The sequence below is a fragment of the Dendrobates tinctorius genome, unplaced genomic scaffold (genome assembly GCF_039654945.1).
Source record: "Dendrobates tinctorius isolate UK_male_01 unplaced genomic scaffold, ASM3965494v1 ptg000058l, whole genome shotgun sequence".
Classification (NCBI taxonomy): Eukaryota; Metazoa; Chordata; class Amphibia; order Anura; family Dendrobatidae; genus Dendrobates; species Dendrobates tinctorius.
Window position 1 is genome coordinate 4811378 of NW_027361726.1, and position 144179 is coordinate 4955556.

The 144179-nt window shown below is 44.5% G+C and overlaps 3 protein-coding genes across 4 annotated transcripts; all 3 read right to left on the reverse strand.

Annotated features, from left to right (window-relative positions):
- Positions 1–13847: 13847 nt before the first annotated feature.
- On the reverse strand, positions 13848–42215 carry STYX (serine/threonine/tyrosine interacting protein). Of its 2 annotated transcripts, none has more exons than XM_073577954.1 (10): positions 42167–42215; positions 38362–38394; positions 37972–38025; positions 37668–37765; positions 34057–34117; positions 31919–31955; positions 30792–30882; positions 16862–16934; positions 15846–15936; positions 13848–14553 (listed from the first exon to the last, which is right to left on the reverse strand). In XM_073577954.1, the coding sequence occupies exons 2-10, from the start codon at positions 38377–38379 to the stop codon at positions 14480–14482; spliced, it is 597 nt and encodes a 198-aa protein (XP_073434055.1). In that variant the 5' UTR covers positions 38380–38394; positions 42167–42215; the 3' UTR covers positions 13848–14479. The 2 variants fall into 2 exon arrangements, with proteins under 2 accessions (XP_073434055.1, XP_073434054.1); XM_073577953.1 differs by lacking the exon at positions 42167–42215 and adding an exon at positions 41862–42073.
- A 5315-nt stretch (positions 42216–47530) lies between these two features.
- Positions 47531–97836, reverse strand: PSMC6 (proteasome 26S subunit, ATPase 6). The gene is made up of 14 exons (XM_073577955.1): positions 97680–97836; positions 58616–58695; positions 58150–58189; positions 57287–57339; positions 56729–56796; positions 56436–56550; positions 56260–56347; positions 49757–49818; positions 49137–49260; positions 48943–49004; positions 48724–48844; positions 48558–48638; positions 48092–48163; positions 47531–47999 (listed from the first exon to the last, which is right to left on the reverse strand). The coding sequence occupies exons 1-14, from the start codon at positions 97804–97806 to the stop codon at positions 47881–47883; spliced, it is 1212 nt and encodes a 403-aa protein (XP_073434056.1). The 5' UTR covers positions 97807–97836; the 3' UTR covers positions 47531–47880.
- A 5405-nt stretch (positions 97837–103241) lies between these two features.
- Positions 103242–129051, reverse strand: SLC25A47 (solute carrier family 25 member 47). Its single transcript, XM_073577956.1, has 6 exons — positions 128661–129051; positions 128086–128129; positions 119816–119887; positions 118875–119057; positions 117754–118024; positions 103242–105931 (listed from the first exon to the last, which is right to left on the reverse strand). The coding sequence occupies exons 1-6, from the start codon at positions 128689–128691 to the stop codon at positions 105651–105653; spliced, it is 882 nt and encodes a 293-aa protein (XP_073434057.1). The 5' UTR covers positions 128692–129051; the 3' UTR covers positions 103242–105650.
- Positions 129052–144179: the final 15128 nt, after the last annotated feature.

The window sequence follows — 144179 nt, forward strand, 5'->3', positions numbered from 1 at the left end:
GCCGATTTTCACAGATTTGAATAAGTAACTGATGTTTTTAAGGGGTTTAAATGACTTTGGGCCACTGATCTCACACTAAGAATACACAGATAGTGATGCCCTACATCACATCCAGGTCCCTCCAGTCTGGCCCAAATGGGTTTTGGGAATCAGAACTGACATCAAAGTGGGCAGTCGATTCTGGCCATTTGAATAAGTAACTGGTGTTTTTAAGGGGTTAAATGATATTGGGCCACTGACCTCACACTAAGAATACACAGATATTGATCCCCCACATCAAAACCAGGACCCTCCATTCTGGCCCAAATGATTTCTGGGCATCAGAATTGGCGTCAAAGTGGGAAAACAGTCGATTTTCACAGGTTTGAATAAGTAACTGATGTTTTTAAGGGTTAAATGACTTTGGGACACTGATCTCACACTAAGAATACACAGATAGTGATGCCAAACCCAAGTCCCTCCAGCCTGGCCCAAATGGGTTCTGGGCATCAGAATTGGCATCAAAGTGAGCAAACAGCCGATTTTCACAGATTTGAATAAGTAGCTGATGTTTTTAAGGGGTTATATGACCTTAGGCCACTGATCTCACACTAAGAATACACAAATAGTGATTCCCTACATCACAAACAGGTCCCTCCAGCCTGGCCCAAATGGGTTCTGGGCATCAGAATTGGCATCAAAGTGCGCAAACAGCCGATTTTCACAGATTTGAATAAGTAACTGATGTTTTTAAGGGGTTAAACGACTTTGGGCCACTGATCTCACACTAAGAATACACAGATAGTTATGCCCTACAACAAACCCAGGTCCCTCCAGCCTGGCCCAAATGGGTTCTGGGCATCAGAATTGGCATCAAAGTGAGGAAACAGCCGATTTTCACAGATTTGAATAAGTAACTGATGTTTTTAAGGGGTTAAATGACTTTAGGCCACTGATCTCACACTAAGAATACACAGATAGTGTTGCCCTACATCACAACCAGGACCCTCCAGTCTGGCCCAAATGGGTTCTGGGCATCAGAATTGGCATCAAATTGGGCAGTCGATTTTCACAGATTTGAATAAGTAACTGTAACAGTATTGTGCATAAATATGTGACTTCAGATTTTGTATTAGTCTAGCCTGATGAAGAGACCTGAGTAGTCTCGAAAGCTTGCAATGTATTACCATCTTTTCAGTTAGCCATTAAAAGGTATCAACTACTGAGGACTCTCAATCCTGAATATTTTTCTAATAAGTAACTGATGTTTTTAAGGGGTTAAATGACTTTGGGCCACTGATCTCACATTAAGAATACACATATAGTGATGCCCTGCATCAAATCCAGGTTCCTCCATCCTGGCCCAAAAGGGTTCTGGGCATCATAATTGGCATCAAATTGGGCAGTCGATTTTCACAGATTTGAATAAGCAACTGATGTTTTTAAGGGGTTAATTGACCTTGGGCCACTGATCTCACACTAAGAATAGTGATGCCAAACCCAAGTCCCTCCAGCCTGGCCCAAATGGGTTCTGGGCATCAGAACTGGCATCAAATTGAGCAGACATTCGATTTTGGCCATTTGAATAAGTAACAGTTTTTTAGGGGTTACCCAGCTCGACTTTGAATTGTTTATGAAGGCTCCACCATATTTTGTACAACCCCAGTGGAGGCCGTGGAGTGGCTGCGGTCCCACACAGGAGCGAATGGAAAGTTACTTTGATTTTCTACTGTCGTCCCTACAAATTGAAGCCCTGAGGAGCCCAGGCCACCGCATCAGATCCTGAGGGTTCCCACCCACCAAATTGGACCCAGAGGGGCCGTGCCCACCAAATTTGACCCAGAGGGGCTCTGCCCACAAAATCAGACCCAAAGGGGCCCCACCCACAAAATCAGACCCTGAGGGGCCCCGGCCACAAAATCGGACCCTGAGGGATCCCGTCCACCAATACAAGCCCTGAGGAGCCCAGGCCACCGAATCAGCTCCTGAGGGTCCCCACCCACCAAATCAGACCCTGAGGGGCCCACAGGCAGCATAATGGGCCCCATATATTACTTCATACAGTATAATGGGCCCATATAATTCTTCTCCCCCAAACCCGCTACTCAGTCTCCTCAGTGTATTTTGATCCTCCGCACTGCTTGGCACAGGGACATCATTAACTTTACATATATAATTGTCCACTTGGACTGATAGTAACAGTGATTTGTTTGTACCCTGTTGTCTGGGGCTGGCCCTCTTTATGGGGGGTGCTCAGGGCATATGATTATACACCAGTAAAAAGTATGAGAGGCTCAAAGTGACCAGTGCCACCTAGTTTCCTACCCCCCTTATTCTATTGGTACTGTGGGCACGCTGACTGGTACTGAGGAAAAGAAAGAAAGAACAGAGAAAAAAGAAAACAGAGAGAGAGAAAGAAAGACGGGAAAGAAAGAACAGAGGAAGAAAGAAGAGAGAGAGAAAGAAAAAAAGAAAGATTAGAGCGATAAAGAAACAGAGATAGAAAGAAAGATTCTATAAAGATACTATAGCAGCCCGGCTCCCACTGTAGTGCCCACCTGAGCCTCCCGATGCAGGACATATCATGATCCGCTCACATGGCCGGCATCCCCGAGTTCAAGGTGATCCTGCTGTCCATGCTGTTGGAGGAGGACACGGTGATGGATCTGAAGCATTCCCTAAAGTGCCTCCATGGTTCCATCACAATCTCCTCCCGAAATTACCTCATTTCTTGTCAGCTTCTAGCCCGTCACTTCCGGTGGAACGTCACATGCGAATTTTAAAGAGCTCCTCGGGGCTCTGCCGTGTACTCCTGTGTCCGCGCGAAAAGTGAGCTCCCAGCCGGGGCAGGATTTCTCTCAAAATCGGGACTGTCCCGCTGGGAGGTATGAATGCTCCCCACCATACACTATACAGGCCTTCTTTAGCATTCTGTTACACCCAGACTGCCAGTTTCTATTTGCATTTACTTATCAGGGACGACAGTTAATATGGACAGTTATGTCACAAGGGGCACAAAACAGTCCCGACCAGTTTGCAAAAAAAATATGAGCAGGTGTCTTTTGCCATTGTTGCCATTGTTAGCCTCCTTAAAGCATCTGGCAGCACTGAACTGTCGGGTTTCGGCCTCGGGACTTCAGTTCTGCCTTGGTCAAGTGATGTTCTTGGGTCACTGTCTCCTTCAGGGTGCCAGACACCTCGCAGAAGAAAGAAAAATAGCTGCCAGCTCCCTTCCTTTCCCAAAAGATGAAACTGAACTCCAGTGTTTTCCTATGCACTTATTTTTGTCAGTGGATACCGGATGCATCCCGCATAATGCAACCCCTTTACAACGCCTTGAAAGACGACATAATGAACTATAAGGAAAGATGGCAGTGATGAGGATTACCTCCAATATGATTGTTCCCAACTTCTGACTGAAGAAACAGCTACTCCACCAAATGTCAGTGAGAATCCACTCCCAAATCCCGATCTGGTGTTATACACGGATGGTTCAAGATATGCCGATGAGTTTGGTAGATTGCACACGGGATACGCTGTTACCACAGAGGACACTGTAGTGCACGCAGCTGCGCTCCCGCCCTCACAGTCAGCACAAGAAGCAGAACTCCAGGCTCTGTCTACTGCATGTACTTTGGCCAAGAACAGACTGGCTAATATATACACGGACTCACGGTATGCATTTGGTATTGCTCACGATTTTGGGGCTCTATGGGCCAATCGAGGGTTTATTACTACTGCTGGAACTCCAGTGAAAAATGCTGAAGCTGTTAAAACCCTCATGGACTCGATCAAATTACCTACTTAGGTGGCCATTATCAAAGTTAAGGCGCACGGTCCTAGGACCAGTCCACAGACTGTTGGCAACGCATTTGCGGATATGCAAGCAAAAGCCTCCGCTCTCTTACCCGTTGAACCAACCATACCAACTATGGTGACCACACGCTCTCAGCGTAAACAGTTACAAGAAGCACTGACCCTACAAGAACCTGAGGATCTACAACAGACTGAAGTTTTCTGTTGGACCCCGCGAGACCGCTTAATGACGATGCAGAGAATGTCTCCAAAGAGGTGAAGCAATGGAAGACTGATGGGGCACGTATGGATAATGGTCTCTGGAAAAAGGACCAACTTGTGTGTCTCCCTAAGAGGATGTACCCTGCTATTGCCATATGGGCACATGGGCCTACACATAGAGGAAAGAATCAGGCCCTTGCACTGGTGCAAAAATTCTACTGGGCCCCGGTTCTCCAGTTGGAAGTATTCCCTGTTACCAACATGACTGCAAAACCCACAGCGAAGAAACTGGTGATGGAAGTTATATGCAGATATTGGGTTCCAGAAGTTGTTGAAAGTGATCAAGGTCCGACCTTTTCTTCTCATGTGTACCAAGAAGTTCTGACAATGCTTGGATCCACTGTAGCCCTCCATACTCCGTACCACCCACAATCCAGTGGGGACGTTGAGAGGCTGAACGGCACACTGAGGGACAATTGACCAAAATGATGCAGGAGACTACGGCTCCATGGCCAGAGCTCCTACCCACTGTACTATACCACATTCGTACTACCCCTATTGTAAAAATATGGCCTGTCCCCATATGAGATATTGTTTGGTACTAGGCCCCCAGTTGCAAATTTCCAGCCTCAGCAGTTATCAGAAGAAACTGACCGTGCTGTTCAATATGTTATTCTGCTTAGTAAAAATCTTGCTAACACCTATGTTCTAGTTTTCTCTTCTTTTCCAGATTCAGCAGAAACCGATACCTGTTATAACCTGAAGCCTGGTGATTTGGTTGTCGTGAAAAGACATGTCAGGAAGCACGGACTAGAACCCTTGTATGACGGTCTCTATCAAGTTCTCCTCATCACCCAACAAGCCAATAGCAAATGAAGGGGACATAATGTTTTGGTTTTTCGCATTTTCCATATTATTATTGGTAGAAGTTAAAAGTTAAAGTTAGAAGATATTCAAAGACTCAGGGATCAATACGATAAAGATAATGATCGTACTAAGGACAGTTGGTGGTCAGACACCTTCTCCTTTCTTAATCCAGCCAATTGATTTAAGGGAATTGGGGACTGGATAGCTGGGATCTTACAAAGCTTGTTACACATTGCTGCCTGTATCCTTGTTGTATATGATACTAAAACTTGTTCTTTGGTGTATTTCTGTATGTATTAGGAAATTCTACACTAAGACAGCTAATGATGATACCAAAGGTGTCGTTGCCCCTGCTCTTCTCTGCACCGATCTCAAAAGGCTACTTGATGAAGATGTTGAAGCCAAGCGCATGGCTACCTACAAAAGATCCCCACCACCGTCATCAAAAATTGTTATTCGTAAATTGCAGTATACAGGGGGGACGGGTGCGCCGCGACAACCATGACTGATAACACGGCATCAGTCATGTGAAGACCAGTACCCCTCAAGCTGTTAGCTTGGGATAGCACCTCTGATGCTGCATATGTGTTATCAAAATTTATCTAGGGGGGAATTGTGAAGTACAGTATTCAGATGTACTGGACATCTTGTTCTTCAGACTCCATTTTTGTGCTTGCGATGCCATCTTGTTGTTTATGAGTTAAATTTTGTAACTTAACTAGATGAAAGTTCACGGCTGTTATGAAACCAGACTGTTCCAGCTTGTACAAGATATGAGATATGAGATGAGACCCTAAAAGAATGCGCTATTGTTCTATATTCTACGTCACACAGCTGGGGACATATTCCGATTTTCTTGCAATACTATTGGCTTAAATGTATTACGATTCTATTGGTAGCTGTATACTTTGCATAATTAAGTAGAATGCTATGTAATGTGAGATTCAGTAAAGGGGCTCAGTGATCTGCCTCGATCCTCCCGTACAGAGACCCCCGTCTCCGTGTGGTCATTCCCAGTTGCTAGCAACGCCCTGTAAATTAATTTGGAAATCACTGGCTCAATCGTGAAGGGTTAATATAGCCCTACCTCAACAGAACACACAGCTCCGTTCTGTACACCTTGCACACACACGGCTCAACTCAGTACACACATGGCTCCACTCCGTAAACCTCGTACACATGCGGCTCTGCTCCATATACCTTGTACGCACGTGGCCACGCTCTGTAAACCTTGTACACAAATGGCTCCACTCCGTAAACCTTGTACACATGCGGTTCCGCTCCATACATCTTGCACACATGCAGCTCTGCTCCATACACACACGTGCGGCTCCGCTCCGGACACCTCGTACACGTGCGGCTCCGCTCCGTACACTTCACACACTCGCGGCTCTGCTCCGTACACCTCGTACACACACACACGGCTCCGCTCCGTACACCTCGCACACACACAGCTCTGCTACATCCACCCTGTAAACCCTCCTTGACCCCACACAAACTTCACCTCATCCAGGACGATGAGAACCAGCACAGACAGCAGAGTCCTGCATAAACCAAGGGCTGATACTGGGTACTGGGGGAACATTATACTGTGTGGGGGATGGCAGTACCGTGGGAATATTATACTATGTGTGGGGGTGACGGTAGTGGGGAACATTAAACTGCGTGTGGGGGATGGCGGTACTGGGGGAACATTATACTGTATGTGGGGGGATGGTGATACTGTGGGAACATTATACTGTATGTGGGGACAGGAAAGGGACATTGTAATATGTGTTTCGTTACTTCCTGTTTTCCATACTTGGGTCACATGTATCTACCAGAGGAAAAGGAACAAAATGCTATGATTCTTAGAAAGTGACAACAAAAAAGCACCAAGATAGTCTCAGCTCTGAAAAGGTTACTAGTAGCCCCCTGTGCCCAGTAATGGGGAATCTCCAGCACCTACCTCCACCCGCAGAGCCCCACTCCACAGAGAATAATGGAGGCTCCAGCACCAACCTCCACCCGTAGAGCCGCACTCCACATAGAGAATAATGGAGCCTCCAGCACCTACCTCCATCCGCAGAGCCGCACTCCACATAGAGTATAATGGAGCCTCCGGCACCGACCTCCACCCGCAGAGCCGCACTACACATAGAGAATAATGGAGCCTCCGGCACCGACCTTCACCCGCAGAGCCACACTCCACATAGAGAATAATGGAGCCTCCAGATCCGACCTCCACCCGTAGAGCCGCACTCCACATAGAGAATAATGGAGCCTCCAGCACCTACCTCCATCCGCAGAGCCACACTCCACATAGAGAATAATGGAGCCTCCAGATCCGACCTCCACCCGCACTCCACATAGAGAATAATGGAGCCTCCAGCACCAACCTCCACCCGCAGAGCCACACTCCACATAGAGAATAATGGAGCCTCCAGCACCTACCTCCACCCGCAGAGCCGCACTCCACATAGAGAATAATGGAGCCTCCAGCACCGACCTCCACCCGCAGAGCCACACTCCACATAGAGAATAATGGAGCCTCCAGCACCGACCTCCACCCGCAGAGCCACACTCCACATAGAGAATAATGGAGCCTCCAGCACCTACCTCCACCCGCAGAGCAGCACTCCACATAGAGAATAATGGAGCCTCCAGCACCGACCTCCACCCGTAGAGCAGCACTCCACATAGAGAATAATGGAGCCTCCAGCACCGACCTCCACCCGCAGAGCCGCACTCCACATAGAGAATAATGGAGCCTTCAGCACCGACCTCCACCCGCAGAGCCACACTCCACATAGAGAATAATGGGGCCTCCAGCACCGACCTCCACCCGCAGAGCCGCACTGCACATAGAGAAAAATGGAGCCTCCAGCACCGACCTCCATCCGCAGAGCCGCACTCCACATAGAGAATAATGGAGCCTCCAGCACCGACCTCCACCCGCAGCGCAGCACTCCACATAGAGAATAATGGAGCCTCCAGCACCGACCTCCACCCGCAGAGCCACACTCCACATAGAGAATAATGGACCCTCCAGCACCTACCTCCAACCGCAGAGCCGCACTGCACATAGAGAATAATGGAGCCTCCAGCACCGACCTCCACCCGCAGAGCCACACTCCACATAGAGAATAATGGAGCCTCCAGCACCTACCTCCACCCGCAGAGCAGCACTCCACATAGAGAATAATGGAGCCTCCAGCACCTACCTCCACCCGCAGAGCAGCACTCCACATAGAGAATAATGGAGCCTCCAGCACCGACCTCCACCCGTAGAGCCGCACTCCACATAGAGAATAATGGACCCTCCAGCACCTACCTCCACCCGCAGAGCCACACTCCACATAGAGAATAATGGAGCCTCCAGCACCTACCTCCACCCGCAGAGCAGCACTCCACATAGAGAATAATGGAGCCTCCAGCACCGACCTCCACCCATAGAGCCGCACTCCACATAGAGAATAATGGACCCTCCAGCACCTACCTCCACCCGCAGAGCCACACTCCACATAGAGAATAATGGACCCTCCAGCACCTACCTCCACCCGCAGAGCCACACTCCACAGAGAATAATGGAGCCTCCAGCACCTACCTCCACCCGCAGAGCAGCACTCCACTTGGAGAATAATGGAGCCTCCAGAACCGACCTCCACCCGTAGAGCCGCACTTCACAGAGAATAATGGAGCCTCCGGCACCGACCTCCACCCGCAGAGCCGACCTCCACCCGCAGAGCCGCACTCCACATAGAGAATAATGGGGCCTCCGGCACCGACCTCCACCCGCAGAGCCACACTCCACATAGAGAATAATGGAGCCTCCAGCACCGACCTCCACCCGCAGAGCCGCACTCCACATAGAGAATAATGGAGCCTCCAGCACCCACCTCCACCCGCAGAGCCGCACTCCACATAGAGATTAATGGAGCCTCCAGCACCTACCTCCACCCGCAGAGCAGCACTCCACATAGAGAATAATGGAGCCTCCGGCACCGACCTCCACCCGCAGAGCCGCACTACACAGAGAATAATGGAGCCTCCGGCACCGACCTCCACCCGCAGAGCCGCACTCCACATAGAGAATAATGGAGCCTCCAGCACCGACCTCCACCCACAGAGCCGCACTCCACAGAGAATAATGGAGCCTCCAGTACCGACCTCCACCCACAGAGCCGCACTCCACATAGAGAATAATGGAGCCTCCAGCACCGACCTCCACCCACAGAGCCGCACTCCACATAGAGAATAATGGAGCCTCCGGCACCAACCTCCACCCTCAGGGAACCCTCATGAGCGACCCGAAGTCGGGCCAGATATATCATCGAATATATAATGTTCCTGTCTCTGAGCCGTTTCTTGACCTCGGTGAATTGTACCCGCTGTTTCTGCAGTTCCATGGAGAAATCCGGGAAGATGGAAATGACAGCTGCGGTCTCACGGGGGTCCCCCCGCGAAAGAATCCTAATGTGGCGGTTGTTACTTGAGATCCACTCACTTAACGGTCTAATTGGAGCTCTCTCGGCGAATTCCCAGATACCAGCTGTACCGGACATTGAGCTCAGTGATGGTATCCCCTTATTTTTTGATGGGGGCGTAAGACTGTACGCCTATGTTATTAGGTTCCTGTTTTGCTTTTTCTTTTTCAAAAGTCTTAATTTTTATAGTTGTTTAGTTGGAGGCCGCAGCAGCCTACGTCAAATTCTGTTATATGTGTGGAGTCTATGCATCGGGATTGGGCACCTCTATGATTAATATCCAGACGGAAGGGAATGGGTTCTGAGCTGATTTGTATGACCTGGAATGTAAGAGGTATTAAAACCCCTCAAAAGAAAATTAAGGTGTTCTCACAGATTAGACATTACCGACCTCACATTGTGGCTCTGGTAGAGACGCACCTGACCAGGGATACGGTTCGGTGGGTACAGAAACCGTGGGTGCAATGGTTTCTACATGATTTTCACACCAGCTACTCAAGGGGAGTTTCACTGTTGATTCATAAAGATGTTCGGTGGGAGGCCCGGAGTGACGATTTGTATTCGTACATGCACTGATTAACTCTCAGAAATATGTCACTCTTTGTATTTATAATCCCCCTCTGGCCAATATATCTATTATCCAGAAAGCATTGTGCTTTGCTTTAAATTATCTGGACGCACATGTCATCTGCATGGGAGATTTTAACTTGGTCATGAATGGCAATCTTGATAAATTGAGACTGGGCGATGGAACACAGGGTGGGCTGTCTATCCTCTATAATCTCACACATTAAGCGGGTGACAACGGAAGAAGATGGCGAGATGGAGCGACGTCTGAAGGACTCGGAGGCAGCCTATATATCGGATCACACTAACAGTAATAGGGTAGAATGGCTGACCTCCCAAAGGTTATATACTCAATACACTGACACCAAGACAAAACGTAAATTATTTTTTGCCCGGCGATCTTATTTTGAAATGGGGAATCAGGCAAGTAAATTTCTGGCCTACTTAGTACGACAGCATAATGCAACTAACACTATCCTGCAGATTCGTGGGTTGGGAGGTACTTTGGTTTCTTCAACCGAGGAGATACTGAGGTGCTTTTCTGACTATTATGGCTCTCGATACAATTCTAAGACCAATATGGGTGTCCCGGAGTGTCTAGATTTGTTACATGTGGAGTTCCCTGTACTGAGTCCTTCCCAACGGGCCTTTATGGATGCTGAGTTTACTTTGGAGGAGGTAGAGGATGCCATAAAAGATATGGCCTCTGGGAAGGCCCCTGGGCCGGATGGATTTCCTGTGGAGTTATATAGGAAATATCAGGATATATTGGCACCCCTTTTGTTGGCAGTGTTTCGTAGGATCTGGGAGGGGGGATGCATGCCGGAGTCCTTTTATGAGGCCAATATAATAGTTCTTAAAAAGGAGGGGAAGGATCCATTAGATTGTGGATCTTACAGGCCTATATCACTAGTAAATGTGGATTATAAAATTTTTACAAAAATTTTGGCCAAAAGAGTGAATTCAGTTATATTAGATCTTGTACACGCTGATCAGACAGGATTTATGCCTGGGAAGAGCACCTCCATAAACATCAGACGTGTCCAATCAGTGGTCCAATATAGCGCTCTGGTACCGGATAATGAATGGGCATTGGCATTGCTGGATGCGGCCAAGGCCTTTGACTCGCTAGAATGGCCTTTTCTTCGTGCATGTTTGCAGCGGTATGGATTTGGTAATAGATTTAAAAAATGGGTTAATATTTTATACATGAAGCCCAAGGCTCGGGTCATCGTAAATAACTCCACATCTGAATCATTTTCACTGTACAGGGCAACTCGACAGGGGTGTCCCCTTTCCCCGGCCCTGTTTGCTCTTGCTATTGAGGCGCTGGCAATCCGTATAAGATCTGCCCCCAATATTGCTGGTATAGAAATAGCGGGTCGGACGGATACCATAGGCCTATATGCTGACGATATGGTGATATTTATGGACAAGGCGGAGGAGACCCTGACAAGAGTGATCACTACCATAGATAAATTCAGTAAATATTCTGGCCTATACATAAATTGGGAGAAATCTGCTTTGATGCCTCTCTCCCATGCTCCGATGCCACGACTTGAGACTCTCCTCACTGCCCATTGTATCCAGTTTTAAAATATTTGGGTGTTCATATTTCTCAAGGTAGTAAATTTGATCTGCAGCTCAATATACAACCATTGCTGGAGGCGGTCAATGGTAAATTTGCGATTTGGGGTAAACTTCCACTGTCTGTAGCCGGACGTATCAATCCAATTAAAATGATATTACTCCCTAAACTTAGTTACTCTCTTCAACATAGTGCGGTGGTGGTACCCAAGTCCTTTTTTGCCAATTTAAATTCCCAAATCACATCCTTTATTTGGGGGAAAGCCAGGCCTACACTTAAACTAACCACTCTACAAAGGCCCAAGAGGGGAGGAGGGGCAGCGTTACCCAATTTCTTTTTAGATTAGCTGGACAGGCCAAGGCCATAACTACATGGATGCCTGGAGGTCATCTCCCAAATTCTGAGAATCATCTACTTCATGCTACAGGGATCGGCTGCCCACTGGGTTTTTTGGAAATGAGGAAAGTGAATGTCCCGAAGCTGCTGCCTCTGCTCTGTCTGGCGCGTTCGATATGGAGACAGATTAAGGGAGTGGTTGGATTCGGGGATGTTGTAGCTGAAATGCCTTTATGGAATGACTATCTCCCTGTATTACTCGAACATCCTTCCGCTGAGTTCTGGGTTCAGTATAGTGTCTCTACGATAGGTGATCTATATGATCATGGAACATTGGTATCCTTTGAGCAATTACAGGTTAATCACGGTGTCCCGAGATCCCAGTTTTTCTGTTATTTAGTTACGATCAGCTTTTCAATCGCACATGAGGTGTATAGGTATAGATAATGCCATTTCGTCTCTACCCGATAGGGATTCTCAAATCACAGGGCCCTCAAGGTCTCATCTCCTCTCTATATACATATATGTTGTCAGTGGGGACAGAAGATGCCTTGGATTCCGTTAAGAAATGGGAGGGGCTCATCCCAGATGCACAGGATGAGGAATGGGAAGAAAACCTGGAGTCACCAATATGGGCATCTTCGTCTGCCAACAACAGGATGATACAGTTATATATTATCAGTCATATTTGACTCCAGTTCGACTATTTAAGATGGGCCGATATGTCATCGGAATGTTTGAGATGTCATTCAATAGGTGCAGATTTTATCCATATGATCTGGTGCTGTCCTGTTGCGCAATACTGGAGAGGGGTGACGTCATTATTAACATCCTTGGTACAAATCCCAGTTCCCCTTGAGCCATTGATCTGTCTATTTGGAGTGTGGGATGAGGAAGCATGGGGTCATTATGTTGGGATTTTTTTTAAGGGAGACACTGTTCATGGCACGGAAGACACTAGCATTACGGTGGATGGGGGGGTTCGCCTCCTTCTCTCGGGTCCTTGATCAATCTGGTAAATTCGATTATCCCATATGAACGTACACTGTATCAGAATAGAGGATGCCCAGGTAAATTCGAGAAGATCTGGGAGAGGTGGAATTCCTCTCACCTCACTTTGCAGAGCGGAGATGTCGCACAGTAAACTACTCATTATATAGATGTAGGCTGCAGAATAGTTTAGTTTGGTAGCTGTAGGTAGAGTTTAGAAGCTAGGCAAGTTTTATCACTGGTATAATACAATAACATAATACAATACTACTGTGATTCAGGTGATGTAATGTTTGCTTTATTTACACAATTGATGCATATACTTCATGTTTTTTTTATGCTGTCTGAACTTATATCCATTTTGTATCAAACTCAACATCTTGTACTGGATGTGTGTATTATATAACTGCCTATGGTTAACGAATTTAAAAAAAAACCATACCTGCTTTAAAGTTTGGCATGGTACAAGTTGTGCTTAAAATTTAGCAACTTTCAAAGCTTTCATGGCAGAATTCTGGTGTAAAACCTTTGATGAATCAGGTCCAGTGCACACTTCACAGATTTCTCTTAGCTAAAGATCTGCAGCTCCCTTTCTCTTGCACTGATCAGAATGATGTGTCAGGCAGGTGCAGAGATGGCTGTTCCTTGTGGTCGGGAAGGACGAGGCATCAGTATTCACCTCCATCATTGGTAGCTTCCTCTGCCTTATAAGATGCATATAGTTTAGTAAGACTGTGCTAAAAAGTGCATTTTATACTCCAACACCACATTATACCTCCAGATGTGCACAGCTCGTAGATCAGTGGTCTCTAATCTTTGGCTCTAACCTGCAAAGGTATGATGTAAAATAACTCCCAACAGACTGGAAAAGTCGCTGCAGAAAAAAAAAACGCCAAATTTTAAGTTTTCAAAATGACAATTTTTTTTAATTTAGCAATCTATTGTTCCCAGTCATCAGCCACCCAGGCTGATATTTGTCTACTTACAAATGATGCCTCCATCGCACTTTTTCAGGTCACACATGACAGGACTCAGTATTTCCATAGTAAGTTTACATGTTTATTGAAAAACATCAGAACAATCTGTTACGGAGGAACCAGCTCAGTTCCTTTTTTTTTTTCTTCTTTAACCCCCTCAGGCCAAAGCCACAATATAAATTGCATAAAAAAGGAAAAAATTTTAGAAGGTTATATCAACAGTGTACAATCTGCCCCAAATGATCAGGGGCGTAGAGAACGTGATTTGTTAAAAATTTCCAGAATTTCTAAACCTATAAAATGTATTTACAAAACACAAAAGTTTAGCAAACATTTCAATACTAAAGCTTTTCTTCTCTTATAAATTAAATAATTTTTAGGTAGAAACAGGTCTCCCTCCCATCAGTTGCATTGCATGAAATTACTTTATATTATAGAAAAAAAAAAAAAAAGAAAAAAAAAAACTTCAAGTATGAAAAAAGTGCCTTATTGCAGTAATACCTCTTTGCACATCAAAATATTTTTTTTTTTTTCCTCAGTAAAACAGCCGTGTAAAAAGCAGTAAAACAATCAGTGAAATCCACTTATCCATGGAAAGTTCAGTGATGGTTGAAAAAGTACAATAGCAGCACCCGGACATAAGGTGATGTCAGCCGTGCGGTTACTCAGCCTTTTGTGGGTCGTGTTGGACCTCAGCCGTCCTGAGCTGCAGATGTGTGCATGCTCCCAATCTCATCTTCCTCTTCAAGCGTTCGCTTCAGGCTACCTAAACGAAAAAGAAAATCAAGTAGTAAGGCTGGGGGCTGCTATGTTTATGACCACTGCTCAGGTGGTACAACCATGGCCACCGTATGTTTCTGTGCCTCTCCATTCCTCATATAAATTGGGTGTGGACTTCAAGTTTTTTTTTTTTTGCTTTTCTACCATGTTCACTAAATGCTAAAACTGACCTGCCATTATGATTCTCTGGATCACTAAAAGTTCGTAGACACCAAACATGTATAGGTTCTTTTTTTAGTTAAGTGGTGAAAAACAAAATCCAAAAGTCTGTAAGAAGAAAAAAAAAAAAAAAAAAAAAAAAAAAAAAAAAAATGTAGCTCATGTCGCCATTTTCCCAGACCTGTAGCATCTCCATTTTTTGTGATCTGGGGTTGGGTGTGAGTTTTTTTTTTTTGCGTAACCAAGCTGACGTTTTTATTGATAGTGTTTTGGGGGGTAGATATGATGCTTTTATCCTGGTATTGCACTTTATTGCAATGTTGCAGTGGTAAAAAAAAAAAAAAAAAAATGTAATTCTGGCACTTTGACTTTTTTTCCTGTTACACAGTTAATTGATATGATTAATTTGCTGTACATTTTAATAGATCAGACATTTCTTAACTCCAAATGTGAGTATTTTAAATTGTTTTATTATGAATGAGAAGGGGAGGGGGGGGGGAATTCATATTGTTTAAACTTATTTTTTACTTGTTTCAGTAGTCCCCTTAATAGACTTGGAGCTGCAATCATCCAATTGTCTACTCAATACATAGCAATGCTTCAGCCCCGCGAGTAATAGAAAAAAAAAAAAAAATTGTATGTATGTATGTATGTATGTATGTATGTATATATATATATATATATATATATATATATATATATATATATATATATATATATATATATCTCTCTATCTCAAGATCTTCCATGAACACCAGTCACGGGCCTATGTTCATAGGAGATTCACAATGACAGGCACGGGGGTCTTATGCAGACCCTCAGATGTCATGACAACCCATCGGCACACTGGGATCACATAACAGAACGCCGAGGAGCGGGTCTTGGCGTGTTTCTGGCTAGCACATGTTAAATGCCGTGGCTTTTAGAGGCACATGACAGCTGATCAGATCAGCTGTGATGTGCAAGTTAAGATGTGGGCTCAGTGCCGGAGCCTGCATCAAAGGTCGAGAAGAGGTTAAAAGAAACCTAGGTCTGTAACCCATTTACCACAAGCATCATGGAGGAGGGCTCAAGTTCAGATCTCCAACAATATCTTCTTCCCAGTATACAATGACTTACCTGCACCGGACTGTAACGAGAACGTCCTCCCCAACTGCAGAGGAGACATCATTTTGATGGTTAATTTTGCTAGATAGATGGCTTCATATTCCTGCAGATGGAAAGGATTAGATAAGGATAAATGGTAGCTACAAGATAGATTAATGTTTGGACCAATGAAAACAGCATGAAAATGCAGCAGTGTGAACTGCACTCAGGTTGTAAGGAAAGCATCCGTGTGATAACCACATCAATACTAATGGATAATACTGTTCATAGCCGCCCACTCCACACACAAGATATACCTCATCAACTGCCTATAAAGCAATATTCACATGAGGACATTCTATACCTCAATCACATTTCATCATTAGATCACAGCATAAAGAAATAAACTGAATGATGGAAAGATGGCAGCAGCGATCGGCGACAGCCGGATCTGTACAAGTTCTAGGTTACACAAGTCGTAATACCACCACATTGACCACCATGGACTCAGACAGGAAAGCATTAGCATGTAAAGGCAAGATGTTACATGGCCGATAATGTAAATGTATGGCCATCAGTCGGGGGCTGCTTTTTAGGTTAGAATAGAGAGGAAACCTTCAGATCGGTGATTTGTCCAAATACTAAAAATAGTCAGTGTCCCATTGTCATCAACACCCCTGAAGAACTGGACTTTCTAGGGGATATTATGATCTAAACTCCCAAGTTATTGAATCCGGCCGTGCAGAGCGGTATCCCACCACCGTCGTCTGTGAAAGCGCGGGATCTGATGTGGCAGCGATGGGTTAATGCAAACAACATGATGGTGAATTTTCACAGAGGGTTGTGGGATCCCGCTCTGTGCACCCAGATCTCCCAATACGGCTTATAAGTCACTTTCCATAATCATCAGTCTAATAAAGGGCAGTCTGACACTCCTTGTACCCTCTCTTTAGTGGTCGCCCTATTACATTGCTATGGTGGCAGACTTGTGCAGTAAGGAGCACTAACCCCAATCACCCAATTAGGAAAATTATACCTAATCTCAATACCTGAAGTTGATGTACAAATCCAGCATTGGGGTTAATGCAGAACCTTCTTTCTTGGACGTAGGTGAAGGCGTCCCTAGGAGTAAAATGGTGACTGGTCAGTGAGGGAACCATGCAACAACTATTGCCAACATTAGCCACTCAACCTTTGTAAGATTTCAAAGACCACATAAGCTTTTGCCCAGCTGTTCATTTGCTTCCTAAATCCAAAAAGCTAAGCAATTATTTTTAGTCTCCATTTACATTTTTCGACTGCAGTGCTTGTCTTAACCCCTTCAAGCCGCAGCCCTTTTTAGTTTTTGCATTTATTTTTCGCTCCCTTTCTTTCCAGAGCCATAACTTTTTTTATTTTTCAGTCAATATGGTCGTGTGAGGGCTTGTTTTTTGCAGGCAGATGGCCTCTCATCCTAATAGGGACAGGAAATACGAAAGAGGTCAAATAGTCCCTCTTACCTCCATTCCTCAGTGTTGTTATAAAGGACCACAACTTATGGATGCTTACTATATACAAGTTAATCAGTTTTGGAATGTCAGTATAGGGGTGGGAATTACCCGTGCTGTTGTGGTAGGTTATTAGAAGACAAATTACCAGTAAGTCCAATTCTATTTTCTCTAATAACCCCCCAGGACAGCACACAGGAGGCAATGCCAAAGACTGATGACTCAGGGAGGGACAACCGTCTGGAGAACTTTTCTCCCAAATGCCAAATCTCTGACAGATGTTAAGTCAAGTCTATAATGTCTAACAAAGGTGTGGACAGACAACCAGGTGGTTGCTCTGCATATCTGCTCGATGGAAGCGCTGGCCTTTTCCACGCATGAAACGGCTACTGCTCTGGTGTAATGTGCCATGAATGTTTCTGGAGGTTCGAGTTCCTGAATCTTATAAGCTTCAATAATCGCATTTTTAAACCAATTTGCCACTGTGGCCTTGGATACCTTCCTTCCCCTATTCTGGCCATAGGGTTGAACAAACAGGTTTCTATCCTTTCTTCACTCTCTGGTAATGTGGAGATAATGTAGGACCACTCTCCTTGTGTCAAGAAAGTGGAACTCTTCCTCTTTCTTCGGGTTCTGACAAAATGAGGGTACTATTATGTCCTGGTTTCTGTGGAAGTCTGAAACCACTTTTGGTAGGAACGACGGATCCAGACGGAACACTAGTCGGTCTTCCAGTATCGATAGATAGGTTCTTCTATTGAAAGAGCCAGCAACTCCCCCATGCGCCTGGCTGTTGTAATTGCTACCAGGAATGCTGTCTTCCAGTATAGCCTAACAGGGCTTCAAATGGTGAAAGGGTTAGGCCCTTTAGGACAATATTGAGGTCCCAAGCTGGAACCTGACTGACTGTTCTGGGATGTAGCCGTGTAGCTGCCATCATAAATCTCTTTGACCAGTCTTTTGCAAACCATAGGTAGATAAAGTATGAACTTAACACAGCGACCTGTACTTGTAGTGTACTGGGCCTGAGTCCCTCGTCTAGTCCATCCTGAAGATCTAAGATTCTAGCTACATTGGCTTTCTGGGGATCTGGTTGTTCTGGTGCACACCAGGATATGAATTTCTTCCAGGTCTTCTGGTATATTCCATTGGTCACTGGTTTCCTACTTTTTCGCAGTGTCTTGAGGACTGTCAGAGACCTCTGGCTCTTAGGATCGAGACTTCAGAAGCCAGGCTGCCAGGTGTAACCGCTCTATTTCTGGCTGATAGAGTGGTCCCTGGTGTAGGAGATCGGTCCCTGGTGTAGGAGATCGGTCCCTGGTGTAGGAGATCGGTCCCTGGTGTAGGAGATCTTTGAATGGTGGAAGTATAAGAGGACAGTCTATGCTTAGACTGGATATGGTACTGTACCAATTTCTTTTTGGCAAGAGGGGTGCCGCTAGAATCACCCTGGTTCGTTCCTTATCTTCTGCAGAGTTCTTGGTAGGAGAGGAATCAGAGGGAAGGTGTAGCCTAGAATGAATCGCCATTGGTGGGCTAAAGCGTCAGGGTTCAGGGAGAAATAAGTCGCCTTTGCATTTTGGTGGTTGGCAAACAAACCCCCACCTTCTGCTTAACATCTGGAATACCTCCGGATCCAGACTCCACTCTCCCAGGTGAATATCTCTCCTGAACAGGAAGTCGGCTTGTCTGTTGTCTGCTCCTCTTATGTGAAGGTCTGATATGGATTGCAGGTTTTCTTCTGCCCACGAGAATATTCTTGCAGAGATGGCCTTCAGGTCCTCTTGTCTCGAGCTCCCCTGATGACGGAGATGTGCGACCGTCGTAATATTGTCCAAGTAGATTCTTACATGGGTATCTTGGACTAGTGAAGCAGCTGCTTTGAGGGATTGCTCCACTGCTTTCAGTTCCCTGAAATTTGAGGACTGACTGCTGACCAACTGTCCAGAGATGCTGCAAGGATGTCTGGCACACTACTACTCCCCAATCTGAGTTGCTTGCATCTACTTCCATGGTGACTAGCGGGGACTGGACCCAGAGGACGCACTGTTTAGCTTTACTGAACTAATCCACCATGACAACAAGGCTCGTATCCTGTCTGGTATAGACACCTTCCTGCTCAGGGATCTGGGAGATCCATCCCACTCTGCAGGTCTTTGGTGTGTGCCTGGGCCCAGGCTACCGACTGGATACAGGACGTCATGGAGCCAAAGGACTGACATAAACCTCATGGTCACCGATCTTCTGCTTCGCAGGATGTTTATTTTTGTTCTCAGCTGAATCTGTTTCTCTGGGCACGAATGACGCCTGCTTCCGAGAATCCAGGAGGACTCCTAAGGCGGCTTTCCTCTGGGAAGGGATCAGATCTGATTTCTGATAATTTATCAACCATCCCAGTGATATTAGTATCTGTGAAGCCTTCTGTATGTGTTCCTATAACACCTGAGCTGACGGGGCCACTAGCAGAAAATTGTCGAGGTAAGGAATAATGTAAGTCTGCCGTTCCCTGATGTGGGCCATGACCTCCGGCATCACCTTGGTTAAGATTCTTGGAGCTGATGACAGTCCAAACGGAAGGACGTTGAACTGATAATGACGTGTCTGACCCCCGTTCACTGCAAATCTCAGGAATTTCCGATGTTCTGAATGAATTGGAATATGATAGTATGCATCTCGGAGGTCTATTGTCGCCATGGTGAAACCTCTCTCTATCAGGGGAATCGCTGATCTGATTGATTCCATTTTCAACCTTCTGTAGTGGATTGATTCAATGGCTTTAGGTTTATTATCACCCTGTGGGATCCATCTGGCTTGTTTATCAAGAAGAGCTTGGAGTAGTGACCCGTTCTCTCCTCTTGGAACCGGGAAGATTGCCCCGGAGATTAGCAGCTTCCTTAGATCTGCGTCCAGGGCAGACTGGAGTGTCTGAAGAGAGCTGGGTGATTCTTACTCTGCATAGAAGGTAGGAGGCAAATGCTATGTTCACTCCCCTCCGGAAGGTTTCTAGGACCCAAGGACTGCTGGATATGGCCCGCCATTCCAGAAGGAAGCGAGAAACACGCCCTCCCACTCTCTGGTGAGCTTCAAGATATACGCTGGCATTGGTCCCGGGAGAGAAAAAGGTTCCTGTCCCGGCCCCCTTTGGGGTAGCTTCATCTTCTGGTCTTTCCTTTCCCTTTGTATTGGGAAGGCTGTTCCTGTGAAGGGCGAAAGGGTCTCTTGATAGGGCTCCTCTTTGCCCTCTTCGGTTCAAGACGACTTCTTGTCTGAGACTTTTTCTAATAGTTCATCCAATGCCGGTCTGACAAGATATTTGCCCTTGAAGGGGATGGAGCACAACTTGACTTTTGATGCCATATCCCCACTCCAGGATCTCAGCCATAAGGCTTGTCTTTTTGAGTTAGATAGGGCTGCTGACCTAGCCGCTACCCGGAGGGATTCTGTCGAAGCATCCGCTAAAAAGGCAGTGGCATTCTGGATAAGTGGGAAAGAGGCCAGGATCTCCTCTCTAAGGGTCCCTGCTGCCAGGTGTTCTTCTAGTTGCCCTAACTAGAGGGACCTTGATCTGGCCACTGAGGTGGAGACCGCACTTGTGCTGAACAGAGCAGCTGACGTTTCCCCAAGATTTTCTGAGCAGACCTTCCATCTTGCGTTCCTTGGGGTCCTTCAATTGAGATGAATCTTCAAAGGGTAGGGTTGTCTTATTAGTAACCTGGGTGACCTAAACGTCCACCCTGGGAACCTCTGATCAGCATTGTGCAGTCTCCTCATAAAGGAGAGGTTCCCAATTGATCTCTGATGGAGTATTCAGTCTCTTCTCTGGGGTTTCCCATTCTTCCAGTACCAGTTTCTTGATGTTTTTGTGGATTGGGAAGAACAATTTTTTCTTGGTTCGGAGGCCCCCAAACACTTCTTCCTGTACGGAACATGTTGGTCTCTCCTCCTCCACTTCCATAGTCCTTCTCACTGCAGAAATAAGATCCTCCAAATTGGCAGTAGAGAAGTAGTATCTCCTTCCCTGTGTATCTGGGTCAGAGCTAAGTTCTCCTTCCTCCTGGCAGTCCTGAGGTATGGACTCCTGGGAGTCAGATTCCTCTACCTGCGGAATTTTCCTTTCCCTTATTGCTGGGGCAGTACTTGGGCCTGGAGCTAGCTGGGAAAAGGAGGCTAGGGAGGCCTGTATCTTCTGTCAGACAATATCTTTGGTGTCCTCTTTCAAAAGAGGGCTGTTCCTCTTTTAGGACTGTTAATGCACCCCTGACATAGGGGTTTGCTATGTGAGGAGGAGAGTCTCTTGGCACATATTGCGCACACTTGCAAGTAAGGCCCTTGGATTTGCTCCTGGGTGTAGATTCCTTGTCCCCCTAGAAGAGAGAAGGCAGAAATTACTTTAAATATCCTAGAACCTGCACCCTGGAGAATACCCAATGCCTGTGTACTTACAGGGATCGGAGTAGCAATGGGCTCCACAGAAGCAGAGCGGGAAGGATCAGTCTCCACGACAGTATAGTTTGTCCTACCTTACTTGACCTTGTGTCCAGGGCTCCTTTAATAGGGTGACCGGACCAGCACCTCCCTCTGACCTGAGGGGCTCCTCCCCTGCTTTCCCTGGCAGCAGAATCCACACAGGAATCGATGCTGCAGTTTTCCATTTTCAAATTTGCCGCCCTCTTGGTCCTGGCCGCAAACTAGAAGTGACGCTTTCCTTCAGCCGGTGTCACTCCCGGCTGCACGGCTCACACAGGAAACAGCGAGAAATGCTGTTAGAGAAATCCATGCGGCATCACGGGTCTGTAGCAGGGGAGAAGATTGAACGGATAGCTCGGGGAGGCCTCCGTTTGGACGATTCCCCCGGACCTTACTCTACAGCGTGGACTGGGGGAGGAAGACGTCCTGAGTCTGGAGGAGACAGGAGCAGCGCGATGGAGAGGGAGTTAAGATGACCGCCTCCAGCTGCCCAGCTTTCCTTAATTCCCCTATGGTGTCTGCCACCGGCACAGCACCCAGGATGACCTCTTCATCCCTATAGGGAAAGGAAAAACACTGAGGAATGAAGGAAGGAGGGAGGGACTATTTCACCTCTTTCGTATTCCCTGCCCCTATTAGGATGAAGGACATCCTCCTGTGTGCTGTCGTGGAGGGTTATTAGAGAAAAACAGATTTTTTGGGTTGTTTAACATAAAATCTGTTTCTCGGAGCCTTCATTGGGGGACACAAACCATGGGGTGTATGCTGCTGCTGCCACTAGGAGGCTGACACTATGCGGAAAAAAAGGTTAGCTCCTCCGCCGCAGTATACACCCCACCGACCGGCACTAATTTCCTCAGTTAGTGAGAAAGCAGTAAGTGAAGTAACAAAATAGACTTAAAGAACAGACAACTCAACTGTAACCAACAATCAACATAAGAACAGTAGTTGCAGAACATGGGAGGGTGCTGTGTCCCCAAATGAAGGCTCCGAGAAACAGATTTTACGGTAAGCAACCCAAAAATCCTGTTTTCTCTATCGCTTCATTGGGGACACAGAAACCATGGGACGTCCCAAAGCAGTCACTGGGGAGGGAGAAGCAAACTTCCATTAGGTCTGAGTACTCACCACCGTCGCCTGCAAGATCCTTCTGCCTAGGCTGGCGTTCGCCGAAGGGTAGGTGTGGACCTTGTAAAATTTGGCAAACGTGTGGATCGAAGACCAGGTTGCAGCTTTGCAAAGCTGTGGCGCACCACCCAGGAGGCACCCACTGCCCGGGTAGAGTGAGCTCTAATTCCAGGAGGGGGCACTCGATGCTTGACCCGGTAGAATTCCAAAATTGCCGATCTGATCCAGCGAGCAATAGTAGCCTTGGAGGCCGGCTGACCTTTCCGCGCACCATCTGGAATGATGAAAAGCGAGTATCTTCCGCAAGGGAGTCGTCCTAGCTAGGTAGACCTTCATCGCCCTGACCAGGTCTAGCTTGTTCAAGCAGCGCTCGAGCGGGTGGACTGGACCCGGACAAAAGGACGGGAGAACAATTTCCTCATTTAGGTGGAGAGTTGACACCACCTTAGGCAGGAAGGAAGGCAGGGGCCACAGGACCACCTTATCCTGGTGGAGCACTAAGAAAGGGGGGGGGGGGGGGGGGCGACAAGAAAGGGCCACCAATTCCGACAGGCGCCGGATGGAGGTGATGGCCACCAGAAAGGCTACCTTCCAGGAGAGAAGACATAGGGAAACTTCCCTGAGAGGCTCAAAGGGTGAACCTTGTAGAGCCTCCAGAACCAGATTGAGATCCCATGGATCAACAGGAGCACGGTACGGAGGTGCCGCATGAGCCACTCCCTGAAGAAAAGTCTTGACCTGCGGTCAGGAGGCCGTCTTCTGGAAAAGGATGGAAAGCGCCGAGACTTGACCCTTTAAAGAGCTGAGGGCAAGGCCCGCATCTAAGCTTGCCTGGAGGAACGCCAGGAAAGAAGGGAGTGAAAAGGACATGGGCGGAATGTCATTGGCCTCGCACCAAGTGAAGTAGGCCTTCCACGTGCGATAATAAATTTTGGAAGACGATTGCTTTCTAGCCCGGATCATGGTGTGGATAACCCGATCCGAAAAACCTGTCAGTTTCAGAACCGCGGTCTCAACAGCCACGCCGTGAAATTGAGCGGCAGAGAATTGGGGTGGCAGGTTGGACCCTGAGACAGCAGATCTGCTCTGTCTGGAAGCTTCCAGGGGGTGTCCGCGAGAAGGTTGACGATGTCCACGAACCAAGACCTTCTGGGCCAATCCGGAGCGATGAGGATGACTGGTACCCCTTCCGCCTTGATTTTCTTCAACAGCTTGGGAAGAAGAGGAAGGGGAGGAAACAGATAGGGGAGCTTGAACTGAGACCAGGGAATGGTCAGAGCATCGGCGCCCACTGCAAGAGGATCTCGCGCCCTGGATACGAATTGCGGAACCTTCCTGTTCAGGCGAGACGCCAGCAGATGTACGTCCGGCGTCCCCCAACGACGGCAAAGCTGATGGAAAACATCCGGATATAAGGACCTCTCTCCCGCCGCGAGACCCTCGCGGCTGAGAAAGTCGGCGGCCCAGTTGTCCACGCCGGGAATGTCTACCTCGGATATCGCTTGGACTGATACCTCTGCCCAGTGGAGAATCTTGGACACTTCCGCTAGTGCCGAGGAACTCCGTGTCCCCCCTTGGTGGTTGACGTATGCCACCACTGTAGCATTGTCTGAATCCGGATCGGCAGACCCGAGAAGCCTTTCCCAGTGAATGAGAGACCGATAAATCGCCCGTATCTCGAGGACGTTGATTGGCAGAGTTGTCTCGAGTCGACCACCGACCCTGAACAGTCCGATTGCGAAACACTGCACCCCAGCCGAGAAGGCTGGCGTGCGTTGTCACAATCTGCCAGTGAATTGGGAGGAATGACCGGCCCAGGGAAATGAGAGGTGACGTCAGCCACCAATTGAGGGACTGTTTGACCTGGGACGAGAGGCGAATTGGACGATCCAGAGAAGAGAGACCTGTTCCACCGAGACAGGATGGCCTGTTGAAGCGGTCTCGAGTGGAATTGAGCAAAAGGAATTGCTTCGGCCGTCGCCACCATCTTTCCCAAGACTTTCATGGCAGACCGGAAAGATGGCAGCTGGGGGCTCTGCAGTGATCGTACAGCTCGTCAAAGAGAGCTCCTCTTCTCTTCGGGGAGAAAGACCCTTGATCACGGGTGTCGAACAATAAGCCTAGAAACACAAGACGTTAAGTCGGAACAAGGCAGGACTTCCTTTTGTTTACAAGCCACCCGAATCTGGACAAGGTGTCGAGAACGATGGCAAGACTTTGGTCAGCCTGGGAAAAAGACGGAGCTTTGATTAGAACGTCGTCGAGGTACGGAAAGAGGATGAGACCTCTGACCCTCAACAGGGCCATCACCGCCGCCATCATCTTTGTAAACACTCTGGGCGCGGTGGCGAGACCGAACGGCAGAGCGACAAACTGGTAGTCCTGATGAATGGCGAAACGCAGGAATCTCTGATGCCCGGGAAAGATGGGAACATGCAGATAGGCATATTGAATGTCTATTGAGCACATGAATTCTTGCCCCTCCATGGAAGTGATTACTGAACGAAGGGACTCCATCCTGAAATGTCGCAGGCGGACCCTTTTGTTCATTAATTTGAGATCCAGAAAGGGCCGAACCGCGCCGCCTTTATTCAGCACTACAAACAGGTTTGAGTAAAACCCTGTGAATCGTTCTGTTTCAGGAACAGGCACAATCACCCCGGAACTGAGAAGAGAGGCGACAGAAGCAAAGAAACCCAGAACTAAAGCGGGGTCTTTTGGAGGTCGGGACTCGAAGAAGCGATCCCGGGGCCGAGAAACGAACTCTATCTTGTATCCTGAGGATACAACTTCCCTGACCCAAGTGTCTTCCACCGAGGCAATCCAGACGGGTCTGAAAAAAAGGAGTCGGCCGCCCAGTTGGGAAGGCGCCTCGAAACTTTGTTGATAGTCATGCCGATGTGGACCGTCCAGTTCTGGACCTGGAGGATCTGCTCTGGGAGGAGTGAGATCGCCAGGAGGGAGTGGGCCTAAAGGAGACCTTCTTCCAATCCTGGCGGGCTTGTGGCCTTTGTTGGTTGGAAAAGGGTTCTGCCGTCGCGAAGCGGCGGAAAGACCGAAAGGGCCGAAACTGACGCCTTGGAGGGGGTCTACGAGGCTTAGCCTGAGGGAGAAGGGAGCTTGTGCCTCCAGTGGTGTCTTTAATAATCTGGTCCACCTGGGATCCAAAGAGACGCGCTCCCTGAAATGGCAGATTGGTAAGGGACTTTTTTGATGACAAATCCGCCTGCCATGCCTTAAGCCAAATTGTACGCCGTATTGCCACTACGTTGCTGGAGGCTTGAGCTGCGCAAGACGCGGCATCTAAGGAGGCTGAGACCAAATATCCCCCTGCATGGGAAATCTGGTTGGCTAGCTCAGCCAGTCGCTCTGGTTGGGCCCTATCAAGAATGCCTTGGCGGAAATCCTCCTCCCAAGTAGCTATGGCTTTTGCTACCCAAGTGGAAGCAAAGACCGGGCTTAGCACCGCCGCAGCCGCTTCGAATGCTGACTTTGCTAAGGATTCTATGATCCTGTCGTTAGAATCCTTGAGAGACGCCACACCTGAAATCGGAAGAACCGTGTTGTTAGATGCTCCTGTGTCCGGACTCCAGACTATCTACAGAGGGGGAAGCCTACCAGTTGTTGGTGAGCTCTTGAGAAAATGGATACAGCACACCAAGACGTTTCACTCTTTGAAAACGCCTGGTTGGATTTTCTCTTTCCCTGGTAAGGAGCTTGTCAAACTCAGAGTGAGAAGCGAAGACTCTGGAAGGTGCTTCCGCCCGGCTGAACGAAACCTCCTGATCTGAGGATTTCGCAGGGGAGTCTGTGATCTCAAAAGTGTGGTTGATCGCTGCAATGAGGTTCTGTACCATAACCTTCATATCCGCGATATGGTCCGAATCCAGCTCTAAAACCCCTTCGGATGGCGCATCCGAGAACGCTTTTCCTGACTCAGGTGAAGAGGCACGAGAAGGAGACTGCTGGGAAGGACTATGTGGTGAGATGGGGCGCGGGGAGGATTCCGGCTGGAGATCCTGCCTAGGCCTTTTACGGCTCACACTGGCTGGCTCAGATGGAGCCTCTTGTGTCCTACTGAATCCTGCAGAAGTGTCCAGGGGCAACTTATCAAGAACGGCCACTAGGGACTGAGACACCCTGGTGAGATCCGCTACCAATTGTGAAAGAGAAGAAGCCCACCCAGGAATGGGGGATTCACTCTCACGTGGAAGAATAGGGGGCTCCTGGGCGGCAGGCTCAATGGGATTGCTGCAGTCGAGGCAGAGGGGAGAGGACTGACCTGAGGGAAGTTTGCGTTTGCAAGAAGAACATGCAAAGTATTTGACCAGGGTGCCAGTGGAGGAAGCAGGAGGACGAGCATGATTAGGCTCAGGGTTAGACATAATGAAGGAAAGTCACTGAAGCAGTGCCGGAAGGTTGGGGGACAGGAGGCAGAGGAGGGTGTCAGTCTGCAGTTGCAGAGCTACTCACGGTCCGGTGTCCTGTAGATGCTTCCAGCACGCGACGCTGCGCAGCTCGACTGCATCTACAGGGCCACAGATAGAGGAGATGGAGTCCGGCTGACAGGCTGAGAAAATGGAGGCAGCCTGATAGGAGCAGGAAGTAAAGGCGTGCGTTTTCCAGAGGAGACAGGGAGGAGTGGGCGGGACTAAGCGCAGTAAGGAGGACGAAGATGGTGCTGCCCGCTGCCAATAGGCAGACCAGGAGTGGGTGGACTGAGGAGCGCAGACACAGAGGGAGAGAGCGGTGGGCGGGCCTAAAATGGGCGGGAGAGAAGCCCGCCTAAGGAAGAAGGCAGTGGGCGTGGCCATGACGCCGAGCAAGGCCCAAACTGAAGACAGGGCCTGGAGTAAATGCGGCAGCCGCTAGGGAGCGCAGGGCGGTGTGGAGGTAACGCTGCGCTGTTGCGGCGACCGCTTCTGAAAGGATCCCTGCCTGCAGCTGGGCTGCCTAGCTGAAATGAGATAAGTGCAGCCGGGGAGGGGGGCAGGGTGAGGAAGGGGCTGTCACGGTGCTGATGGAGCAGTGATTCCTAGGAGACATGCCATTGCGGGGCCCCATACTTACCTACCTGATCCTGTAATCCGAGGTGGTAGACAGACCTGTAGAAAAGGGTACCTTCATCATCCAGAGAAGGCTGTCCGCGTCTCTTCCAGACCGACAGGCTCTGGTGGGCGAGTGGGTGGGAGACGGGGGGGCGAGGACCAGACTGGAGGGCCTGACACGCATCCGTGGTAGAGGCTTGTGGTCCTGCTGTGGAGAGCTATGAGGATACAGGGTGGCAGTGCACGCCGTACTCAGTCTCTTTGTGGGACTACAGATGTGACCATTCACTCTGTATCCCTCCGGAAAAAACCTGCAAAGAAACGACACACACTGAGGTAGATATGGGTCTAATGAAAGACCCGTGTCCACCTCCTACTGACACTAAGCTAAACTGAGGAAATTAGTGCCGGTTGGGTCTATACTGCGGAGGAGGAGCTAACCTTTTTTGTGCATAGTGTCAGCAGCATACACCCCAAGGTTTCTGTGTCCCCCAATGAAGCGAGAGAGAAAAGTGCAACTCCACAACTCTTTTTTGGATTTTTTTTACCACGTTCACCAAATGCTAAATCTGACCTGCCATTATGATTCTCCAGGTCAATACGAGTTCACAGACACCAAACATGTCTAGGTTGTTTTTTATTTAAATGGTGAAAATAAAATCCAAAGTTTGTTAAAGAAAAAAAAACGTGTCATTTTCCAAGACCCAAAGAGTCTCCATCTTTCCTGATCTTGGATTGGGTGAGGGCTTTTTTGCGTGCTGAGCTAACGTTTTTAATGATATTTTGTTGTGGATATGAGCTTTTGATCACCTGTTATTGCATGTTGTGGTGACCAAAAAAACTTAAAGGGAACCTGCCACCCCCCCCCCTGGGCATTTTTAAGTAAAAGAGCCACATTCAGCAGTACTAAGGCTGCACTCTGAAGGTGGCTCTTCTGTTTCTGACCCCCAGTAACGCCGAAATATTAAACTTTTATAAATAGGTCCTCATACCTGTTATGCGTCCCATAGGTATGGAGCCACCCCCTGTATCAGCCGCCTCCAATCATGTCTCTGCAGCGTCTGGGCCCCGCCTCCCATAGCCATCCATCATGCCCCTGTGCTGCCATCTTGGTCACGCCTCCCATAGACGTCAATCATGCCCCTGCTTCGCCGTCTGTGCTCCGCCTCCTTCTGTCTCCTATGGCGGCGCCTGCTCTGTGAAAACAGTCCTCGGGCAGCACAGTGCACGCTGCCCGCGAACTGACATCAGAAGATCACGCCTGCGTGTTGTGGAGGCCCCAGATCCCGCCCCGCAGTGTGAATACATCATAACACACACTGTGGGGCAGGATTTGGGGCATCCACAACACGCAGGCATGATCGCCTGATGTCAGTTCAAGGGCAGCGCGCACTGCGCATGCCCGAGAAATGTTTTCACAGAGCAGGAGACAGAAGGAGGCGGGGCACAGACGGCAGAGCAGGGGCATGATGGACGTCTATGGGAGGCTCCATACCTATAGGACGCATAACAGGTATGAGGACCTATTTATAAAAGTTAATATTTTGGCGTTACTGGGGGGTCAGAAACAGAAGAGCCACCTTCACAGAGTACAGCCTTAGTGCTGGTCAAGGTAGCCCTTTTACTTAACGCCCAGGGGGGAGGGGTGACAGGTTCCCTTTAATTCTGGCGTTTTGATTGACACGCGCCGACTGCAGACATGCGGATATGTGCCGGGAAAGATGTGGGCTCATCGCCTCAGCCCACATCAAAAAGGGAGGAACACAAACATGTGCAGTACATGTATGGCGCATGTCGTGAAGGGGTTAAGCAAAGTGCTCTCGAATAAAAAAAAAATAACCATTAGAGATCTCAAAAGTTCTCTGTTCTCACCCTTTTTTTCTCTCAGCGTTATAGATCGTAGCAGGCGGGTCTGTACAGAGATCAGAATAAGGGAGTGGAAAGCATGAACTGTCTCAGGGAGGGCAGAGTAACAAGGGTACAAAAATAAAGCACTTGGAGAGGAAAATGGGTAAGGGTAGAAGCTGTGCTGATAAAAGCTGGGTGCAAGATTGCTTCTGTGGTCCAGGGGGCTGTTAGACACCCAGAACTCACATCATCCTACAATACTGGGAGGGACACCAACAGGAGGAACATTTTTAGACAACACAGAGATGGAAATGACTGAAGAGGAATTAAGTTTGCAGACTGAAAGGAAATTGTTATTTCATGAACTTAAAGGTAACTACAAATGTTATGAGAAATAGCACACAAAGTAAACCTCCCATTATCCGACTTGGGCTAGGTTCACACTAGCGTTCGGCAGGGCTGCGGATGGCAGCCTACTTCCTTCCTCCGTTAAGCCCCGCCCACTGCTGAACCCCTTCCTTCAGCTCCGCCTACGTCTGCATGTGTCCTGCGTACCCCATCTTTAACATTGGCTACACAGGCCATGTGGATGTATGCCGACGCATCCGCATGCGTCCTTTTAATGCGCCCGCCGACCGCAACAAAATGCAACTTTCTGCGTTCGGTGCAGCGTCAAAAAGACGCATGCGGAGGCATCCGCAAATATCCGCATGGCCTGCGTACCCAATGTTAAAGGTACGCAGGACGCATGCAGACGTAGGTGGAGCTGAAGGAAGAGGTGTGGCAGTGGGCAGGGCTTAACGGAGGAAGAAAGAAGGAAGTAGGCTGCCATCCACAACGCAAGTGTGAAGACAGCCTAAATGTTTTGTGTGGATTACTAGATCACTTTAGGCTCAGATGCTGGCATATACACCTACACAGCTCCAATTAAAAAACATATGCAGAAGTTATCAATTTTAGAGAACTGATCAACCTTTCAGCTGAAGTTTTGTGTTTATTACCTGTATTTTATTCCGAAGGTTTCCATGATGTATGCAATAACCAAGGCAGCACTGCGGGAGATTCCTGCATTCCCATGAATAAGGACTTTACCTGCACAGAAGAGAATTATTAGACCAAGCTTGGGCTGGCTGACCAGGAAGCAATATGAGCCCCAGTGACCCCTGACTGCCCCACTATAGTCATTGTAGCAGTGAGATGAGACAAGAGAACCCAACTGAGTGAAGGAGGGTTTAATATATAGTCTGGGGCAATGTAGGACAGCTGAGGGACTGATACAAGCCTTTGCATCATCACCTGACCAGTTAGAGTTAATTCCATGGAGAAGGAAGCCAATTTGTATATGCAGGTTGCCTCCTCCTGTTCATTTGTAGTGTTTGGCAACAACTTTTACTTCCACTTCAGGTTTTTAAAGAGGTATGGTCAAATAAGTCCAAAATCGTAAATTAAGTAGTAAAATGGTTGTACAGGCAAGCAACTCTGCAAGTGTTACCATTGCCAAAAACGAGACACTTTTAAAGAGGATTTGTACTGTGAATTAGTGTCCTTCAGAATTGAGTCCACTGGCGGGCCCTGGGAAAGTGACTCCAAATGCCCCATTTCCTGCCACAAACTTCTTGCTATAGAAGGGGTGAGCGTGCACCATTTCACATTGCTGTCTTTTGTCTTTGTAAGGCTAGTTTCAGACTAGCGTTCTTGGGCACAGTGCAGGGCCGCCGCTAAGCCCCGCCCCCTCCGGTCAGTTCCTCCTCTGATCGCATGAGGCTGCATGCGATCAGCGTATCCTATATTTAGCGTTGGATACGCTGATCGTGCGCTGGTCTGATTTTGCTGGCTCTGCGCCCTTTTGGCGCGGCCGCCCAGCGCACAAAAACGCGCTGTTGCTGTTTTGTGCTCTGGGCGCAGCGCCAGCAAAATCAGATCAGCGCACGGTCAACGTATCCAACGCTAAATATAGGATACGCTGATTGCATGCAGCCTCATGCAATCAGAGGAGGAACTGACCGGGGGGGTGCGGCCAGGGCTTAGTGGTGGCCCTGCACTGCGCCCAAGAACGCTAGTCTGAAACTAGCTTAACCGGATGAACACCGCAATCTTCATAGTCTGGTGCTACGGTCGCACCACTTACCTCCAGGCTGTAAACATCCATCTATGAATTCCTTTGTCTGCAAGAGAGGGGAAAAAAAAATAAAAAAATCCACAAACGTTACTGTAGTTCTCAGATATTGGAAAACCCACAGAGGCCAGATGCTACAGCATAGTGGATCTGATTTCAAGAAATCCCATGTCCAATCCGCAGACACAGACGCCCACGGCTCACAAGCGGAGACGGACATGCAGTGTGTCTTTCCAGACCGCAGCATGTCTTTCTCTGCGGGGACGCCAGCCTCCACAACACAAATTACATCAATAGAAAGTATTGACATGGTGAATCTGCACAGTTCAGTAATCACAAGCAAATTTACCCGTGTTCAATAGACGGTAGCGCTTTGGATGCAGCTAACATATGTTGCATCCAAAGTGCTGCTTATCAGGATTGTGGGCACCCAGCCTTTGGTATAGCCATGCAGGAGCATTTCTATACTTTCTAGCCTGGTAGTGCTGCAGAGACAAGTTAGATCATGCACTGCGAATTATCTAACCAACTTCCTAGTGCCTGGTGACCAGGATGTTGTCATGATGACATCGGGTCACCATGGCAACAATCGGGACCCTGTGATGACGTCGCGTGGTCTCAGATCCAAGAGCAGAGTGGGGCTTTTCTTCTCTCTGACTGGTTTTATGCAATGGCTTAGGGGCACATTCCACTTAGCCAAATTGATATCTTATAAAGCATATGGGCTTTCTTCCCTCTAACTGCTCTCTAAATGCTACGATCTCACCAAACGCAGCATTTAGAGGGTTAAAGTGCCAGGCACCGCTCCTTGCACTGAAAGCCAGGTGACAGTTGTCAGTATGAGCTAGCAATCACCGACGCACAGCCCCTTGTGCACGGGCTATTGTCAAGACTTAAATGTACTGCATCAGTCAGAAAGTCCTTCCTTATCAAGACATACATGTACTGCAAATGTCGGAAAGGGGTTAAAGGCCAAACGGTAAATTTTAGCTACCCGTGCCCTAGCACAGGGTTCCCCAACTCCAGTCCTCAAGGCCCACCAACGGGTCATGTTTTCAGGATTTCCTTAGAATAGCCCAGGTGATAATTGCATCACCTGTACAATACGAGGGAAATCCTGAAAATATGACCTGTTGGTGGGCCTTGAGGACTGGAGTTGGGGAACACTGCCCTAGCATCACTGTGGGAGCGATCTGTAATTTAAGGCAATGCTTGGAATTTCCACAACAGCAATTTCTCTGGTTTGAGTAACCTAAAAAAACAAAACAAAGAAAAATAGGACAAAGGAGCAGTAGATAAAGAATTTTATTATTGCAAAATTATAAAAATATAGTATATAATATAGCAAAGTAAGAACAAGGGAATCAGCGACACCTAGATACCACACTCAAACTAGGTTGATACAAATATTAGCACCATACATATAGCTGACTGAATTTTTGTAATACTAGGGTTATATTTGACGTATACAGACTCTGCTAATATCTGTATCGACCTAGTTTGAGTGTGGTATCTAGGTGTCGCTGATTCCCTTGTTCTTACTTTGCTATATTATATACTATATTTTTATAATTAATTTTGCAATACTAAAATTCTTATATTTTATCTACTGCTCTTTTGTTTTATTTTTCTTTTTGGGTTTCTGCTGCAGTATCATGGATGGGCCTTCGTTTATTTTGCCTTTTTTTGGGTTTATATTTGAGTAACCTTAGTCTGGATATAAACAAGCAATTTTCTGCTGTTCTAGAACCTGAGTGCTAAGGAATGCCATTGCTTACAGACGCCGTTGCCTATGGATGCAATTGTCTTGTGCACATCAAAATAATAGATCACATCCTCTGACCCCTTCCTCTGGATATTATCACTCAATTACACCATTCCCAGTATACACTCCCCACCCTGGCACAGGAAAACTCAAGGTTGACTGCATTTTTCCATTCCAATATGAATTTACACTGGAACTGGTCAAAAAAAAAAAAAAAAAAAAAAAAAAAAAAAAAAGAAGAGCAGATCACTGGATTTTAGGCTGCGACTCAGGTCATACGTCTAATGTCCAATCACTAAAAGGCTGATGTCTCCAATAAAAGGCATTGTATTTGCAGTGACTACCAAGAATAAAGTAGATGGACTGTGCCGACAGAAGCACTTACCATAGGGAAAAACCGGATGATGTTTTCAATAGGGTTATCTGCAATATCCAGGACTAAATATCTGTGAACCAAGGTTAAAACAAAAAGGTCAGCACAAGAATAAAGTCTAAGAGGACAGGACCATGATTTACTTGTGTGCCTCCATATGCTGCTTCATCTGGGGCCATGTGTGCCCCCCAGTGATACACATCAGATGGAGCGAAATGGATATATCAGGTCATGCCTTGTGCAGGGGGTGCATGATTTTGGAAGTAGAAGTTTAACTTCCTTAATCCCATATGACGTACTATCCCGTCCAGGTGCCCTGGGACTTAATTCCCAGGGACGGGATAGTACGTCATAGCGATCAGCAGCGCCAACGTGGTGAGCGCCGCTGATCGCGGCCGGGTGTCAGCTGATTATCACAGCTGACACCCGGCACAATGTGTCAGGGGCGTTCACGGACCGCCCCCGACATGTTAACCCCTTGCACACCGCGATCAAACACTCGCGGTGTACCGGGGGTTAAAGGGAAGCATGGGCAGGGAGGGGGCTTCCTCTGTGCTTCCCTGAACCCCCCACAGCAGCGCAATGTGCAGCGCTGCTGCGGGGGGCTCCTTCCCTGCAGGCCCCCGAATCCAAGATGGCGACGGGGACCTTCGGGGGCCTGCAGGGAGCTGACTTCCTCAGTGCCTGCAAAGCGCAGGCACGAGGAAGCCTGCTGCACTGCCTGTGACAGATCACTGATCTGTTACAGTGATCTGTGATGTGACAGATCAGCGATCTGTCACAGGACAGTGATGTCCCACCTGGGACAATGTAATAAAGTTTAAAAAAAAAAAAAAAAAAATAATGATTTATTATCATACCTTCAAACAAAAAGTGCAATAACGCGCGATCAAAAAGACGCATATAAATATCCATGGTACCGCTGAAAACGTTATCTTGTCCCGCAAAAAACGAGCCGCCATACAGCATCATCAGCGAAAAAATAAAGTTATAGCTCGCAGAATAAAGCAATGCAAAAATATTTTTTATATAAAATAGTTTCCATTGCATAAAAGCGCCAAAACATAAAAAAAGACCTAAATGAGGTATCGCTGTAACCGTACTGACCCGAAGAATAAAGCAGCTTTATCAATTTTACCGCACACGGAACGGTGTAAATGCACCCCCCCAAAAGAAATTCCTGAAACGCTGGTTTTTGTTCTTTCTGCGTCCCAAGAATCGGAATAAAAAGCGATCAAAAAATGTCACGTGCCCGAAAATGGTACCAATAAAAACATCAACTTGTCCCGCAAAAAATAAAACCTCACATGACTCGGTGGGTCAAAATACGGAAAAGTTATAGCTCTCAATATGTGGTGATGCAAAAACTGTTTTTACAATAAAAAGCGTCTTTTAGCGTGTGACAGCTGCCAAATATAAATACCGCCATAAATAGTAAATCAAACGCCCTTTATCACCCGCTTAGTTAGGGAAAAATGATAAAATAAAAAAAATGTATTTATTTCCATTTTCCCATTAGGGTTAGGGCTAGGGTTAGGGCTGAGATTAGGGTTAGGGGTGTGTTGGGGTTAGGGTTGGAGTTAGAATTGGGGGTTTGCACTGTTTGGGCACATCAGGTGCTCTCCAAATGCAACATGGCGTCTGAGTTGAAAAAGTCAAATGGTGGTCCTTCCCTTCCAAGCTCTGTCATGCGCCCAAACAGTGTTTTACTCCCACATATGGGGTATCAGCCTACTCAGGACAAATTGCAAAACAACTTTTGGGGTCCAATTTCTCCTGTTACCCTTAGGAAAATAAAAAGTTGGGGGCAAAAATCTAATTTTTGCGGAAAAAAATTTCTTTTTTATTTTCACGCCCGGGCGTTACAAACTTCTATGAAGCACTTGGGGGTTCAAAGTGCTCACCATACATCTAGATAAGTTCCGTGGGGGGGGCTAGTTTCCAAAATGGGGTCACTTGTGGGGAGTTTCAATAGTTTAGGTACATCAGGGGCTCTCCAAACGCACATGACACCCGCAGACCAATCCATCAAAGTCTGCATTCCAAAACGTCACTACTTCCCTTCCGAGCCCCGACGTGTGCCCATACAGTAGTTTTCTCCCACATATGGGGTATCAGCGTACTCAGAACAAATTGGACAACTTCTTTTAGGGTCCTGTTACCCATGGAAAAATAAGAATTGAGGGTGAAAAGATCATTTTTGTGGAAAAAATATGATTTTTTAATTGTACGGTTGTATGTTATAAACTTCTGTGAAGCCCTTGGGGGTGCAAAGTTCTCACCACACATCTAGATAAGTTCCTTGGGGGGGTCTAGTTTACAAAATGGTGTCATTTGTGGGGGGTTTGCACTGTTTTGGTACATCAGGGGTTTTCCAATCGCAACATGGTGTCCGATCTCAATTCCAGCAAAAAACGTCAAATGGCACTGCTTCCCTTCCGAGCTCTGCCATGCGCCCAAATAGTGGTTTACCCCCACATGTGGGGTATCAGCGTACTCAGGACAAATTGCACAATAACTTTTAGGGTCGTGTTACCCTTGGGAAAATAAAAATTGGGGGTGGAAAAAATATGATTTTTTAATTGTACCACTGTACTTTATAAACTTCTGTGAAGCCCTTGTGGGTTCAAAGTTCTCACCACATATCTAGATAAGTTCTTTGGGGGGTCTAGTTTCCAAAATGGGGTCACTTGTGGGGGGTTTCCACTGTTTAGGTACATCAGGGGCTCTCCAAACGTGACATGGCGTCAGATCTGAACTCCAGCCAATTTTGCATTGAAAAAGTCAAACGGCGCTCCTTCCCTTCTGAGCTCAGCCATGCGCCGAAACCGTGGTTCCCCCCCACATATCAGGTATCAGCGTACTCAGGACAAATTGCACATTAAATTTTGCAGTCCAATTTCTCCTGTTACCCTTGGTAAAATAGAAAAAATTGAACCTGAAATATTTTTTTTGTGAAAAAAGTTAATTTTTTTTTTTTTTTAAATATTCAAAAAATTCCTGTGACGCACTTAAAGGGTTAATAAACTTCTTGAATGTGGTTTTGAGCACCTTTAGGGGTGCAGTTTTTAGAATGGTGTCACTTTTGGGTATTTTCTATCATATAGACCACTCAAAGTAGCTTCAAATGTGATGTGGTCCGTAAAAATAAAATGGTGTTGCAAAAATGAGAAATCGCTGGTCAATTTTTAACCCTTATAACTTCTTAACAATTGTGCTGATGTAAAGTAAACATGTGGGAAATGTTACTTATCAAGTTTTTTGTGTGCCGTATCTGTGATTTAAGGGCATAAAAATTCAAAGTTGGAAAATTGCGAAATTTTCCAAATTTTCGCCAAGTTTCCGTTTTTTTTCACAAATAAACGCAAGTTATTTGAATGAAATTTTACCATTATCATGAAGTACAATATGTCACGAGAAAACAATGTCAGAATCACCGGGATCCATGGAAGCGTTTCAGAGTTATTACCTCATAAAGGGACAGTGGTCAGAATTGTAAAAATTGGCCCAGTCATGAACGTGCAAACCACCCTTGGGGCTTAAGGGGTTAACAGTTTCCATATTAGATCCCTAAAGAAATGTTACAGTCAGACAAAATACATGTAGAAATCAGCATCACTTACCTGAAAAGGTGTTGAAAATTTGGTTTGATGAAATTTGCTTCGATGCTCTGCCTTATGCAGATTATGTGCGTTATGCCGGATTTCTGGAGTATGGAGAGCTGCAATAAATGAGCATCTGATTAAAGACTTATCATAAGATGTGATTAAAAAAATATAAGTCATATAACAGAAAAACAGCACCTCTCCTATCCAGGGGTTGTGCCAAGTACTGCAGATTATCGCCATTAATTTTAATGGGTCCAAAATTTCAGCAACAAGCTGTCAACATTACAGTGAATTTACTTCCACATTGGGGGAAACACACCTTGCTCTTCATTGCTGCCGAGTATGGACCCAAAAATAAGCCAGGTAAAATCTCCTAAAATAAACAAAATCAACACAAGTTACAGAAGGCAATCCCACCCAGTCTACTAAATAACACACACAGAAGTATCAGCAGATATAACAGAGCTGAATCATCTGGCACAGTTTCTGATTTGCTGTAAGTAAACCTGCAGCAGGCAGGACACATAGTTCTGTACTGTTCTGAGTACAGACCACCATATGTACGGCCTGGGCGAGGGTCTCTGGATCTGAACTCCACAGCTTCAGTCACACATGAGGGTATAGAGTACAGGTCAGGAGATCTGCGGACAACCTGAACTTGCATAAAAAAAAAAAAAAAAAAAAAAAAAAATGCTAAAGCCTACTGTACCTGCATCTCCCTTCTCATCGGATAACTCCAGTCCTGAAAGGAGAAGAAGATACCGTATTAGACAGCTGCCTGACCCCTTTTTAATTTCACAGTAAGTACACCTGCCCCATCCCGCCTAAGTTGCTTATATAGCACTCTTATTCCGCAGCGCTTTACAGACATTATCGGCACTGTCCCCACTGGGGCTCACAATCTAGATTCCCTATCAATGTGTCTGGAGTGTGGAAGGAAATCTGAGAAACTGGAGGAAACCCACGCCAACATGGGGAGAACATACCAACTCCTTGGTGTTGATTTGAACCCAAGAGCCCAGAGCAGCAAGGCTGCGGTGCTAACCACTGCGATGCTGCCCATTTTATAAAAGTTTCAGGGACTTATGGCAGCAAGAAAAATACAGCAGCTCTCACTCGTACTAATTATAGTAGATTCATCAAACCAGGCATTTACTACATTAGCCTGGAAGTATAAAGATCCTAACAGATGCATGAACTGCAATATAAATGGAGCCAGTAACTCACCTGCCACTATCTAATCTGCTCTATAGACCTGGAACAGCTTTCTGCTATACTTCACTTTGCTGTCAATTACAGTTTGTTGGGCTGGGTTTCACCCAACACTTTATCCATGCTCCTAACAACTTTTTAGAAAAGCAGCAGAGATGGGTAAAGTAGCAGAGTTTCAGAACTTTGAAGAGCAACTTTTCTTGAGTTAACTAAAGAATAATCCTCCTGTATTTTGTTTGTTTTTTGGGTGTAGCAGGAGTGAATACTGCAGATCTTGCAGACTGAGAATCTTTGTTATCACAAGCAGAGAAAATACACAACAAATTGATGATGCGGTTCTATAGTCTGCAGATTGTCAATTTACAACAGAATCCAGTGGTTTCTCTTCACTGCTGTGGAGTCAACACTATAAACTTCTCTGAGGAATCCCTGACAAGGCGCTGCAGTCATATGTTAATATGCAATTCCTGGAGGCCATGACACCATGCAGCAAAAGATTGGGCAAATAGCATCAAGGGCGTGCCACAGGATTATGAAAGAGAAAGGAACCTGTCAGCAGCATTGTGCTCAGTGACTACAGACAGTGTCAGGTCGGCGCCGTTATACTGATTACACTGATACCTGGTGATGAAATCCGTCTTGTGGTTGTTGTGGAATCTTTATTTTTAGTTTTCAGTTAATGATCGGCTCGTGCTCCGGGTCGGGGCTGGGGCTTCATGTGCTGCTCTGTTTAGGTATTAATACTGATGGCTTATGACAGGTCACTGATCCCTCAGTCACCTGCCCCCTATTTTACATACTGAATATAGTATGTATTTGAAAAAAAAAACAAAAAAAAAAAAAACACATTTCAGCAGGTGGTAGCGCCTGAACTGCAGCACGATCGCATCTATAATATGCATTAAATTATTTTATTTAGAGATATACATTTAGGCTACGTTCACACGTAGCAGAATTCCCGCGGAAGTTACCGCGAGAATTCCGGAATTCCATTCCGCGGGAAAATCGCATTTCAAGTTCCCGCAGAAAAACTAGCGATTTGCAAGCGTAATTAGCTTGCAGAATGCTAGCGTTTTCCAAGCGATCTGCAGCATCGCTTGGAGAACTGATTGACAGGTTGGTCACACTGGTTAAACAGTGTTTGACGAGTGTGACCAACTTTTTACTATTGAGGCTGCCTATGCGGCATCAGTAGTAAAAGATAGGATGTAAAAAATATTGTTATTTTCACCTTCTGGCGTCCCGCGCCTCTCTCCACGCTCCCGGCATCTTCTGGTCCCAGTAATCTTTTGTGCGAATGACCGTGAGACGTCGCACACCCGCGAGACCGCGACGTCATCGCGGTCATTCTCGCAAAGGATTACTGGGACCAGAAGATGCCGGGAGCGTGGAGAGAGGCGGGAAGGCTGCGCAGGACGCCGGAAGGTGAGAACAACAATATTTTTTATTTTAATTCTATTTTTTACAGGGATATGGTACCCAAAGCCCGGAGGACAGTCTCCTCTCCTCCAGACCGTGGGTACCATCCGCAAATGTTCTGCTTACTTTTTGCATGGTGTGCACAGCCACAGTAAGCAGAACAATGCATTCCTATGTGGGCAGAATTGCTGCGATTCTGCTAAGTTAATGAGCATGCTGCAGATTTTACCGCGAAGAGATTCCGCCGTGGAAAAAAACGCAGCATTAGCACAGAATTGCGGAATCCCATAGGAATGCATGGGATGTTTATTTTTCGCAGCAAAATCGCGCATTTAAAACCGCCGCAAAAACATCGCGACGTGTGAACGCAGCCTTATTCTTTAAAATTCTCAAAATGGCACCGGCCGCACCTGCGCAGTAGCGTCTATCAGGAGTCCAATAGCTGCTATTGCGCAAGCGTCATCTTGGTGGAGACCAATTTTTTTTTTATTTCCTCTAGCAAAATGGTGCCTGCGGAGGACCATCTATCGCATTGCCAATAGATGCTACAGCGCAGGCGCGGCTGGCGTCATTTTTGAGACAGAATTTTTTTTTTTTTTTTTTTTTTATAAATAATTTAATGCATATTATAGATGCGCTCACGCTGCAGCGCAGGCACCGCCTGTTGAGTGGGAGGTTTTTTTATTAACACATTATATTCAGTATGTAAAATAGGGGGCAGGTTAAGGAGGGATCAGTGACCTGTCATAAGGGTAAATACCCAATCAGAGCACAACATAAAGCCCCGCCCACAGCCCCCCTCCCCCATATTCCACCCCAGCGCATGAGCATATCATTAACTGAAAACGAGGATTCCACAACAACCACAAGACGGATTCCATCACCAGGTATCAGTGCAATCAGTATAACGGCGCTGACCTGACACTGTAGTCACTGAGCACAATCCTGCTGACATATACCAGAAAGGAAAACGGATGGCACTCACCGGTTAAAATCTTCTTTATTCAGATACTTTAACACAACGGCATAGGGAGGATGGGCGCAGGAGTGGAAATGACGACAGCCGTTTCGCGCTGCAGTAGCGCTTCTACTGGTCACGTGAGTGCCATCCGTTTTCCTTTCTGGTATAGCCGCTGTGACGCCCTGGTTTCTGGAGCACTTCTTACAATACGCATACTTGCAGTATCAGTTTACACAACTCTTTGTGCGGTGAATAAGCTTCACGGCTGTGCGGATTAACTCCTTGTTGGCGAGACAATCCTGCTGACAGGTCTGAGACCTGTAGGGCTAGTCTGCAGGTAAGAAGCGGTACAAATGCTGCCTTACAGAAAGCTCAGCTACCAGGAGACAACTATTCCTCCAGGGAGCGCTCAGTACATAGTGTGCTGCAGGTGTAACACCTCAGTACAGACGAGCCGCACACATTATGCATATATACACACACACAATATATAGTATAATAGGCTGTATAGTTTATAACTATATTATATACACACACACTGTGACTGACACATCCCACAGCCACTACATTGTCTCCGCTTCCTCCTGGTCACATGACCCGGCTCGGGCCGCTCTCACCTCCGCGTCCTCCTTACATGGCGGGAGGGAGGGGAACTCCAGCTTCACGTCGTCCATGCTGCGTCCCGCTGTTACACGAGGCCAGGAGTCGCCGGTCCCGTCACCACACGAGCCATGCTGCTGCTGTCTACAACCTCCCTGCTCGCCCCCGTCACCACCTCATCTGTGCGCGGCTCCGCGTCCCTCCGGCGCAGCCTGATGACGCGACACGCATGCGCCTCCGTCGTCCTTTATATAGTTTTTCTAATTATCATTATTTTTAAACTAAACGCTTCTACATCGATTACTAACGGGCGCAGAATTACCTCGTGATGGCGGCCTTATTATTATGGCCTGCTATGTTTTCGGTGGCGTCCGGGGACTACAAGGCCCATCACAATTACCCGGCCTAATGTATGGCAAAGCATGACGGGACATGTAGTTCAGCTGTCAGGATATAGGCGCTGGCTGGATGTAGATTGTGGTGACAAAAATCACGTGATGTTACCATTGGCTGATTAGTGACAGAATGCGACACATTCACGCGTCTGAGGCAGTGACCTCCAAGCTGGTGCCGAACTACAACTCCCAGCATGCCTCAACCTCACAAGACGATGCTCCTCAGGCTCTGGTCAGGGCTCCCCACAACTTTCAGAGTTCTGACCCTTTAACGACAAGAGTTACAGTACAAGCAGGGAAACACCACTTAGATGGGTCAGGGGTTGCTGGGAGTTGTAGTTTTCCAAGTCAAGCCACAGGTTGGAGAACAAAGCCTGTTCTAATACTACAACTTCCAACATGCCCTGACCCTCCTAGGAGGTGGTCTCTTATCTGTGGCCGAGCTACAACTTCCTGTAGATTACAGCTGTCATTGGATGCTGAGAATTGAAGTTTTGTCACCACTGTGCACATTTTGGGTCTCGGGGGGTATTTCTCCACGTTGCCCTCATTATACGGCCACCTGGGAAGCACTTTTCCTCATTTTCAGCTGGTGAAGTTCACAGTATGGTCGCTGTGATAAAGGCTCGTTCACACCATGTGGGGTACATGACCCAGATCTATGTCTCCCCCTCCCCTTGCTTATGGCTCACAGACGGCGCTTCATGTCCTCTACAGCTGCAACGTTCCCGATCTTCACAGAATTCATAAGTCCAGTGTCAGAGCTGCAATATGGCGGCATCCCTAAAGAACTTGAACTGACGGCACATGATACACACACAGCACACTTCATAGAATCATAGAATCGTAGAGTTGGAAGGGACCTCCTGGGCCATCTGGTCCAACCCCCTGCTCAAAGCAGGATTCGCTAAATCATCCCAGTCAGATGTCTGTCCAGCCTCTGTTTGAAGACTTCCATTGAAGGAGAACTCACCACTTCTCGTGGCAGCCTGTTCCACTCATTGATCACTCTAACTGTCAAAAAGTTTTTTCTAATATCTAATCTGTGTCTCCTCCCATTCAGTTTCATCCCATTGCTTCTAGTCTTTCCTTGTGCAAATGAGAATAAAGTTGATCCTTCTACAATGTGACAGCCCTTTAGATATTTGTAGACAGCTATTAAGTCTCCTCTCAGTCTTCTCTTTTGCAAACTAAACATTCCCAAATCCTGCAACCTTTCCTCATAAGACAGGATTTGCAGACCGGTCACCATTCTGGTCGCTCTTTTCTGAACTTGCTCCAGTTTGTTGATGTCTTTTTTAAAATGTGGTGCCCAAAACTGGACACAATATTCCAGATGAGGTCTGACCAAAGAGGAGTAGAGGGAAATAATGACTTCACGTGATCTAGACTGTATGCTTCTGTTAATACATCCTAGAATTGCATTTGCCTTTTTTGCTGCTGCATCACACTGTTGACTCATATTCAGTCTGTGATCTATTAGTATACACAAGTCTTTTTCACATGTGCTGTCACTTAGCCCTATTCCTCCCATTCTATATGTTTTTTCCATTTTTATTGCCCAGATGTAGTACTTTGCATTTCTCCCTGTTAAAAACCATTCTGTTAGTTACTGCCCACTTCTCCAGTTTATTTAAATCTTTTTGAATCCTCTCTCTCTCTTCTCTAGTATTAGCTATCCCTCCTAGCTTTGTGTCATCAGCAAATTTAATCAGTTTACCCTCAATTCCTTCATCTAAATCGTTGATAAAGATGTTGAACAATACAGGGCCCAGGACAGAGCCCTGTGGTACCCCACTTGAGACATTCTTCCAACTGGATGTGCAGCCATTTACGACCACTCTTTGGGTCCGATCACTAAGCCAGTTATGAATCCACCTAACAGTTGCCTTGTCCATTCCATACTTAATCATTTTTTCAATAAGGATTGTATGAGAGACTTTGTCAAATGCTTTGCTGAAGTCAAGATATACTATATCTACAGCATTTCCTTGATCCACCCAATCAGTGATACCATCATAGAAGGAAATTAAGTTAGTCTGACATGACTTAGTTACAAACCCATGCTGACTCTGTTTAATCACTTCATTCTTATCCAGGTATTGACATACATGTTGTTTAATAATTTGTTCAAAGATCTTTCCTGGTATAGAAGTCAGACTCACCGGCCTATAGTTACCTGGGTCCACCTTCTTCCCCTTTTTGAAGATAGGAACAACATTTGCTCTTCTCCAGTCTTCTGGCACTTCTCCTGTTCTCCAAGAATTTTCAAAGATTATAGAGAGGGGTTCAAAAATTTCTTCTGCTATCTCCTTCAGTACTCTGGGGTGTAATTCATCTGGACCTGGAGACTTGAATTCATTTAGGCTAGCTAAGTGTTTCCTCACTATCTTTCTGTTTATAGATATCCTGGATTCTTCTATTCCCTTAATAGGACAGTGAATAACAGTTGATGTTACATTTCCTTTCTGAGAGAAAACAGATGCAAAATAGGAATTTTGCATCTTCATATTCTGACCTCACACCGTTCAGCTACATAGGAAAACGCAGCAGACTGTCCACTAATATAGCAGTTTCAGGATTTGTTCACACATCAGTATAATATCAGTGATTGTAAACCAAAACCAGGTATAGAACTTACAGAAAGTCTATCATTGAGATTGACACCTGTTCTGGATTTTGAAGACACTCCTGGTTTTGGAATAGAAACACTGATAACATATACTCTTGCGATTAAAGCCTTAGAGTATGGGTACAGGGCGTCTGTCCGCCTGGACTACAGTACATACTGTATATGGATCTTTCCTGCCCTACTTTCAGCTTCTGTGCAATTTAACTGTTTATATCTCCTGAATCCAGACATTCCTCAACCAAGACTCTGCCAAAAAAAAAAAACCCTAGTCCATGCCCTCATCATCTCCCACCTGCACTACTGGAACCTCCTCTGAGGCCTCCCCTCTAACACTCTCACGCCTCCAGTCTATCCTAAACTCTGCTGCCCAGCTAATCCACCTGTCCCCCCCACTCTGTCAAGCCCTTCACTGGCTCCCCATTGCCCAGAGTTTGCAGTTCAAAACCCTAAACATGGCATACAAAGCCATCCACAACCTGTCTCTTCCACACATCTGTGACCTAGTCTCCCAATACTTACCTGCACGCAACCTCCGATTCTCACCAGATGTCCTTATCTAATCCCCTCGTATCTCCTCTTCCCACAATCGCATACAAGATTTCTCCTACACATCCCCCCTACTCAAACTCTGTACCCCAACATATCAGATTCTCACCTACTGTGGAAACCTTGAAAAGTAACCTGAAGACCTACTTGTTCCATCAAGCCTAGAACCTGTAGTAACCAACCACGGATCCACCAAACCGCCACACAACCAGCTCTACACTCGCCTACTGTATTCTCACCCATCCCTTGCAGATTGTGAGCCTTTGCGGGCAGGGTCCCCTCTCCTCCTGTACCAGTATGTGACTGTGTTCAGGATTATTGTACTTATGTCAGGATTTTTGCTATGTACATCCATTTTCACATGTAACAAATGGCACTATAATAAGAAAGCACTGCTTATATACGCAAATGTACACCATGCAGTATACAATGGGCCCTTAAGGCAGCCGGATGCCTCAGCAAGTTGGTGCAAACCTATTCCTATGTCCCACTCATCAGGCACAATAGACCATGGCCTGTGTGTGGGGAACAGTAGTCTTGTGCCCGATAACTGCAGCTGAGCTTATAGATAGGCTATCCGGAACATCTTCGCCTGTGCATTAAGCCCTCATTTATGCCACATCCTGTGGTTCTTACAGAAGTCGATGACAAGAAGCCCCTGTAAGAAGGAATATTTAGGAATTCACACCAATGGGATACATTATTCTATTCAGTCAGAAGCGTTATTGCACTGGACACAGCCGATCGATAATTTATGAAAATTAACATTATAATCCCTCCCACGAGGAAACTATAGGCCAATAACTGGCTTTATATCACACCAATGTCACCATTCCTTCTGCTGATTTTCCTTGTGTGTTTCAGAGCAATTTGCAAGTTAAGTCATTGTATACTAAAAGCTTTTGTAGCTTTCTATTATTTGCACTCATTGTCAGCAAGAATGTAAAATTGTGACTACAAAGCCAAGATTTCACCCTTTGTAGGTAATAAATGTACAGTAAAATGTGGCTTTTTTACCTTTATCAGGGGCAAGTTTTCAATTTCTGGATGTAAACAGTTTGCATTCACTGACAGCAACATGAGATTATAAAAAATTATATAATAAAGGAAATCTGTCAGCAGACTTCTGCCTGGCAATCTGACAGCAGCACACAGCAGGGTCAGGGACCCCCGAAGCCAGCGATGTATTACTTTGGTTACTGGGTGCAGCAGTTGTGATACAATCCCAGTTTTCTCTGCTGCAGATTGAACAGAGCTGTGAATGCTGAGCCCTGTACAGCCCCGTCCACATCACTCTGATAAAAAGCTGCCAATTAGTGCTAGGGGCGAGCTTGGACCAGGAGGCATGAGACACCTAAGTCCTATAGTGAAAATCTCCTGCTAATAAAACACAGATTGTATTGAAACCGCAAAAACACAACTTGGTGATATTGCTGAAATCAAGGTCTTAGCTCCTACATCATGCTGCTCTCACATTGCATAGCAAAACCTACTGACAGAATAAAAGACAGTTTATGAAGACTAGGGTGTCCTATGCTAGACTTCCATTCCATCATGTTGAAGAAGTGTCAGATTCATTATGGTGGGAATTTATCATATGTTTGTGCACCAGAAATGGAAATCAACACCAACGATGAGCAGTGTCAATTTCTGGCAGAAGTGAAAACCTGTCAGGCTGTAGCAGCTCTTTTGGAAAGGCAGCTGACAAAGTGCAACATTTTTCCACAGATGTGTCTGGTACAATAATTTGCTTTTATGTGTGAAAAAAATTCATAAACTATAAAAGTATATTGTAAGCATAAGCCCTGACTTTATGATCAGAGGTGGTCTGCCCTGTGGGACCCCCAGTGATTCAGAGGATGTTTTTTTTTCGTTTTTTACCCCATTAACAATGGCGCTTAAGCCACATTTACGACGATGCCAGGAAAAATCTGCTTCGGGAAAAACTGAACCAGCTGATCATAAAGTGCTGGCATATACCAGCTATAAGTCATGACTTAGGACTATACCTTGCAATTCAGAATGTTTCTTGATACCCAACACTTAAGGACATGACAGACCCCTTTAATAAAACCTTATCCAACCTGATGGTTTCACTCAATTAATGACAACATCCGATTTAAACAGGGTTTATTCACCTTGGAAAGAAAAGGACAAAAGTCAATTGATATAAAATATTTTATGAAACACAGTAACTCTCTTAAAATCTGCTAAGTTATTTCTTCCCCTCAGTCTTTACTGATCATACAAGCCAAGTTTTGTTTTTTTTCTTTACAGTGCAAGAACTGCAGAGAATATTGTATTATGACAGATCCCTTTGTGTAGCAGACTTATTCCAGAAATTATCGAACTACTAAATTCTGACGATGTTGTATGTACTTTAATAGACACAACCATACCCTAGAGGATCAGTAGAGCCTCCAACATAAGTCACATACCACCCATGCAGTCTTTGATTTTATATTAGACAGGTTTATAATCTAATTTAGACTCCAGCTTCTTGGAATCGGCAACTTTCCTGACCGCCTTCATAAAATCCTCCTGGACGACAAAATCGTGATCTGCCCGAATGGCAAACATCCCTGTGATACAGAACAGAAGGAAACGCTCACTACATAAGCCAATGTAACAATACAATGACAGGAATTAACCCTTTACCTCTGCAGTTACTTACCAGCTTCAGTGCAAACATTCCTCAAGTCTGCTCCATTAAACCCATCGGAAAGCTTCACAATAGCTTCATAATCTACAATAAAAAAAAAAAAACACAGTAAAACAGAGGTTGGCCATTACTTTTTTTATTGATGGCCATAAAGAAGTAGAACATAAAGCATACAGGTGATATTAAACCTTTAAAATGTTTATTTCTTGATTTTAGAGAGTGTTCCCCAAAAGCAGGGAGTGACCGCATCAATTACTGCTTCAATCCAATCCTGTCAGTCCTGGAATGTATGATGCTCCCAATCACTACTGCAGCCAATCACTGGCCTCAGTGGTGATGTTTGCATGGAAGCGACGATGGACATTGATGCTAGTGATTGGCTGCAACAGTCACATGACAGACAGACAAGAAATCCATTGTAGCAGCAGCCCTGAAGCGTAATTAACACTTTCATTATTTTTCCCTAAGCTCTAGTTACCTATTTCTCCATGTTTAGTGATGGGACCTGCATGAATCTTCAGAATATCTAGTCTGGCTTGCTCATTGGGCAGTTCAATATCTGCAAAATAAATTTTATATTTTTTGTTTAATAAGGAAAGAAATTGATCTTTACAAAAAAAAAAAAAACAGAAAACAAAACTTACGAATTTTACGGTCAAGTCTACCCGGGCGTAACAAAGCCGGGTCCAACGTGTCTGGTCTGTTAGTGGCCATGATCATTTTCACTCTGTGCAGAGTATCAAACCCGTCCATTTGATTCAACAACTGGCAAAAAAACAGTGTGTTAAATACATGGTTGGTGGCTCATGGTTTCCCCCCTCAAAGTGCTTGAATTGAACCCCCCCATGTTTAGTACGGCGTACCTCCATTAGAGTTCTCTGAATCTCACGATCTGCTGAAGTGCCCTCAGAAAACCGCCGACCACCTAGAGATCAGACCAGAAGAAAGCGCAAGGAGATGTGATCATTGGTATGCAGGTTATTCCCTTTATGATAAGTGCAGTCATAACCCCTTTCCCCATCTCACATGCAACCCTGATAATACTGCGCCTTCTCACCTATGGCATCAATTTCATCCATGAAGATAATACATGGCTGGTGGTCCCTTGCGTAGTTGAACATTTCTCTGATGAGCCGCGCACTTTCACCAATGTATTTATCTACAATAGAACTAGACACAACCTAAAGGAGAAAAAAAAAAAAAAATAAGCGTGATAGTTTAACGCTTTATCAGCCATTAATTGGACATTGCTGTAAACAGATTAGCAAGCAAGAACAATAAAGGGCATTTGTCACTTGATCATACTGCCCGAACCCCAGGAGCATCAGTTTTCGAGATGCAGCCAGGTAGAAACGCCGCAGAGTTTGGAAAATTGACTTGCCCAGCTTCTCCCTTCTTCAGTAGATTGACAGTTCTTACTATGTAAACCCATGTGAGTGGGGCATGGAAAGCTGCCCCGAGGCCACACCGGACTAGTAAGGTCTCATTACAGTCCCCGGCTGGCAAACTGTTTACTCACGGTATTCAGAGCAAAACATGCCTGTCCGCCCATGGTTCTGGCAGCATGAGTCTATTTGTTAATTCCCGTTAATGTCATTTTTAGCTGGAATTAGACTGCTGCACGTACTCATGAGTAATATGGTGCTAAACCATGAGTGTGCATGCAATTGTATGTACCTTCAAGAAATTGCAATCCAGCTGACTGGCAACAGCTCGAGCCAGGAGTGTTTTTCCAGTACCTGGAGCAGAAAACAATGGGACATATCAGACCATAGCAGGAGATGCTATCAGTACTAACAAGTATTGATCCTTCAAAACAAGGCTTTTTCGAGGGGGGGGGGGGGGGGGGGAGGGGCTTTAGAGTACCTCAATTTTGCTTCACCTCATGCAACCATAGTTATATACCTCATTTTTCGGACTATAATACGCACCTATGTTTTAGAGGAGGAAATTAGGGGAAATAAAACTGACGCAAATAATGTGGTCAATTCTGTACTTAATAGCCCCTATCCTGGTATATATGGCCCGCCACATCTCTACCCTGGTGTGCATGGCCCCCTTCATCCCTACTCCTATCCTGGCACACATGGCCCCCCATCTCGTTCTTATCCTGGCACGTATGGCCCCACCCCTAGCTGGGTATGATTGGCCCCCACCCCCATCCTGGTATGCACAGCCCCATCAGAAAACAAAAAAAAAACAAAAAAAAAAACCACAACATTACACTTACCCTTCCCAGACATCCCTCACAGCGTCCTGTTTCTGATGCCAGCCACTGCTTTATGCTTGTAAGAAGCGCATGGCAGGGACGTCATGCGCTGCTTGCAAGCCGAAGGGCAGCTGCTGGAATACTCAATGCTCTGCACGCCTGGACTGTGTGCGCGCAAAGTAGTGAGTATTCATTGCTATCTAGCGAGCACAGTGTCAAACGGAGACTTCCCGCAGCTTCCGGCAGTCACGTGTGCCGATACTTGAGAAATTAATATTCATGGAATGGGGTGAATATTAATTTCTCTTAAGCAGCAGGCACAGGAGTGACCTGATGCTTCGCCGAAACCGCTCCCCCACCTCAGCCAAAAGCAGGTACATCGGACTATAAGATGCACCTCCCATTTTCCTCCATATTTTTGGAGGAAAGAGAGGGGATTTTTGGTACTCACCGTAAAATATTTCTTGGAGCCTTCATTTGGGGACACAGGTAACCATGGGTGTATGCTACTGTTACTAGGAGGCTGACAAAAAAAAGGAAAATAGTTCCTCCTCAGCAATATACACCCACCGACAGGCATTAAGTACCTCAGTTAGTGTAAAAGCAATAGAAGCAACCAAAAACTCAACATATGTACCAACCGAACAAAAGGCCTTAGGCCCAAAAGCAGTACAACCAGATAGGGAGGGTGCTGTGTCTCCCAATGAAGGCTCCAAGACAGACTTTACGGTGATTACCAAAAATCCCTCTTTCTTTATCGCTTCATTGGGTAACAGGTAACTATGGGACACCCCAAAGCAGTCCCAAGGGTGGGAAACAGAACGCAAAGAAAGCAGACTTAGGTTGGCCGGTGCATAATTGCCGCCTGCAGCACCTTCATTCCCAGGCCTGCATCAGACAAGGCATGGGTATGAACCTTGTAAAACCTTGTGAAAGTGTGCAATGATGACCAGGTCGCAGCCTTACAAATCTGTAAAGCCGAAGCTTGTTGACAAACTGCCCAGGAAGCTCCTACCGCCCGGAAGGCATGAGCCTTTACCCCCGGAGGGGCTGTTTGTCCTGAACACGGTATGCCTCCAAAATTGCTGAACGAATCCAATGGACAATAGTGGACTTAGAAGCTGGAAGCTCCTTATGACGACTTTCAGAGATGACAAATAGGACATCACAGCAGCGAAAGGAAGCAGTCCTTGAAGGGTAGACTTGTATAGCTATGATCAGATCCAGCTTCTATAAGGACTTCTCCAGGGAATGAACCGAAGAGGGACACAGAGAGGGAAGGGCAATTTCTTCATTAATGTGAAAAGAAACCACCTTAGGTAAGAAGGAAGAAAAGGACCTGAAAACTACCTTGTCCTGATAGAGAATCAGGAACGGAGAACGGCAGGATAGTGCAGCTAACTCACACAAACTCTCCTGATGGACATAATGGCAACCAAAAAGTCCACTTTCCGTGACAGGAGAGAAGCCGGAATGTCTTGAATGGGCTGAAAAGGAGCGCGCTGAAGTGCACCAAGGACAATGTTAAGATCCCATGTTCTAACAGAAAGTGATAAGGTGGAGCCAAGTGGGCAACTCCTTGAAGGAAAGTCTTTACCTGGGAACAAGAGACCAAACTATTGTCCTCACTCCACCGAAAGAAGGCTTTCCAGTATCTGTGGTAGATACGCGAGGAAGCTGGTTTTCTTGCCTTTATGGTCTAAATGAACTGATGAGAAAAACCAGCCTCCATCAGGACTGCGGCCTCAATGGCCATGCCGTTAAACTCAGAGCCTGAACTCTGGTGGAAGAGGGGCCTTGTGAGAAAAGATCTGGACGGTCTGGAAGACTCCAGGGAGCGCCCATGAGCATGTTCTCACTAGTGCTGCGTACCAGGAACTTCTTGGCCAGTCCGGAGCTACCAGGATTACGGGGATTCCTTTCGCCTTTATCTTTTTTACGACTCTCGGAATCATGGGCATCGCAACAGATGGCCAGATCCAGGGATCTGGATACAAACGGAGGAATCTTGTGGTTCATCCAAGACACCATCTGGCATACTTGGTTGAAAACATCGGGGTTGAGAGAACGCTCGCGCGATGCAAGACCCTGAAGACTCAGAAAAACGGCTGCCCAATTTTCCATGCCCCAAAATGTGTACAGCTGATATCCCATCACTTGTCTGCTGCAAGTTCCTCCTTGGTGGTTTATGTAAGCCATCGTATTGGCGTTGTCCGATTGAATTAGAACCGGGAAGCCCGCTATGGGGGACTACCAGCGGCAAAGGGCAAGAAAAGTCACCCTGATCTCCAGAAGATTGATGGGGAGAGCGGTTTCTCTGACGTTCCAGCGACTGTGCTATGTGTGATGGAAGGAAGACCGCTTCTCAACTGAGGAGACTGGCGTCATTGGTGATGACCTGCCACCGGAGAGGGAGGAAGGATTTTCCGCGTAGGCTAATGTCCACCAGGTCAGGAATGGCCTCCCCTTGAGAGGCAGAAGAATGGGCTGGTGCAGGGAAACGGTCCTCTTGTCCCAGGTAGACAATAGGGACAGCTGAAGACGACGAGTATGGAACTGGGCAAAGGGTACTGCTTCCATGGCAGCAATCATCTTTCCCAGGAAATTCATGCAGGAGGACCACAGGGGGAAGAGGAATTTGCCGCTTTAGAAGGCAGATTCTCTGGTACAGAGAAATAAAGTTTTCCTTTGGAAAACACGGACTTGTGCCATGTTGAACCTTATCCTGAGAAACACCAGGCATTGAGCTTGAGTCAGGGAGGACTTCTCTCTGTTGACAATCCAGCCGAGACTAACCAGATTGTCCAAGGTGATCTGAAGGCACAGGTCGCAGTCTCAGAGGATCGGCCCCTTGATCAAAAGATTGTCCAAGTAAGGGATTATGAGAAATGATACTCTGGGGGCAGAGGCCAGGCCAAATGGAAGGGCCGTGAACTGGTAGTGTTCCTCATGGATCGAAAACTGCAGGAATCTCTGATGTTGAACACAAACAGGAATGAGAAAATAAGCATCCTGAATGTCTACAGAACAAAGATATTCTCCCGGTTCCATGGAGGCGATCACCGAATGTAGGGACTCCATTCTGAAATGGCGGACCTGAACATGACGGTTCACACACACTTGAGGTCCAAAATCGGACGGAGCGAACCGTCTTTCTTCAAGACTACGAAAAGTACGAAAAGACTGGAGTAGAACCCTGGAAAGCATTCGTTCCAGGGAACAGGTACGATTACTACTGTGCGTAGAAGACAAGAAATGGCCTGAAGAACCCCTGGAGCCCGAGACGGGAGTCTCTGTGGACGAAACAGAAAGAAACGTCTTCCGGTTACAAGATACTCACATCCTGAAGGGCAAGAAAAGTCTATCTCCCTGACCCAGGCATCGTCGACCATCGACAACCAGGCGTCCCGGAAGAGAAGAAGCCGGCCTCCCATCCTGGAGATATTCCTGGGTGGGGGTGACCCATCACTTACGAGAACGTGTTGGTGCGGATCCCAGAAGATTTCGAAGAACGACCCCTTGATCGCCAGTGAGGTGAAGGCCTGAAGGATGGCTTCTTCCTTTCCCCTTAGGCGGAAGAACGGACCTGCTGGGAGGGAGGAAGTTCATGAAGAGAAGGGCTGAAAAGGAACGAAAATTAAGCGACCTCTTCCTAATGAAAGGATGCTTAGGGCTGGACTGGGGAAGAGAAGTGCTTTTCCCGCCGTTAGCATCTGAAATTATCTGATCCAGTTTGGACCCGAAAAGCCTAGAACTTTGAAAGGCAATGTTAGCGAGAAGCTTTTTTGAGGGTGGATCAGCATTCCACGCTTTCAACCAGAGGATGTGGCGTATCAATGCTATGATTAAGGGTCAAATATGATCCGAAACGCGTAAGCCTACACATGCTTTTATCATCACTGGAATTGCATTTTTTAACTATGGATTAAATAAAGGCTTTTCTTAATTTTTTCACATCGTGTGCTGGAACCATAAAAAACTTTTTTTCATTAGCCAAGGATTTACTCTGCCTATCCGTAGCATCTTTAAGAGACACACCGTCAAACAAGACGGTCTTGGAAGACAGGCAAGAAACCGGCAGATCCACATTAGGGGATTCTTCCCATTTACCAACGAGGTCTGGGCTGAAGGGATAAAGAATGCTTAGCTGCTTCCTTCCCAGGAAGCGCTTTTCAGGATGTTCCCAGTGTTTAGCCATAATTGCTTCAAATTGATTGGGGAAGGTTCGTGAAGGACGTTTTACCCGTTTGAAGGAAACTGAGTGCTCCTGAGCAGGAGTCTAGACCTCCTGTAGGCTAACAGTTTGGGTAATTGCCGAGATAAGGCTAACGACCATGTCCTGCATTCTTGAGACTTGGTCCGCATCAGACTGGGAATCCGCATCTGACCTGAAAACAGCCTCCGAGGAGTGGGTATGGGGAGAGGAGGGCATCCTAGATGATGCAGAGGGACCCGGGGAACTGGAAAGAGCCAGCTGCCTTTGCTTTGTACTTGATCTGTCCCTACGACGGTGGTGGTCAGGTGCGTGTGAATCACCTTGAGAGGCGTTTGAAGCACTGGTGGCGGTAGACAAGTGAGGAAGTCGCTCCAGGACCTGGACCAGGGTTTGTGATACCTTTGTCAGGTCAGAGATCGACTGACATCGCAACAGCACAGTCCAGGGGGAGGGGTGTGCCGTCATCCCAAGCTTTAGGGGGCTCCTGCGGGGCCAACATGGAGGCAGGGCTGCAGGACAGACAGAAAGGAGAAGACTGACCTGAGCACAACTTTCTGTTAAAAGGGCACAGGCATAATGAAACACAGTAGGCTTAAAGTGGCAACAAGAAGCCTCTGCAGGGTTGGGCATAAGTCGAGCCTTGTTAATAGTGCTGAGACTAGGCTATATTGGGAACAAAAAAAAAAAAAAAAAGAGGCCAGGGAGAGGGTAGAGTCTACACGATGCCAGCGACGGTAAGATGACTGCGAGGTTAGCTGTATCCCCCTGCGGCAGATGTCTTCAGCTGAATGCAAAAATGAAATCATACATACCTGCAATGTGAGCCTTGGTCCTCTTCGCAGATGAGGATTTTATCAGGAGCCCCGGGGGGGATGAGGGTCACTGGAATAGTAAATACTCCTTCCCGCACTGTCTCCAGACGCACTGTCTCCAGACGGTGCAGGAGACGGCATCAACCACTTATAAGAAGGGGGAAGGCCACCAATGGTGACCACCGTCTTCCTATCAGCCCTCTCCGAGAAGGGTGAGGTGGGGAAAAGGCAAAGGACTGGCCCCCGGGAATCACCCTGAAACACCCCTAAGGGTGACAGGAAATTAGATCCTGCCTTGCGGACACAAGAGTGGGCAATGTAGGTGACACCACACTGCTCTCTCGGTCGCATGAAAGTGGGACAACAGGGTGAGAAATTACTCCTAGATACCCTATAGATGAAGAACCTGAAAAACAAAGGAAAAAGATTAATCAAACAGGTAACCTAAAAAGGAAAACTACGGATCTGGGATCAGATCCAGGTCCGCCTCCTACAAACACTAGGCTTAAACTGAGGTACGTGATGCCTGTCGGTGGGTGTATACTACTTAGAAGATATTTTCCTTTTTTTATGCATAGTGTCAGCCTCCTAGCGTGTCCCCCAATGAAGCAATAGAGAAAAGTGTCTTATAGCCCGAAAAATACGGTAATCTATTAAAAGTTTGGTTCAGACAACTCCTCTCACATCCAGAGGCGATACCCTGACGCTCACACATAACTACAGGGATGCTGCACCATCGGCACACACTGAATGTGTCATACTGTAAAGGCTAGGATGGGTGACGAATACCTGCCAATTATGCCAACCACCGGCCGTTATCTATAGACAACACTATCAGATGCAGAAGTGAGCAGCGCTGGACCAACTCTTCAGAGCTCAAGACTACTCCATAAAGTGCAGCTATTGCACACAACCTGACAAATTACAGTCACTGTATACATACCCGGGGGGCCGTAGAGCAGGCAGCCTTTAGGAGGGATTATTCCTACACGCTGGAAGAGCTCTGGATTAGTGAGCGGGAGCTCAATGACCTGATCAATAAAAGGGTTGATAAGAATAAATGAAGTAACCGCCACTATTTATATGTACAAATATGTATATATGTAATAACTCACACACCTCCCTGAGCTCTCGGATCTGCTCGGAAAGACCTCCAATTTCGGAATACGACACATTTCCTGGATCCTCATGTGACATATTATACACAAGTGGATCCACCTCTCGAGGCAAATAGCTAAGGGCAGGAGACACAAAATGGCAGTTCTTGCATTAAGGCGGACGGAAGGAGTCCAAACTGCCTCAGTGTTTGAAGAAAGAGCTTGTAAAAGGGAAACGGTCATTGAAATCAAGGTTTGATCTGTGCAGCTTCCCCAAAGCCACGTTCAATGTGACAGATTCCTTTAAGCCCTTACCGCATAATAGTGAGCGTTGTCATATCTAACGCTACTCTTGTTCCCGGCTTTAGTTTGCTTTTGTCCAGCTGCATTAAAAAAGAAAAAAAAAAAAATGTAGGGTTAGCCTCCCTGCAAACCCTGGCACATCCCCACTGTAACTGCTAAGGCTTGTGCAGAAGACTGTAGTTTTGGCAAGAGTGTGATGCTTCAAAACATAAAATTATACTTGGAGCAATGTTCTTCAATGAGGACGTGCACAAGTCCCAGTTTTTTCTTTGAACAGAGTGTGGGGAAAAAAAAAAAAGGAAAAAAAAATTGCAGCATGCACAATTTGTCTCCAATAGGATGCCACTCGCCCAGTCTTGTCTATGGGCCCATGGAAAACACCGGAAAGCACTCTGACGACATCTGAATGTGGTCCGATTTTCACGGACTGGCTTAATGCAGAAACTTTTTTTTTTCTCATCAGAGGAAGGAAGAAAAAAAAACAAAAAAAATCAGATTCCACTCTGATCCGATTCATTGAACATCGTCTGCACCTGCCCTAATAAAAAGCTTAAATAGCGAGAGACTTACCTGTCGACGACAACCGACAACATATCTTGGACCGTTTGTAGCTTTGACAATGACTGAAAGCAAATAACCGAGATCAAATGTAATATCTGAAATTTATAGATTGCATGAAACAAATTAAAAACTAGGCCCTTCAAGCAAAACTAAAGTACATGTGTGGATATTGCTCTATCCCCGTCACGCTGGATGAAGGATAAGTGTACATCAAATGGAAGAGGGAGCCCAAACACTAGTGAAGGATGGAGTGGAGACCCCCTAGGAGATCCCTATATAGGTTCTGCATCTATCGCCGAGCAGGAACCTAATCCCTGCCTGACCCTAGCGATAGGCCCTACATAAGGAGGGGAGTAGGTTTGCACTAGTCAGTCCCCACTAACACTAAAGGCAGAGAGGGTAGACAGATGGGGAAAACACAGCTTGAGAAGACAACCAAAATGTCACGCCAGCAATCCCTCCAAGGGTCCTCAGGGAAGACACTAACTGATAGCTAGCGCTCCCAACAAGACTGAGGCAAGTATGAGCTAACACCCGCACCATGCTGCAGCATCTGAATGTATTTAAACCTTCAGCACAGGTGTGTGATTAGCAGCAGAAGGTGGAGGCAACCATTGGGTCCTAGAGGAAGAAAGATATTGCTCCATAACAGATGTAAAAATCAAGAAGGTGCTTGAGCTAAACAAAGACCTTCTACATCCAGATTCAGGATGACTGTCACACCAGACACACCTGTGACAATCCCACCATTATATCACGTTGGTGTCTGCACAGCTTGTAACCTTTGTAGCCGAATCATAAACAAGAACCAAATGAACTGAACCCAGAAAAGAAAAAGATCTTCTCCAAAAGAATCCTAAAACAATACTTACATTTTTCTTCTGTGAGCTGCTTAAGCACTTCCCCAACAATCTGAAAACAGACAGAAACGACCATTATTCTTATTCATAAAGAAATCTGAAAATGGCATTTTTTTTTTCCGTAAGGTGAACAAGAGACTGTTTGCGATTCTCCGCACGCACAAGTGTCAGTCCTGGAAGAAAAGATATTCTGCAGAGCTGGGAACTTTGCATCGTAGCAAAACAAAAGCCACATCCGCTTTAGAGAATCTCTCACATGATGGAAGCTGATCCAGAGAGCAAAAAAGGAGCATACAGAGCTTTGTAGGAATAGACTCACTCTAGGATTAGGAGTCCAGTGGGCGGTCCTTGTCAGTAATTGAATTTGTATAAGTGTACACCCACAGACTAGAACCGCCCACTGGACTCCTAAGCAGAAAGGCCAACACCACGGGCAGCAACAGCAGAGAACACATCACATATGGAGGCAAATCCTTACCTGCCCCACACTCTGCAGAGCCTTCAGGTCATTTTCAGATTTCTCATACTGCTTAGTAAGTTCCTTTAACTGTTCCCTTACTATAAAAAAAAATATAGGATTAAGTGTAAAAAATAGCATATAATAAAAAGAGCTCAAACGATGCCAACTAAAGAGGTAAAATCATCGTCCCTTTAATGAGAGGGGAGACATTAATAAATTACAGTAGGGAAATAATAAATTGCTTTATCCTCTGTTTTATGTAAGGCACCATATTATAGGCCAAATAGCACAAAGCAGAGAGTCACATAAAATGGCAGACAAGTGTTATCCATTAACAGTAGGTAAAGAAACACCAGCTCACCCACTCCCCAAGCGGTTGGGGGCACAAGATCCACAGGACAAGATGAAATCAAATGTGGACGAAAGGAGGGCTTGATCCAACTTCCAGAATTTTTTGCCAAAAATTATGCACAAAAATCAGTAAAAGGACATAGCAGCAATGCGTTCCAAGCGCACACGGCGTTCATCAGAGCTACAATCTAACTGATCAGACATTTCACTAGTAATCCACCAATAGGCGCATGTATACAAAGTCACATGATCAATTAAAACCAACAATCAGGTGCGGGTGAAATACACAGGTATTACATAGCTGGTAATGTGTTTTTTCATGAGACATGACGGCACCACGAGAGAGGGGATCCGCCCAACAAGGACAGGAAACCTTCAAGCTAAAAGGGTCGGCTCCTCTCTCCGCATCAGTTGTTTTACAGAGCACGAGAGGAACTCCGCAGGTTAGTGTACACAAATAATACATCCTTTACACTACTAAATTTCCAACACCAAGGGAGTGTATAATGCTAATAATGCACCCAACTAATGACGTGATCAATAGGGAGGGAATATAAGGGTGCCGTCATGTCTCATGAAAAAACACATTACCAGGTATGTAATACCCGTGTTTTTCCATTCTACATGACGGCACCACGAGAGAGTTAGGCTAAGTGCACACGTACCGGAACTCTCGCGGAAATTACCGCGAGAATTCCGGAATTCCAGTCCGCGGGAAAATCGCATTTTAAATTCCCGCGATTTTCCCGCGGAAAAACTAGCGTTTTGCAAGCGTATTTAGCTTGCAGAATGCTAGCATTTTCCAAGCGATCTGTAGCATCGCTTGGAGAACTGATTGACAGGTTGGTCACACTCGTCAAACATAGTGTTTGACCAACTTTTTACTACTGAGGCCGCCTATGCAGCATCAGTAGTAAAAGATAGAATGTAAAAAAAAATAAAAAATACTGTTATTCTTACCCTCCGACGTCCCGCGCATCCGTTCCCAGTAATCCTTTGCGAAAATGCCCGCGATGACGTCAGTTCTCGCGGGATCGCGACGTCTCGCGGTCATTCGCGATGACGTCACGCGAATGACCGCGAGACTTCGCGATCCCGCGAGATCGGACGCCATCGCGGGCATTTTCGCAAAGGCTTACTGGGACCGGAGCGTGAAGAGAAGCAGGAATGCTGCGCGGGACGTCGGAGGGTGAGAATAACAATATTTTTTATTTTTAATTCTATTTTTTACAGGGATATGGTACCCAAAGCCCGGAGGACAGTCTCCTCTCCTCCAGTCTGTGGGCACCATCCGCAAATGTTCTGCTTACTTTCCGCATGGTGTGCACAGCCACATGCGGAAAGTAAGCGGAACAATGCATTCCTATGGGTGCGGGATCACCGCGATTCCGCAAAATAATGAGCATGCTGCGTTTACCGCGAAACGATTCCGCCGCGGTAAAAACCGCAGCATTAGCACAGCATTGCGGAATCCCATAGGAATGCTTGGGATGCTTATTTTTCGCGTTTTCGCGGCAAAACCGCTGCGGAAACGCGAAAAAAACGCCACGTGTGAACTCAGCCTTACAGAGATTTGTATTCTCTTTAGGGAGGGATCACTGCTTGTAACACTCTTCTCCCAAATGTGAGATCAGAGGTAGCAGATAGGTCTAATCTGTAATATTTGAAAAAGGTAGACGGAGGGGACCAAGTGGCCGCCTTACAGATTTGGTCTATGGGAGTGCCTGCTCTCTCCGTCCAGGGCGTCGTCACGGCCCTCGTGAAGTGGGCTTTTATACCTTCTGGAATAGCCCTGCCTGCACTGCTATATGTAGCATAACAGCCTTTTTCATTCATCTAGCTATAGTCTGGTTAGAGGTTTTTAAGGCCCTTCCTTGCCCCTAGGCAATGAAGCCTCTCCTCCTTCTGGTAGTTAGGGTTACAACAAAGGGATAACAGGATTATCTCCTGAGTCCTATGGCATTTTGACATCACCTTGGAAAGGTTTGCTGGATCTAGTTTTTTTACACAACTCTATCGCCCATGGCCTGAGTGTAGGGAGAGGCTTGTTGATAGTGTGAGTAAATCCTCAACCTACGGCCCAATGTGAGCGCTATTAACCCCTTCATGACCTGGTCATTTTTTGCAATTCTGACCAGTGTCCCTTTATGAGGTAATAACTCTGGAACGCTTCAACGCATCCTAGCGATTCTGAGATTGTTTTTTCGTGACATATTGGGCTTCATGTTAGTGGTAAATTTAGGTCGATAATTTTTGCGTTTGTGAAAAAATCAGAAATTTGGTGAAAATTTTGAAAATTTCACAATTTTCAAATTTTGAATTTTTATTCTGTTAAACTAGAGAGTTATGTGACACAAAATAGTTACTAAATAACATTTCCCACATGTCTACTTTACATCAGCACAATTTTGGAAGCAAAATATTTTTTGTTAGGAAGTTATAAGGGTTAAAAGTTGACCAGTGATTTCTCATTTGTACAACAAAATTTACAAAACCATTTTTTTTTAGGGACCACCTCACATTTGAAGTCACTTTGAGGGGTCTATATGGCAGAAAATACCCAAAAGTGACACCATTCTCGCCCTTGCTATTTGCTACTGCGGTGGAGCCATTGGCAGTTGCAATTCGGAAGTCCAGAGAAATAATGGGATTCAGATGTGGAACTGTGGAGTTGAGGATATCATTGTACGCGGATGATTTACTTCTATATTTAGATAAGGTACATTCCTCGATTTTGCCGGCAATGGAGGTCATTCGAGAATTTGGGCTGAGGTCTGGTCTTCGGATTAATTGGTCCAAATCAGCTTTAATGCCGATAGACCCTCTCCCGGCGGATTTCTCAGATTTGCAGATACCGGTCCCTGTAGTTCGGAGGTTTAGGTATCTGGGTATAATTGTTAGTCCTACCCCGAAGGATTTTCGGGCTCTGAATCTGGAGCCCCTGTTGCAGCGATTTAGAGCAAAAGTACATACTTGGTGTCGCCTGCCGTTGTCGAATATTGGTAGATCTAACTTAATCAAAATGGTAATGATGCCACAATTATTATATTTGATACATAATTCTCCGGTGTGGATCTGTAGGGACTTTTTTGCAAAAATAAATACATTATTCCGGGAATTAATTTGGAAGAAAAAACAGGCTAGGATTCGCTTGGAGATACTGCAGCGAGGGAAGGAGGAGGGAGGATTGGCGGTGCCAAACCCATTCATATACTTTATAGCCTCCCAGATGCAACATCTTAAGGGTTGGGGTAGAGACGGGGCGTGTGACAATGGTGGTGATATTGTGAGGGAAGGATCGGTATGGAAATATCCAGGGTGCCGGTTGGAGGTGGGAAGACGGCAGATAAATGGGGCACGATACCCCACGTTGGCTATGATTTTCAAGGTGTGGGATAGGGGTAAGTCTCTTTTGAAGATAAATGGGCCTACGGAATTGTGGCCATTGTGGCGAAATCCGGATTTGCAAGAGATCAAAAAGCTGGTGGGGTTCGGAAGATGGGAAGATAAAGGGATTTATCTGGTGTCACAAATTTTGCAAAATAATACTCTTAAGAGTTTTGAACAATTGAGAACAGAATTTCACCTCCCGCACGTCTTCTTTTATCAGTACTTACAGCTAAGACATGCATTGGAAAAACAGAGAAGGACAAATCCGGTGATAGTGACACATAATCAAACACTACATATGCTACTTACATCTGAGTCTTCTAGGGGACTTATCTCTGAATTATATAAAAGATTATTACCTGCCCATCTGGAGACATATCCACTGACTGCTGCTAAGAATAAGTGGGAACGGGACGTTGGCCCCCTGACGGAGGACCAGTGGTCCGATATTCTAGAACAGGTCCCTAAAATGGCGGTTTCTGAGTGCCAGCGGCTTTCGCAAATATATCTCATTCACAGGGTATATAAAACACCCAGCTTATTATTTAAAATGGGACTTAGGCCCAATACACAATGTGTTAGGTGTGGGCAGGATGATGCCCACTTGATGCATGTTATGTGGGAGTGCGGGCACATTGGGGATTTCTGGAGGCAGACCCTGGGACTCATAGCCCAAGTATACCATATCACAATACGACCGTCACCTCGTCTATGTTTGTTGAATTTGTGGGAGGAGGGGGTTGACCCGGACTCTGCAGTGGCCCTGGGAATAGCACGCATCCTGTATCAGGCAAGAAAGATACTTGCATATCATTGGTTGGATCCTATGCCACCAACGTTGTCAGAGCTTAAAAATAAACTAAATAATGTCATCAGATTGGAAAGGGGGGCTTATTTAAAAAGAAATGCATTAAGAAAGTTTTACAAAATTTGGCAGCCATGGATGGAGTCACCGGGTCTCCCCTCGGGCGCACTGGTACGGGATGCGATGTTGGACCAGTTGCTGTTGTGCTTGCGATGAGGGGATGCTTGGGGGGTGAAAATAAAGTCTAGTGCCCTTTGTGGCGAAGTAGATTTTGAGTGGCGCGGTGGGAGGGAGCTGGGGTGGATTGGACCTGATATCCGTGGGGGGCGGGGGGGGGCGAAATATGATGCGGAGTGGCGCGGCTGGCGGGGATGGTTTTCCCGCTGAAATGAGGCACTGATGTATAATTTTGATTTTTGTTTATTTGTGGAGCCATGTTGTTTATAGGCTCAATTTTATGCAAATATCTGTGTTTTGAGATTTCTTCTTTTTATTTATTCTTACACAGGAAGAGTTTTACCCTTTAAATAATATTTGCTCTCAATGTAAATTTTACTAGCTATATAAGATGTCATATTCTTTCTGTATTGATTCCTGAATGTTTAATAAAAAAGATCTGATTCAAAAAGAAAGATCAACTCCCCCCATATGATGGTTGTACTCCAGGGCACAGTCCGGTTGGTGGACCTGTGCTGGGGTACCTCGACGGTGGTGGCCATGGTGCCGGGACCATGGATTGTGGTATAAAGAAGTCTCTTTTGTCTTTGAACTTGACCACAAGCATGTTGCCGCTACATTGGGCTCGGCTCTCACTCTTTGGGAGAACCTGCTCAATTAGCGACAAAGGGAGACCCCTCTGGTTTCTGCGCACGGTATCGCAAGCGACGGTAGCTCTGGCAGAGAGGGATTGAAATAGTGCGATGCTTGTATAAAAGTTATCAACGTACAGATGGTAACCTTTATCAAGCATTGGGTAGACCAAATCCCACATTATTTTCCCACTCACCCCGAGAGCAGGTGGACATTCTGGGGGCTGGATCTTGGTGTCCTTTCCTTGGTAAACTCTAAAGCGGAGAGTGTACCCTGAGTACCTCTCACACAGCTTGTAGAGTTTTATCCTGTACCTCGCCCTTTTGCTGGGCAGGTACTGACGGAACTGAAGCCTCCCTTTGAAGTGGATGAGGGATTCATCCACACAAATTTCCCTTTCGGGAACGTACACTACAGCAAACTTGTTGCTGAAGTGTTCGACGACTGGCCGAATTTTGAACAGTCTATCAAAATTCGGGTCATCGCGCGGAAGGCTTTCAGTGTTGTCCCTGAAATGAAGAAATTTATGAATCGCCTCAAAACGTCTGCGACTCATAACCATGCCAAATACTGGAATTTGATATAAAATATCAGTACTCCAGTATTGGCGAATTTCTGGTTTCTTCACAATCCCCATGTGAAGGACCAGTCCCCAATATTTAATCATTTCTACAGAGTCCACGGGACTCCAAGTAGAGAATGATGAAATTGGGTGTTCGACCAAAAATTGCTGTGCGTACAAGTTTGTTTGCTCCACCATGAGACTGACTATTGACTCCGAGAAATAGACCTTGAAAAAGTCTATTTTCCCTTAAGATGGCAGTCTCAAACTGGATTCCTGATTGGGGAATGAAATCAGGAATCCGTGGAGCATAATTTTCAGGGACGGGGGTCCAGGAGGGAACTAGTGCTAGGTTGGGCGTGACTAGTGCTAGGTTGGGGGAAACTCACACGGCTGTGGGACTTCCTCCAAGGTCTCCAACTCTTCCTCCCTGGGCTCCGGACGATTTCTCGTCCTGCGACATCTCGGTGGTGGTGAGTCTGTCGTTGGAGGAGGAAGAGTGGGAGGAATAGAGAAAGGTGAGGTCCTCTCTCTCACTCTCAGTTTCGGAGGCAATGACATATGCCTCCTCAACTGAGTAGACCTTTGATGACTGGGATGAGCGGGATATGGTGTGTGTGCGTGTGTAAAAAAAAAAAAAAAGGTTTAGTATAGTGTGCGTGTGTATGTGCGAGTGTTTGGTGAAACTTTACTGCAGGAGGGAGCTGTCAGGCGCGCAGGGGGCAAGAGGAGATGCAGCAGCAGCAGGGGGATGATCACCAGGGGCAGAAAGAGCTGTCAGGCACGAGGGTGCAGAAAGGGGCTGAGGAGATGGAGGTGGATATGCAGCAGCAGGGGTTGATCAGGGGGTGATCACCGGGGGCAGAGAGGGCTGTCAGGCGCGAGGGGGCAGAAAGGGGCTGAGGAGATGGAGGTGGATATGCAGCAGTAGGGGGTGATCAGAGGGACAGGGGTTGATCAGGGGGTGATCACGAGAGGCAGGGGGTGATCACGGCGGGCAGAAAGGGGCTGAGGAGATGGAAGAGGATATGCAGCAGCAGGGGGGGTGATCAGGAGGGCAGGGGGTGATCAGGGGTGATCACTGGGGCTGAGTGATGATCAACGGGGCAGAAAGGGGTTGTCAGGCGTGGGGGGGGCAGAAGGGGGCTGAGGAGATGGAGGTTGATGCAGGTGGATATGCAGCAGCAGGGGTTAATCGGGGGCAGGGGTTAATCAGGGGGGGGGGCAGGAGGGGGCTGTCAATCACAGGAGGAAGGGGCTGAGGAGCCAGCAGCAGCAGGTGAGATGATCAAGGGTTGATCAGGGGTGCAGGGGTTAACCAGGAGTACAGGGGGTGGTGATCGGAGGTTGGGGGGGATGGAAACAGGCGGTGGGGAGAAGCGGTGTGTACCTAGGTCAGTGGTAGCGGCAGTGGTCAGTCACCTCCCTCCTCAGCTTCCACAGACGGGATGAAGCTGAGGAAGGAGGCAGCCATCATTATACTCCGCCCCTTCACATCTGATTGGAGCTAGCTTCCATGTGACGCTAGCCTTCCAATCAGTTCTGAGGGGGGGTGACTAAAAAGGTCACCAGGAGTGATCGTATCCCCGGGTGGGGGTGGGGCGAAGCCACCCGCCCCGGGTCAAGTCTAGGTCCCCCTGCAACGGCGGGTCGGGTGACCTTTGATTGAACCCGGTCACCCGACCCGCAGGAGCGCGATCTTCTCATGACGCCACGTAGGCCTCACTGGTCGGATTGGCACAGACTTTCATGACGCCTATGTGGCGTCATTGGTCGTGAAGGGGTTAAAGATAGAATCTTTATCTGATGTTGTGTTTAGTGGTTCAAACGGAGTCTCTGTCAGAGATGATAGGACTAAATTTGGATCCAAGGAGGAGGAGTAGGGGATGGACAGTCAGCTCTAGTACAGGCCCGGATAAACCTGGCCACCCAATTATTGTTTGCCAGGTCGCAGTTGAGTAAAGCGAGATCGCTGCTGAGTCACAAGTTTTGTGACGAAACAGCGATCTCACCAGTGAGATCGCTGTGTGTGACATCAGCGACCGGCCCCCCTGCCGGGTATCGCTGATCGTTCTTTAAAGCTCTGGACATTTTTTTGGTCGCTTGTCTCCCGCTGGCCAGCACGCATCGCTGCGTGTGGCAGGTGGGAGACCAGCAATCAGCGATCTGGCGCTGGTAAATAAGGTAAACACAGGGTTTCTAAGCGGCACGCACTGCTTAGAAACCCGATGTGTACCTTGGTTACCAGCTCCCTGCACCAGCGAGCTGGTAGCTAAGGTACACAGTGGGTAACTAAGCGACATGCGTCGCTTGTTACCCCAGTGTCGCTGATGCTGATCGCTGGTGAAGCTGCCTGTTCGGCAGCTCACCAGCGATCATGTAGCGACACCAGCGATCCTGACAAGGTCATATCGTTGTCGGGATCGCTGGTGCGTCGCTATGTATGACGGGGCCCTAAGGCTGCCAGGGCTGAGACGTGTACTTTGAGGGTACTGACAGCTAACCAATCCTAACCTTTCTGCAGAAATTCCAGTATTGCCACAATCGGGACTTTGCCTTCCCGTATTGGGCCTGAGGTAGGCAATTCTTTCCATATTCTCCTAAAAAAAAAAAAAAAAAAAAAAAATTTATATAGTCACTGGTTTTCTGCTACTGAGTAAGGTGGATATTAACCCTGCTAAAAATCCCTTTTACTCTAGTAGTGACCTATCAAATTCCAGGCTGCCAAACACAGCCCGGACTTCTGGGGGTGATTGCAGGCACCCTGTGTTAGAAGGTCCTAGACCTCTGTCACTGACATCACTCAGCCCATAGAACCATGGTCTTTTCGGCCAAAATGGAGTTATCATAATCACTCTGGCTCTGTCCCCCTGATCTTCCTCAGAACTGCTGGTATGAGGTATATTGGAGGAAGCATGCAGGAGACCTGATGTTCACTCTATCCTGAAGGCATCTACTGCCAACGGTCTGTCTGCTGGACTTAAAACGTAGAACTTCTGAACCTTCCTGTTGGCTTCTGAGGCGAATGGATCTATACTGGGTTTTCCTCACATGTGCACTATCCGTTAAAAAAATGGATTCTTTTAGGCAACATTCTCCTTGCCTCAAGTGGTTCCTGCTCAGACAGTCTGCCTTCAGATTGTCTACACCTCAGATATGTCGATAATGAGAGGAACTGGTGTTCTGCCAAAGTCATGATCCAGCCTCAGGCTGCTTAGCGGAGGCCCTCTGACGAGAGCAGTCACCTTCAGCCTAAAGGGGCCGGTGACTATTTGCATCAAGGACTGAGAACGGGTGTCTCCCTGGTGGTTCACCTATGCAACCACTGCTTGGTTGTCCTGATAGGACTCTCACGCCTCTTTAAGAGTGGTAACAATTCCTCTGCGTTTTTTCAATTGTTAGAAGTTCTCAATCATTTGAGGATAGATTTCTTTCCTCCTGGGCCCAGGGATCCTGGAGCCATAATGTGTCTAGGTGGGCTCCCCACTCCCAAGAACTGGTGTCCGTTGTGACCACCTTGTAGGTTGTGTGTGTGTGCACGCAGGGTACTCCACTCGGAGGTGACTATCTGTAACCACCACCTGAGTGACTGGAGTACAGAGTCCGGGAGGGTGAGGTTTTGCTCTAACCGTCCCTGAAGTTCCCGGTTGTTCTGCAGCACACACCCTTACAGTTCCTTTGTGTGGAACTGGGCCAATGTCACCGTTGGTATGCAGGAGGTGAGGGACCCCATCACCAACATGGTCCTTCACAGAGCTATTTCTGGCTTTTTTTTTTAATCATCCTTTCTTCCTCTGGGAGGTGCTGCTCCATCGAGTCCACTGTTAACCCCAAGAAAATTCTGGATCATTGCTGGTTCCAGCTTGGACTTTTTGAGGTTCCACTGCCACCCCAGTGTCTGTAGTGTTTCCATCACTATTCAGGCTTGTTCTTGACAGTAAGGGGGACTTCTCCCACTAACAAGTTGTCCAGATATGGTAACCCCAGAGTATCTTTTTCTCTGAGGTGCGCTGTGACTTCTGTCATTAATCTTTGTGAAACTTGAGGGCCATCACTACTCCAAAGGGGCAGAGCCCGGTATTCAAAGTGACGCCACTGAGACCCCATCTGGACTGCCACTCAGACATTTGCGGCCTTATTGCCGGATCAGAATGTAGTGATAAGCGTTCTTGAGGTCCAGGACTGCTATATAACATTGAGGAAGGAGGAGTTCTACTGCTGACTTTATCGTCTCCATTTTGGTGGACGGGATTATCAGATATCTGTTGAGGTTTTTTTTTTTGTTTTGTTTTTTTTAATAATTGTCCTCCAGGAATTGTTTTTTTTTTTTTAAATAGGGGGAAGTAAAAACCCTATCCTACTACCAGAATCTCTTCCAGGATATGTTTGTCTAGGAGTGAGATTGCTTCCCCTTCCAGACTGTTTTTTTTGAGAGAACTGCATATATCCTCGTGGAGGCCAGTGGTGGAACCTTAATACCAGTCCTGACCCACAATTTGCCGGATCGAGGTGCTGGATGAGATCCGCTCCCAATCTGGGAGGAAGTGCACCTAAGAAGGCCTGTCACTGGGAGGGTTTTTTGGTGTCTTTAGAGGGCTTGTCAAGTAGAAGCCTCTCCCACCTCTGGATCGCTTGTCAGAGTTGTTTCTGTCCCGATCCTTATACTGCAGTCTCCTGGATTTCTGGTCCTTCCGAAAGGAGCACCGAAAAAGGCCTGAAATGGCTGTTTTTTGGGAAAATTTTCTTTTTGTTGTCGGTTTTTCCTAATACGTCATCCAATGTCTGACCAAAATAGGAAATTTCCCTTACACGGTAAAGAGCAGAGTTACATCTTTGCCCGTGTGTCCCCCAGCCAGCATTTAAGCCATCCTGCACGGCGTAATTTTGCTGTATAGCCCTGCTGAATCATGCTGTTTCAGCTAGGAATACTGCCGCTGCTCTTATGGCCGGTATTGCCTCTAGGATAGTCTCCCTGGGGACTCTTTGCTCTAGCTGATCCTCTAGGTTATTAACCCATAACTTAAAAGGTATCTAACCACACCAGTGGCCGTGATGGCCAGTCTAAGTATTTCAGCTGAGGCCTCCCAGGCTGTTTTAAGACAATTATCTGTCTTTCTGTCAGAGATTCTTTCAGGGAACCTAAATCCTTAAGGAGCAGGGAGGACTTTCTGGCCACCTTTGAGATCACGTCGTCAATTTTTGAAGCCTCATCCCAGGATGAGGATGTCTCTTCCTCATCCTCAGAAGGGTACCTCCTTTTTAGGGAATTGATTATCTGGGACTTCCTCTCTGGTTTTTCCTATTCCCTTTTAATGAGTCCTTGCTACTGTTAGTAAATAGGGAAGGCTCTATGGTTTCCTTATAGCAAGCGGTCGAACCTGAGTTCTATGGCTTTCGCATCTACTAGTCCCATGGTAGGCCAGACTGCTTTAATAAGCTTGTCCGTACTGTATCTTCTACTAGGAACGTATCTTTCTCAGTAGCGAGATTTAACAGAGTTCTCCTCTGATCCCTATGTCCTCCTGAGAGATCAATGAGGGGCTGGCCTATCCCTTGCTTTGTTATCCATGTTCGTTGACTGCAAAGAACGGGTACCGGATCTGGAGGCTGACTGGTCTGTTCACTTGTCTCCCATCGGAACTATGGACCCCTCCTTTTTAATACCATGCCGATCCGCCCGTACGCTGTCCGAGTGGCTTCCACTGTAGTTATGGCGCGTCTGGCACTCCTCTTCTGAGCGAGACCGCCTCTCCTGCACCTCCTGGTGCGGCTGTAAGTGATCTGGCGAAAGGCTCTTAATTTTACAAGCTGCTTAGCTGCTGCTGTTCCTGATGAGGGCAGTCACAATCAACCTAGAATGGCTGGTGACTCGTGCCAGCACTTCAGTTCTGACATTTTTTTTTGATCACCTGGTTGATCTTGCACCTGCCGGTTGCATGCGCTTTCTGTATCACCTCCCCCGCATGCGCACTATGCCCAGCTTGCGCACACCCGCAGTAACCACTACAGGTGTGCGTTGGACTCCTTCCCAGGCAAGTGCCCGGAGCGCGCCAGCCTTTCCCCCAGGTGCGCGCTCCCTTTCTACGCTTGGGGAGCCTCTCTGGCAAGTTCCTGGTGCGCGTCTGTCCCGCAGCTTCCGGTATATTGTGTGCGCACAGCCATCGGGAGCGTCACTTCCGATGCGCGCCCGTCTTCCGGCCTAATGTCAACGTTCTTCTGCCGCCCGGCCGCCATGACACCCAGTACTGCCGCCCCCTCCATACCTGGACCTGCCCGGAGGGGGCGATAGCGCTGCACCTCCATTAACACCTGGCTACCATGACGCCCTGTCACCACCACCTCCTCCATAACTGAGACTGGATTTTACCTGGAGGGAGCAATCACGCCGCTGGCCATCATTCCTGGAGGTACTGCTTCTTCTCCATGACCCAAACAGTGGCCGGCATCCTGGGCTCAACAGGGAGGGATCCCGAAAGGGTCCTCCGAGGAGTTTTTACCTCTGCCAGGGCACCGATATGCCTCACGGGCTGCATGACCACCACATGTCAACAGGGAGGGAGCACAAAAGTGGCCTCCGTGGACTTCTATGAGGTATGTCAGCATCTGGGAGGGTACACCGAATGTGGCCTCCGAGGCTCTATCTTCACCCGGGCATTTGCCTCACGGGCTGTGGCCATGCACTCGCTCAGGGAGGGCATAGGAATATATAGCCCCCGAGGCGACTACCGCTACCTGGTGATGGGTGTAGCAGACCAGTGCCTTCCAGTAATCACCCGAGCCAGGCATCCTCTTCTTTCTTCCAGAAACTTCAAGAGGTTTTCATCTTGAGGGTTCCCCATCGAGGACAGGAAACCAACTGATGCGGAGAGAGGAGCCGACCCTTTTATCTTGAAAGTTTCCTGTCCTTGTTCGGCGGATCCCCTCTCTCATGGTGCAGTCATGTTGAATGGAAAAATAGAAAGGACAATTCATTGTGTGAAATCACACATACAAATAAAAAATATATATGACACCGGTATGACGCAAGAAAAGGAACAAAAAAAAAAAAAAGCTTCATTCCTTTTCTTGCATCATACCGGTGTCTTCTATATATATTTTATTTCAGTATTTGTGGCTTCATACAATGAATTGTCCTTACTGTATTTCACCCGCACCTGATTGTTGGTTTTAATTGATCATGTGACTTTCTATACGTGCATCTATTGGTGGATTACTAGTTAAATGCAACTCTGAAGGAACGCCGTGTACACTTGGAACGCTTTGCTGCTACACTGCCCTTTTAGGCTGTGCCCACTTTGCATTTTTTATGCGTTTCCGACGCGTTTTTGCCGCAGTGGAAACGCTTAAAAACGCTAATAAAACGCATTCCCATGCAATCCTGTGGGTCTCCGCAGTTGCTGTGCCCGTGCTGCGTACATTACAGCTGCGGAATCGCATAGCAGTAAAATCCGCAGCATGTTGCTATGCACACCATGCGTAAAGTGTGCGCTTCATGTGCAGATGGTACCCAGGGTCTGGAGGACATGAGACTCTCCTCCATGCCCTTGGTACCATATTCCTGTAAAACATAGAATTATAATAATAATAAAAAAAAAAAAAAAAAAAAAAAAAAAAATCGGGATATACTGACCCTCTGATGGCCCCCAGAGTCCTCCCGTCTCTCAGCCACGCTGCTGGCATCTTCCGTTCCCAGGGATGCATTGCGAAAATTACCTGAGATGATATCGCTGTCTCACGAGCATGACGCCACAAAGGTCCTTTGCGCAAAGCATCCTTGGGAACGGAACGTACCGGGATCGCATTCTGCAAGCTAAAAACGCTTGTGTTTTGTGGGAAAACGCATGGGAATTCCGCATGCGTTTTACCCACGGCAGGGAGTTGCAGAAATGCTGCAGACATTTCCGCAGCATTTCTGCAACATGGGCACATAGCCTTACTGATTTTTGTCTATAATTTTTCCACTTCAAGCAAACAAAAATTTGGGGGGCCAACTTGGCCCTAAACCAATGATTAAAACCCATTAAACATGAATCAAGTTGTGCAAAATGTGTATATTATATACAGGGGGTATAAAGATGTGAGGTGTATATTATATACAGGGGGTATATATAGATGTGAGGTGTATATTACATACAGGGATATATAGATGTGAGGTGTATACTATATACAGGGGGGTATACAGATGTGACGTGTATATTATATACGTGGATATATAGATGTGACGTGTATATTATATACGTGGATATATAGATGTGAGGTGTATACTATATACAGGGGGTATACAGATGTGAGGTGTATACTATATACAGGGGGTATATAGATGTGACGTGTATATTATATACGTGGATATATAGATGTGACGTGTATATTATATACGTGGACATACAGATGTGAGGTGTATACTATATACAGGGGGTATATAGATGTGACGTGGATATATAGATGTGACGTGTATATTATATACGTGGATATATAGATGTGACGTGTATACTATATACAGGGGGGTATACAGATGTGAGGTGTATACTATATACAGGGGGTATATAGATGTGACGTGTATATTATATACGTGGATATATAGATGTGACGTATATTATATATGTGGATATATAGATGTGAGGTGTATACTATATACAGGGGGTATATAGATGTGAGGTGTATATTATATACAGGGGGTATATAGATGTGACGTGTATATTATATACGTGGATATATAGATGTGACTTATATTATATATGTGGATATATAGATGTGACGTGCTTACTATATACAGGGGGGTATACAGATGTGAGGTGTATACTATATACAGGGGGTATATAGATGTGACGTGTATATTATATACGTGGATATATAGATGTGACGTATATTATATATGTGGATATATAGATGTGAGGTGTATACTATATACAGGGGGTATATAGATGTGACGTGTATATTATATACGTGGATATACAGATGTGAGGTGTATACTATATACAGGGGGTATATAGATGTGAGGTGTATACTATATACAGGGGGTATATAGATGTGACGTGTATATTATATACGTGGATATACAGATGTGAGGTGTATACTATATACGTGGATATATAGATGTGAGGTGTATACTATATACAGGGGGTATATAGATGTGACGTGTATATTATATACGTGGATATATAGATGTGACGTGTATATTATATACGTGGATATATAGATGTGAGGTGTATACTATATACAGGGGGTATATAGATGTGACGTGTATATTATATACGTGGATATACAGATGTGAGGTGTATACTATATACGTGGATATATAGATGTGAGGTGTATACTATATACAGGGGGTATATAGATGTGACGTGTATATTATATACGTGGATATATAGATGTGACGTGTATATTATATATGTGGATATATAGATGTGACGTGTATATTATATTGTCAAGGTGAAAATATATTTTCTTATATAACTTTTATACTTTTATACTGTGAAACAATAAGTTTTTCCTAATTGCTTGCTAATGCAAATGTAACTGTATTAAAGATGGCTGCCAGTGTTCACTTTCACTTAAATTCAGTGTCTAAAGAGTTAAGTTAAGTTTCATTTCTCCTAAAAAAGATAACTCAGGAATGTGAAGAAGAAGTAACCATCGGGAGACGTTTTGACGAATCAGAGAGAGACTGGACACTAGATGTATACTGCATAAACCCCGCCTAATGCACGCCTTCCCCTAACACTCAATATAGTATTGTGTATTTGTAAATAAAGCCAGTTGTTGTACTGCTCCTGACAGGTGTGGATGCGGGACATTAGCTAAGACTGAATCAGCTGCGTGTCTGAGTCATTCTTAATTGGTACCAGATGTTTTGCGCTCGCACAATGATTTGGAATGACTGGTGAATGAGGATTTATTGTCGTTTACGACCCCGACAATTTGGCGCCCAACGTGGGGCGTGGACAGTGATCCGAGGCTCCTCTGGACCCATGCCTGGATGTCTGTGGATGATACCTGTAGTGGCTGACCTCGAGGACTGATCACCCTCCAAAACACGGTAAGTGAGATCATATACACTGTATGTGTCACACTTGCTAGTGTCTCAGCCGTTATTGGTTTGTCTGTGGTCTCCTTGGGTCTGAGGGGTGACCGGTCGAGTGGTGAGACTGAGTGCGATCCTGTGCCACGCTCTGAACCAGCAACTGAGAGACGTCGCATTCTGCGCGTCCTCGTGTACACCACACCTCCTCCACCGGTCATTGTACTCCATTCAACCACCCTACCCGTGACTATTGTCTAGTAGTGAAGTGGAGTGATAAATTGAGCTAGTTGCAGATTGTGGGGCAACTTAGAGGAAGGGATAGGAGACGCAGCCTCTGTGATATTGTACCAGCTAGGTAATTAAGACGTCCCGAGAAGGGACCACCTGTATTTCTGTGGAGGGCTCTCACTAGGAGACCGCCTCCCGACTGTTGGAATATCGTGGCAGGATAATCTGTTAATCACTGCTGTTCAAGGTTAGGGAAAGGAAATATTGAGCGCGAGGCTCTTTTCCTAGTACGTCGAACGTGAGGCTCCGTACTGTGGAACATCAGTGTTGATATCGCTACCAGTGGTTTTTCTGCAGAGAACCATAGTATTCTGTAAGAGTCATGCTGCGTATCTTAAAGCAGAAGAAGTTTGTGCCCCACAAGTTAGATGAGGATGATGTGGAGGTCAAGGCAATAGTAGCGTCACGGGAAGGCAAGAAGGCAGTCAAGAATGTTGAGAGATTGTATAAGCATGTAGGATTGCCCTCGTCAGGGAGATTACAGCCGGCTATGTGGCATAATCTCATAGAGAACAAACGAGGCATGTTGAAAGATAAAGGATTGTTAGAACAAGCACAAGCTCATCTGCGAGTTGCGCGAGGCTTGAAGAATGAAGGATGGAAAGAGATTGATGGGGAAGGAGGATCAGACAATGCGGAACCTGTGTTTGGTTATAAAATGCCTTTGAACTGTGATCTTATAGATTGTAAAATGGCCGCCGTGCCACTGATGATGAAAATGCAGTCCCAACCACCGCCCTATAATGGCGACAAGACGAGCTCTCCAGAAGCGTGGGTGTGTCCTGTTTGTGGCGTGCAGAATCCAACCTGGGTGGAAACCTGCTGTGTGTGTGGGGCGGGCCGTCCTTGGGGTTCCGCCCAGACCATGGACGGAAGTGGGGCATGCCACGCCTCCACCGGCAGCCATCTTGGTGCACCCGGAATTCCTCCCCAGCCACTATGTCCGCTGGTAACACTTTCCGGCGAGTACTATCAGGGACCACCACTTCCTGAGAAACCTCCGGCACCGACCGATGCTGTTCCCACCTCTAATGTTCCTGTTTCTGTTCCGGCCTCTGGGCCTAGTCTCCCGGTGCAACCCACTGTGATATTTGTAAATACACCTGGTCAAGGTCCCTTCACTCTTGATGCCCTGACCGGCAGTACGGCTTTCCGGTCCGTAATGCGTATGAGGCGCCAAGCTATCGGAGATGATGAGGGATCAGAAGATTATGACAATCAGGTTGCTACAATTCCCCCTGCCCCGCCACTGCTATTAGGTCCGTTCGAATCCCCCCGGCCCGGAAGGAGCCCACTACCTACCCCTCTCAACAAATCCTCTAGGTTGCCCCATGACCCTGAAATCTGGTTCCCCTGTCATTCACGCTATTACATCACACCTCAGGGCTCCCAGGTTCTTTTCTCAGTGGGGTATGGGGACATAGTTACCCACCAGGTAGGAGCCATAGTGAACCCAGCTAACTCTACCCTGTCGCATAGAGGTGGTTTGGCCCAACAGATAGCTAAAAAGGGAGGCCCAGCCATAACCCAAGAGTGTCAGGCCTACCTTACCAATTATGGCCCCTTGCATCCAGGAGACGCTATGTCCACCCAGGGAGGGAATTTGCCCTGTGATATAGTGTTACACACTGCAGGCCCTATATATGATTACAGGACACCCGAGCATTGCCGTACAATATTGCAGACCGCCTTACAGACAGTGCTTATCTTTGCAGGACGGCTAGGGAGAGATACACTTCCTCGTAGAACTTTGGCTATACCATTGATATCTTCAGGACTCTTTGGATACCCACTGGGCCCCTGTATGAAGGAACACGTTGAAGTCATCAAGAATTGTCTCCAATCAACCCCAGATCTCGATTTACAAGAAGTTAGGATCGTCTGTTACCATGAATCCGGATTAGAGGGCATCATGCCCTTGGTAGCTGAATACATGATACCACTGATGCACACAGGTATAAAGCCCCTGGATGAGGTAATACCCACAGCACCCCCAACTGCCCCGAAGGATGAGGCAGTGACACATGACGAAGAAGAAGAAGGGCTGAAGCTGAAATACAAACCCTTCACTCCGGTACAAATTGATGCTATTGTTAACAAGTTACCTGACCCGGACAAATTTCCCATGCAGTATGTAAGGAAACTGGAACAGACTAGGAGCATCTACGGGGCTACATGGTCTGATCTATCAGGCATCACCTCAATCAAAGCCTCCGAATATTTTCTCCCCACCATCATGAAGGAATTGGACCCCACTAAAGCAGGACCTCTCAACAAGTTCAAGTCTGGAAAGGAGTTTATCGCTCAACTCACAAAGTGGGCCCAGGATCGTCTCTGTGACGAAGCAGGATCAATACAGGATATACAACAAGAATCTGGTGAAGCTGTGGAGAAATACGCTGCCAGACTAACTATGCAGTTTGAAGACTTGGGTTATTCAACTCATGTGAAGACGCAGGCAGCCTTGTTGGTCCGTGCTTTTATTGATGGTCTGGAAGATCCACTGAAGGATAAGGTCATGAAGCTTCGTCCCGAATTACCTGATGGTCCCCTAAAACAGGCCCTCACTGTTGTGAAGAGTTATCAGAAAATGCTTCAAAGGGAAGAAAAAGAAGCAGAAAAAGAAGCAGAAAAGGAAGCAGAGAAGGAAGCACAGAAGGAAGCACAGAAGGACAAAGGCAAGAAGAAACCAGCCATGTATATGGCAGAAGCCTCAGAAGTACCTGTTATGGTGTATCAGGCTCAGGATCGGTATGGATCACCACGCTTGAGGCCGAGAGGGTCCCAGGGCCAAAACTACAGGTACAGACCAGTTCGTGATGACCAAGGGAGACCTCTGTGTTGGGAGTGTGCCAGCCCTGGTCATATGAGAAGAAGTTGTCCTCGCAGGGGGCACCCTCAGAGACCTCTTCCTCCTCCACACTCATGAAGTTCAGGCCAACCGGTGCCCACTTTTCCCGCCACCTGTACTTCCTCGTCTTGTGGTACAGTGACCCTGGAAGTGGACAATCAACCTCTCAAGTTCTTAGTGGACACTGGGGCGGCCACCTCTGTTATCTCTTCATCTCAGCTGCCTCCTACAATCTCCCTGTCTTCAGATTTCCTCACATGTATTGGAGTTGAAGGTCAACAAACCTCATCACCACTCACTGTTCCCGTCCCAGCTGGCCCATTCTCTGGTGTCTTTGCCAAATTTCTGGTGTCTGAAACCTGCCCCGTCAACCTTCTAGGAGCTGACCTCTTTCAAAGGCTTCACGCTACCATCATCTTCGGTGATCAAGGGATGGAATTGCAATTACAAGATCCTGCCTCACAACAAGGCACTGAAGATCGTTGTGTCCTTAAGGCTTTCCCTCTGATGATGATGACTCTGCAAACGACACCTTCCCCGGATTTGCCCAATCTACCTACCACTCTGTGGTCAACTGGACCTGAGGATGTGGGTCTGCTCAAAGTGCCTCCAGTAAAAGTCCACCTCAAACCTGGGCACCCATACCCCAGACTACCTCAGTATCCGCTTAAGGCTGCCCAAGAGCGGAGCCTTGGAGTTCAGATTACCTCCCTCTTACATTCTGGAGTGCTAATCAGATGTGTTTCACCCTGTAACACACCCCTGTTTCCAGTGAAGAAGACAGCTCCTGGAGACCCTCCGAAGTACAGACTTGTACAGGACCTCAGAGCAGTCAATTCAGCCACCATCTTGGAAACTCCTGTGGTACCCAACCCAAACACCTTGCTTTCTCAAGTGCCTACTTCAGCAACACTCTTCACCGTTATTGACCTGGCTAATGCTTTCTTCAGTGTCCCGCTTCATGAAGACTCACAGTTTTTATTTGCCTTCACGTTTCAAGGATCTCAGCTGACCTGGACCAGGACACCACAGGGTGCCCAGAACTCCCCTAACCAGTTCACTCATGCTATGAAGATGACCCTGGATCCGTGGGTGTTACAGAATCTTCATGTCACGCTTCTCCAGTATGTTGATGACCTACTCCTCTGTGGAACTGAAGAGAATCTGTTTGCTGCTTCTGAGTCCTTGCTCCTTTTTCTTCATTCTGCCAACTGCAAAGTCTCAAAGGCCAAGGTCCAGTGGTGCAAAGAGAAAGTCGTCTTCCTCGGACACTGCATCTCTCAAGGCTCGAGACACCTCACCGAGGACAGAAAACATGCAATCGAGGATATCCCTTATCCAAAGACATACTCTGCTATGCAGTCTTTCTTAGGACTCATTACCTACTGCAGACAGTGGATTCCGGATGCTTCAAGACTCATGCAACCTTTGTATGATTGCCTCAAGACTGGAGGACCGGACTGGGATCATGCTGAAAATCCGTATATCTATGCTCAGCAAAAGGACTGTTTCCTGGCTCTCAAGGAAGCTGTTGTCAGCGCCCCTGCTCTGGGTCTCCCTGACTACACTCAGCCGTTTCATCTCTTTGTTTCAGAATCTGAAGGACATGCCTCTGGTGTGCTGGCACAGAAACATGCTGATCGTTTCCGTCCTCTGGCCTACTACTCAGCCAGGCTAGACCCTGTTGCCAGAACTGCTCCTTCCTGCCTCAAGGCTGTGCATGCAGCCCATGTTCTTCTGGATAAGTCTGCTGACATAGCACTTGGTCATGACTTGGTCATTCAAGCTGGACATGATCTCTCTGCTGTCCTCCAACAAACATCTCCTAAGCATCTAACGAGCCAAAGACATCTCAGACTTCAGTGCTCTCTACTTCTGCCCTCCAACATCACCTTCCAGAAATGTACTACCATCAACCCAGCCACTTTGCTTCCACATTCTAGGGGGGAGTTCCCTGACGGGTATAAGGACTTACCAGACGGGAGGTCACCTGATGACCCGCATGACTGTGTAAAAGCACTGGAACAAGAAGCCTCTGCACCACAAAATGTGGTAACTCAAGAACTTCTCAACCCTGATTTGCAACTATGGACTGATGGATCTCGATTTGCAGACTCTTATGGCAAGTTCCACACTGGATATGCGGTCACCACTGAAACAGAAGTCCTTCTGGCTGAAGCCTTGCCACCTCACCTTTCGGCTCAAGAAGCCGAACTTGTGGCCCTACAACAAGCATGTTATCTAGCAGAAGGGAAGACGGCCAATGTCTACACTGACTCAAGATACGGCTATGGAATCTGTCACGATTTTGGATTCCTGTGGAAGTCCCGAGGGTTCATTACGGCTACAGGAACCCCTGTTAAACATGCACTAAGGATTAAAGCCCTGATGAAGGCATTGGAGCTACCTGTACAAATTGCGGTGATCAAGGTCAAAGCTCACGGGAAAGTCAATTCGAAGGAGACTAGAGGAAACCATTTAGCAGATCAAGCTGCCAAAGCTGCTGCCATAAAGAATGTCTCAGCAAAGTGGGAAGAAGAAGAAACAGCACCAGAAAAACCCTGTTGGGAAGGCACTGATACACCTGTGATGCCTGTGCTTACCAGAGCACAAACAAGAGAACAGGCAACCAAAGAAGCTACCCAAGCCGAAGAAGAACGAGACTTTGAGAAGTCCGAAGCCCGAAGAAAGAAGAGGGAGTTGATAGAAGACATGGAAATGGAATACCCTGCCACCGGATCTGTCTGGAAGCCAGCCCGACCACCTGAAGAGAGATTGTGGGAAGAACAAAAGTTGACCTCTAAAGAAGAAAAGAAGCAGTGGGAAGCTGCAGGAGCCATTCATGGGAATCGTAGTTCTGCCGGACAATACCAATTTCCTAGACTCTATAAGGTGGATGGGAAACCCTGTCTACCCAAAAGAATGTATCCAGCCGTTGCAGCATGGGCTCATGGATCAACTCATCGAGGAAAGAACCAAGCTCTGGCCTGTATCAAGAAGCTCTACTGGGCCCCAGGAATCTCTACCACTGTCACAGCCTACTCAAGAGCCTGCCCAGTCTGTGCCATCTGTAACCCAACAGCCACCGCCAAGGTTCCACTTCAGCATCTTGCCAAACCAGACTACCCTTGGCAGAGAATCCAGGTTGATCATATTCAGATGCCCAAGTCAGGAAAGTATGAGTATGTCCTAGTGGCTGTGGATATGTTCTCAGGATGGCCCGAAGCCTACTCAGTGACCAACATGACTGCCAAAACTACAGCTAAGAAGCTCATCACTGAAATTTCGTGCAGATTTGGAATTCCCGAAGTTGTTGAATCAGATCAAGGCCCAGCCTTCACTGCCAATGTCTACGAGGAATTGTGGCACATGTTAGGGACAGATTTGGGTCTGCACACCCCCTATCACCCCTCCAGTTCAGCCAAAGTTGAGAGAATGAACTCCACAATTAAGACCCAGTTGCTTAAAATGAGCCAGGACCACCCACTCCCATGGCCAGATTTGCTCCCCGTGGTCCTATACCATATCAGACACACCCCACAGGGAAAACACGGCCTGACTCCCTTTGAGATTCTTTTTGGTGCTCCACCTAAAATAGGAGACATTAGGCCACAAGAGTTGTCTGAGACAAATGATAAAGTTGTACAATTTGTGATTGCATTGTCTAAGGAACTGTATAACACCCACTCTACAGTTTCTGCTTCTCTTCCAGAATCCACAGGTGACGTGGTCCATGACTTTGTGCCAGGAGACCTGGTGTATGTGAAAAAGTTTGTGCGCAGAGATTGTCTCCAGCCGAGATTTGAAGGACCCCACACGGTGATCCTGGTCACCCCCACTGCAGTAAAACTTGAAGGAAAGAGCACCTGGATTCATGCTTCACACTGTAAAAGAGACCGAACCAGTGTTTAGTCACAGTAGTGACTGAAGGGAAATGTTGCTGTTGTTTTTGACCTTGGGACTGGGGGCCATCCTCGCCCCTACCTCTTCGGCCCCTATTGTAAATAAGAATTCTGGTCCCTTTATTCTCTGGGTAAACCTGACAGCCCCGGTGAATATCTGGCGATTTGATTTCTGTGATGTAGTCAAGTGCCTTGAGACTGAACGGGTGGTAGAGGGGATCATCCAGTTCTATATGTGTGTTACCAGACAAGACAACAATAATTGTCATTATTGGACAGATGCTGCCTGGAGTACGGGGAATGATTGGGGATATAAACCTAGCGAAGCCATGTTCCCCAAGGATGGGACGGGTAGGAGTCTTCGTGAGAGAATGCATCTAACAGCCCTTCTGCAACCATTTAGGGGCTGTAAATGGGGTAGAAGCTGTCACCCCCTTCTCCTAAATCTTGAAAGCCCTCAATCTGCTGATCTGCAGACGTTCGTACTAGGAAGGCATTATAATTATGTATTTAGTGCTGGACCTTATGCGTATTTAGGCCATATACGGCTTCAGGATATTAGCTTCAGACCAACCAAGGCCCCCGTTACCAGTACACCTAAAATAGGCCCAGGTGAGCATTTGCAAAATGTAGTTAATGAAGTGATCCCCATTCCAGGTCTCAGTTGGCAAGAGGTTTTCTCCATAGAAACACAAACAGCCCCAAGGAAAAATTTGTGGTTAGAATGGGTGAGGTACAATGTAAAAGTCCAGAATATCTCTGTAGGATGTATTGCTTGTGCTGCTGCGAATACACACCTATACACACATGCATTGCTTTTCCCTGATGACAACACCACTGCCTGTGTCATGAATTTGTTGAAAGGTTTGAAGCCCACTGATTGCCCAGATTACGTCCCACTAATTCATAAGGAACCCAAACTAAAGGTCCCAGGAGAAGTAACTGTATTAGCTGACAATTACACCTGCTATAATTCCCACGACACCACAGGTACACCAGTAGGGATCTTCGAGACAGGTTTCTGCAAAGAGAATAGTTCTCTAGATACTGACTTGTTAATCAAACATACACAATATATGTATGACATTTATTGGTTATGTGGAGATGGTAAGCTCCGTCCTAGGTTGCCAAATGCCTGGACAGGCCAATGCACCCTTGTTAAACTAGCTATGCAGTTCAAGATTCTACCCTGGGATCCAAAGATACCTGATGAACCTACCAGGAAAAGGAGAAGCCTCGATCAGCTCCATATGAGTTATGAAGAAGATCCACTAGTATATATTGATGCTATTGGAGTGCCAAGGGGGGTGCCTGACCAATTTAAAGCCCAGAACCAGATCTATGCTGGCTTTGCTTCTATAATCCCACAGGTGCAGATTAATAAAAATGTTGAATGGATCAATTACATATATTACAGTGAACAAAGGTTTGTCAATTTCAGCCAAGATGCCTTCCAAGGTATAGTTGAAGAATTGGGCCCTAACACTAGAATGACACTCCAAAATCGACTAGCCCTTGATATGATGTTAGCTGAGAAAGGAGGAGTTTGTGGGATGGTGGGAGAGGAGTGTTGTACCTATATCCCTCAGAACTCTGGAGTGAATGGAAAAACCATGATAGCCCTTAAAAAGATAACTGGGTTAGCAGCAGAATTGAAAACTAATGCTGGAGTAGACATATCTTTCTTTTCCGGCTGGTTGGGTGGACTCAAGGGATTCCTTCAACAAGCTTGTATAGTACTGATTGCCCTCCTTGTAATTGGATCGATAACTCTTTGTTGTGTTATTCCCTTGTATAAAAAGGTTATTGCCAAAGCAACTCCGACTGGCACCTTCCTCAATCAAGAAGTAGACCCACCAGAGTACGATGGTACTGATCTAGGGGAGATCCCTAAGTATATTCCCCTCAAGAGAGTAGACAAAACCCCCCATTCTCAGATGATGTTAAGAGACTTAGTTTAGGGACAGCGGGAGAACTCCATGTGAGGTTAGTGAAGGGTTCAGCTGCCTGGAGGCCTCTCGCTAGGGGAGAGCTTCTGAGGTGTCTGGATGAAGAAATCCACCTCCCCTTTTCCCATCGCATGGACAGTCTCGAAGGATCTTTCATTAAGGGAAAAACTTAGTGTTTAGGGGGGATTGTCAAGGTGAAAATATATTTTCTTATATAACTTTTATACTTTTATACTGTGAAACAATAAGTTTTTCCTAATTGCTTGCTAATGCAAATGTAACTGTATTAAAGATGGCTGCCAGTGTTCACTTTCACTTAAATTCAGTGTCTAAAGAGTTAAGTTAAGTTTCATTTCTCCTAAAAAAGATAACTCAGGAATGTGAAGAAGTAGTAACCATCGGGAGACGTTTTGACGAATCAGAGAGAGACTGGACACTAGATGTATACTGCATAAACCCCGCCTAATGCACGCCTTCCCCTAACACTCAATATAGTATTGTGTATTTGTAAATAAAGCCAGTTGTTGTACTGCTCCTGACAGGTGTGGATGCGGGACATTAGCTAAGACTGAATCAGCTGCGTGTCTGAGTCATTCTTAATTGGTACCAGATGTTTTGCGCTCGCACAATGATTTGGAATGACTGGTGAATGAGGATTTATTGTCGTTTACGACCCCGACAATATACGTGGATATATAGATGTGACGTGTATACTATATACAGGGGGGTATACAGATGTGAGGTGTATATTATATACAGGGGGTATATAGATGTGACGTGTATATTATATACGTGGATATATAGATGTGAGGTGTATACTATATACAGGGGGTATATAGATGTGACGTGTATATTATATACGTGGATATACAGATGTGACGTGTATATTATATACGTGGATATATAGATGTGACGTGTATATTATATACGTGGATATATAGATGTGACGTATATTATATACGTGGATATATAGATGTGAGGTGTATACTATATACAGGGGGTATATAGATGTGACGTGTATATTATATACGTGGATATATAGATGTGACGTGTATATTATATATGTGGATATATAGATGTGAGGTGTATACTATATACAGGGGGTATATAGATGTGACGTGTATACTATATACAGGGGGTATATAGATGTGACGTGTATACTATATACAGGGGGGTATATAGATGTGACGTGTATACTATATACAGGGGGGTATATAGATGTGACGTGTATACTATATACAGGGGGGTATATAGATGTGACGTGTATACTATATACAGGGGGTATATAGATGTGACGTGTATATTATATACGTGGATATATAGATGTGAGGTGTATACTATATACAGGGGGTATATAGATGTGACGTGTATATTATATACGTGGATATATAGATGTGACGTGTATATTATATACGTGGATATATAGATGTGAGGTGTATACTATATACAGGGGATATATAGATGTGACGTGTATATTATATACAGGGGGGTATATAGATGTGAGGTGTATATTATATACAGGGGATATATAGATATGAGGTGTATACTATATACAGGGGGGTATACAGATGTGGTGTATATTATATACAGGGGGTATATAGATGTGACGTGTATATTATATACGTGGATATATAGATGTGACGTGTATATTATATACGTGGATATATAGATGTGACGTATATTATATACGTGGATATATAGATGTGAGGTGTATACTATATACAGGGGGTATATAGATGTGACGTGTATATTATATACGTGGATATATAGATGTGACGTGTATATTATATACGTGGATATATAGATGTGACGTATATTATATACGTGGATATATAGATGTGAGGTGTATACTATATACAGGGGGTATATAGATGTGACGTGTATATTATATACGTGGATATATAGATGTGACGTGTATATTATATACGTGGATATATAGATGTGAGGTGTATACTATATACAGGGGGTATATAGATGTGAGGTGTATACTATATACAGGGGGTATATAGATGTGAGGTGTATACTATATACAGGGGGTATATAGATGTGACGTGTATATTATATACGTGGATATATAGATGTGACGTGTATATTATATACAGGGGGGTATATAGATGTGAGGTGTATATTATATACAGGGGATATATAGATATGAGGTGTATACTATATACAGGGGGGTATACAGATGTGGTGTATATTATATACAGGGGGTATATAGATGTGACGTGTATATTATATACGTGGATATATAGATGTGACGTGTATATTATATACGTGGATATATAGATGTGACGTGTATATTATATACGTGGATATATAGATGTGAGGTGTATACTATATACAGGGGGTATATAGATGTGATGTGTATATTATATACGTGGATATATAGATGTGACGTGTATATTATATACGTGGATATATAGATGTGAGGTGTATACTATATACAGGGGGTATATAGATGTGAGGTGTATACTATATACAGGGGGTATATAGATGTGAGGTGTATACTATATACAGGGGGTATATAGATGTGAGGTGTATACTATATACAGGGGGTATATAGATGTGAGGTGTATATTATATACGTGGATATATAGATGTGAGGTGTATACTATATACAGGGGGTATATATAGATGTGAGGTGTATATTATATACGTGGATAAATAGATGTGACGTGTATATTATATACGTGGATATATAGATGTGACGTGTATATTATATACGTGGATATATAGATGTGACGTGTATATTATATACGTGGATATATAGATGTGAGGTGTATACTATATACAGGGGGTATATAGATGTGAGGTGTATACTATATACAGGGGGTATATAGATGTGACGTGTATATTATATACGTGGATATATAGATGTGACGTGTATATTATATACGTGGATATATAGATGTGAGGTGTATACTATATACAGGGGGTATATATAGATGTGAGGTGTATATTATATACGTGGATATATAGATGTGACGTGTATATTATATACGTGGATATATAGATGTGAGGTGTATACTATATACAGGGGGTATATAGATGTGAGGTGTATACTATATACAGGGGGTATATAGATGTGACGTGTATATTATATACGTGGATATATAGATGTGACGTGTATACTATATACAGGGGGTATATAGATGTGACGTGTATATTATATACGTGGATATATAGATGTGAGGTGTATACTATATACAGGGGATATATAGATGTGACGTGTATATTATATACAGGGGGGTATATAGATGTGAGGTGTATATTATATACAGGGGATATATAGATATGAGGTGTATACTATATACAGGGGGGTATACAGATGTGGTGTATATTATATACAGGGGGTATATAGATGTGACGTGTATATTATATACGTGGATATATAGATGTGACGTGTATATTATATACGTGGATATATAGATGTGATGTGTATATTATATACGTGGATATATAGATGTGACGTATATTATATACGTGGATATATAGATGTGAGGTGTATACTATATACAGGGGGTATATAGATGTGACGTGTATATTATATACGTGGATATATAGATGTGACGTGTATATTATATACGTGGATATATAGATGTGACGTATATTATATACGTGGATATATAGATGTGAGGTGTATACTATATACAGGGGGTATATAGATGTGACGTGTATATTATATACGTGGATATATAGATGTGACGTGTATATTATATACGTGGATATATAGATGTGACGTGTATACTATATACAGGAGGTATATAGATGTGAGGTGTATACTATATACAGGGGGTATATAGATGTGACGTGTATATTATATACGTGGATATATAGATGTGACGTGTATATTATATACAGGGGGGTATATAGATGTGAGGTGTATATTATATACAGGGGATATATAGATATGAGGTGTATACTACACTCACTGGCCACTTTATTAGGTACACCATGCTAGTAAGGGGTTGGACCCCCTTTTGCCTTCAGAACTGCCTCAATTCTTCGTGGCAGAGATTCAACAAGGTGCTGGAAGCATTCCTCAGAGATGTTGGACCATATTGACATGATGGCATCACACAGTTGGCGCAGATTTGTCGGCTGCACATCCCTGATGCGAATCTCCCGTTCCACCTCATCCCAAAGATGCTCTATTGGATTGAGATCTGGTGACTGAGGAGGCCATTTGAGTACAGTGAACTCATTGTCATGTTCAAGAAACCAATCTGAGATGATTCGAGCTTTATGACATGGCGCATTATCCTGCTGAAAGTAGCCATCAGATGTTGGGTACATTGTGGTCATAAAGGGATGGACATGGTCAGCAACAATACTCAGGTAGGCTGTGGCGTTGCAACGATGCTCAATTGGTACCAAGGGGCCCAAAGAGTGCCAAGAAAAAATTCCCCACACCATGACACCACCACCACCAGCCTGAACCGTTGATACAAGGCAGGATGGATCCATGCTTTCATGTTGTTTACTCCAAATTCTGACCCTACCATCCGAATGTCGCAGCAGAAATCGAGACTCATCAGACCAGGCAACGTTTTTCCAATCTTCTACTGTCCAATTTCGATGAGCTTGTGCAAATTGTAGCCTCAGTTTCCTGTTCTTAGCTGAGAGGAGTGGTACCCAGTGTGGTCTTCTGCTGCTGTAGCCCATCTGCCTCAAAGTTCGACGCACTGTGCGTTCAGAGATGCTCTTCTGCCTACCTTGGTTGTAACGGGTGGCAATTTGAGTCACTGTTGCCTTTCTATCAGCTCGAACCAGTCTGCCCATTCTCCTCTGACCTCTGGCATCAACAAGGCATTTCCGGCCACAGAACTGCCGCTCACTGTTTTTTTTTTCTTTTTCGGACCATTCTCTGTAAACCCTAGAGATGGTTGTGCGTGAAAATCCCAGTAGATCAGCATTTTCTGAAATTCTCAGACCAGCCCTTCTGGCACCAACAATCATGCCACGTTCAAAGGCACTCAAATCACCTTTCTTCCCCATACTGATGCTCGGTTTGAACTGCAGGAGATTGTCTTGACCATGCCTAAATGCACTGAGTTGCCGCCATGTGATTGGCTGATTAGAAATTAAGTCTTAACACACAGTTGGACAGGTGTACCTAATAAAGTGGCCAGTGAGTGTATATACAGGGGGTATACAGATGTGGTGTATATTATATACAGGGGGTATATAGATGTGACGTGTATATTATATACGTGGATATATAGATGTGACGTGTATATTATATACGTGGATATATAGATGTGACGTGTATATTATATACGTGGATATATAGATGTGACGTATATTATATACGTGGATATATAGATGTGAGGTGTATACTATATACAGGGGGTATATAGATGTGATGTGTATATTATATACGTGGATATATAGATGTGACGTGTATATTATATACGTGGATATATAGATGTGAGGTGTATACTATATACAGGGGGTATATAGATGTGAGGTGTATACTATATACAGGGGGTATATAGATGTGACGTGTATATTATATACGTGGATATATAGATGTGACGTGTATATTATATACGTGGATATATAGATGTGAGGTGTATACTATATACAGGGGGTATATATAGATGTGCGGTGTATATTATATACGTGGATATATAGATGTGACGTGTATATTATATACGTGGATATATAGATGTGACGTGTATATTATATACGTGGATATATAGATGTGATGTGTATATTATATACGTGGATATATAGATGTGACGTATATTATATACGTGGATATATAGATGTGACGTGTATATTATATACGTGGATATATAGATGTGAGGTGTATACTATATACAGGGGGTATATAGATGTGACGTGTATATTATATACGTGGATATATAGATGTGACGTGTATATTATATACGTGGATATATAGATGTGAGGTGTATACTATATACAGGGGGTATATAGATGTGAGGTGTATACTATATACAGGGGGTATATAGATGTGACGTGTATATTATATACGTGGATATATAGATGTGACGTGTATATTATATACGTGGATATATAGATGTGAGGTGTATACTATATACAGGGGGTATATATAGATGTGAGGTGTATATTATATACGTGGATATATAGATGTGACGTGTATATTATATACGTGGATATATAGATGTGAGGTGTATACTATATACAGGGGGTATATAGATGTGAGGTGTATACTATATACAGGGGGTATATAGATGTGACGTGTATATTATATACGTGGATATATAGATGTGAGGTGTATACTATATACAGGGGGTATATATAGATGTGAGGTGTATATTATATACGTGGATATATAGATGTGACGTGTATATTATATACGTGGATATATAGATGTGACGTGTATATTATATACGTGGATATATAGATGTGAGGTGTATACTATATACAGGGGGGTATACAGATGTGGTGTATATTATATACAGGGGGTATATATAGATGTGACGTGTATATTATATACGTGGATATATAGATGTGAGGTGTATATTATATACGTGGATATATAGATGTGAGGTGTATATTATATACGTGGATATATAGATGTGAGGTGTATACTATATACAGGGGGTATATATAGATGTGAGGTGTATATTATATACGTGGATATATAGATGTGACGTGTATATTATATACGTGGATATATAGATGTGACGTGTATATTATATATGTGGATAAATAGATGTGAGGTGTATACTATATACAGGGGGGTATACAGATGTGGTGTATATTATATACAGGGGGTATATAGATGTGACGTGTATATTATATACGTGGATATATAGATGTGACGTGTATATTATATACGTGGATATATAGATGTGACGTGTATATTATATACGTGGATATATAGATGTGACGTGTATATTATATACGTGGATATATAGATGTGAGGTGTATACTATATACAGGGGGTATATAGATGTGAGGTGTATACTATATACAGGGGGTATATAGATGTGACGTGTATATTATATACGTGGATATATAGATGTGACGTGTATATTATATACGTGGATATATAGATGTGAGGTGTATACTATATACAGGGGGTATATATAGATGTGAGGTGTATATTATATACGTGGATATATAGATGTGAGGTGTATATTATATACGTGGATATATAGATGTGAGGTGTATATTATATACGTGGATATATAGATGTGACGTGTATATTATATACGTGGATATATAGATGTGACGTGTATATTATATACGTGGATATATAGATGTGACGTGTATATTATATACGTGGATATATAGATGTGACGTGTATATTATATACGTGGATATATAGATGTGACGTGTATATTATATACGTGGATATATAGATGTGACGTGTATATTATATACGTGGATATATAGATGTGACGTGTATATTATATACGTGGATATATAGATGTGACGTGTATATTATATACGTGGATATATAGATGTGACGTGTATATTATATACGTGGATATATAGATGTGAGGTGTATATTATATACGTGGATATATAGATGTGAGGTGTATATTATATACGTGGATATATAGATGTGAGGTGTATATTATATACGTGGATATATAGATGTGAGGTGTATACTATATACAGGGGGTATATAGATGTGACGTGTATATTATATACGTGGATATATAGATGTGAGGTGTATATTATATACGTGGATATATAGATGTGAGGTGTATACTATATACAGGGGGTATATATAGATGTGAGGTGTATATTATATACGTGGATATATAGATGTGACGTGTATATTATATACGTGGATATATAGATGTGACGTGTATATTATATACGTGGATATATAGATGTGACGTGTATATTATATACGTGGATATATAGATGTGACGTATATTATATATGTGGATATATAGATGTGAGGTGTATACTATATACAGGGGGTATATATAGATGTGACGTGTATATTATATACGTGGATATATAGATGTGACGTGTATATTATATACGTGGATATATAGATGTGACGTGTATATTATATACGTGGATATATAGATGTGACGTGTATATTATATACGTGGATATATAGATGTGACGTGTATATTATATACGTGGATATATAGATGTGACGTATATTATATATGTGGATATATAGATGTGAGGTGTATACTATATACAGGGGGTATATATAGATGTGAGGTGTATATTATATATGTGGATATATAGATGTGACGTGTATATTATATACATGGATATATAGATGTGACGTGTATATTATATACGTGGATATATAGATGTGAGGTGTATACTATATACAGGGGGTATATAGATGTGAGGTGTATACTATATACAGGGGGTATATAGATGTGACGTGTATATTATATACGTGGATATATAGATGTGACGTGTATATTATATACGTGGATATATAGATGTGAGGTGTATACTATATACAGGGGGTATATATAGATGTGCGGTGTATATTATATACGTGGATATATAGATGTGACGTGTATATTATATACGTGGATATATAGATGTGACGTGTATATTATATACGTGGATATATAGATGTGACGTGTATATTATATACGTGGATATATAGATGTGACGTATATTATATACGTGGATATATAGATGTGACGTGTATATTATATACGTGGATATATAGATGTGAGGTGTATACTATATACAGGGGGTATATAGATGTGACGTGTATATTATATACGTGGATATATAGATGTGACGTGTATATTATATACGTGGATATATAGATGTGAGGTGTATACTATATACAGGGGGTATATAGATGTGAGGTGTATACTATATACAGGGGGTATATAGATGTGACGTGTATATTATATACGTGGATATATAGATGTGACGTGTATATTATATACGTGGATATATAGATGTGAGGTGTATACTATATACAGGGGGTATATATAGATGTGAGGTGTATATTATATACGTGGATATATAGATGTGACGTGTATATTATATACGTGGATATATAGATGTGAGGTGTATACTATATACAGGGGGTATATAGATGTGAGGTGTATACTATATACAGGGGGTATATAGATGTGACGTGTATATTATATACGTGGATATATAGATGTGAGGTGTATACTATATACAGGGGGTATATATAGATGTGAGGTGTATATTATATACGTGGATATATAGATGTGACGTGTATATTATATACGTGGATATATAGATGTGACGTGTATATTATATACGTGGATATATAGATGTGAGGTGTATACTATATACAGGGGGGTATACAGATGTGGTGTATATTATATACAGGGGGTATATATAGATGTGACGTGTATATTATATACGTGGATATATAGATGTGAGGTGTATATTATATACGTGGATATATAGATGTGAGGTGTATATTATATACGTGGATATATAGATGTGAGGTGTATACTATATACAGGGGGTATATATAGATGTGAGGTGTATATTATATACGTGGATATATAGATGTGACGTGTATATTATATACGTGGATATATAGATGTGACGTGTATATTATATATGTGGATATATAGATGTGACGTGTATACTATATACAGGGGGGTATACAGATGTGAGGTGTATATTATATACAGGGGGTATATAGATGTGACGTGTATATTATATACGTGGATATATAGATGTGACGTGTATATTATATACGTGGATATATAGATGTGACGTGTATATTATATACGTGGATATATAGATGTGACGTGTATATTATATACGTGGATATATAGATGTGAGGTGTATACTATATACAGGGGGTATATAGATGTGAGGTGTATACTATATACAGGGGGTATATAGATGTGACGTGTATATTATATACGTGGATATATAGATGTGACGTGTATATTATATACGTGGATATATAGATGTGAGGTGTATACTATATACAGGGGGTATATATAGATGTGAGGTGTATATTATATACGTGGATATATAGATGTGAGGTGTATATTATATACGTGGATATATAGATGTGAGGTGTATATTATATACGTGGATATATAGATGTGACGTGTATATTATATACGTGGATATATAGATGTGACGTGTATATTATATACGTGGATATATAGATGTGACGTGTATATTATATACGTGGATATATAGATGTGACGTGTATATTATATACGTGGATATATAGATGTGACGTGTATATTATATACGTGGATATATAGATGTGACGTGTATATTATATACGTGGATATATAGATGTGACGTGTATATTATATACGTGGATATATAGATGTGAGGTGTATATTATATACGTGGATATATAGATGTGAGGTGTATATTATATACGTGGATATATAGATGTGAGGTGTATACTATATACAGGGGGTATATAGATGTGACGTGTATATTATATACGTGGATATATAGATGTGAGGTGTATATTATATACGTGGATATATAGATGTGAGGTGTATACTATATACAGGGGGTATATATAGATGTGAGGTGTATATTATATACGTGGATATATAGATGTGACGTGTATATTATATACGTGGATATATAGATGTGACGTGTATATTATATACGTGGATATATAGATGTGACGTGTATATTATATACGTGGATATATAGATGTGACGTATATTATATATGTGGATATATAGATGTGAGGTGTATACTATATACAGGGGGTATATATAGATGTGACGTGTATATTATATACGTGGATATATAGATGTGACGTGTATATTATATACGTGGATATATAGATGTGACGTGTATATTATATACGTGGATATATAGATGTGACGTGTATATTATATACGTGGATATATAGATGTGACGTATATTATATATGTGGATATATAGATGTGAGGTGTATACTATATACAGGGGGTATATATAGATGTGAGGTGTATATTATATATGTGGATATATAGATGTGACGTGTATATTATATACATGGATATATAGATGTGACGTGTATATTATATACGTGGATATATAGATGTGACGTATATTATATATGTGGATATATAGATGTGAGGTGTATACTATATACAGGGGGTATATAGATGTGACGTGTATATTATATACGTGGATATATAGATGTGACGTGTATATTATATACGTGGATATATAGATGTGAGGTGTATACTATATACAGGGGGTATATATAGATGTGAGGTGTATATTATATACGTGGATATATAGATGTGAGGTGTATATTATATACGTGGATATATAGATGTGACGTGTATATTATATACGTGGATATATAGATGTGACGTGTATATTATATACGTGGATATATAGATGTGACGTGTATATTATATACGTGGATATATAGATGTGACGTGTATATTATATACGTGGATATATAGATGTGACGTGTATATTATATACGTGGATATATAGATGTGACATATATTATATACGTGGATATATAGATGTGAGGTGTATATTATATACGTGGATATATAGATGTGAGGTGTATACTATATACAGGGGGTATATAGATGTGACGTGTATATTATATACGTGGATATATAGATGTGAGGTGTATATTATATACGTGGATATATAGATGTGAGGTGTATACTATATACAGGGGGTATATAGATGTGACGTGTATATTATATACGTGGATATATAGATGTGAGGTGTATATTATATACGTGGATATATAGATGTGAGGTGTATACTATATACAGGGGGTATATATAGATGTGAGGTGTATATTATATACGTGGATATATAGATGTGACGTGTATATTATATACGTGGATATATAGATGTGACGTGTATATTATATACGTGGATATATAGATGTGACGTGTATATTATATACGTGGATATATAGATGTGACGTATATTATATATGTGGATATATAGATGTGAGGTGTATACTATATACAGGGGGTATATAGATGTGACGTGTATATTATATACGTGGATATATAGATGTGACGTGTATATTATATACGTGGATATATAGATGTGACGTGTATATTATATATGTGGATATATAGATGTGAGGTGTATACTATATACAGGGGGGTATATAGATGTGACGTGTATATTATATACGTGGATATATAGATGTGACGTGTATATTATATATGTGGATATATAGATGTGAGGTGTATACTATATACAGGGGGTATATAGATGTGACGTGTATATTATATACGTGGATATATAGATGTGACGTGTATATTATATACGTGGATATATAGATGTGACGTGTATATTATATACGTGGATATATAGATGTGAGGTGTATACTATATACAGGGGGTATATAGATGTGACGTGTATATTATATACGTGGATATATAGATGTGAGGTGTATACTATATACAGGGGGGTATATAGATGTGACGTGTATATTATATACGTGGATATATAGATGTGACGTGTATATTATATATGTGGATATATAGATGTGAGGTGTATACTATATACAGGGGGTATATAGATGTGACGTGTATATTATATACGTGGATATATAGATGTGACGTGTATATTATATACGTGGATATATAGATGTGACGTGTATATTATATACGTGGATATATAGATGTGACGTGTATATTATATACGTGGATATATAGATGTGAGGTGTATACTATATACAGGGGGTATATAGATGTGACGTGTATATTATATACGTGGATATATAGATGTGACGTGTATATTATATATGTGGATATATAGATGTGAGGTGTATACTATATACAGGGGGTATATAGATGTGAGGTGTATATTATATACGTGGATATATAGATGTGAGGTGTATATTATATACGTGGATATATAGATGTGAGGTGTATACTATATACAGGGGGTATATAGATGTGACGTGTATATTATATACGTGGATATATAGATGTGAGGTGTATATTATATACGTGGATATATAGATGTGAGGTGTATACTATATACAGGGGGTATATATAGATGTGAGGTGTATATTATATACGTGGATATATAGATGTGACGTGTATATTATATACGTGGATATATAGATGTGACGTGTATATTATATACGTGGATATATAGATGTGACGTGTATATTATATACGTGGATATATAGATGTGACGTGTATATTATATATGTGGATATATAGATGTGAGGTGTATACTATATACAGGGGGTATATAGATGTGACGTGTATATTATATACGTGGATATATAGATGTGAGGTGTATACTATATACAGGGGGGTATATAGATGTGACGTGTATATTATATACGTGGATATATAGATGTGACGTGTATATTATATATGTGGATATATAGATGTGAGGTGTATACTATATACAGGGGGTATATAGATGTGACGTGTATATTATATACGTGGATATATAGATGTGACGTGTATATTATATACGTGGATATATAGATGTGACGTGTATATTATATACGTGGATATATAGATGTGAGGTGTATACTATATACAGGGGGTATATAGATGTGACGTGTATATTATATACGTGGATATATAGATGTGACGTGTATATTATATACGTGGATATATAGATGTGACGTGTATATTATATATGTGGATATATAGATGTGAGGTGTATACTATATACAGGGGGTATATAGATGTGAGGTGTATATTATATACGTGGATATATAGATGTGACGTGTATATTATATACGTGGATATATAGATGTGACGTATATTATATATGTGGATATATAGATGTGAGGTGTATACTATATACAGGGAGTATATAGATGTGACGTGTATATTATATACGTGGATATATAGATGTGACGTGTATATTATATACGTGGATATATAGATGTGACGTATATTATATATGTGGATATATAGATGTGAGGTGTATACTATATACAGGGAGTATATAGATGTGACGTGTATATTATATACGTGGATATATAGATGTGACGTGTATATTATATATGTGGATATATAGATGTGAGGTGTATACTATATACAGGGGGGTATACAGATGTGAGTTGCCGCTTCCGGCAGCTGTAGAGGCCGCAGCGACCCCCGGACCCGGCGCTGCAGGCCGGCATGACAAAGCGTCTATTCGGCCGGCACGTCTGGAGAAGCCCCGGCTCCACATGCGCTCCAGATCCCGCCGGCCGGGCTCCAGCGCCCACTGCCGTCACTCACACTCCTTCAGGCGGCCGTCTATCTCCTTGTGCTCCAGTAACTTCTTCCTGTAGTCCTGCAGAGCCTTCTCCCGCGGGTCCGCCATGATGAGAAGCCGCTGCTCATAGGGAATGCCGGGAAGGGCCATGGCCGCCGGGGGAGGAGACCTGAGAGGAGACGAGAGGCCCCGCCCCCTGACTGCAGGATGCAGAGCGTCGCAGTGCGGCGTGAGAGGAAGCGTAGTGTGACGGCGCCCTCCTTGGTGGGAGGTGGTATTACAGTCCCAAACTCGCCAGTCTGAGTGAGAATCATCTGATTCTCCAGTCAGTGCGGTAACGCTGATAGAAATCGCACGAGAGTGTGTTTTTTTTTATTTAGGCAATTTAAAAAATTGAGAGATTTATTTGTAGAAAAAAAATCGTTTTCCCTGTGTTCCGTCTTACTTTGCGCCCATGCTGCTGTGGAGGATCTGGTTTTCATGGTTTTCATTGCTTCTTGGTTGATTTTTGGGTCGATTTGATGAGCAACGAATGAGAAACTCTGCGTCTTGTGGCTTGTCCTTCATGGATTAATGGTTCTGGCAGGTCGCAGTGCTGAATAAGGGAAGTTTTCGCATTTTATTTAATTTATTGATTTTTAAATAAGAGGAAAAAGGAATTGGAAATTTTTAATTCTATTTTTAGCTTTTTTTTCTGTTTATTTATTAACCCTATAAGTGACTTGAACCTGCGATCTATAGGGGGCAGGGAGATCCAAGATGGCAGGAGGGCATCTGCAGGCTGCCACTGACACCCATGGGGACCCCCAGTCAGACCCCCCTCCATGATCGCGCCACTTACATGTCGCAGTCAGTGTAACAGCCGCGATCGGAGCTTGCTGCATATATACAGTATATTATGCTCCACTTCTGGCTGATGTCACTCCAGCACCTGCCCTGTGCAGAGCGGGCTCAGCTCCTGCGCCTGCTCCATAGTGGACCAGTGCTTCATGGAGTGATAGGGGTTAATCGCCTCTCTTTAAAGTGGTATTATAGGTTTAAAAACACATGACGGTTTCTTAAGGAAGACTATAGATTATGTTTGGCACCGTCACTCATCTCATTGGCTGCAATACCACACACTACCTGTGCACAGGGGTGGCGCTGTTTTTGGAAGAAAGACACCAGGTTTTTGTAATTGTGGAGAAGTGTTTTAATATGTGGGAAGAACCCCAGAGTGTCTTTCTTTTGCTGATCTGTGGAGTCACCAGGAGTCAGACACCATCCTGCACTGATCATCCCCAATATATCTCCATAAAGGGGTATTCTCAAGTCTGGATATTCTACAGTACCCTATGTGATAGGGAATAGCTTCCTGACTGCGCTCGAGAACTGTGGCTCTAAAAAGCACCCTGTGAATGGAGCGGGGGTCGATCATGCGCTGCTCTATTCCATTCATTCTTGTGGGAGTATTGAAGACCAGCAGGACACGGCGCACGGCCTGTCCTACGAAGAATGAATGGAGCGGAGGTGCACATGATCAACACACAGGAGAGCCCCAGCTATTGGGACTGGTGGAGGTCACAGCCGTCGAACCCCAAGTGATCAGGAAGGGAAAACTTCCAAACTTGAGAAAACCCCTTTGATGAAATTCCAAGCTGAAGCGAACCAAATGGAAGACGAGAATTGAAGAATATAAAATAGATACATCATCGACCAAAGTCATGTCAGTGTTTAGTTATTGTCTGAATGACACTTTAACGAGACCCCACTGGGCACCATAATTGTGTCTGATCCAACCATTGGGCCAATCACTCAGCCGGGCAATGCTGAAGCAGGACTATGGTGAGAAGAACAAATGATCGGACATGTCAGTTCACTCTGCCCAATCCTTATGTCCCCCAGCTGATGATGTCAGGATGATGGTCCAGCCCAGTGCTGGATAAGGCGGGTGTTCGGGATGAATGTCTACAATCTCACTGAATTGTCTCCATCTTGTAATATATTTTTTAGGTTTTCTGTCTTTCTCCATGGACTGGCAGCATCTTCAGAAAACCAAGGGTGGTATCCCCCTCGATCTCGCCAGTTACAGGGTCCGCTCCCGATTCTAATCGGATTCTGAACATTTTTCTAACTTTTCACTGATAAACTCTACAAATCCAATAATATATAGTCTATAGGTTTTCGAATTGGCTGATTGTTGATGGTGAAAGTGAACACACGGCACATCGCCCCCTGCAAATCTGAGGACCGACATGGGGGCCAGCTGCGTTAAATAGATGTCCGATGACACAATGTCCGCACTGAACGTCTCTTTCCCGGACATAAGGTTTACGTTATAAAATAACTATTAACATTCGAGACTCAAGAGTAAAACTGTATTTGTAAAGAAGTACAATACAAAATAATATTGTGGTACCGTAAAATCGATGTAAATACTTAAGTCCCAAAAAAATGAGAAAGGTATTCAATGAGTCGGCTAACCAGAAAAATTATATTTGCAAGCTTTCATGGCTCAGAAGGCCCCTTCATCAGGCTAGATTACAAGTGAATTACTGAGAAGAGACAGCAACATCTAAATAGGAATTACAACACGATATGAGGTTATGCTTGATAGAGACAGGCCAAGGAAATCAAATTAAGGTTTTTGTTACACATGCAAATGAGGTGGAAGTGTTCTATTAGAGATCTAGAGACCTTCTTGTGGAGGTGTGAACTGTGTCCATGTAATGAGTCATGAATCCAGATGTCAAATTCAGTCCTATTGTTAGAGATTGAAACATATGTATAAATTTGAACTCCCATATTTTTCTTTCTCTGTCACTATTGAAATAACCTTTCAATATTAGGACTTTTAGATCTGCCATACTGTATCCAGGTCTAGAGTAGTGTATTCCTACAGGTGTATCCAGCTCATTTTTACTAGTATGTCTATGCAGATTCATCCTTGTTTGTAGTTTTTGCTTAGTTTCCCTGATGTATGTCCCTGCATTGCACCTTGTACATTGTATCATGGACATGACATTAGAGGATGTACATAAAAAGAGTCCATAATCTTATAGTCCTGATTTGTGTTGGGTATGGGGACTTTATCTGTTGGTGATATGTGGGTGGCAGGTCTTGCATTTCTTACTGTTACAGGGGACTGTGTCTGTCTCTGTTGGTGATGCGAGGGCACTTCTGACAAGGATATTCCTTAGGTTGGGAGGCTGTTTGTAGGGGAGCAGTGGCAGTTCTGGGAATATTGCTTTCAGTCTGTGGTCTCTGTGGAATATGGATTGGAGGTCAGCGCCAATTTTCCTTAAAATGCTCATGTGAGGGTTGTAAGTGACCACAAGGGGCACCCTGATGTTGTCCTCCTTCTGTTTGTAATCCAGGAGGCTGCTTTCTTTGTTTCATCAGCGCTAGCTGTGACGGAGCCTCAGATACTGCAGGTCGCGTCCAAGGCTCCATCAGTGCTTAACGGCACATCGCGATCGCGTGCCGCTTTACGTTTGATAGTAAAGGTACTTTTGATAGGTTTGATAGTGCAGAATGCCAAAAAGTCTGATTCTAGTTTAGCCATAAACAGGTTAACATATTGTGGTGACATTTTGCTTCCCATGACGCTGCCCATACACTGTTGGTATATATTGTTTCCAAAGGAAAAATAGTTATGTTGGAGTACAAACCTGATGAGTTGCAAGGCTGGTTCTGCGGCTAGATTGTTTTTTTGGAGAAAATATTTGCATGCAGCAATCCCATCTTTGTGCGGAATGTTGGAGTATAGGGACTCTACATCCATGGTGACCATGAATGAAACTAAGGAAACTGGGGAACATGGGGAAACTAAGCAAAAACTACAAACAAGGATGCATCTGCATAGACACACTATTAAAAATGAGCTGGACATTTATTTAAAGGGGGTTGCCTGGATTGGTAAAACATAGCTACTCTCTTCCAAAACAGCACATAGAGTTTAACAGCAACAACAAGCACAACCTATTAATGTGAATATGGTTGGGCTGCAATACCAGACACAACCTCCAGACAGAGGTGGTGCTGTTTTGTTAACAAAAGTAACCATATTTTTCTAATCCTGGACAGATCTGGGATTGCCCACTACTCAGACCTCTCACTGTTTCCACCAAGTAAAATAGCAGCAGCTAAACTCGCCTCCGGTGTCGTTCCCGTGATGTCGGCATTGGCTCTCCCAGGGTTTGTGTGACATTCTTATGTCATGCAATCACAGTGGATAGTTTGGATACATTCTGCAGTTGGCTCCGCAACTCATAAGCCCAGAAGGTGTAACCATAACTGCAGCCAAGTGCAATGAGTCTGACCCCATCTTATCCACATGATCCTTGAATCCAGCACAATATAGGGCCCCCCTTTATTACCTCCCTAAGATCTAGTAAGGGATTTGCGAAAAGGTTATCCTCAGCCTGCATCCCCTTGAAAACACTGAAAAAGTCCATATTATTCATAGATATTTTTTTTTATAAAGACATGTTGGAATATGTTTGGTGCAACAACTCCATTCCTGTGTATGAGTGTTTAGTTGCTAGATTTGTATGCGGTTTATAAAGTTAAAAAAAAAACTCCTAGAGGCTCACACAGGGAGAACATGTGACTGTATTTCCTGTTTTCTTGTGTCTGTGTATGAGAGAAGCAGCCTGCTGTAGATGATGCACAGATAGAGACATACAAATGATTTATTCCTGATCTATTAAGATTATGATATATTGTTCCTGTTTGTTCCTGAATAAAGAAGCTCTGTTGTCACACGCTTGGAGAGGATGCTGAATAATCCACTGCCAACAGGTTATGGGCCCAGAGTGACACAGAGTAACACAGCAACAGAAGCTCAGAGCAACAGAGAAGATGTCCACTAGCAGCAATCCTGTAAAGTTCTCAGTGCTAAGCCTCACTAACCTGAACTACCAGTCCTGGAAACTTAAGGTGAAGATGCTGCTCATAAGAGAAAGTGATTGGCTAGAGAAGGATCAGAAATCACAAAGCACGTTCTCCCTCAGTGTAGATGTTAATCAGATTGTGCATATATGCAAGTCTGCAACTGCAAAGATGTGGGATGAGTTACAGAAAGTGCACAAAATATCAAATCTCAGCAATAAGTTTTATCTCATGAGAAAGTTATATTACTCTAAGCTAAGTGATGGACAGAATATGCAGGACTATGTAAGAAACACCCTAGAGATTGTGGAGCATCTCTTAGGTATTGGAGAAGAAATTAAATATTTTCATGTTGCTGCACTTCTATTAAGTGGTCTTTCAGAGAGTTATGACACACTTGTGGCTGCACTAGATGCATGGCCAGATGATGAGCTGACACTAACTGTTAAAGATCTACATAAGAACTGTATCAATGTATGGCACAGACATCTTGAGCACAGAGACCCAGAAGCAGTAAAGAAGCTAGCTCAACTTGTAAATGGTATTGAAATCAACCAGTGTAGTCACATGATGAAGTGCACTAGCTGTCTTAAAGGAAAAATGTCCAGAAAATCCTTTCCTAAAATAAGCACCACTAGATCTGCACAGCCACTGGATCTGATACATACAGATGTATGCGGTCCAATGAATGTTCAAACTCCTAGCAAGAAGAGTTATTTTCTCAAATTTATTCATAAATTAACCAAAAATTGTCTCAATAAAGAATCAAAGAATGGCACTTCATACAATACATATAACCAAACCAGAATGCACATCCATTCCAGAAGGAAGAGATCCAAAAATAGAATAATTCAATTTATTTCAATATTAAAAGAAAAAAACATACAAAATAGAATAAAAAACAGGATGTCTCAAAAGAGAGAGATAATAATGCCCCCAGAAGAAGCAGATGGCGAAACGCACGTCGGGGGTGAGGGGATGCCACCACTGCACATTACCAGGTAAAACTTTGCCCAGTATATTTTGCTTATTTATATCTCTTCACACTGGTTGTTATAGGGCTTTTATTTATTTGGCTCTTCTCTTGATACTATCGATATTTGAGGACTCTTTATATCGTTTTATGGTGGATTTTCTTTTACCTGGCATTTGTGATGTTATGGATTTATTTAATAAACGTGTGAAGAAAAAGCAAGTCGGCACTGCCAACACTACTGCCGATGTGAGACTATTATGTCCATACTGCTCGTGGAGGCTGAACCCCGACATCTCGGGTGCTAGTGCAGAAATCACAATGTATGGATCCAGTAAGAGGAAAGAAAAGCATAGCACTCACCGATCCAGGTGAAAAAGTCCGCTTTATTTAGCAATCCACATTAAACAATAAGTATCTCAATCACCAAACCCAGATGCCGAAAAGGAAAACACTGAAGTGTGGATATGCTCTGAAGCCAACAAGAAAGACACAGAAAAACCAAGTCAACCTCCAGTCAGGAGATCAGAAAGGCCAAACAAGGGTATCCCAGCCAGATGCCTTTCTCATATGGTCAGAACACTTCCTGAACCAGAACCATAGTCATGGCAAGAGATGGAAAAACTGCCTGTTCCCAAGAAGCAGAAGTGGATAAATGCCACTAATGAGGAGATGGAGTCCCTTCACCATCTCCAGACATGCGAGCTTACTGAGCTACCACAATGAAAAAGAAATTGCAAAGCTAGGTGAAATTCTCAACCAGCACTTTGAGGCTAAAGGCCTTGGAAATGTGACATAATATTTAGTAATCCAAATCCAGAGAGAGGAACATGGGAGTTTTCTTCTCAACTAACGTTCTAAAATTTCCGCAATCTTAAACCAGTTTGGAATGTCAGAAGCCAATGTTGTGTCAACACCAATGGATCCGTCCTACTTAAAGTTGGAAGGAGAAGAAGATCTGCTACCCAGCAGTGAGAGTTACAGACAAGCAGTGGGGGCGCTTCTGTACATAGCAACCACAACTTGTCCGCATATCACAGCCACAGTCGGAATTCTCTGCCGACGTGTAAGCAAGCCACGCCAAAGAGACTGGAATGCAATTAAGAGAATTCTTCAATATCTTAAAGAAACTCAGAAGGCTAAATCTTAAGATATCTGCATCAGGAGTTCTAACTCTCAGAGTTATGTGGATTCAGATTGGGCTGGAGATTCAAGTGATCGGAAATCAACAAGTGGTTACTTGTTCCAGTTAGGGGAAAATTAAATTTCTCGGTCCAGCAGAAAACACGTGTCAGTCGCATTATCTTCTTCAGAAGCAGAATATATGTCTGCTGCTTATGCAAGTCAAGAAGTAATTTGGTTGAAACAACTTTTGGAAGATTTCTGCAAGCCATTAGCTCAACCAAGTTATCTATGAGGACAACCTAGGATGCAATAAACTAGCCAGCAGTGAGAAGCTTAGTGCGAGGACTAAGCACATTGATGTAAAACATCACCACTTACTTGGTGGAACGTGGTGTACTCGAGTTTGTTTATTGCGAGTCTGACAAGATGATAGCTGATGGTATGACAAAGCCATTATCAAGAGCCAAGTTTGTGGACTTTTTAGAACTGCAATGGGACTAACAGGATAAGTAGTTGTTGAGTGGGGGTGTTGGAATATGTTTGGTGCAACAACTCCATTCCCGTCTACAAGTGTTTAGTTGCTAGATTTGTATGCTGTTAAATGATTTATTCCTGAGATATTAAGCTTATCATCTATTGTTCCTGTTTGTTCCTGAATAACGAAGCTCTGTTGTCACATGCTTGGAGAGTACCCTGAATAATCCGCTGCCAACAAGACGAAATTTACTTTCGGGATATTTTAGACTCAAGTATTTCAGGTATATTGAAGACATGGCCATTTTTTGGACGGCCATAGTAATCTCAGACAACGGTGGGAAGTTCCAGGTCCACTCCAGTGAAGATCCCTAGCTAGAAGGTGGTAACATCCCCAAGCTGCAGCCTTATCATTAACTTCTGGTGCTTGTCCACGGTGGTCAGTGAGATCTATGGCAGGTGCCCACCGACCATGAATGAAGCCGTGAGGTCTTTGGACCAATGTTTCTGTGCTTTGGTTTAGATTACCGTCCTCAGACTTATCTTCCTTTCATGTGGAGAATGGCTTGATTTGCTTTAGTATGGCTTCATAGGTAAGGAAGACCACCATATTGACGGGGAAGGCTCTGAGACAGTTCAATGACAGTCCCTTGAAGAGTACAGTGACCCCCTCCTGACGTACGCTGTCAGTGATGCAGTGAATGACCCCTCTGTACCTCCGCTGTGTGACACCATCTACCTGCAGCCGAGATTTAATCACATCCATAGGTGTGGCAATGCTCCAGGCCACCGTTCCAGCAAGTCCACCGGCCAGGAGGACGCCCAGTAACTCTGGAAGAAAAAGCAAGATATGTTCTTAGAGATGACATTACTTCTCTGGATGAATGCGGATACAAGGAAACAGTTACAAAAATACATTGAATAACATGGGGTAACCATAATCCTCATGTATGGAAGTTCTGCAGTTTTCCAATATGCTTTGTGTTCATCTCCATTTTCAAATTATTTGCTTGCTGTCAGCGAATTAGATCATTGTAGCTTACTTCTAGAAAGAGACCAAATACTCCCTCTGAAATGTCGCTACCTACATATAAACTTATTGGAATGTGTCTTCTGCAGCTGACAATTTTCTGAAGTTACAGGTTACATTAAATTGCATTCTAATCTATATTAGTTTATGTCTGCAGCCACCACTAGGGGGAGCTCCCTGTATACAGAAATACATAAGATTCTGTCAGCAGCCACCTTTAGGGGGAGCTCCCTGTATACAGGTATACATAATAAGATTCTGTCAGAGTTTCACGATAAAGATTCTGTCTACAGCCACAACTAGGGGGAGCTCCCTATATACAGAGATACATGATAAGGGTTCTGTCTGCAGCCACCACTAGGGGGAGCTCCCTGTATACAGAGATACATGATAAGATTCTGTCTGCAGCCACCACTAGGGTAGATCCCTATATATAGAGATTCATCATAAGGATTCTGTCTACAGCCCCAATTAGGGGGAGCTCACTGTATACAGATGCAGTCACCACTAGGGGGAGGTCTCTGTATACAGGGATACATGGTAAGATCTTGTCTGCAGTCAACACTAGGGGGAGTTCCCTGTTTACAGAGATATATGATAAGATTCTGTCTGCAGCCATCACTAGGGGGAGTTCCCGTATACAGTGATACATGAAAAGATCCTGTCTGCAATCACTACTATGGGGAGCACCCTGTATACAAAGATACATGACAAGGTCCTGTCTGCAGCCACCACTAGGGGGAGCTCCCTGTATACAGAGATACATAAGAGTCTGTCTGCAGCCACCATTAGGGGGAGCTCTCTGTATACAGGTATACTTAATAAGATTCTGTCAGAGTTTCACAATAAGGATTCTGTCTACAGCCACAACTAGGGGGAGCTCCCTATATACAGAGTTCATAATAAGGATTCTGTCTACAGCCACCACTAGGGGGAGCTCCCTGTATACAGAGATACATGATAAAATGATGTCTGCAGCCACCACTAGGGGGAGCTCCCTGTATACAGAGATACATGATAAGATTATGTCTGCAGCCACCATTAGGGGGAGCACTCTGTATACAGAGATACATGATAAGATCCTGTCTGCAGTCACCACTAGGGAGAGCTCCCTGTATATAGAGATACATGATAAGATTCTGTCTGCAGCCATCACTAGGGGGAGCTCCCTGTACACAGAGAAACATAAGATTCTGTCTGCAGCCACCATTAGGGGGAGCTCCCTGTATACAGGTATACATAATAAGATTCTGTCTGCAGCCACCACTAGGGGGAGCTCCCTATATACAGAGTTTCATGGTAAGGATTCTGTCTACAACCACAACTAGGGGGACTCCCTATATACAGAGATTCATAATAAGGATTCTGTCTACAGCCACCACTAGGGGGAGCTCCCTGTATACAGAGATACATGATAAGTGTCACGGGGCAGTAGGTAAAAAGCAGGAGATGTGGAACTTGGGCCCCTGGGGGGTATACTTGATGGTAGTGAGGCCCAAGTCCCCGACCTGTCCCTATCTCCTGTTTAGCTCTGAGCTAAACCCCTCAACCCACTCCCCAGGAGGTGAGACAGGGAAAAAAAGTGTACTGCACCAATAACACGAAAGGAAAGATAAAACAGACACCACGGGGTTAAAGCAACTAAAAACCAAAACTTAGGTTTATCTGCTGCCAATGCTCCAAGCAGCAGAGTAAGGCACCCGATCAGCATCCAGCAGCATCACCACTGCTCCAGATAAGCTGAACCCCCTCTGCACCAGGTAGGTCCAGTCTTCACCAAGGTTGGTTAGCAAATGACCTGTACTACCAACCGTGAGTGCAGCACCTGATGACCCTTTTAAGGAAGGAGGGAGTGGTCACACCTGCTGACTGATTAAACATGTAGTAACACCAGCGGCCACCGGGGGGGGAACCCAGCAGCAGACTCACTAAACTTGTAGTAACACCAGCGGCCACCGTGGGCAAAAACCCATATTAACCCCCGAGGGCCAGAAAGGAAAAAGGTTTATATAAGAGAGTCCAGACTCTGACACAGATCCAAAAATGGATCGTGACAATAAGATTATATCTGCAACCACCACTAGGGGGATCTCCCTGTAAACAGAGATACATGATAAGATCCTGTATGCAGCCATCACTAGGGGGAGCTCCCTATATACAGAGATTCATGATAAGGATTTTGTCTACAGCCATCATTAGGGGTAGCTCCCTGTATACAGAGATATATGATAAGGATTCTGTCTGCAGCCACCACTAGGGTTGCTCCCTATATACAGAGATTCATGATAAGGATTCTGTCTACAGCCACCACTAGGGGGAGCTCTCTGTATACAGAGATACATGATAAGATCCTGTCTGCAGTCACCACTAGGGGGAGCTCTCTTTTGTATTTAATTCAGTAAAATATGTATAAATCTGTATGCAATGATCTCCCCTTAGTGGCTCCTGGAAAATCACAGCATGCAGGAGGCGCATCACTGCATTAAAGGGGTTGTCCACTACTAGCACAACCCCTTCTTAAAGAAAATGTTCTGCCTCGATAAAATAATAAAGCCTATACTCCCCTTCCGTTCCAGCTTCATTCCAGTGGTGTCAGCACTCACGGTCCTGGGGCTGTGATCTGGTGGAATGACACATGATGCCCGGCGCTCAATCTGCGCTAACTGTCTCCCCGTTCAGACAAACTTATCATGACGAGGCAGTCCGGGATCAGATGTAACAGCACCAGCACGGGAGGTGAGTATAGGCTTTATTATTTTAGTTTAACCTCTTCCTGACATCTGACGTACTATCTCGTCCAGGTGACCCGGGCCCGTATGACCGTGGACGGGATAGTACGTCATCGCAAGCAGCTGCGCTCACGGGGGGAGGGGAGTGCAGCTGATCGCGGACTGGTGTCAGCTGATTATCACAGCTGACACCCAGCACTATGTGCCAGGAGCAGTCACGGACCGCCCCCCGCACATTAACCCCCGGCACAGTGCGATCAAACATGATCGCAGTGTTCCAGGGGCATAGGGAAGAATCAAGCAGGAAGGGGGCTCTTTGTGTGCTTCCCTAAGACCCTTGGAGCAACGCGATGTACTTGCGTTGTTCCGAGGGCCTCTTCCCTGCAGGACCCCGGATCCAGTATGGCCGCGGGGACCTTCCGGGTCCTGCAGGGAGGTGGCTTCTCAGTGCCAGTGAGAACAGGAGCTAAGAATCCTCCTGTACTGCCTGTCAGATCGCTGATCTGACACAGTGCAATGCAAAGTGTCAGATCAGCGATCTGACACTATACAGTGATGCCCCCCCTGGCAAATGTAATAAAGTAAAAAAAAAAACAACGTGTAATAATACTTTTTTAAGATTTCCTAAATAAATAATAAAAAAATTCCCTAATAAATAATTTTTTTTGTAAATACAAAAACAATAAAAGTACACATATTTAGTATCAACGCGTCCGTAACGACCCGCCCTATAAAACTGTCCCACTAGTTAACCCCTTTAGTGAACCCCTTAAAAAAAACAAGGCAAAAAACAATGCTTTATCATCATACCACCGAACAAAAAGTACAATAACACGCGATCAAAAAGACAGATATAAATAAACATGGTACCTCTGAAAACATCATCTTGTCACGAAAAAAACAAGCCATCATACAGCGTCATCAGCGAAAAAATAAAAATGTTATAGTTCACAGAATAAAGCGATGCAAAAATAATTTTTTTTATATAAAATTGATTTTATTGTATAAAAGAGCCAAAACATAAAAAATTATATAAATGAGGTATCGCTGTCATTGTACTAACCCGAATAATAAAACTGCTTTATCAATTTTACCACAGGCGGAACGGTGTAAACGCCTCCCCCCAAAAGAAATTCATGAATTGCTGGTTTTTGTTCATTCTGTGCCCCAAATATCGGAATAAAAAGCGATCAAGAAATGTCACATGCCCGAAAATGATGCCAATAAAAATTTCAACTCATCCCGCAAAAAATAAGACCTCACATGACTCTGTGGGTCAAAATATGGAAAAATTATAGGTCTCAAAATGTGGTGATGCAAAAACTATATTTTGCAATAAAAAGCATATTTTAGCGTGTGACAGCCTACTCAGGACAAATTGCCAAACAACTTTTGGAGTCTAATTTCTCCTGTTACCCTTGGGAAAATAAAAATTGGGGGCAAAAATATCTTTTTTGTGGCAAAAAAATATGATTTTTTTATTTTTATGGCTCTACGTTATAAACTTCTGTGAAGCACTTAGGGGTTCTAAGTACTCACCACACATCTGGATAAGTTCCTTGGGGGGGTCTAGTTTCCAAAATGGGGTCACTTGTGGGGGGGTTTCAACAGTTTAGGCACATCAGGGGCTCTCCAAACGCGACATGACACCACCTGACCATTCCATCAAAGTCTGTATTCCAAAACGTCACTACTTCCCTTCCGAGCCCCGACGTGTGCCCATACAGTAGTTTACTCCCACATAAGGGGTATCAGCGTACTCAGGACAAATTGGACAACAACCTTTGGGGTCCAATTTCTCCTGTTACCCTTGGGAAAATAAAAAAATTGGGGACTAAAAGATCATGTTTGTGGAAAAAATATTATTTTTTTTATTTTCACACACGGGCGTTATAAACTTCTGTGAAGCACTTGGGGGTTCAAAGTGCTCACCACACATCTAGATAAGTTCCTTGGTGGTCTAGTTTCCAAAATAAAGTCACTTGTTGGGGGTTTCCGCTATTTAGGCACATTAGTGGCTCTCCAAACGCGACATGACACCTGCAGACCATTCCATCAAAGTCTGCATTCCCAAACGTCACTACTTCCCTTCCGAGCCCCAACGTGTGCCCATACAGTAGTTTTCTCCCATATATGGGGTATCAGCGTACTCAGGACAAATTGCACAATAACTTTTGGGGTCCTTTTTCCTTTGGGAAAATAAAAATGAGGGTGAAAAGATCATTTTTGTGGAAAAATTATGATTTTTTAATTTTACGGCTGTACGTTATAAACTTCTGTGAAGCCCTTGGGGGTTCAAAGTTCTCACCACACATCTAGATAAGTTGCTTGGAGGAGTATAGTTTCCAAAATGGGGTCACTTGTGGGGGGGTTTCCACTAACTGTGTACGCACATCATGGGCTCTCCAAAACGCGACATGGCGTCCGATCTCAATTCCAACCAATTTTGCATTGAAAAAGTCGAGCAGCGCTCCTTCCCTTCCGTGCTTTGCCACGTGCCGAAACAGTGGTCCCCCCACCCACATATGGGGTATCAGCGTACTCAGGACAAATTGCACAATAACTTTTGGGGTCCAATTTCTCCTGTTACCCTTGGTAAAATAAAAAAAATTGGACCTGAAGTACAAAATTTTGTGAAAAAAAGTTAAATGTTCATTTTTTTATTAAAACATTCAAAAAATTCCTGTGAAGTACCTGAAAGGTTAATAAACTTCTTTTATGTGGTTTTGAGCACTTTGAGGTGTGCAGTTTTTTGGGTATTTTCTATCATCTCAAAGTGACTTCAAATGTGATGTGGTCCCTAAAAAAAATGGTGTGGTAAAAATGAGAAATCGCTGGTCAACTTTTAACCCTTATAACTTCCTGACAAAAAAAAAAAAATTTGGTTCCAAAATTGTGCTGATGTAAAGTAAACACTTGGGAATGTTACTTATTAAGTATTTTGTGTGCCATAAGGGCATGAAAATTCAAAGTTGGTAAATTGCAAAATTTTCAACATTTTTCCCAAATTTCCTTTTTTTCCACAAGCAAACACAAGTTATATCAATGAAATGTTACCACTATCATGAAGTACAATATGTCACAAGAAAACAATGTCAGAATCACCGGGATCCATGGAAGCGTTTCAGAGTTATTACCTCATAAAGGGACAGTGGTCAGAATTGTCAAAATTGGCCCAGTCATAAACGTGCAAACCACCCTTGGGGGTAAAGAGGTTAAGAAGCAGTTGTCCTAATAATAATGGATGACCCTTTTAACTGTTAGGCTTCTTTCACACATCAATTTTTTGCCATCAGTCACAATCCGTCAAAGTGTGAAAAAAACCAGATCCTGTGAAGATTGCAAAAAACTGATGCACCGGATCCGTTATTTTGATGAATCCGTCGAAGCAGGAGCTGTAGGAATTTAATTGAACATGAAGAGAGAGAGAGATACTGGAGTGATTTGTATTCAGTTGTGCGGAGGTTTGAGTTCTGCAGGACTATTTCTATCCACTCGAGACGTCAAGGAGAACGGCATCTTCTAGGAACAATGGATAACAGTCTGTTACATGTCTGACTGTGGTTAAGCCCCCGTTACACACTGCGATATCGTTAGCAATATCGCTGTAAAGTCACCGATTTTGTGATGTTGCAGCGATATTGCTAGCGATATCGCTGCATGTGATACTTACCTCCGACCGGCTCCCCCGCTGGTTATCCCTGATCGCGCGAGAAGCTCCTGGACCATTCCTCGTCAGCCACTTCCTGCGGCGCTTCCTGCTGTGACGACGAGCGACGCGTGGAGCCGGGCGGGAGGACGCAGGATCGCCGCGTCTGACAGGTAAGTAGCGTTCCCCGTCCCCAGCGATGTCGCTGCTGAGATCTGCCTGTGTGGCAGCTCACTAGTGACCACTTAGCGATGCACCAGCGATCCTGACCGCGTTATATCGCTGGTCGGGATCGCTGGTGAGTCGCTAGGTGTAACGGTACCCTTACAGTTACAAGCAGTGACCCCTGCGATCCTTACAGCACAAAACATCCGGCCGCGTTTACCCGTAATACTGCAGGCCATAATAAGCTCCATTCATGGAAAGAGGATATTAGTGGGAGCAGGAAGAAAAGTGGAGCAGAAATGAGCCGTGGAGATAGCGCCGAGTATCAGTTACGCTCTATGACATTATATTAGTAGCTCTACATGGCCATTATTATTTTGCTGTAGTATGATGTTGTGTGTGCTATGTTAGCACAGTATAGCTATAGTACTTGGGCACTTTGTTGTTGTTGTTTTTTTAGTTTTTAGTTGCTCTATCTGAGCATGAACTAAGCACTATATAATTATTTTTATTGGGCAATATATGACAGTATTATAAAAGATATATTATTATTTATATCTATTTATGATAAATGTTTTTTTTTGCATTGTATGGCAATGATTTTGATGCATCGGCCTCAACACGCTATATAGCATTATTATTCTATTAGTACTGCCTGGCATTCTACCGGCACTTTGAGGGTACTGTAGCGTAGTATTTTTCGTCAAGATATAACTATATTGCTCACACATAAGTTTTGCTCTATTATTTTGTACAATTTATGTAGTCTATGACTGCATTATTTTTGCTCTAAAGAGCGATATTATTTGGGCACTGTATAATGGCTTTATAGCAGCACAGTGTAGCTCTATTATTTCAGTACAGTATAGTCTTTGGGGCTTACATTAGTACTGTACAGTTAGTTGTATTATTTCGGTAATATATGACAGTATTATACACATACTATGTATGGAGATATTTTTTATTATTTAGAATGATTGTTTATGCAATTATATGGCGATATTATTTACAAGCTGTATGGCGGTACTTTTCATGCACTATGTGTCTATATTGTTTGGGCAATTGTATGTCAGCATTGTTTAGACATCATATGGCAATATTACACACGTGGTCAAAATTGTTGGTACCCCTCGTTTAATGAAAGAAAAACCCACAATGGTGACGGAAATAACTTGAATCTGACAAAAGTAATAATAAATAAAAAATCTGTGAAAATGAAGAAATGAAAGTCAGACATTGCTTTTCAACCATGCTTCCACAGAATTAAAAAAAATAAATAAAACTCAAGAGATAGGCCTGGACAGAAATGATGGTACCCTTAACTTACGGTAATATTTTGTTGCATAACCTTTTGAGACAATCATTACAATCAGACGACTCCTGTAACTGTCAATGAGACTTCTGCACCTCTCGGCAGGTATTTTGGCCCACTCCTCAAGAGCAAACTGCTCGAGTTGTCTCGTGTTTGAAGGTTGCCTTTTCCAGACAGCATGTTTCAGCTCTTTCCAAAGATGATCAATAGGATTTAGGTCAGGGCTCATAGAAGGCCACTTCAGAATAGTCCAATGTTTTCCTCTTAGCCATTCTTGGGTGTTTTTAGCTGTGTGTTTTGGGTCATTATCCTGTTGCAAGACCCATGACCTGCGACTGACACCAAGCTTTCTGCCACTGGGCAGCACATTTCTCTCTAGAATCCCTTGCTAGTCTTGAGATTTCATTGTACCCTGCACATATTATAGACCCCCTGTGCCAGATACAGCAAAGCAGCCCCAGAACATAACAGAGCCTCCTCCATGTTTCCAGTAGGGACAGTGTTCTTTTCTTGACATGCTTCATTTTTTCGCCTGTGATCATAGAGCTGATGTGCCTTGCCAAAAGTTCCATTTTTGTTTCATCTGTCCATAGGACATTCTCCCAGAAGGTTTGTGGGTTGTCAACATGTAGTTTGGCAATTTCCACTCTGGCTTTTTTAAGATTTTTTCAACAATGGTGTCCTCCTTGGTCGTCTCCCATGAAGTCCACTTTGGCTCATACAACGACGGATGGTGCGATCTGATACTGATGTTCCTTGAGCTTAAAGTTCACATTTAATCTGTTTAGAAGTGTTTCTGGGCTCTTTTGTTATAATTTTTATTATCCATCTGTTTGATTTGTCATCAATATTCCTCTTGTGGCCACATCCAGGGAGGTTGGCTACAGTCCCATGGAGCTTATATTTCTGAATAATATTGGCAACTGTAGTCACAGGAACATCAAGCTGCTTGGAGATGGTCTTATAACTTTTACCTTTAACATGTTTGTCTATAAAAAAAATTTCTGATCTCCTGAGACAACTCTTTCCTTTGCTTCCTCTGGTCCATGTTGAGTGTGATGCACACCATGTCACCAGACAGCACACTGAGTATCTGTAGCACTCTAAACAGACCCACTCACTGATTCCAAGATTGTAGACACCGGTGATGCTAATTGGCGGACACACCTTGATTTAACATGTCCCTTTTGTCACATTATTTTCAGGGATACCATCATTTCTGTCCAGGCCTATTTCATGAGTTTTATTTTTTTTTTTCATTCTGTGGAAGCATGGTTGAAAAGCAATGTCTGACTTTCATTTGTTCATTTTCATAGATTTTTTATTTATTATTACCTTTGTTAGATTCAAGTTACAGTGCCTTGCGAAAGTATTCAGCCCCCTGGAACTTTTCAACCTTTTCACACATATCATGCTTCAAACAAAAAGATACCAAATGTAAATTTATGGTGAAGAATCAACAACAAGTGTAACACAATTGTGAAGTTGAACGAAATTTATTGGTTATAATCCACCTGTGTGTAATCAAGTCTCAGTATAAATGCACCTGCTCTGTGATAGTCTCAGGGTTCTGTTTGATGCACAGAGAGCATCATGAAGACCAAGGAACACAACAGGCAGGTCCGTGATACTGTTGTGGAGAAGTTTAAAGCCGGATTTGGATACAAAATAATTTCCAAAACTTTAAACATCCCAAGGAGCACTGTGCAAGCGATCATATTGAAATGGAAGGAGTATCATACACCTGCAAATCTACCAAGACCCGGCCATCCCTCAAAACTTTCATCTCAAACAAGGAGAAGACTGATCAGAGATGCAGCCAAGAGGCCCATGATCACTCTGGATGAACTGCAGACATGTACAGCTGAGGTGGGACAGTCTGTCCATAGAACAACAATCAGTTGTACACTGCACAAATCTGGCCTTTATGGAAGAGTGGCAAGAAGAAAGCCATTTCTTAAAGATATCCATAAAAAGTGTTATTTAAAGTTTGCAACAAGCCACCTGGGAGACACATCAAACATGTGGAAGAAGGTGCTCTGGTCAGATGAAACCGAAATCGAACTTTTTGGCAACAATGCCAAAGATATGTTTGGCATAAAGGCAACACAGCTCATCACCCTGAACACACCATCCCCACTGTCAAACATGGTGGTGGCAGCATCATGGTTTGGGGCTGCTTTTCTTCAGTAGGGACAGGGAAGATGGTTAAAATTGATGGGCAGATGGATGGAGCCAAATACAGGACCATTCTTAAAGAAAACCTGTTGGAGTCTGCAAAAGACCTGAGACTGGGACAGAGATTTGTCTTCCAACAAGACAATGATCCCAACCATAAAGCAAAATCAAAATCTACAATGGAATGGTTCACAAATAAACGTATCCAGGTGTTTGAATGGCCAAGTCAAAGTCCAGACCTGAATCCAATTGAGAATCTGTGGAAAGAGCTGAAAACTGCTGTTCACAAACAATCTCCATCAAACCTCACTGAGCTCGAGCTGTTTGCCAAGGAAGAATTGGCAAGAATTTCAGTCTCTCGATGTACAAAACTGATATAGACACACCCCAAGCGACTTGCAGCTGTAAGCTCAGCAAAAGGTGGCTCAACAAAGTATTAAGTTAAAGGGGACGAATAATATTGCACGCCCCACTTTTCAGTTTTTTTCCTTTCCACAAAAATTTAAAATAACCAATAAATTTCGTTCAACCTCACAATTGTGTCGCACTTGTTGTTGTTTTCTTCACCAAAAATTTACATTTGGTATCTTTTTGTTTGAAGCATGATATGTGGGAAAAGGTTGAAAAGTTCCAGGGGGCCGAATAATTTCGCAAGGCACTGTATTTCTGTCACCATTGTGGGTTTTTCTGTAATTAAACGAGTTGTACCAACAATTTTAACCACGTGTGTATGAGTGAATGTTTTGTTAGGGTAATGTATGATTACATTATTTTTGCTGTTTACAGTATTATTTAGACACTTTGTGAAGGTATTTTTAAAGGATTGTGTTAGTACTGTGGAGAAAATTTATGACCCTATTTTTTAGGACTGCAATAAATTATAAAATAAATCTAATTTGCAAAGGATTATTCAGTTGAGTGCCAAGTTACTTTATTATTCACTTTGGTCTGGGTAACCTACTTGCGCACCCTGCGGTAGTGCCACGCTATATTTGACACCTATTTTTTAGGGACTGTATGGCAATGTTATGTGAGTATTATGCTGTATGGTAGCTTTGTTTTATTGAAGGTGATTGTTTCTGTTTTGCTACAGTTTACAATATTTTTATGTTTTGATAAATTTGAGGGGAGTAATTCAAGAAAGTTTGTGGATACCGCTCACCCCATCCAATATTTGTATGGCCACTCCACTATGCACAGATGAGGAGTCAAGAAGCTTTGTTCGAAGTGAAGAGAAAAGTTTTTCAATCCAGAAAAGCGATAAATTCTTTATTGTGACTACAAATAGTAGAAAGAGCATAGAAAGATAATGACACGTTTCAAGTCTGACGGACTCTTACGATTAAAAGTCAGCCAGATTCTAAGCTCGAAACGCATCGGTATTTTTTATTTTAATGAAGTCACAATCAAGATATTTTCTTTGCTTTTTTTCTGACTTGGCTGGATTGAAAAACGTTTTTCATCACTTCTAATAATGTAATGATGGAAGATGATGGTACGATAACATCGCATTAGCGATTACCTCAGATGCAGCAAATCATTACATACAAATGAAGGTCTCTATATTAAGGAGAGATCTTAATTATGTACCTGAATTTCTTTCCTCCACCGGCACCAACCATTCCCGAAAAACGGCGTAGGACAGGAAATACGTGGCAAACGAATGGCAGTCTCTGAACATGAGAGCAAAGCAGCCTTTGTACAAACCAAAGAACCCGTCTTCCTTCACTATGGTCAGGAGACAGTGGACCGGGCCTGAGTATTTCGGTTGGGTCAGGATGGAGCACATATTAGAACGGTGCGGTGAAACCTGCGTCTGGAGTCGAACCTTTGCCATGTCTGCAGGCGATGACACCAGAACCTAAAAGCATAGGATAAGTCAGAACAGCAGAGATCTTGGATACAGTGAGGATATGGAACTCAAGAGGTCCAAGTCACAATCATCAATCACTGACTTTTTTATATCAAATTCTTAAAATTTGCGCATGTGGTTTATGAATTTTGCACAAAATAAAAATTCTCTTTTATGTGGCAAAAGGTCTGATGTTTTCTTAAAATGTTGCTAAATTTGCACAAAAATTGCAAACATAAATAAAATCATTCCAAGGGGTAGGGGACTGGAGAGCATTTGCATTAAAATTATGCTCTTTTTTTTATAAAGCCACAAATTATGAATTAGCCAAAAACTTCTGGAAATCTTGAACTCTGTCAACAATGCCATAAAGAAAAAAAATAATAATAATTAAAGTGAACACATAAAATATAGTGGAAATAAAAATAAGAATAAGAAGTAAATGAAAAATAGGAGAAAAATATTACAAACTAGACAAAAAAAAGGGCACAAATGCAATAATGAATCAAACCCAATGTATATAAGTAAACGGCAGAATTTTCACATTACAGGGAATAAGATTTAGTAACATGACATCTCTTTTTTTAGGGATTCTCTGGTTATTAATTGTTCAGATGGCACCAGATAAGAAAATCGTCTATCCAGAGTCGGCAATTCCTTTAAGCTGTTGTTAATGGGGCTAATATAGAAAATTTTATTTTAAGCCCCTCCCCATTAATTTTAAGCCCCTCCATATTACTTTTACATCCCTCTGCATAGCAGCACCCTTTTCCTAATATTTAGCTTTTTTTATTTATTTTTTTGCTGCAGAAAAATTCACTACCGCTGTATATTAACCCTTTCTGAAGGTCAGACGTACCTGCATTCCTCCAGCCACATAACCAGATAGAAATATGTCTAGTTTGGACGGTTTCACGTTCTGCGAGCCGTATTTCAGCTTGCATAGGTTGTGCAGACAGTTTCTATACACTCCGAACACGATAGACGAGCTGACCGACACGGTGGAAATAGGCATTGACATTCCCTTGAAGAATCCGGACACCTATGAAAGTGAAGGTGGTAAAAATGGAATTTAGGTATAAAATATTGAATACCGGGTCGCCACAAACAATAATCTTTAACAATAATCTTTATTTTTATATAGCGCTAACATATTCCGCAGCGCTTTACAGTTTTGCACACATTATCATCACTGTCCCCGATGAGGCTCACAATCTAAATTCCCTATCAGTATATGTCTTTGGAATGTGGGAGGAAACCGGAGAACACGGAGGAAACCCACGCAAACACAGAGAGAACATACAAACTCTTTGCAGATGTTGTCCTTGGTGGGATTTGAACCCAGGACCCCAGCGCTGCAAGGCTGCAGTGCTAACCACTGAGCCACCCTGCCCATCAGCTGATGTTCACACAGGATCATTCACAGAAACACACAGCAATTCTAATTGACAATTTCCATACATTTGTGTTCCAGGAATCAGTTGATAGTATCTTAGCACAAGAACGGTGGCCAGCGCAATAATGGCACCACTTGTCCAGACACTCATCATTGTCGCAGACATCCAGGACTGGATTATGAGGAGCCTCAGGAAATCAACGTGAAAACCATCACAACGGGCGCACGCCTGCAGATCATCAAGTGTACTGAGACTTCCTCTGAAGCCCTCCAGTGTCAGCAATGCAAGGGTTCAAGGTGGGGATCAGAAAGTGGCTATTGGATATCATGTTGGATGGCCACTGAGGAAAGGGGGTCTTGTTTTCGCTGCCCACCCTTTTATATTGGGGGGTGGGGGTACTTACTTTTTCCACTTTGTAGGTGGTGCAGATGCAGTGCCATATCCCAGTGTAGCTTCTCTGGGTCTGAATTCGTACCTGGTGGAGGGGGAATATTATACAGTATTAGGTTATAATACATGGTCTAAGTGCCAGGGAGGGAAACCTAGGGTACAACTCCGTAATCAGGGGGTGAAGGCTGGACAGAGGCTTCCGGAAACATCAGGCATATAAACTGTGACATAACCATAAAAGCTCTGGCACACACTGAATTAAAGTCAGCATTTGTGATATCTATTTTATTAATACAGAGAGGAGAGTAACAGCCATAAGGAGATCACAGCAGCCTCTGCATTCTCCATATTGACAAAATGTTGTGATAAAATGTATCTGGATCAGCTGTGATTATTGCTTCAGCATGTTAGCACTATTTCTGACACGTTTATTTATTTTTGGATACAGTTAGGGAGTGACGTCAGTCAGGAGATCACAGCAGCCTCTGCTTTCTCCATATGGACAACATGCAGTAATAAAAAGCACCTGGATCAGCTGTGATTGTTACATTAGCATGGTGCCATTACCCCTGACACATGTATTTTTTTTTAATTGAGATTGGGTGTGATGTCGGTAAGGAGTTGACGCCAGCACCTGCTCCCTGACTTTTTCTTCTGACCTTTCTAAGGTCACTAATCCAGGTGACTTATTGGGGGTTCCAGCCCATGAGATCCAGACAAGGGATTATGAAGAGGAGCATAGGAAATTAATGTCTCATGATCTTCATTCTATTACACTGGCAGAATACTATAGACTGAGTAGGGTCCCGCAGGGTCTGCTGTGCAATTTGCACCGTACACTATTTGCCAACAAACCCGAATTCTGTGAGAAGTTTAAACAAATTTTGAACAAATGTTCATTGAACATTATGCTATTAACCATTGACTCTCTTCACTCAGTCATTAACAAGACTGAGATAAAGATAACCTCCATAGAAGAACAACTAGTATCCACTCTTTCCACAGCCAACTGGCAGAATTTGAAGACAAAAACAGACAAAGTCATTGACGAACATCATAAAACGTACAGGAGAAGAAGAGGGACTCGGATGACTACACACAAGACCGGGTATACAAATGGAACGACTCCACCAATATGGGGCCTTGGCGTGGAAATTATGGCACAAGAGGACAGGGTTCTTTCAGCACACACAGCGATGGATCAACAGTCAGTCCAGGGCTCGTTTTTTATCCAGACGTCATCCTGGGAGAAACAATACACAAGCGCCAAGAGGAGACCGACCAGGAGGGTCGCCCCCAAACAACGTCAACCGGACGACGACCAGATCACAGGTAAGACATCTAACTCAGTGGTCAATATCTCATCTCACACCCTTAGTCCTGCGGAACTAGCGGTCCTCCAACGTGGTCCCTCCTTCTGCCCCACTTCACCCTGGGATAAATTCAAATTGGAACAGGATCTCCAGCGGTTTTATTGCAATATCCGCTTAAAAACTCACTTTGGACTTCAACAGGACTTAACTAGGAATAGAGCTTCCCCAATTGAGGAAGTCTCTGTCCCTAAACTCTCAATCTCACTATTGGATCTGTGTAATGTGAGTAATTTTAAGCCACCACAGGGTTACCATGCTACTGAGGCCTGCATTGACCTCATAAAGAGGGACGTAAATCAGATTTTAGAACAACATCACAAAAGGCTTTTTCCAACACACAAATACATGACATCAGTGGAAAAACAGGCTATTCAGTCACTTAAAAATAATAAACACTTGGTCATCAAACCAGCCGATAAAGGTGGGGCCATTGTTATCTTAGATCAGACGGATTACATTAAAGAAATCATGAGCCAATTATCCAACACACAAACCTACAAAAAAATTCCCTGTCACCCTACCCCCGGCATTAGGAGGAAAATAGAGGCTGTACTCAATAAACATTTAGCCCTGAATACTACTGATCAGAGAATTGTAACTTTCCTCACCAATCAGCACCCTGTGACTCCGGTATTCTTTACTTCCCTGATCGACCCATAGTAGCTTTCACAGACTCTATTTTGTCCCCAATATCCATCTTTCTGGAAAAAGATTCTTACCCCACTCACCAAAAAAACAAGGTCCTTCATCCTCGACAAGGGACATTTTCTCATAACCATCAAACAACTATCTGACTTCTTGCCAGATTGTATTTTGGTCACCTTGGATGTTAAGAGTCTCTATACATCTATCAAACATGAACTGGGCCTAAATGCAGTACGGGGCCTTCTGGAGTCATCCAACCTTCCACAGAATTCTCAACAATTACCGTATATTTAGACCTACTGATAATTATATTGCATGACAACTTCTTTCTATTCGGCGACAAGTTTTACCTACAGATACGTGGCACCGCCATGGGTTCCAATGTGGCACCAGATTATGCCAATTGCTATATGGATGCATTTGAATGCTCCTATGTTTACACCAATGATCTCTTCAGAACCCACACTAATGTTGGCTTCGGTTCAAAGACGATATTTTTTGTCTATGGAACGGCACTCCTGACACCTTATTCTCCTTCCATGAACATCTCAACTTGATAAGGCCGAACTGCAATTTACACTAAATTGGGACACCAGTAAAATTTCATTCCTGAACACACTGGTGATTAAAGACAAGGTAGGCAAACTCTCGACAGACCTTTTCACCAAACCCACTGATTCCAACAATCTCTTACACTACTCCAATTGCCAGCCTAAGGGTACTGACACACTTAGCGATGTACCAGCGATCCCGACCAGCGATATGACGCGGTCAGGATCGCTGGTACATCGCTAAGTGGTCGCTAGTGAGCTGCCACACAGGTAGATCTCACTAGCGACATCGCTGGGGACGGGGGTCGCTACTTACCTGTCACACCAGGCGATCCTGTGTCCTCCCGCCCGGCTCCACGCGTCGCTCGTCGTCACAGCAGGAAGCGCTGCAGGAAGCTGACGACGAGAAACAGTCCTGGACATTCTCGCGTGATCAGCGATAACCAGCGGGGGAGCGGGTCGTAGGTAAGTATCAGACACAGCGATATCGCTAGCAACATCGCTATAACGTCACAAGTTATAGCGATATTGCTAGCAATATCTCTTAGTGTGACAGGCCCTTTAGTTCACAAGGAATAGCCTACCCTGCATACAGTTTCAAAGGATAACAAGTGTTAGCCAGAAAAATCGATGTAAATACTTATGTCCCCCCAAAAAATTGAGAAAAGTATTCAAGGAGTGATACCTTTATGGGCTAACCAGAGAAATCATATTTGCAAGCAAGCTTTCAGGGCTCAGAAGGCCCCTTCATCAGGCTAGTCCATGTGGCCTACTTTATGTGGGCGAAACTAGGCAACATGTTCGAGACCGCATAGCTAGCCACAAATCCACAATTAGATGCAAAAAAACATGGCTCCCGTTACCACACCATTTTGTTAAACCTAACCACTGGGTTTCTCAGTTAAGGTTCCAGGTTGTGGAACAGGTAGAAAGTCCAAGGAGAGGTGGCGATAATGTCAGAATACTCAAAGAAAGAGAATCTTTCTGGATTCACACCCTTCAAATACTCACACCCAGAGGCCTTAACAGGGAACTTGATCTTCTAGTCTAGTGGTCAAGTTGTGTCTCAGCCTCCGTGTGGTAAATACTAAGTTTTGGTTATCTTTTGTTGGCCGACGCACATGTGGCACCCCCAGGAGTATGTTCGCCACAGTGGCTTTGCCTTCCTCCAGGGAGGGTAATGCCAGGCTTGGAGGCAATGACGGGTCTCTCTCGCAGTCAATCTATGCATGCAACACAGTTCCACTCCAGGCCAGCAGGGGGAGCTCTGAACTGGAATTCAGGGGAGGAGTGCTCTCTGAGAGCCAAGAGGAAGGAGTGAGTAGTTAGTCTGCGGAGGGTGAAGTGTGCAGACGTGTGGAAGGAGAGCTGAGATAAAGCTGGGAGGAAGAGCTCATCTCCCGTAAGAGCGCATGAACTGGTGCCTGGTATCCACAGCTGAATGGACACTGATGGTCCTACAGCAGACACCAGAGGAGTAGAAGGCTGTAAATGCAATACTCCCATCTAAGACTTGAGGGCACAACAGCAACACGGATAGTGAGCCGGGACTTAGGAGTGAGGAGTCCCTGGAACAGGCTACAGTTGTCTGCCGTACAAGTAGAGTTCTTGGGAACATCTGACAGGAGGAACTCCAGTGTAACTCAGTACTGGAGATCACTCAAGTAAGCGCTAGGAAGGAGACTGCACAGCCCATCTGCTGAGAGAGAATTCCTGAGTTGCTTCCAGGCTAGCCTGCTCCGGTACTATCTGTAATCAGGACCCTGGACTGCATTTACCAAGTAAAGGTACAGAAATTGCACCCCGCTGTGTCTTGTCTGCTTCCTACCTTTCCGGCACCGCTACATCCCCGTGCCAACCACATCTACACTGCCCTGGGACTACAGCTTCACCTGTGGGGAGCTTTTTCATCTTTGATGCACCATACCATGAGTCCCAGCGGATCTGCATGCAGCGTCGGCTTAACACCTCCCTTGCCGAACACCACAGGTGGTGTCACGAACTATCCATCTAATTACATTCCACCATTCAATTTCCCCCATTAATTGGGCGCACAGGGCCACGGACCGGGTCACCGCTGCTGTAACACATCCCGCCGACACCGGCCCGCTACCGAGTACCCCACAGCCCTGGGAGGGTGACCCACACACGGCTCATGAAATTGTATATTTTTTTACCTAACAAAGTTGGTGGGTACACACAGTTGTGAACATGCTGGCACCTCCTTTTCTTCCGCTAACTTGTCTCTTGTTTTTTCAGACTCACTCTTTTCTCATCTCCGAAGGGTATGTGACCCCCCCTTTTTTTTTTTTCAAAATTTGATTTTAGTTTTCAGTTTTATTTTTATTTTTTATCTTTATTTTTACTATATATTTTTCCTTTAATTTTAACTTTTATTTTCACTTTTTATCATTATTATCAAGTCTATTGCGTTTCCATTATTTAATTTTGGCTTTTTTTGTTTTTCGCTTTTCATTCTTTTACTCCACCATATGTTTTTCATTCCTTTTTCATTTTTCCATTTTCTTTTTTTCATTTCATTCATTAATTCATTTCATTAAATTTTTATTTAATTTTCTCATTATTTTCATTTTTTTCATTTTGAATTTTTCACCTATTCCATTTCCTTAATTTGTTACCCCATTTTGCTGTATTTTCCATCAGATCATTTTCCATTTACTTAAACCCATTCCTTGAATTTCCAGGAATGATTATATGCATTTCTCCTTTAAATTGGTCATCAGTTTACTGTATTCCCCTACGGACCTTTTTCTCCCCTTTTTTTTCCCCCTTCTCATTTTTTTCTGCATTACCTCAGTTAGTGCCACTTTCTCTAAGCATATTGTTCACACAGCTTTATCTTCATTTCTCTGGCGACCACGCTCTCAGCATACTACACTCCCTCCTCTCCCCTTTTCCCATACCAAAAGCCACCTACAGTTGTGGCCAAAAGTACTGACACCCCTGCAATTCTGTCAGATAATACTCAGTTTCTTCCTGAAAATGATTGCAAACACAAATTCTTTGGTATTATCTTCATTTAATTTGTCTTAAATGAAAAAACACAAAAAGAATTGTCCTAAAGCCAAATTGGATATAATTCCACACCAAACATAAAAAAGAGGGTGGACAAAAGTATTGGCACTGTTCGAAAAATCATGTGATGCTTCTCTAATTTGTGTAATTAACAGCACCTATAACTTACCTGTGGCACCTAACAGGTGTTGGCAATAACTAAATCACACTTGCAGCCAGTTGACATGGATTAAAGTTGACTCAACCTCTGTCCTGTGTCCTTGTGTGTACCACATTGAGCATGGAGAAAAGAAAGAAGACCAAAGAACTGTCTGAGGACTTGAGAAACCAAATTGTGAGGAAGCATGAGCAATCTCAAGGCTACAAGTCCATCTCCAAAGACCTGAATGTTCCTGAGTCTACCGTGCGCAGTGTCATCATGAAGTTTAAAGCCCATGGCACTGTGGATAACCTCCCTAGATGTGGACGGAAAAGAAAAATTGACAAGAGATTTCAACGCAAAATTGTGCGGATGTTGGATAAAGAACCTCGACTAACATCCAAACAAGTTCAAGCTGCCCTGCAGTCCGAGGGTACAACAGTGTCAACCCGTACTATCCGTCGGCGTCTGAATGAAAAGGGATTGTATGGTAGGAGACCCAGGAAGACCCCACTTATTACCCCGAGACATAAAAAAGCCAGGCTGGAGTTTGCCAAAGCTTACCTGAAAAAGCCTACAACGTTTTGGAAGAATGTTCTCTGGTCAGATGAGACAAAAGTAGAGCTTTTTGGGCAAAGGCATCAACATAGAGTTTACAGGAGAAAAAAAGAGGCATTCAAAGAAAAGAACACGGTCCCTACAGTCAAACATGGCGGAGGTTCCCTGATGTTTTGAGGTTGCTTTGCTGCCTCTGGCACTGGACTGCTTGACCGTGTGCATGGCATTATGAAGTCAGAAGACTACCAACAAATTTTGCAGCATAATGTAGGGCCCAGTGTGAGAAAGCTGGGTCTCCCTCAGAGGTCACGGGTCTTCCAGCAGGACAATGACCCAAAACACACTTCAAAAAGCACTAGAAAATGGTTTGAGAGAAAGCACTGGAGACTTCTAAGGTGTCCAGCAATGAGTCCAGACCTGAATCCCATAGAACACCTGTGGAGAGATCTTAAAATGGCAGTTTGGAGAAGGCACCCTTCAAATATCAGGGACCTGGAGCAGTTTGCCAAAGAAGAATGGTCTAAAATTCCAGCAGAGCATAGTAAGAAACTCATTGATGGTTACCGGAAGCGGTTGGTCGCAGTTATTTTGGCTAAAGGTTGTGCAACCAAGTATTAGGCTGTGGGTGCCAATACTTTTGTCTGGACCATTTTTGGAGTTTTGTGTGAAATGATCAATATTTTGCTTTTTGCTTCATTCTCTTTTCTGTTTTTTTCATTTAAGACAAATTAAATGAAGATAATAATACCAAAGAATTTGTGTTTGCAATCATTTTCAGGAAGAAACTGAGTATCATCTGACAGAATTGCAGGGGTGTCAATACTTTTGGCCACAACTGTAGGTTAGACTATCGCCATTTGCTTGCGTCTTGGAATTTGTTCCTAGCCTCTCTCTGAACGTTCGCAGTGCTCACGTGCCCGAGCCCCAGCAACTCAGGCAACCTTGCACGTGCGCCACTATCCCTACCCTCTCACGTACTAATGTGCAGGCGCTATCCCAACGTCTCAAACCTCGTTTTGGCTGCTTTACTATGCGCGGTCGCTTTCCCTCCCCCCTCATATCCGGTGCATAGCTTCATATGGTATTTAAAGCACACTGCCACCAATGATTAGACATGGCACCACAGAAGGCGTAAGGCAGGCCATTTTCCTCCCACGCCGATGCAAGAGGTCAGTGTAAGGCGTTTATCCCTACCCCTGCTGGATTTTCTACCTAATAATCAAGATACATGTTTTTTTCCCCAAAGCCTCTCGGGAACTTCATCCTTAATATTTCCACAAAAATCTTTTCTATTTTCAGGTCAGTACCTCATGATGTTCCTCTTCCAGCATGTCCACACTGTTCACCATACCCTATGGACAGATTGTTCCTTTTGTATATAGCCAGATTCCCTGAGATCTGGTGTCTTATGCTTCTTTATGTCAACCCATGTTCTATATTCGTGACTCCATGAATGGTTACCCTGGTTCATGATTTTCTACATGACTCAAGGGAGTTTTAATTTTCTATATATGGACCTCTAGAGTATTGGGTTATATTGTCACGTGTATTTATGTACAGCACACTAATATTTTATGTATTTGTTTGACAGTGAGGTTTGACGAAGACCCAGGAAGGGTCGAAACGTAACCTTACCATCAACGTTTCATCTCTCCGTGGTGTTTTCCTGCACATGTATTAAACACAATTTTTTTTTTTTAAATTATATCATTGGTTGAGTGCGGCTGTTTCCTTCCGGGTCAGGAGATCACAGCAGCCTCTGCTTTCTTTATATTAGTGGAATATGTTTGTAAATGGTAAGTGAATTTTTTTTCCCTCATTGCAGACTTCGGCCACATTAAATAGTTCTGTTTCTGTGCAGTAACAGTTACCTGAATTGTTTCCACTCATACAGGTGTATGTATCAGGGAATAGATCAGTCTAAGGGAATAGTAATAATCTAGAAGGAGGGAAACAGATAGGCAGATGACATGTTACCCACCTTCACTGTGTCCAGGGGGTATCCCACCATAACTCCACAGGCTCCTGCAACACAAACACCGATGACGGTGACATCGAGATCCAGACTATAGGATATACATTGCACAATTCCGGGGATGTTCCTCGTCTGTGACCATGGAGGGACTGTTTCCGTGATGTCAGAGAGATTCTGACAATCTCGGTCCTGGACGGCCGCCATCGCTGGTGTAATGCGCTCAGCCCCATACTGAACTGTAAATAGCTGTTTGGCCGGACGTAAGAAGGTCACAACATTATAACTTGTCCCCTCAGGACTGGAAACTAAAAGTAATATTTCATTGGAATAATATGGAGACAGCAGGCCGGACAGTGGACACGAGTCTGTTAGGGCATGCTGAGAGTTGTAGTTAAATGAGAGCTCGAAAGTCACAGGTGGCATGGAGCGACAGGGTGAATTATTAATATTAGTGATTGTATTATAGTTGATAATTGCAGCATGGAGGACAAACACTCCTCACATGATATCACGCGTGTATAATAAACGATCCATTCTATGAACACTATATAACGATGCACAGGTATAATATGATTTATTACCTCCCAGAGCTCCTGCGATGAAGTCAGCCATCTGTCGCCGTGTCTCAGCCGGTCCCCGTCACTCTGTGCAGCTGGCGATTATGGGAATAATCTGAGTGCCAGCATTTATATCCACACAGCTCAGTCCTGGAGGAAAGACAGAGGGAGGTTAAACGCCAAGCAGCAAATACAGGGACCCTGCCAGGACTAACAGTCCCCCCTCCCATGTCACACGTCAGGCGACAATACGTCCTGCTCAGTGTGATAAAGGTGACACTGGCAATGTCTCCTGTGAACTGCTGCAAAAATACATCTCACTGCTCCCATGGGAAGCTGCAACCTGATATTAAAGCCTCTGGGGCTCAGTGATTAAGATCGCCCACTGCATCACAATCTCCAGGAGTCCTGTCCCCATAATCTGACTTTGTGTGAAGACTCATTGTGTCCCAGCCTCCAATATTAGCAAGGGGACATATTTGCGCTGTACAATATGACATGTCAGCTGATGCTCTGCTTATTGGTAGGCTGACTCCTGCTAGAATTCTTCTGATGGCGGCTGCAGAGCTGCAGTTCTTACAGCTCCCTCCACAGGGAAACTGCCACAGTGAATGAAAGAACTGTTTCATATTTGTGCTGATTCATTTCTTATCTTTATATAGTTTTTCCAACACAGAGCTCTCAGTCCCCTGCACAGACATAAAGTAACATGAAAACAGCCACCACTAGAGGGAGCTCACTGCATATGGTTTTATTATTTTTAGCTCACTGTATAAACAGTTCGTGATAAGCTCAAAAGCTCCCTCTAGTGGTGATTTCAGGCAGACAGAATATTATCAGCAGGAGATTTACAGTTCAATAGAAACAAAGGGCAAAGTATTAAACTTAATAATATTAGCGCTAATAAGAAGTCGAGTGGCACACTGATCTGATCATAAGCAGATCCCTTACAGACACTAACATAACTATTGTAAATCACCAGAAACATCCATAGACACAGAAAACACCATCCTTGCCTTTGTATATTGAAAACACACAATTTTTATTACATTTATGTTTTCAAAAACTAAGCAAAAAATACATCTAAAATATTCATTAAGGCATCAACAGATACATCCTTTCTGTACAATGGTTCCACTTTACCCTAGTTGGAAGTTACTGAGCACATTGTAAGGTCGTAGAGTTTCTTTCCAAGGGGACACGAGGATCCAGGTACCATCCAAATGGAATTTGCTCTTTCAATAACTATGCTGACATTATTTTCACTTCATTGTATTATGGACTCCTATCTGTACACATAAATTTGTGAAAATTATCCAAGCAAAAATGTGCACTCACAAAGTAATCATTAAACCTGCTGTTTACTGTCTATAACTACTACTATAATACTGCCCTTTATACACAACAATAGAACTAGTAACTACTACAATACTGCCCCCTATGTACAAAAATATAACTACTACAATACTGCCCCCTATGTACAGGAGTATAACTACTATAATACTGCTCCTATGTACAAGAATATAACTACTACAATACTGCCTCTATGTACAAGAATATAACTACTGTCATACTGCCTCCTATGTACAAGAATATAACTGCTATAATACTGCCTCTATGTACAAGAATATAACTACTGTAATACTGCCCCTATGTACAAGAATATAACTACTATAATATTGCCCCTATATACAAGAATATAACTACTATAATACTGCCTCTATGTACAAGAATATAACTACTATAATACTGCTCCTATGTACAAGAATATAACTACTATAATACTGCCCCTATGTACAAGAATATAACTACTATAATACTGCCTCTATGTACAAGAAAATAACTACTATAATACTGCCCCTATGTACAAGAATATAACTACTATAATACTGCCTCTATATACAAGAATATAACTACTGTAATACTGCCTCCTATGTACAAGAATATAACTACTATAATACTGCCCCCTATGTACAAGAATATATCTACTACAATACTGCCCCCTATGTACAGGAGTATAACTACTATAATACTGCCCCCTATGTACAAGAATATAACTACTATAATACTGCCCCTATTTACAAGAATATAACTACTATAATACTGCCTCTATGTACAAGAATATAACTGCTATAATACTGCCCCCATGTACAAGATTATAACTACTATAATACTGCCTCTATGTACAAGAATATAACTACTATAATACTGTCCCCTATATACAAGAATATAACTACTATAATACTGCTCCCTATGTATAAGAATATAACTAATATAATACTGCCCCTATGTACAAGAATATAACTACTGTAATACTGTTCCTCTGTACAAGAATATAACTACTATAATACTTCTCCTATGTACAAGGATATAACTACTATAATACTGCTCCTAAATACAAGAATATAACTACTATAACACTGCTTTTATGTAGAAGAATATAACTTCTATAATACTGCCCCTATGCACAAGAATATAACTACTATAATACTGCCCCATGTACAAGAATATAGCTACTATAATACTGCCCCCATGTACAAGACTATAACTACTATAATACTGCTCCTATGTACAAGAATATAACTACTATAAAACTGCTCCCCATGTACAAGAATATAACTACCATAATACTGCTTCTATGTACAAGAGTATAACTACTATAATACTGCCCCTATCAGACCCGGATTGATAATCTGCCCAACCGGGCATTTTCCCACTGGGCCACGATGCGATGTTTTTCTTCATAATGGGCCGCGGGCCGGTGATGCCCACGACCTGTTTTTCCGGCCGCCGGCCCTTTAAATCTGCGGGCACGAGAGTTGCGACTAGAATGGAGTTGATTGTATAAGGTAATGAAGTCATCGGAAGGGGCGGGACTACAGCCGTCTAGATAGGAGTTTATTTTTTGTGATCCTCATTTTAGCCATTCCGATCTAGACAGCTCTAGTCCCACCCCTTCTGGTGACATCATTACCTCATAAAATCAACTCCGTTCTAGTCGCTACCATTCCGGAGGAGGAGCTGCTGCTGCCAGAGAGATCTCTGTACCGGTAGCCCTGTGCCTGCCTGCTGATGACCTATGCTCCTCAGCCAAGTGCCCCCCTTTGATCTATGTGTCCCCCTGTGATCTCTGTGGCCCCCCAACTATATGCCCCCCTGTGATATGTGCCTCCCAGCTATGTGCCCCTCCGTGAACCCTGTGGTTCCAGCTATGTGCCCCCGTGATCCCTGTTACTCCTGCTATGTGCGTTCCTGTGATATTTGTGCTCCCATGTGATCTCTGTGCCCCCTGTGATCTCTCTCCCCTCCAGCTATTTTTCCCCCAGCTATGTGCCCCTCTGTGCCCTCCAGCTATGTGCCCTCCTGTGACTTGTGTCCCCCCGGTGATCTATGTGCCTCCCCGGCGATGCCTGTCCCCCCAGTGCTGTATATCACTTTTTTTTCCTGCTCTACTCACTGTCTGAGCCAGGGACCCACTCCTGTGCACGCCCAACGATGGACGCACCTTAGCTGTTCATTCTCCCCCCATCTCAGGGATCTGGGTGAATCTCAATATGGAAACTTTGTTTTATGTATGTGGAACGCCCCCAGGGTCTCGGGGTACTCGGTACCGGGCCCGTCGAGTTCAATGGGAGATGTCTGTCTTCAAACAGAGGCTGGACAGACATCTGACTGGGATGATTTAGCGAATCCTGCTTTGAGCAGGGGGTTGGACCAGGTGGCCCAGGAGGTCCCTTCCAACTCTACGATTCTATGATTCTATGTCACGGTAGCTGTGACCCGGTCCATGGCCCTGGGCGTCCATTGTAAAAGGGGAATGTTGAGTGTGTGGATGATGATTAAAGTTTATTAGTGAATGATTCGTGACGCCACCTGTGGTGTTCGGCAATGAAGATGTTAAGCTGGGACAGATGGTGTGGTGCAGTAATGATGTTGTGGCCCTCCACAGGTAGGGCTGTAGTCCCAGGGCAGTGTAGGTGAAGAGATAAGGAGGAGACGTAGATGGTTTGGTGTCACGCACAGCGATGTAGCAGTGCTGAGTATGTTGGCGCAGGAATAAGTGGAGGACACCAGGGCATGTAGTTCCAAAGTTTTACTCACAGTCTGTGATGCATACAGGTGCCCGCCTCGGTGCCGTGTCCTCCAGGTCAGGGGCTCAGCCAACCACCAGGCAAGATGAAGTACTCCGTTCCAACACTCCGCCAACATAAGTGCCTTTCCTGAACATCTCTCTTTTGCGCCTATAGTGAAGTACTCTCAGTACTGAGTTACACTGGAGTTCCTCCTGTCAGATGTTCTTAGAACTCTACTTGTACGGCAGACAGCTGTAGCCTGCTTCGGGGACTCCTTGCTACCAAGTCCCGGCTCACTATCGTTGCTGTTGTGCCCCAAGTCTTGTGTGAGAATAAAGTGGTGACAACTTCTATTCCTCCGGTGTCTGCTGCAGGACCATTAGTATGCATACAACCTCGGGGACCGGACCCCGGCCTTGCGCTTTGAACTTGGGAAGGGTTCTGCTCTAACCCTGATCCTTAGTCCTCCTCTCCTTACGTTCCGTACTAATCCTTCTTTCTTATGGAGTCAGACTTCCCATCAATGTCTCTTTCCTGTGCCAGCGGACCCAGGTCACTGAGGTCGGCTGCAGCACTTCCTTCCTCCATCCCACTCAGGGGATCTTCACTCCTCCACTCACTCTGTCAGACTCCCTGACTGACTGACCAAATCCTAAACTCTTCCCGCTCTTTTGTGCAGACTAAGCTCCACCCACCTTCCAGCACTCTTCGTGTTCCAAGCAGGGAGCCACCAAAGGGTGCTTTGCTACACTACTGTGTTGTGTGGGATGTAGATGTTGGAGTGTGGTCAGGTGTCTCCACCTTACCTGAATGGTGGGGTACCACACCTCAGGAGGAGATGCAGTACCTCTGTAGCCTCAGGGGCGCCACATATGTACAGCACTTGCACTATCACCTGTATACTATATATAGACTGCTGTGTATACAATATATAGGTGATACTGGCTGCTAAATCTGTGTAAAATCACAGTATCACCTATATAATGTATATACAGCAGTCTATATACATTATATAGGGGATACTGTGACTTATGAATACAATATATGGGTGATACTGCTGTAGATATGTTACATAGGTGATACTGCACCTATACACACCAGTCACAGTATCACCTATATAATGTATATATAGTACTCACCTATATGATATATGCAACATAATATAATATATAGTATAATGCTGTCTTAATATAGTATATAATGTAGAGTTGTGCGTACATACGAGTATATAGTATAGAATGTACAGATGTTTATATAGTATGTTGCTGTGTATATACACTGCTCAAAAAAATAAAAGGAACAGTAAAATACCACATCCTAGATATCTCTGAATGAAATATTCCAGTTGTAAATTTTTATTAATTGCATAGTGGAATGCGTTCAGAACAATAAAACATAACAATTATCAATGTAAATCAAAATGAATATCCCATAGAGATCTGGATTTGGAATGATACTCAAAATCAAAGTGGAAAATCAATTACAGGCTGGTCCAACTTCAGTGGAAATGCCTCAGGACAAGGAAAAGATGCTTAGTAGTGTGTGTGGTCTCTACGTGCCTGTATGACCTCCCTACAACTCCTGGGCATGCTCCTGATGAGGCGGCGGATGGTCTCCTGAGGGATCTCCTCCCAGACCTGGACTAAAGCATCCGCCAACTCCTGGACAGTCTGTGGTGCAACGTGACGTTGGTGGATGGATCGAGACGTGATGTCCCAGATGTGCTCAATCGGATTCATGTCTGGGGAACGGGCGGGCCAGTCCATAGCTTCAATGCCTTCATCTTGCAGGAACTGCTGACACATTCCAGTCACATGAGGTCTGGCATTGTCCTGCATTAGGAGGAACCCAGGGCCAACTGCACCAGCATAAGGTCTCACAAGGGGTCTGAGGATCTAATTTCGGTACCTAATGGCAGTCAGGCTACCTCTGGCGAGCACATGGAGGGCTGTACGGCCCTCCAAAGAAATGCCACCCCACACCATTACTGACAAACTGCCAAACCGGTCATGCTGAAGGATGTTGCAGGCAGCAGATCGCTCTCCACGGCGTCTCTGTCACGTCTGCCACATGTGCTCATTGTGAACCTGCTTTCATCTGTGAAGAGCACAGGGCGCCAGTGGCGAATTTGCCAATCCTGGTGTTCTGTGGCAAAAGCCAAGCATCCTGCACAGTGTTGGGCTGTGAGCACAACCCCCATCTGTGGACGTCGAGCCCTCAGACCATCCTCATGGAGTCGGTGTCTAACCGTTTGTGCAGACACATGTACATTTGTGGTCTGCTGGAGGTAATTTTGCAGGTCTCTGGCTGTGCTCCTCCTGTTCCTCTTTGTACAAAGGCAGAGGTAGCGGTCCTGCCGCTGGGTTATTGCCTTCCTACAGCCCCCTCCACATCTCCTGGTAGCTCCTCCAGCCTCTGGAAACTATGCTGACAGACGCAGCAAACCTTCTTGCCACAGCTCGCACTGATGTACCATCCTGTTGTGAGTTCATTTTCCCCTTCACTACTGAGGCCCGAGGAACTCCCTCTTCTGGTGAAGAAAGGTAGTGAGCCTGATTGTCAGACACCTGGGGCTGATGATGATGACTGGCTGAGTGGAGTTAATGACTGGATATAAGGCTGCCGATGCCCTTCTGGCCTGCGGGTGATTTCTCTGTGGACTTCTAGGAAACCAGTCTGATTCCTGCTCATCTAAAGCTAAGATTTCTGCTTTGCCTTTTTGCATTAATGTTTTGTTTTCCTTGCTTTTCTGGATTCTGCCATTCCCTGCTGGGGTGAGCTGAATCTCCTTTTGCCTGTTGCTCTGTCTTCAGAATATTCCTGAGTACTGACATAGCCTTTTTTGAAGCCTAGCGTCTTCAGGGCCTTTTTTACTGTCAGTTTGTTGGCTCTTATTTTCATAGGTTTTTTCACGGATTGCAGACAGCAGCCTTCCTGTCCTTTCCTATCTAAGCTAGCTTGGGCCCCATCTTTGCTCAGTCTATCTTTCTGTCTGTGTTTTGTTCTTTCTTCTTGCTTCACCGTCATTATATGTGGGGGCTGCCTTTTGCTTTGGGGTCTGCTCTGGGGCAGTTTAGATTTCCCTTTCTGTCTTTAGGCTATGTAGTCCTCCGGCTGTGATCGAGGGGCCTAGGGCATCGTAGGAGCCCCCCACGGCTACTGCTAGTTGTGTTGATAGGTTCAGGGGTCTGCAATCCGATAGCTGCCAACTTCTCTGGTTTTCTGGACTTAGCTAGCATTTCTATTTTTGCCTCCTACGGTGACTCAATCATAACACCATCCTGGATGAGCTGCACTACCTGAGCCACTTTTGTGGGTTGTAGAGTCTGTCTCATGCTACCACGAGGGTGAAAGTACAACCAACATTCAAAAGTGCCCTCATTCCTCTTGGTATTTGTTATAATCTATGTGATTATTGTTATGCTGTAATGTCTATTGTCTGTACAAATCCCCTCCGAAATGTAAAGTGCTGCGGAATATGTCGGCGCTATAGAAATAAAATTTATTATTATTATTAATAAAAGTGACCAAAACATCAGCCAGAAAGCATTGGTACTGAGATGTGGTCTGTGGTCCCCACCTGCAGAACCACTCCTTTAATGAGGGTGTCTTGATAATTGCCAATAATTTCCATCTATTGTCTATTCAATTTGCACTACAGCATGTGAAATTGATTGTCAATCAGTGTTGCTTCTTAAGTGGACAGTTTGATTTCACAGAAGTTTGATTTACTTGGAGTTATATTCCGTTTTTTAAGTTTTCCCTTTATTTTTTTGAGCAGTGTAGTATATAGTGTGGAATCCACACTATATATGGGTCGCCCTCCCAAGGCTGTGGGGTACTCGGTACCGGGCCGGTGTCAGCGGGATGTGTCACAGAAGCAGTGACACGGTCCGTGGCCCTGGGTGCCCAATTAATAAGGGAAGTTTGAATGGTGGAATGTAGTTTATAGAATAGTCCGTGACGCCACCTGTGTGTTCGGCAAGTGAGATGTTAAGCCGACGCTGCATGCAGATCCTCTGGGACTGGTGGTGTGGTGCAGCCAAGATGGTGTAGCTCCCCACAGGTGGAGCTGTAGTCCCAGAGCAATGTACATGTAGGGTTAGAGGAGAGGCACAGGCGGTGTAGAAGCTGGTGCCCCGATGTAGTGGTACAGGGTGTGTTAGCGCAGGAATAATTGGAGGACACCGGAGCATGTAGTTCTAATGCTTTACTCACAGTCTGTAGTACACACAGGTGCCTGCCTCCGTGCTGTGTCCTCCGGGTCAGGGACTCAGTCAACCTCCAGGTCAGATGGAATGCTCCCTTCCAACACTCCGCCAACATGTGCCTTTCTGAACGTCTCCTCTTATAGCGCCTTTGGTGTGAAGTACTCCTAGTACTGAGTTACACTGGAGTTCCTCCTGACAGATGTTCCCAAGAACCATACTTGTACGGCAGACAGCTGTAGTGCCCCCGAGTCTTAGATGGGAGTAGTGCATTTACAGCTCACTAATCCACCGGTGTCTGCTGTAGGACCATTAGTATCCATACAACCTCGGGGACCGGGCCCCGGCCTTGCGCTTAGAACTTGTAGGCAGGGTCCTCTCCTAACCCACGTCCTCTGTTCCCTTTTACTCCTTCGTTCCGTACTAGCCTCTCCTTCTTATGGAAGATCAGGTTTCTGTTCAATGTCTTTCTCCTTCTTTCCTTTCCCGTGCCAGCAGACCCAGGTCACTCAGGTCTGCTGCAGCACCTCCTTCCTCCATCCCTCTCCCAGGGATCTTCTCTCCTCACTCTCTCCCACTGACTGACTGACCGACTGACCTGAAATCCTGAAATTCCTGCTCTTTTATGTATTCTAACTCCACCCGCCTCCCAGCACGTTTCGTGTTCCAAGCAGGGAACCAGCAAAGGTGCTCTGCTACATTCCGAGCAGGGAGCCGCAATGTGGCTTTGCTGAACTACTGTGTTGTGTGGGATGCAGGTGTTGGAGTGTGGTCAGGAGCCTCCAACCTACCTGGATGGTGGGGTACCACACCTCAGGAGGAGGTGCAGGACCTCTGTGGCAACTGAATCATCAGGGGCGCCACATTCCCCCCGTTAAACACAGCACGTCCGCGGGCTGCAAGTCAGAGTTAACAATACAGGAACATACATATTTTTATATTACTGAATAAACATTTCTTATACTAATCTTCTCAATATGAGACGCACTCATCCTTGAACGTTGCAAACAATTCTTAGTTAACTATCTAAAGACTTAATTCAAAAGTGCAAGTTTCATCATCAACCTATTTCTTCATCATCTTTCCTTTTTCACATTTTCTACCTTTCTGTCATTAACTTAAAGTGATAACCGCTGATACCTGGTTCATCACCTACATTTTCCAAATCTTCATTCTTTATTCAAATCTCTCATCTCTTTATTAAAACATTCCTACATCTTATATGAAAGCTATCATAAAACACATTATCAAATCCTTCACATTAAAACTTTCAATAATTCTTGTAAGGTGCTGGACACCGCTCCCAGCCGGGATCTCTTGCAGTGTCCTTTGATTGGAGTCATGCTCCAAATGAGGTAGACGTTATCTTCGCAAAGTGTCTATATAAAACCAAGAGAGGGCACCTAAATAGGTGCAAACTATGTACAATAACAGTTCTGGACCATTCAGCGTTCATGATCTCTGCAGTTCAAGTGTGAAAGCTGCCATTACAACTGGGGAACAACTGGAAAAACAAAACTAAACCATGATGATCAAAAATAGGAACCAAAAGGCACAACGGTGCAAATACCCTCCTGGGTAACAAGAGTTATTTATTTTTGCTGGAGATTGCTAGTGGTGGTCTCCTCCTGGGATTTCTGGAAACTGGTTACTGGAACTGCTTCCAGGGGAGATACTTTGGGTGTCTTCATCCTGTCGCTGGTTGCTTGCCAATTGCATGTACTCTGCCTCCCAAAGGGAGAGATAAGGACTGGTCGGGGTAATTGAAAGGGCCATGGAAATGTCAACCGCCTGTGGGGATGGCATGTCCGCTACCACCGATGGCACTTCGGCTGCTGTCGGCGACTCAGCCGGCGTTGACGCTGGTACTTCTGAGTCCGATTCTTCTGTGTCCATCGGGACCTCAGCTAACGGCACCGCAGTCTGGGGTCGCTGGCAGAGGTCAATTGGGCCATTCCTATTCGTCGGCTCCGCTCCTAAGGTTAGGGTCATGTCGGGGGCGGTAATTATACCTTGCGCTCCCAAGCGGTGCTCCGGTCCCGGTACATGGTAGTGGGCGGCGGCAGCCGCAACTCCCAGAGTTGCCTATGGGGCAGCTCGCAGCTGGATTCGGGCAGGGGCAAGGCCGATTGCTGCCAGAGCCGTCGGTGGAGGCCTGTGCAACCACGCCCGGTCCAAACGGGGACGCAGTCCCGGCCCTCCATTCTGCTCCGGAACCCTCATATACCTCCTCCGTATGGGGCTCATCCAATGGTAATATCGGCTTTGAGGTAGTGGCGGGCGTTGCAGAGGGTGTCTCAGCGGTCGTATCCTCCGCAGGGGCGGCCTGGGGGCGAGTGACTTCTCCTCCCCCCGTTCTTTTGACTTTTTTTCTCTTTCCATCATGGCGTTCTGGCGTTCTTCTTCCTGTCTGGGCTCTTTTCCCGCCACTAGCTTCCGCTCTTCCTTCTTGGGGCAGCGTCTTCTTCCAGTTCCTCCATACCAAGCCAGTATACGAACCCCTCGGGGGGTGGGCCATGTCGCTATCGCATAATAATTCAGGCAGGGGAGGCCCAGGACAGTTCGCGGTCTTTTCTTAGGATCTCCCAGGTTGCTACGCCCTTCTTCACCGCGCCAGCGGCCATTTTTAACATTCATTTCACAGTCTATCAAATTGGGTCTTCTGCACATTTTCAAAAACTTTGAGTCTTAGGCACACAGAACCCGATGGCATCGGGTCTCGTCATCCTGTTCGTGATGCCAAGATTGCGTCGCCCTCCCAGGGCTGTGGGGTACTCGGTACCGGGCCGGTGTCAGCGGGATGTGTCACAGCAGCAGTGACCCGGTCCGTGGCCCTGGGCGCCCAATTAATAGGGGAAGTTATTGTGAATGGTGGAATGTAGTTAATAGAATAGTTTGTGACGCCACCTGTGGTGTTCGGCAAGTGAGATGTTAAGCCGACGCTGCATGCAGATCCTCTGGGACTGGTGGTGTGGTGCATCCAAGATGGTGTAGCTCCCCACAGGTGGAGCTGTAGTCCCAGGGTGTCAGGATCCTAGGACTTTCCGGTCTGTTTTGAATGAACTTTGCCCTTGGTTAAGATGGAGTTTTCGGTCCTGTCGCATCACTTCCTCTTAGCTGCCCTTAGTTAAGATGGAGTTTTCGCTTACATCACTTCCTCCCCAGCTGCATAAAAACCCGCCCCTAAGCACAAGCAAATCGCTTGAGTATATTGATTCCTGGTGTGCTCCTGCCCTGCCACTCTCCCAGATCTTGTGACTCTGGAACAACCCTGCTTCCTGCTTGAAACTTCACCTCTCCGGACCTCTGGATACCGCTGGACTTCTGGCTACCGTACCCGGTTAGTGTTTGTGCCCACTGAAGGTCCCCTTACTGGATCTCCACCGGACTCATCATACCAGAGGCTCGCTACAACTGGACTTCTGTTTGCTATACTGGTTAGTAGCTGTTACCCGGTGCCCGCTGAACATTATCCTGCTGGACATTTGTTATACTCTGGACCTTGCCTGCAATACCCAGTTATATTCCGTACTCAGTGACTCTTAATAACTCACCATCCTTGCTGAACCTTTTTGCTATGTGCTGCTGTATGTCTGTGCTCTGAACCCGTTACGTATTTCCACGTTTGTTGTGCACAATTGTATATAAATCACTTGCTTCACTAAGCGTGTCTCTTCCGTCATTGCCCTACGCCATTGAAGTCCTTATACCATACATAAGTATTATACAGGGCAGTGTAGATGTAGGGATAGAGGAGAGGCACAGGCGGTGTAGAAGCTGGTGCCCCGATGTAGTGGTACAGGGTGTGTTAGCGCAGGAATAATTGAAGAACACTAGGGCATGTAGTTCCAAAGCTTTACTCACAGTCTGTAGTACACACATGTGCCTGCCTCTGTGATGTGTCCTCCGGGTCAGGGACTCAGGCAACCTCCAGGTCAGATGGAATGCTCCCTTCCAACACTCCGCCAACATGTGCCTTTCTGAACGTCTCCTCTTATAGCGCCTTTGGTGTGAAGTACTCCTAGTACTGAGTTACACTGGAGTGCCTCCTGACAGATGTTCCCAAGAACCATACTTGTACGGCAGACAGCTGTAGCCTGCTTCGGGGACTCCTTGCTCCTGAATCCCGGCTCACTATCCAAGTTGCTGTTGTGCCCCCAAGTCTTAGATGGGAGTAGTGCATTTACAGCTCACTACTCCACCGGTGTCTGCTGTAGGACCATTAGTATCCATACAATCTCGGGGACCGGGCCCCGGCCTTGCGCTTAGAACTTCTAGGCAGGGTTCTCTCCTAACCCACGTCCTCTGTTCCCTTTTACTCCTTCGTTCCGTACTAGCCTCTCCTTCTTATGGAAGATCAGGTTTCTGTTCAATGTCTTTCTCCTTCTTTCCTTTCCCGTGCCAGCAGACCCAGGTCACTCAGGTCTGCTGCAGCACCTCCTTCCTCCATCCCTCTCCCAGGGATCTTTTCTCCTCACTCTCTCCCACTGACTGACTGACAGACTGACCTGAAATCCTAAACCTTCCCGCTCTTTTAGGTATTCTAACTCCACCCGCCTCCCAGCACGTTTTGTGTTCCAAGCAGGGAGCCACCAAAGGTGCTCTGCTACACTCCAAGCAGGGAGCCGCAATGTGGCTTTGCTGAACTACTGTGTTGTGTGGGATGCAGGTGTTGGAGTGTGGTCAGGAGCCTCCAACCTACCTGGATGGTGGGGTACCACACCTCAGGAGGAGGTGCAGTACCTCTGTGGCAACTGAATCCTCAGGGGCGCCACATATACACTGGCACATCTCTACACTATATACTATATATACTGCTCCACTCTATTTTCCTTAACATAGTATAAGTTGTGAAAAAAGTGGCGGCAACGTTTCAGATCCATAACATAACTTTTCTCTGCTGTGGAACTGAACTGTTGCCACGTGGGCTAATAAAGAGTCTTACCTCTTCCCGCTCCTCAGCTGCGGCGTCTTCTGACTGTGACATTTCAGGTCAGAGGGTGCAGTGACTTCACTTCTGTGCTCCCTGTGCCTGAACAGTCACAGTGCAGAGAGCCGGAAGATGCCGACATTTAGGAGTCCGGAGCAGAGCAGCGGCCAGCAAGGAGAGGTGAGGATTTCAGTTTTTTTAATGTATTGAGCAATATATGGGGCCCATCATATACTCGAGCATCATATGGGGTCCATCTTACACTGGAGCATTATATGGAGCATCATATGGGGCCCATTATATATGGAGCATCATATGGGGCTCATATATGGAGCATCATATGGGGCCCATTACATATGGAGCATCATATGGGGTTCATTATATATAGAGCATCATATGGGGCCCATTATATATGGAGCATCATATGTATACTCATATGGGGCCCATTCTGTTTGGAGCAATATATGGGACCCATCATATACTGTATGGAGCATTATATGGGGCCCATTCTGTATGGAGGAAGGTGTGGGGCTCATTTTAATTGTATGGAGTATTATATGGGGCGAATTATACTGTTTGGAGCATTATATGGGGCTCATTATACTGCATGGAGCAATAGATGGGGATCATTATTCTGTATGGAGCATTATATGGTGCTCATTATACTATATAGAGCAATATATGGGGCTCATGGAGCAATATATGGGGCTCATTTTACTGTATGGAGCACTATATAGTACCCAAAATACTGTGTGGAGCAATATATGGCTCATTATACTGTATGGAGCAATATATGAGGCATGTTATTCTGTATGGAGCGCTATGTGGTGCCCACAATACTGTATGGAGGACTATGTGATGCCCATAAAACTGAATGAAGCAATATATGGGGCTCATTATAATGTATAAAGTAATATATGGGGCCCATTATACTGTATGGAGCAATATATAGGGCCCATTATACTGTATGGAGCAAAATATGGGGCTCATTATTCTGTATGGAGCAATATATGAGGCTCATTATACTGTATGGAACAATATATGGGGCTCATTATTCTGTATGGAGAAATATATGGGGCTCATTATTCTGTATGGAGCAATACATGGGCCCCAATAAACTGTATGGAGAAATATATGGGGCTCATAATACTGTATAGAGCAATACATGGGGCCCATTATACTGTATGGAGAAATATATGGGTCTCATTATTCTGTGTGAAGCGTTATATGGGGCTCATTTTACTGTATGGAGCACTATATGGTACCTATAATACTGTATGGAGCAAAATATGGGGCTCATTATTCTGTATGGAGCAGCTCCACTCTATATTCCTTTCAGACAGATTTTTTTTATATATAAATTTAGAGCAGCAAATAAAATAATTAAATGCTTATTACACATGCGATCATGCTACAGCACAGGCTCCGCCGCCGGTTCCTCACTGGTGAATGTAATTTTTTTTTATTCAATACATATAATATTCAGTATGTAAAATGGGGGCAGGTCAGGGAGGGATCAGTGACCTGTCAGAAGCCATAGCCCCACCCACAGCGCCGCCCCAGAGCACGAGCATATCATTAACTGAAAATAAAGATTACTCAACAACCACAAGATGGATTTCATCACCAGGTATCAGTGTAAGGCGGGACCACACTTGCGAGTTTGATGCGAGAAACTTGCGCATCAATACCCGCCCATCACTGCCACAGGCACTCGGGGCTGGAGGGCTCAGCTGCATAGAAATATGTGGCGCCCCTGAGGCTCAGTCGCCACAGAGGTACTGCAACTTCTCCTAAGGTGTAGTGCCCCACCATCCAGGTAAGGTGGGAACTCCTTTCCACGCTCCAACACTCGCACCCCACACAACAGGGTAGTTCTGCATAACCACATTACGGCTCAGTGCTTAGAGAGTAGCAGAGCACCTCTGGTGGTTCCCTGCTTGGAACACTGGATGTGCTGAGAGGTGGGTGGAGTTGAGATATATAAAAGAGTGGGAAAGTGTAGGATTAGGGGTTCAGTCTGGCAGAAGGTCAGGCGGGTAAGAAGACACTCAGACAGGAGTGAGGAACCCTGGAAGATGGGATGGAGGAAGGAGTGCTGCAGCTGCCTCAGTGATCTGAGCCAGCTGGCACGGGAAAGAAGGAGAAAGACGTAGAACTGCAACCTAAGCTTCCATAAGAGAGAGAAATATCAGTACGGAACGAAGGAGTAGGAGAAGAGAGAGGACGTGGGTTGGAAGAGGAACCCTGCCTATAGGTTCTCAGCGCAAGGCCGGGGCCCGGTCCCCGAGGTTGTATGGACACTTTTGGTTCTGCAGCAGACACCGGTGGA

Bases quoted from the DNA above. Each gene is read 5' to 3' on its own strand.
- PSMC6 (XM_073577955.1), bottom strand. From the start codon at position 97,806: ATGGCCCTTCCCGGCATTCCCTATGAGCAGCGGCTTCTCATCATGGCG. The intron at 56,551-56,728 runs GTAAGGGCTTAA...TCCTGCCCTTAG, and splicing joins ACAACGCTCACTATTATGCG to CTATTTGCCTCGAGAGGTGG. The intron at 48,639-48,723 runs GTAAGTTTTGTT...TTTATTTTGCAG, and splicing joins TAGACTTGACCGTAAAATTC to ATATTGAACTGCCCAATGAG.
- SLC25A47 (XM_073577956.1), bottom strand. From the start codon at position 128,691: ATGGCTGACTTCATCGCAGGAGCTCTGGGAG. The intron at 119,058-119,815 runs GTAAGTACCCCC...TCACTTTCATAG, and splicing joins CCACCTACAAAGTGGAAAAA to GTGTCCGGATTCTTCAAGGG. The intron at 118,025-118,874 runs GTACGTCTGACC...CTATGCTTTTAG, and splicing joins ATGTGGCTGGAGGAATGCAG to GTTCTGGTGTCATCGCCTGC.
- STYX (XM_073577953.1), bottom strand. From the start codon at position 41,918: ATGGACGACGTGAAGCTGGAGTTCCCCTCCCTCCCGCCATGTAAGGAG. The intron at 38,395-41,861 runs GTGAGAGCGGCC...TTCTCCTTTCAG, and splicing joins CATGTAAGGAGGACGCGGAG to GACTGGAGTTATCCGATGAG. The intron at 30,883-31,918 runs GTAAGTGGTGCG...TCTTCTGTGCAG, and splicing joins TGGATGTTTACAGCCTGGAG to GTAAAGTCCTTATTCATGGG.